This window comes from Oxyura jamaicensis, chromosome 5 (assembly GCF_011077185.1).
Source record: "Oxyura jamaicensis isolate SHBP4307 breed ruddy duck chromosome 5, BPBGC_Ojam_1.0, whole genome shotgun sequence".
Classification (NCBI taxonomy): Eukaryota; Metazoa; Chordata; class Aves; order Anseriformes; family Anatidae; genus Oxyura; species Oxyura jamaicensis.
Window position 1 is genome coordinate 12,106,091 of NC_048897.1, and position 102,136 is coordinate 12,208,226.

The window sequence follows — 102,136 nt, forward strand, 5'->3', positions numbered from 1 at the left end:
TTTTTTTTTTTTTTCTTCAGAGATCACAGGTGTTGATAATAATGTATTTTAGACTGAAACCTCATTGAAAGAATTACTTTATATATAGCAGCAAACATTTATTTATTATTTTGTAACATTCTCTTTCTTTTTCACATTTTTACTTTTGGAAAATCTTATATTTTGTTTATTGCAAAATAGAATTTTCATATTCATATGTAAGCCAAGGCTTACAGATTGTAGTCCAGCTGAAGTTCAAAATTTTTCCACACCTCCCATTTGGTACGCAATTCCATGGTATAATTGTGCTGTAGTAGTCCAGTGCCATCATGTGATATTTTGAGTCCCCTCTTTCTTCCCTTGAGAGTGAATACAGATATTCCTCCAAATGTTCTACATTGGTTAAAACTATTTTAACTTATATAATGTTAATCAGATCTTTCTAATTCAAAAGAAAGCATAATATTATATATTGTGAATCAGAAATGCAAAATTATAAAAAAACATGAAAGCTTTTAATGACAGCAGCAGCTTTTTTCTGTAAGTCTCTGTGAAATTTAGAGTTAATGTATCTAATGCCTTGACATTCAGGTGAATCACCCTATTAGAACATTGCATGAAATATGTTTGAGAATAAGGGGTAAGTATTGACAATGGGCATTTCCTATATCATTTCCTACTTTCCTATTTAACCCTGTAGGTTCAGGGCTCCAGCTGCTGTTTCAGTAACAAAAGGAGAGGAGAATGGCTATCTTGGATGTTTCCTCCAGGATAACTACAGACCAGATTATCTGCAGTGTTGTATTTAAACTAGAATCCTGAATTTAAAATGTCTCCTGTAATGTATAAAACAACTCAATTCACTGACTGCCACAGTTGCATTACTGGTAGCAGAAAATAGACACAATTTCTTAAGTGTCTTCTTGATAACCGTACATTTTATTGGCAGAGGTTTTACTTGAATTGTATTTAAAGTACTCATATTCAAAGTATTCTTGCAGAGACTGGAGCCTTAATACTGTAATTTTTATTTTATTTTTTTCAATAAATTAATTAATTAAATAAAAAATAGACATGAAAGAGTTGATCTTTTCCTTCTTTGGCCACAAAAACTTCCAGAGATATGAATTATATACTAGTCTCTTATCTACTTCTCTGAATGTTGTGTGACATCTCATGGGAATACAGATTATATATGATAATTGTTTCAGAGTAACTAGGTGTCATATATGTATGTGTAAAATTATATATACCTATATGTGTATGCATTGCCACTCTCTATATACATGCAGAAAAATTTCAGTTGGTATTTTTTCTTCTTCACTATGCAAATCTAAGAGGACAAAGATTCACAAACTAAAGAAAAAAACATATTTTTTTGAGATATTTTTAACCTCTGATTCTTCATAAAATTTCTTAAAATTAATGAAGTTGTCCTAGAATGTGCCAACATGGGCTAAGCACACTGTTACAGGACCTTGAATAAAAGCGGTCTTCAGGGAAATCACCTCATAAACAAAATTCAGTTATCACCAATGGCACAAGAAAAACTTGAAACTATTTTTTTTTCTCTGAGACATCTTTGACATAACTAAGCTTTTTATTTTTTATTTATGCATTGCAATGTTTTTCCTACATGTCTGTATATATTCATTATTTAAGCTCTACTATCCTCCTTCCTCTCTCATCACAACTGGCAGTGATGAGCACTTATGGCAAGAACAGAACACCAATGAAATTGTCCAAAGAGAGCTGGGGCAGACTCTGTGGTTCAGAAAAAAAAAAAAAAGGCAAAGTATAAAGCTTGGTTTGGAAGAGAAATGTGAATAGAATCAGGAAGAAAGGATTGAGAAAACAGATTTTAAGAGTCTCAGGATAGTGAAAGAGGACAAATCACGAGACAAGAGAAAGGGAAAAGAGAATGTAGAAGAAAAATGAAAGGCTTCTAGTACTCTATGAAACAGTTATGGTTATTAGGACAAAAGAATAGTGCAGAAATTCTCCAAGCCAATGCACTTGTACAAAGCATTCATCACACACATTCTCATGTAGAAATATAGTTGGTTATATTAACTGGTTATCTTAACTGTAGAGGCCTGATAACAACAAAACAAGCAAAAGAGGTGTGGGATTGCTAAAAGAGAGAATAAGCAGTAATGGAAATGAACTGTTAAACTAATTGATTACCAGTTTTCCCTAAGACTTGTGTGGGATATGATGCCACTTAACATTTTCATTAATAACTGACAGAAAAATAAGTTTGGTTTTAAAATTTGCCAGTGACACAAACTTAGAGTTATAATCAAAATATTACACAGAAAGACATCAAGATACTAAGAAGTGAAATTAAAGAAATGCAATGAAATGTGTATGAGAAATCATCTGGAAAAATTAGAGGAAGAAAAAAAAATGTTAGATTTAATTGATTCCTGTTCTTTGCCAAGAGATATTGAAGAAAGTAAATGCAATCTTTAACTTTTTAACTCCAGAATAACTAAGGTAATTCCAGGAAAGCCATGTAATTGTTGATACCATTGCACAAGAAAGTGGTAGGATTATTTTACTACTGTAGGTATTTCTGGTCATCCATAATCAGTGAAGATAAACTCATACTGAAACCAGAGAAAGTAAGAGTTATTAGGATGACAGCGGTGGGTGTTACAGAAACAGATTAATAGAGATTGCCATGGTTAATGTAGACAGGAAGTTTACATAGATGTCCCAGCCAATTCAGGACCATGTGAGAACATAAAGAATGCATAGCTGGTTTTAAAGGCTTGATAAATATACACAATGCTTGTCTGTGTAGTGGTGGCATGTTACAGAATCACACAGAATCACAGAATCACAGAATTTCTAGGTTGGAAGAGACCTCAAGATCATCAAGTCCAACCTCTGACCTAACACTAACAGTCCCCACTAAACCATATCCCTAAGCTCTACATCTAAACGTCTTTTAAAGACCTCCAGGGATGGGGACTCCACCACTTCCCTGGGCAGCCTGTTCCAATGTCTAACAACCCTTTCGGTAAAGAAGTTCTTCCTAACATCCAACCTAAAACTCCCCTGGCACAAATGTTGGACTCCGAAATCTCAAAGATCCTTTCCAGGAAATATATCAGTATCAGAATACAAACATTGGCACTAAAGGAGACAGTACCTACATAGGCCTGCAGGTTAACATCATCCATCTACTTGGACTTGTGCAAAGCATTTGACACTGTCCCCCATGACGTCCTTGCCTCTAAATTGGAGAGACATAGATTTGATGGATGGCCCACTCAGTAGATAAGGAATTGGCTGGATAGTCACACAAAGTGTTGCAGTCAACGGCTTGATGTCCAGGTGGAAACCAGTGATGAGTGGTACTCCTCAGGAGTCAGTACTGGGACTGGTGCTGTTTAACATCTTCATCATTGACATGGACAGTGGGATTAAGTGCACCCTCAGTAAGTTTGCCAGACACCAAGCTGTGTGGTGTGGTTGACATGCTAGATGGAAAGGATGCCATTCAATAGGACCTTGAGGGGCTTGTCAAACCATATCCTGGGATGCATCAAAAGAAGCGTGGCCAGCAAACTGAGGGAGATGTTTTTTCCCCTCTATACTACTCTCATAGGAGTATTCAGCTCTGAAGCCCCCAGCATAAGAAGGACATGGACCTGTTGGAGCAAGTCCAGAGGAGGGCTGGAGATCAGAGGGGCTGGAGCACCTCTCCTGTGAAGACAAGCTGAGGGAGTTGGGGTTGTTCAACCTGGAGAAGAGAAGGCTCTGGGGAGACCTTTCCAGTAGCTGGAAAGCTCCCAGACCTTTCCAGACCTTTCCAGTAGGCCTCCATTGGGGCCTACAAGAAAGCAGGAGAGGGATGCCTTTGTCAGGGCAAATAATGTAATATGTAATATTATGTAATATGTAACTCCTAGTAATATGACAAGGAATAATGGCTTTAAACTAAAAGAGGGTAGATTTGGATTATATATATAGAAGAAATTTTTTACTATGAGGTTGGTGAGGCACTGGAACAAGTTGCCCAGAGAAATTGTGGATGCCCCATGCCTGGACATGTTTAAGGCCAGATTAGATGGGGCTTTGAGCAACCTAGTCTGGTGGGAGGTATCCCTGCCCATGGCAGGGAGGTTGGAACTAAATGATCTTTGAGGTCTCTTCCATTCTACAATTTTCCCTTTTTGAGTTTATTAGCTTGTGTTTGTTATATGGATTTACACAACATGACTGAAACACTTTCAAAGATATGAAAAACCCTTTCTCTCATCTAAATCCTTTGCTTAGAGGAAACACTCTCTCAAATTGTGGTATTTGTTTCTAGTAAGACTTGTTCTAATCTCCATGGTTATGCCACTCCACCACCACCATTAGGGAATTATGGTAGAATAAGAGGAATTTCACTGTAAGAAATTAGGATTTCTAATCCTAAATTACTATTTGTATTTATATTCATTGAAATAAATATTTTAAAATAGTAGTGAAATAATATGAACAGAAAAAAAAATTGGATGCTGTAATTTATGACTTCATAGCTGACAGATTGGCTGACAAAGACTGGTGATGCTATAGATAATATATCTGATCCCATCTGTGGGGAGAAAAACACTTTGAATGGCAGCTTTGGAACCTCTCTGCTAGACAAAGGTAATGGCAGAATGTTAGAAACATTTGAAGGTAAAGTGGTGAGATAAGCAAGTAAAAGTCTTAAGTGAAGTTATTTTCCTCTTAGTGAGGAAACCAACAACTTTTTTTTTTTTTTTTTTTTTTTTCATACTGTAAAATCTGTCTATGAAAAAGAGATGTAAATTGAATTTAAAGAATTTTGAATGGGCTGTTTTGTTTTACAGTGATTCTCACCCAGTGGGTCAAAGTGAGACTAATACATTCACAAAATAAATCACAAACTCATAATTTTTTTTCACAAAAGCACTAAAATCTGTGATGAATTGCATGAATTTAAAGGTACTAATGGACAGTTATGAGTATAGGAGTTCTGAATTAAGTACCCTGGGTTTTCTTATGGATTCTCTTGTAGTAAGTTGCATTGATGACAGAGGACATCCCAGACCTCCTGGCATCACTGCTACAGAGGTAAAAAAATACACGAGTTTCTTAAACCTACAGCCAAGGTTGCTGGAATTTCTCTGCAGACACCCTGTGTGTGGTGTGCAAATATCCTAACATCCAATCTGTAAACAGTTGTTGAGGCAAGGCTTATGTTGTCCTCTGTATTCCTTTTTATAGCAACACAACACAAAACATCAGAGCTTGTTTGGAAGTGCTCAGACTTGTGATATGCAGAGCACATGCCTTTGCTTGTCAGCATCATTTTCCCAATACATAAAGCATGATTAAAATATTTATATGATGAGAATGATTGTAATGTGCAAAAACTTCCTAGCTTCCATTGTCCGTAGAGTTCATTATGATTTTTAAAAATTCAACAAGTATGAAAGGATATATTTTTCACATTTCTGTAAATAAATGCATCATGAATAGTGAAATTTCACAGCTTTGGAAATGTCATTATATTCTTCTAAATCAATTGCAGATTAGAATACTGATTTTCTATTGTTGTTGAAAGCAAGTAAATAAAACCTTCCTCATGAATACTTTGGCCAGTTCTACTGTTTTAGGAGCAGTGTTAGATGCTTGAAGCATATGTGTTATAAAATAGCATTGCTTCAACATTCAAGACTGCAATGATAACAATTAATACTTCCTACAAGTACATGATATTCACTGCAAGTACCAGCAACATTAGTTACATTGTTAAAGGTTCCTAATAAGAATGCTTCTGAGATAGACAAGATGCATGATTTTAGATTAGAATATATTATCATTTAAACCTGGATTTACTTGCCACCATTTTTTCCTGGCTTCTCCCTCAAATGGTGCTTTGCAGAGATTATTTTGGGACCCACAATGTTAACTATTCATTGGAATGTGCTGTACAAACTTAGAAACACGATGAATGTTATTTTAAGCCTAAGCATTTAAAACATATCTGTTCTGTGTTTAAATGTCAGAACAAAGCATATTACAGGAAAAACACCTACAAATGCAAAAATGTAATAAAGCCACAAAATATGGGTTAAAAATTTCCACATTTGATCTGGGTAGCAAATTATAGAGAGAGCAAAAACCCCCTACGCATAACTATAGCTGCCAATTCTGGATCTTCCAAAAAGCAAGGGCAGGATACCAAGTACATGATTCTGCCTTGTGCCAAGCAAGCATCTATGAAAATGTCACCTTTATGCAAGTGAAACACAAAACGAGTAGAATCTGCCCTTAAATGTGAGGGGGAAAATGTTCTGAAAATAAACAAAATGCTTTTTACTGCTAATTAAAACATGAATCAATAAATATTTTCAAAGTTAAATAATACTGTTCCTCTCAAGCTGAGCACCAATCTGCTGGGCTCCAGCCAGGAGAGAATCTTTTCTAGCATGGTTACAAACAACTGATGAGTGGGGTGGAAAACAGAAACATGAATACAACTTTCACAGTAATTCAAACAAAACTGCATGACTTTCAAGTATCAGTTAAAAGGTTCTTTACCCTTTCCACCTCTTTGTATAGTGGTCAGTACATTGCTGGGGAGATAATGACCTATAGCGAGCAATCAGATTACTGGAATTAAGATGTCAGTTTCAAAATAAACACCAGTTGGTTCAACAAAGCCTGCAGCTAGGATTATGTCAGGGCTGGGAAGACATTTAAAACTCAACTGAAGCAGAGTTACTGTTTCTGAACAGAATACATGCTATAGCATCCTACTTTACTGTAGATTTACCAAACTGCTGTTACAGATTACCTGAAGCTGACTGCTTAAACTAGTCTAGGTGGATGTTCAAGACACATTCTTTGTTTTGGATGCTGAATCTGATCAGATTTTCCTATCTTGTTCTCTTGGACTTGAAATCTTTGGTTTTCCCACAAACATTTATTTCACAAGTGGGACTGGTTAGAGAAGCTGATCCCCAATGACTATCATGTACGTCTTGTTGCTTTGTGTGTTAATTATTGGATAACATTCACAGCAGAGGTGTAGCAGGGGCAATAAAGGTCACTTGAATTGTTGAAAAGTGGTTACCAAGATTTCGGAATTGAACCCATGATTCTTACTGATTGCTCAGGAGGTAAACCACATCTTTTTTTTTTTTTTTTTTTTTTAAATTTACATAAGGATTTAGTTTAATCTGACAGTACTCAAAATTCTGTGAGAAGCATCCTCAGACAAATGCAAAACATGAGGTTTCTTTGTTTTCTCTCTTGCACTTATTCTGAGCATAATAAACGATTTAAAAACCTGCAGAAGTCCCCCCAATTCTCAGAAGAATGGAAAAGGTTGGGGAAAATGCCTGAATTGTGGGAATCTTAAGGATCACTGCATTTCCTAATAAAATCCATTTGGTTCTGTTTCTGTCTTACACCATTTTAAAAAAAAGGTCATGGTATGTTTTAAGCAGTGCTGTAACATTAAGAAGACAAAGATTAATTGAAAAAAAATGGTGAGGACCTTTTTCTAAGGTTCTCATTGACTGCAAATATGTCAGCTGTAAAACTGAAATGGTCTAGCATGTTCACAGAGATGCAATGATCCTAGAAAATACCAGCTGACAGAGATCTTATAGTTGAATATCTGAGTAAGCAGTTTTAAATTTAAATGTAGATTCTGTGATTTGCAGGTTCTACTTGTCAGGTCTAAAGTGTTAGGTTTTATATACATGTACACACTTGACCCCCTTGTGACTCTACACCGCAAAGGGTTATTGTATACCAGATATTCTGGAAAAAAAATGTTGCATTAGTTTTATGTCCATTGCACTATGCAACATCAAGTAGTGGACATGGAACACTAAATATCTATCCTAAATATCCAATAGACCAGCATGACTGTGTTATAGCTCTGTCTTCAGTCACTGCTGACAGTGTTTCAAGTATCTGGATTTCATAACAACACTGATGGATGTTTTAGGACTACCTACAGTACTTGAATTTTTAAAGTTATTTAATCAAAGTTAGCAAGGAAGCTATTTCTAAGTCTTATTGCCAGGCACAGGATGAAGTATTCAGTCCTTTTAAGAGATATTGGACAGATTTCTGCCAAGTACAGGAATGCTCTGATCACAGTCGGGGTCTGGCCAAGGATTTACCCAGCCCATGGCTACATCTGATCTCTGCTTTCATGAAGACCATCTATTCTGGACTCTTACACTGCATCACAGCCTTCTGCTCAGTCATTCTGTCTTGGCTGTCTCAGTTTTGCCTGCCTACTGCTCTGCTACTCCTTTGTGAATAATGTGGGAGTGTATATATATGTGTATATTATATATATATATTGAAGCACTTGGATGATGGGTTTTGCAGTATTTTGATGGTGAGTGCTGGAAAATACAGTGCAGTGTGGGGAGTCAGGTGGTGTAGGAATAGGAAGACCAATGAGTGGTAGCAGTAGTATTTCCAATTGTGGTGGGGTAATGGCACACTGCAGGCTGGGGGACCCTATGCTGGCTTTCAATTCTGGAGGTTGTGCAACCTCTGCTTTGATGTAGCTAACAGCACTGAATAGGTGACAGCCATACAAGAGCACGTATGTAAGGTATGATGGATGGGAGACTGTGGGTCCCACCAAAATATTTGAGTCCTAATCATTATTCCAGTCTACTGTTATCTGAACATGATTAAGGTATATTGACAACTAAATAGTTAGATCTATTAGTGAAATCAAAGATGATGCTTGCTTTCACACTGCAATTGTTTGCATTCCCTTTTGTGGTGAATCATGGCAAGATGCGAAGGGGGATGCATAAGCATAATATAAAGAATGGTAGAGGTAAGAGCAAATAACTTTGCTAAACCCTGCTTTAATGAAAACTTTGAAGAGCCACTGTTAGTGCTGCATGATAGTAGGGGTAGGCTGATAGAAGATAATTGTAGGAATATGGATATATTATTAGAAAGAGCACTACTCTGCTTCCAGCTGCATCATTTCAAACATACTTGATCGCACTTTCCTCTTACTGTCTTCTGTGTTTAAGCATAGGGCACAGGCATATAGATAAATAAGCCTACTGCTCACTCTACCTTTTTCCTTTCTGTTATGTACGCTACATGCATGCAAGAAAATGGACCAGAACACCACACTTTGCATCGCTTCCTATGTAATATGCAGGGGATATTTTACAATTCCCATATGACTGTTCATTATTTAGCATTAGTACTTCACCTTTTGGTGCTTTATTTTCATTTACACATTACTTCATTTCACCTTACTAAAACAGGTTCAGAGAATGAAGTGTGATCTGATGGATAAACTAAAAGCTGGAAATGGGAAGCCAGACTAATTTTTATGCTTTCTGGAATATTTATATGTATCTTTAAACAAGCAAAATCAGACAGTCCTAGCCTTACTCAAGGGAATGTTATGAACATAAGTAAAAAGATTTGAACACATTTACTCCAGTGTACTGGATCATATACACTCTCCATACAGAGACAGAGATACAGAATAACACCCTGGCAGTTATAAAGAGAATATAGATATGAAATCAAACTCTTGTAATGCCTAATCTAATACAAATTGAGCAATGTTAATTCAGACCCTTTACTCATATGTCATGGTACTGTTTCTTTACTGTTTCTTTTTTGTACAGTCTTTGCCTCTTTTAATGAATGATTAGTTATTCAATGTTTGACTAGTTATTCAATGTGTGATCTCTCTTTTTTTAGCGTTCACTGCAGTATTACAGATTTCTTCTTCACTATTTTGGTATGCTTACTAAAGCATCTGAAGGCTGTAAAGAGATATTGAATTTATCTTTGTGAAGGTCTTTGAAGATAGGTGGTGTTATCCTGCCTGTGGGTGAGAACCTGGGGAACAGAGAAATTATTAGTTTAACTCAAAAAGTTATGGCTACTCTGGAAGAAATAGAATAGGATCATCATAGGATTTACATTACATTACAGTGCATTACATTGCATTACAATGCATATATATAAAAGTATCAATTGTCATATTTTAGGAAATACAGCACCTTTAGTTGTTTTGATTCTTTAACTGAGATAAACAAAATCATGTTTACAACACTTTCCAAAAAAAAAAAAAAAAATTACTTCAGTTCTAGAATTAGACTTCTAGAACTATAGACTTTCTGGTATGAGAAGTCAGCTCACTAACTACTCTTTATGTGAACTAGGGTTCGACACATATGAACTAAATAATTACTTACCTCATTTTTAACTGCAGAAGAACCAGACTCACTGGACTACTGCTTTCAATACAATTTCTAGAGCCTAATGGTCAGACTGCTCTGCCTTGGTGTATTATTCCTGTCTTTCTCCTTGCTTCTTCCTAGTCCCCTGTAAATCCAACTTCTCCCTTCAGCCCCTTTGCATTTATCTAGTATCTTCATACTGACCCCTTTTCCCTCTGTAAATGTGCTGTTCAATTTTTTGCTACTTTCCTCTTCTTACCAGGCTTTCTTTCTGCACATTCTATTCAGGAATGCTGTAAGGTATCTTTCCTTATTGGAGATGGACTGTGCACAGACAAGACTTCTCACTGTATGTGAATTCAGATTTTTTTCAGTCTTAGAACTATGTTAATCTTAGGCAAATTGCAATGTGTATAGCAAATGCTAGTTACTTATTAATCTTGACAGATTGATGAGTTGCTCTGCACTATAGCATCTGAACAAATGAACTACAGTAATGTTTTTAACATGGACGGAACAGGATGGCTTTTGTGTTTGCTTTTCTCCCTTGTACTGATCTAGAAGCAACTTTTCTATTTTACACGAAATTTTTAAAGTATACACATGCATGTATGCAAACAAAAATATTTAAATAAAATTAGCTTGAAGTAAAACACTGGAATGTCACATTTCAGGTAGCCTTTTGGGTATAATCCAGGTAGGGTCATTAAATTTTGGCAAAGCTAGAAATTGATGAAAAAAATAGTTCTTATAATGAAAAGTGTTGAACAACCTTAGTTCTGGGAATACCACCTGAGAGAATGAAGCGTGTGATTTAAGTCAGTACATGGAATCACCCAGGAGTAAAATACTCAGGCAGTTTCCAGTCCTCTTTTATGCTTGGGTAAAGCTTCTCCTTGCAGCAAATGACACTGGACCTTCAGGTTAACAATTCCAATAGTATTATCAAGGCATGGCCTTGATAATATAACGTTTGAAACTTTACTCTGTTAAATTAAAAACTACGTTACCATCCTATCTATATCCTATTTTCCATGCTGGCATTTTCTATGGCAAGAATTTCTTTTCTTTTATAATTATAAACATATTTTAATTAACATTTCCTGCACATTAACTCTCTTTGCTATATATTCATAAAAATAATTTAACCATAGTTTTTGATCTTTTTTCTATTTCTGAAGTGATAATTACACATTTTATTTAAAATATTTTTCTGTCAAACCAAGCATATTCCTGACTATTGACTTGATAGACTTTTTTATTGTTATTAAGGCTTAAACATATCTCAGAAATGAAGAAATATTCAAGAAACTTGACTGATTCATTTGTTCACCAAGAAATGTCCATATTATACTCTTCTGAGAAAAAATAGCAGACTATTGGGCATCCAGAAATCATCTGCTTGAGAAAAAAAATAGTAAAATCATACTAAACAGAAAGTTTTCTTGATGGCTGTTCTTTCATTCAATGGCCATCTATAAAACTTTTCAAAGAAACCTACCCATTTGTTCTTAGTTTAAAACAACTTTTGAAATTAATCTCTTTACTTACCGTGATATCTTTTGACAATCTCCTAATCTCTTCAAACTGTTGGTTTAAAAGTGCACCATTAAATCAGCCTGTCATCAATTTTGTCTCTCACCACAATGATTCAAAGAATTGCATCGGCTAGATCATTTAAAGAAACCACAACTTTTTAAAAGAACATCTGCTGCTGTAATTTATAATGTATAATATAGTCTCACATCCAAATTTGACAGAGTTTGGTTGTGTCTTCCAATAATAAATTACGAGAGATTCTGTCCTGGGATGTTGCAAACAAAGCAGCAATAAATTAAGAGATATATAAACCAATCTAATAAGGATCTAATAATAATCACTCTTTACTTTGCATACTAAAAAATATGATGCCATGCAGAATCTTTTTTAAACCTCCTGTTTCAATGTTAAGTATGTACTGGTTTCTCAGGACATAATTTCCTGAGATTAGTGAATATGAATGAAAGTGTTAAGTGCTGACAATTTGAATTCTCACTTCCTTTAACACTCAAGTGCTAAATATTGCCCAAACTTTTGCTAAAATGTTAAGTATCTTTTTTTTTTTTTTTTTCACTAGTAAATTACCATTGATTTGAAGATCTGACAGCTACAGCCACAGTGTAGTAGGAAGAATAGTTAGTATATAGGAGAGGTAAATTCGAAATCATGATGAGAAAAAAAAAATAAAATCCCATTTTCATAAGGGAGGAAATTGCTCTACTTCTGAGAGAAAGCAAAAGACTAAATTAATATGGGATCACTCTGGTCAGTAGGATCAGAAGATCAGAAGTATAATGGGAAGTTACTTGTAGTCTGCATTGACAAAATGTATTGCATTTTCTTTTGGGTGGAGAGGGGAAGGGGGAAGCTGAGGGCATTTCCAGGGACAAATTCTCCCTTAAAATCTATCATCAAGTCAGTCACTTTTGTTACTAAAATTCATTGCATGGTTTCATGTATACATGTTTCATATACGTGTATTGTAATAAGAGGAAATTGGTGATAGGAAGCTTGTAGGAGATCTGCAGAGTTAGAGTGGATTAGATAAAGCCTCAAGTTGCATTTAGAAAACTGCTAATAGTACTATCTGGCAATGAAAACACAGTTTGCTATCATGCAATTGCACAAGAACTTGGGTACCTTTTTGCTAGCTTCCTGTGATCAGTCTGGCAGGAAAAGTCTCTTCTGATGCACATGAACAATAATGAGGAGGAGGAAAGGGGTTGGTGGAAAGCAGGTTCACATTTTTTAATGGAAAAGTTATCCACTCAGCAACAAAGGTGGTGAAGTTCCCAGTTTGAAAGTACTTTACAATCAGAGGCCTCATCAAGAGAGTCATTTTCAAAAAAGCACCACACTCCCTCATTGCAAATGAATAAAAAGCTGAGAAAACAAGCAGAGAATAAAGCTACTCTCAGTCTGGGGTTGGCTCCGTAGTGCGGCCTAAATCAATCCCCATCCTTTTTTATGCAGAGTGCACTTACATGCTGATGTGATGGCACAGTTTTTTACAAGAGGTCCCAGGTTTGGTAACTTAAATGTGGCTTATACAGTTCTTACAATGCTTTAAAGGAGAAAGCATGTTGTCTGTAATAAATACTACTGTATACTGTAATTATAAGAGCTTTCTTGCCACTAGAAATTGAGTATTACTTCTATTTTTATCTTGCATTGATTTTAAAGAAATTATAGAATCTCTGAATCATTACTCGTGATTATCTTTACAGCATAAAATAATGCAAAAGCAAAAGGTGTCTTATCAACATGACCTATGCAGCAGAGTGTATAATATTCATTTTCAGGAATTTCATACCCTTAGTACACACTGTCAATAATTCAGCATTATAATTACATTCACTACAAATTGAAAATATATTTGGTGTGAAACTAGAAAATGTTGGTTCCTTTCATTTGTCTCCTCTTCCCTGAGTCTTTAATGCCTTCCAACTTTTCACCAAAACACTTTTTAAATGACAGTTTAGAGTCTCTCATATTTAAATGTCTCCAAAATTATGCTTGAAGAAAGATACAAAATATTGCAAAGACTGTGACAAAATGGAAAAAGTGTCACCACAACTATATGAGTATATTTTAATTTGCATTTCTCTGTAACTTTTTTAAAAAGAAAGTTATCCTTTCAAAATACAAAGTATGATGCAAATGCCCTAGCTAAGAAGCAGGTAGTATGCTTGTACTACCCTGAATTATGAATTTGCACCTCTCGTTTCTTCATATAATGGTGTCTAATTGATATGAATACAAGAGTAAAAATAACTAATAGAGTTCTACTAGTTTGTATGTGAAATTGAATTCATCATATTGCATCAATATCCTGAAATTTTCCTTTTAAGCAGAATGTAGAAAATGGACTCAACAATTAAGAGATAGAAACACTAATAAAATAATGTAAAATATGCTAAAATATCCATCTTTTAAAATATCCATCTTTTTAAATGTGACAGTACAGTACCGTAACATGACACTCCTACACCCTGATCTTGGTGATGTATAAATCAGATGATGACAAACATCAACAGTGCTGCAGTTGTTGCTCATGATGCTCATAAATCTTAGTTTAGGAATGCAGACATTCAAGAACTGGCAGAGACTGTGCTCCCTTAGCTAGCAGAGATGAATATATCATGAAAAAGAACAAACTTTGTTTATCTGCTCATATACTTCTGTTACTGGAACTATATATAAGTATATTTTAAATAGTCTGTTTTCTCTGCTTTCTGTTTGGAACTTACAGAAGAATTATCCATACATACATCAGAAAACATCTTACTATCCCAAGAGTGAATGAGTGAATTCTAGTGTACCAGATTTGTGGCTACTAGCTACTAGATTGGGTACCAATATCATCACTGTATTCTTCATTATCACATCATCTAGGATAAACAAACAAACAAACAAAGTTCTTTCTCTACCTCAGTGAATCTAACTTTCTACTCTATTGAAACAGTACAATCCATCAAAGAATAAGGAACAGGCAGTGAAGCTCTATGCTTAAGTATCATAATCTGTCAGTTCTTGCTTCCCTAACATGGCCAGTTTTGTAGATCATGCTGCCTTTCTACACTAGTTGGATATCCATTTCCTAGACCTCATTTTCTTGAGTGGTTTAAGCTATCATGTGCCCAAATTACGTGGCAGCCATTTTTTCAAAATCCCCAAATTAATGAGCCCCCACTCAGACTTTTAAACAGATGACGGTTTCCACTAACCTATAAAAGATTTTTATCGCAGAAGAGACTCTTTCAATCGCACTAGTTAAAATCCAAATATCTCAACTGAGTCTAATTTAAAACAGTGTAAACATCAGAATCTGATTGTTTAAATAACTTTAAATCTTGTTGTACTACAGAATATTTATGGTGGTAAAACTAATGCCATATTTGTGCCAATAAATCAATATTTCATATATTAAAGTTTTTTTTTTTTGTTTTGTTTTGTTTTGTTTTCTCAAAATGATATTTCTGAAAAATTCCAGTCTATATTTGGAAACATGGAATAACTTGTTTTATATATATGCATATCTAATTGCATATATTATTGTGTATATACCCATACACACATCAATGTGTTGTAATACATACTTATATAATGCAATTTTAATTGATATAAAACAGAAAGCTCAGTCAAAACAATTTATTTCAAGTATTCTTATAGAAACTATTGCTGAAATCCCATAACATTTAAAATTTAATAAAACTTTTTTTTTTTTTTTTTTTTAAATAGCCCTATTAAAAAAAATAATTAAATATTTCTAATATAATAAATACTATCTTAGTTTCTGGCCTGAGTCATACTAGAGGATGTACAAATGAATTGGTGGCATGTGATTGGAATTTCACCTCTGATGACTAAACATCAGGTATGGGTTATTGATGGAGTAATATTTATGGATCAGTGACTCAATGCTATATTGAAATTCTTGGACAATCAATTTTGGTATAAAAGTTATGAGTTGAAATTTTCAAGATTAACATGACACTATTCCTTTACAAAAATAAGTAGTTTGTGTCCGTCTCTACAATATACTTATTTCCTAGTCAGTCCCTCATAAGATCTCCTTGTGATACACTTGTCAAGATTTTCTAAAGCCTTCAGCCTAAAAAGACTTCTCTTTAAAGCCTATAAAAGACTGAGACTGACAGCTCATAACTCTTATTCTTGACTGACTCTTAAATGAGTCCTTTCTGTATAGGCCATTGTCTCACAATATCTGTGAAGGCCAAAACGTTTCTCATGTATTATATTGTAATGGTTGGTATATTTACCTAGAAGCTAGAGAATACAAATTCCAAGCTCTCACAAACCTATGCTAAAACCTGCATCTGGTGACAAAGCAGTCTCACATGGGACAGGTTTTAGTGCCTACACTGAGCAGGAAAGGGTTCAGAAGGACAGTAAGCAGAAGGCAGAACTAACTCTCAACCCTGTGATGAATATTTTCTGCTCAGATTGTCTGAGTCTAATTTCAAAAGGTCTTAATTTTGAAAGGTGGAACATTTTCTCAGGCACAGGCACAGACATGATTCTTTTCTGCTGTTAAAGTTTGCACAAATGTTATCCTAGTATCCTACAAATAATATTTTTTTTTTTTTTTTGGGGGGGGGAGAGGGAGAACTGGTGAACATTACTTTGGGATAATCCCCAAATTTATTCTGTTAGCTAATAAAAGGAGTGTATCTGTATAAGCATGAAGTTGAACTTCACCACTGGGTGAAAAAGTAAAATGTTTTTTCCCTATTCATCAGTTTATATTAATTTCTATGAGTTTATATGAGTTCAAGCATGTTTTCAGGGGAAAGCATGTTTCTTTTAAATGTTAATATGAAATCTTAGATTCCTGTCTCCTATCCTCAAAGAACAGCTCTCTTTTAAGAGGGCCTTCATAAATGAGTGGGGCAACATTTACAGAGCACCATTTGTGCATTCAGCAACAGTCCTCACACTGTCTGTTAAATGGAATTGGCCTTCACTTCTGTTTCTGAATGTGATGAATGGCATCATTCAATAATATATGTTTGTCAAGTTGCAATCTTGTGCAGTGTTAAGCACAGTGTTAAGCAAGGTTCAGTCTGCGTATAAAATATATTCTCTAATTAAAAAAAAAAAAAAGTAAGACAGATAATGAGAAGAAAAACGTAGATGTAGCTATATGTGTTATCAGAATTACTAAGAGAACATTAATCATTGGTAGTTTTGTTTCACATTGGGTTTACTGTGCACAAACTGGTGAGAACTGTACCTTGGGATGCAAACTATTTAAAAATAGTCTTACTCTTACTCATACAAAATCCTTTATTACTTATGAAAATTGACATATTAATATCTGAGTAGAAAGGCAAATACTACGTATTTACGTAGGGTAAATAATAAAAACACATGACACGTGCACACAAATGCCTGGTTCAGGCTGAAGAACCCATTCTCTCAGCAATTTCAGAATGGCTGTGGGATTGTAATTCCTAAACTATATGATTTTTTTCGCCTGAAAACAAAAACAAAAACTGACAAGCCATGCACATTTCAGCAATTCCCTGATGAATCTAATTTCTTCAAAAATATTTAAATAAGATTGTGGTTTTCTGTAATGAGCAATGAGAATCCATCAATACTAATCATAACTGTTTAAGGCACATTCATAGTAAACCACAGGGGGAAAAAAAAGACAATTAATGGTGTATTGAATGGATCAAACTTTATTTGTGCTACATCTACTCTCTCAGGGGCATTTTCTATTAATGCTGCTTTCTGCAAGTGATAGAAGTTTTAACCTTGGTGTAGCAGATAAGCCATTGATCTGTCATCAGACTTTTTCCTACCTCCCACAGTATTGTGCTTCAAAAGTTTGTTTGGAAATGAAACCAAATTCTATGTTTCCTCTACAGATGGTTGACCTCTTTCAGTTAGTGGCTGCATTACTCATTTAAACAATTATACAGGTCAGAATGGTGTAATCTAAATTATTTAGTCTCTGGGTGTTTTTCAGACACCACTGACAGTCCGAGAGGATCCAGCTGCTGGTTGTACCTGGATTTGAACTCCGCAAGATAACAGAGCTTTCGTTAAGGGTTTCAGTAACGATATATTGCTTCATCTACAAAAATATATACAACACTACAAACTACTCCTAACAGACCATAAAGCTGGTAGATATCAAAACGTGCAAAAAGCAAGAAGATTTATTCCTAGGCAATATGTTCAAAATAGTTTTTACTTTATTTGAATAAAAATACCTGGATGCTCTTTCATCATGCAAATCTTAAAAATACCTTTTTTGTTTGTCCCCCACAGGGAGCAATTCAAGTCTACCAAACAGACTAGCAAAATATTATGATAACCTTTTCTATCCTAATTTGTACTGGAGGCTGTGTGTGTGCTAGGATCAACATTAATTACTGTATAACATTTCAGCTGTGTAGTTCATAGAAATGTCAGGGAGTTAGCTAAAGGGGATGTGGGGTCCCGATAGCAGCAGGGGGTAAGTGGCCTCAGCCATTGTGCAGCATGTGGATGATGGGAATTTGTAAAAATAGAATCCATAACGGAGGTGTTAAAGCTAACTAACCCCAATAAAAAGTTATGTTTCATCAGGAAAACCATCATATAGGTAAAGTGTTCACCAGTAATTACTTGCACTTTCTAATAAAATTTCAGTTAATAAAGTCTAGAATCCAAGAGTTAGCAAAACAGACTGCAATAATGATTCCACATAGTAAGGGATCTACTTTGTTGAAGTTAATATATCAGTTTGAATTAATGCATTTTAAATTCAGATTCCTTTTGCAGCTTGAATCCAAACTAATTACAGGTTTTAAATTGTCACTAGTAGGAGCTCAGCCAAGGCATATTTCCTCTCTTCTTTAGCTGCACCCTGAGAATTCATGAATCAATTTTTTTCTGGGTCATGACTTTGCCCCGCCAGGAGCAGAGAAAACCCTTCAGTGTGAAGAAAATTTAATGGCAGAGATCCCAGTACAGGCAGAATTTGCACGCAAATGGCTAGGAAGTAAATGGCAGGGGAACTTTCCAAAGCATGAGAAAGAAACCTTAAAATCATCTGTAGTAATCCAAACAGCAGTGATTTAAGCAAATAGTTTTAAGCACATCAGTATCCATGTCTGTTTTGGCAATCTGGGATTGTTGGATGATTTTGGAGGGCGGCTTTTGCAAGCCTTTTTTTTAAACAGTAGAGGTCACCTTAGTACAAGTATCTTCTAAAAAACAACCCACAATAAAAACAAAAACTCCTCTTCTACCCAGAAAAATTGCATACTGCAAAACTCCCCACAACTTGTTTCCAATGTTTTATTTCATTAAAAAAAATCAAAGTATATTGTTTGTTTAATTCCATTATATTTATCTATAGGGATTTTTGTCAAGAAAAGAGTACTTTTTTAAAGTACACTTACAGGTTTAATCATTGATCTTCACATACAATTCACTGAAATATCTGAAAATTGGTTTATGTTTTAAGCTTTACAATTATACACAGATTTGTCAGGTCTATTTTTTTTTTTTTTTTGTCTTTTGTATTTACCATGGGGAAAAAAATGTGACAAAGTAATTTGTTTCTTGGGAGGAGATTCTCAGACATAAATTGCACCTATCAAAATTCACTCATCTTCATTAAAAAAAAAAAAAAAGAAAAAGCATTCAGAAGCTTGACAAATCAACAAAAGATTTGGTAAATTAGCATAAAATATATCCAGCTTAATACAAATTAACAAAGCTTCTTCTACAGTATTTGTTTTCATGACATGGCTACCTTTTATCAGCATTGTACCTAACATCACCTTGGAAACTGCTTTGTGGAAAAGCTCCACCAGACACTCAGAATGAAAGTAGAAAATTATTTGATAAATACTTAGAAGATTCTATACACAGTGAAGGAATTTTTGTAATAATTTAAGACCCATCAGAAATAAACACTTTGCAAAACTATAGCTGTTTAAAGTGTTTGTACAGTTCAAAAGGAATCATGAAAAATGGCACACAATAGCTTGCCTCACATGCAAATATGTTCTTAAATATTAAAATAGTAATTTGCTTACACTACCAGTATTGCTGAATTCCGGCTTTAAATGGTGTGAAGTAACTGTTTTGGCAGTCTTTTCCTCCAGATGAGGTTATTTAAATCCCCATTAAAAATCTTAGTTAATATCTCAAAATGATTATCTTTATACATTATCACTTCAGAAATGAAATGCCTGGGACATTCTTAAATGCTATTTTACTTCTAAATCACTCTATTAGATTTCCTGCTTGAGTGATTTGTGAAGAAAACATTACATATATATTTTTTTCTGATTACCAAACCACATTAGACACAAAAGTTTACTTGAAACTAGTTTACAGTTTTAAAACAGGTCTAATAACAGGTGAATGCTGAAAAATATGCAAACAAAATGGTAGACATGAATGACTTCATTTAAGACATAATTGCTTCTCATCAACCCAAGAAATCATGCAGAAACAGTCCCTGTTTCAGCCAGCCAGGGAGAGACTGGAGAAATCACTCAGGCATAGAGTCTAAATGGAAGGTCCACTCCTGGGTCTCCGCCAGACAGCCGCTCCACACACAAGATCCAGGCTGGGGGACAATAGTCCTTAGAATCACAGTTCATCATAACAGATAATTATACAGCAAGTAAAACAATAAGGTATTTTGGCCTTTCAATATATAGACTAATTGTGGACTATGGAGTTCTGCCTGGGAGGCATAAAACACACCCCTCCATGAGTCATTTTATTGTGGTGAGGAGTGGCATGAATTTTGTGGAAAGGGATTTTAGGAACTGGTGAGTTCCATATGTTGTTTTTTGCTGTACGTCTCAGGCACAGAGCCAGAGTTTCCACGCACACAGCTAGAAGCTGTTTTAAAAAAATTATTTCTACTTGCCTGTTTAAATGTTTTAAGGAACAATTCTCTCTTTTCCCAGCAAAGTCAGTAACCACAATTATTTTCCTCTTTTAAACATAATAACATTTCAACTTGGGTAAGGTGGAAAGAACTATATCGGTCCTTTCAAAGAGAAAATACGTTAAGATTATATATTTTATATATGTTTTTCATATCAATGAATTCATAACACTGGGCTAAAATATTCCATGAAACTATTCTATGCCATTTGTTTTCTGGATTGTTTGTAGAGACAAAAAATCAAGGAAGCAAATACATATAATTCAAGACTGAACAGCTTTTGAATCATTTTAAACATGTCTTTCTGCTTTATGCTCAGCAAGTTCTTTTTCTTCTGCTTAAAAAGATGACAAGCAGGCAAACTCTTTTATAGCAAATACAAGTGTTAGTTCTTGGATGCCATGCAAAGAGTGCAAATGCATAAGAAGGCTGACCTCCTGCACTAGGAAACAAGTACTCTATCTCTGCAATTTGTGCAGCCCCACTGCCAGCCAATTAACTCGAAGTTGAGTTTTGACTCAAACTCATGACCCTTCAATCCCTACAGTCATGTGTTACATCTGGTATCATTGAATTAGTCCTTCCATTTTGGCTTTTTTTTTTTTTTTTTTTTTTTTTTTTTTTTAACCGTCCACTTTCTTTCTGCCAATTTTTTTTTTTTTCTAACTACTAATGATGATTCAAGAAGCTTTGTACACTATCTGCATATTTGTTTGTTTTTGAGTAGAGTTCCCTTGGAAAAAATCTGGCATACATTTTTCTTTTCTAAGAATACCATTCAATTCTGCATTTCATGATACCCTTTTTTCCTGTTCTGTACTATAATGGTGACCATTACATCATGTACCCTGAGGGCTGTGCTTAAAAAGAGAAAGGATGGTGAAATTAGCAAAAATAAAAGGAACTCCCTGACTTGAATTCACAAACTGTGCTTGTTTTTGTTAAACAGAACAAAATCTGCAGTGACGGTAGCAAGTTCAATAACGTGTAGTGCATACGTTTTCTCTCAGCTACAAAGCACCTTCCGTAAGAAATGCTTTTAAAATATTCAATGTAAACCGCCGAAGATACTCATATTAAGTAGTACTCCCCAAGCGTGTGAGTACATTTCTTGATTTAATTTTAGTACAATTGGAGTAAAATTAGTAAAATTTATTAACCAGAATTTGCTTTGATCACAATTATTTGTAAAATTCTGTTTCAAAAATTCTAATGAAATGAAAGGAGGCAGCTGGTTTAGTTCAGCTTTTTGGAACTCAGACCTGAAGAATTAGACAGAGTTGAAAATACACTATGTTAGACATTTGTATTCAGTACTGCTTTTCTAAGAATCCTATTTATGCTATCGAAGTACAGCGCATGGTAACTACTGTCGGTAAAGACAGACAATTCCAATGGTGAGCATGTACTCAGCCGTTAAGGGCTTAAAACATTCCTTTTTTTTTTTTTCTTTTTTTTTTTTCTCATCATGTCTACACTGGATTTTCTCACTCAGCTATTGTATACGTACTGCTTCATCCTTATGTCTGTATACCTCCATGTAAGTCTTCTGCTTGCCTTTTGAAACTAGTTGAATGTATTGTTCCTCATATATGAATGTGTGTGTGTGTGCATATCCAAAATCAGTTGAAAAAATAATATTCTGATGCCAACAGAAAAGTCTAGGTTGGCGTGGTAAAAGTAGTCATATTTGAATTGTATTTGTGAATTTATAAAATATTTTTGTGACTACTGTATGTAAGTACAATACTGTCATTTTATCATACATAATAAGTTTTTAACCATCAGTGAAAAATAAATGATATATTATTATTAAATGATGTGCTATTTAAATATAAAAGCAGTTGAGTGCCCTATCAGTTTCCTCTTAATATTTTGCTGGTATGAATGTTTTTCTGACTTCTAAATCACACATTTGCTAAAATGAGCTCTGCTAGATATCAGTTTGAACACAGGCACAATGTGTCTCAGTCAGATTCATAAAACAGATAGCTGAACTAGAGTTTGACTTTTGACATCAACAATCTGACTTCAATATTTCTCCACAAAAAGAGACTTCTGACTCTCATCACTGTTTCAGTGTGATGGATAGCTTTTCAGCTGCTGACAGCAGTGAATGTAATAAATGTAATCATCCACACTGGGGGCTGAATATTTCTATTTTTTAAGTTTTCCATCTTGTGCATTAGGAATGACAAAGTAACACCTGCAGTATTACAGTCACTCCTTTACTATGCAACTGAAATACAAAAATATTATTATAAGTTGTCTATGTATTAGTACTTCAGTGCTAAATAAGCTTTTAATTACCTACATTTACTTTTTTTCTCTAAGAAACACTTGCAGAAACAGAGCTTAATTTGAGCTCTGTTTGACTTCTCTGATCATCTGGGTTTTCATTGTCATTGCTTCATAATAATTTAATGTCATATATAATGACATAAAACCAGGGAAAACCAAAGAAGCTGCCAATCTGAAGTGATCTAAGTGTTCATGTAGGAACAAGTAGAAAAGCCTGATTTGTTTGTGCCAACAACATTCAGCATGGTCTGTAACTGGGCTAGTGTTCCCTCGCTATTTCATCTTCAAATAGCCTTTCAGCATACAGTGTAGCTGCTTAATCAGAGTGTTTTATCTACCACAATTAACAAAATGAGTGAATGTATATATTGGCAATACATTAAAAAGTATTAAAATGATGTTTACCATTTAGTTAGCTAAACATTTTACCATCCTGTTTTTTTTCACTCACTTCATGTTTGAGCAACTGTTATTATGTTTGCAGCTAAAAGTGTATAGCTGGACCACATGCCTAATTCAAAATTAGTTCTAAACTTTCATTAAATAGCTTTATAGAGAAATATATTTTGTTAATGAAAAACTTATTTGGAAGCATATATAGCTGCAGCTTGCATTTTCCCCAGTCTCTGAAAGAAGTGACTTATCTTACTCTACATCTAATTAAAAGTTTATGGAGATGCAATGGATTTTTGTGCAAATTAGAATTAATTAGAGTTATTAAGAAGCCATGAAAAGAAGGATTGGAGAAATAGTGAGAAATATTATTTAAACCCTAATGGAATTCAGTGAAACCCACAGGTCTATTACAGGCCCCTGATTTGCCAGGATCACTGCAGGGAATCTAACATTAATAAGCACACTGGTAATTAAATCATTTGTTACTTTGTCTGTAATGTTGTAATGTTTCACTGATACTCTGTCAGAGCTCTTTGTGCAGATCAGAGCTAATCAAAGGTAATCAATTTTCAGCATTTGAGAAATCTGTAAATGATTATACATTCATCAGATCATTTAGTGGAGTGCAAGGAAAGTGCAATGCAATTAATCTTCCTGCATGAGGAGGAATTACCACCACAGAATTCAACAGTTATAATTAATTTCATTGTCTTGCTGTGAATTTTGATTGCTTTTCTTTGGACTGTATAGTACAAATGATGATTCATTGCAAAGTATTTGCAAAGCAAACACACCAGTGTGCTATGCAAATTAAAGTAGCTGTATAACAGATAGGTTTCAAACTTCCTATTTACTCAGGGTTGTTGAGTACTAATTTGCCAAATAATTGCTTGTTAACTTTATACGCTCTTCCTCTGAATATTGAGATTGGTAACCAATATAAATAGAAAGCACATGCTGTTCTATATCTTGTGGTAAGTATTGAAAATACTAGTTAGCACTTAAATGTAACTAGAAAAAAAAAGGATTTTTCAACATATGTTTTTAAAAAACATTAATTCTACCTTCTTTAATATATTTTTTCAATGTGAACTGTACTAAAAGACAAAAAAAATAATTAAGTGGCTTTGACATAAACAGCTATATAAATTTAAACTGAGCAAGACATCCATTTACAATTCTTCATTTAATATTTATATTCCTTCATTCCTATTACAAAATATTATTTGTTTGTTTGTTTGTTTTTGTTTTTGTTTTTCAGGATATTAGCCAAGTTCTATTTCTATAGCAGGCACTATAGAAGCATTTAGAATTTCAAACTGTCAAAAACAAATGTTGTGCTCTGGTTCCCATACCAAACCAGAGCCTACTTGAAATGACTGGAGTGCTGAGCAGACACATATGCTGCTGTAGATTCAGTTACAGGACTGGAATCTAATTTAAGACTTTGGTATGAAACTAGATGCTACAATCAGTAAGCGTGATTTGCTCATTGTTAGTCAAATACTAAGAGAAATGTTCAGATTTGAGAAATGCCACAATGTCATTGTAAAAGTGCCAATTAATTTCAAAAGGCGTTGAACTGGGTCTTACAGAGGGGAATGTGGGAGTAAACATTTAGGTATAAGTGGTAAGAATGTGTAGTTGCAGGCTATGTATTTAATATGTCAATTGGTGATTAAGTAATTTCAATTTTATTTACAAAACTATAATAGATAACAAATATTGGGAACTATCAGTGGATGTCTAGTTAATCATTAGTTGTAGCATTACATGTTATACACTATTTGACTTAATTTACAATCAGTTTAAAAGTTTAATTAAAAAGGTAAAACACTATAATCTTATATTATTTTGTTCTGTACAAATGACATCTGCTAACAGTAATCATGTATATGATTATGTCCATATGTATATGTATGCATATGCAATTATGTATTATACATGTACATATATATTCTTAAAAAGCCATTTCTTTCACTTCTAAATGCAATTGTTATGACAGCATCACAAGTAATGCATGATGCATTAAAAAAAATAAAAATAAATAAAAAAAATTCAAAGACAGCATTAGGATGGAAGGGAACTTTCCCTTCAATATTAAATAATAAAACTCAAACATTGTACAGGTAATTAGTGTAACATACTACCAGAGGACATAAAGAGAGATGTTCAGATCTCAGAAGTACCAAAATGTGGAGCTGGAAATACTGATTTTGTAAGTGCTTCTGAGAGCTCTGGGAAAATCTTAGAATGTACACATAAGACATTTGAACTATTCTCCATTTCAGCCTACTTGGCCATAACCAAGTCCACAGGCTGAACCTGACTCAGTGTTTACAGTCTATAGCTGAAATTACAGATGTGAATCCAGATATGAAGTAAATACCATTTTCAGGATTTAGAGATGAAGATAAAAGGATTCTGACTACCTATAATTTGTTCTGCTAGTTCTCCACAGCTTGGAAAGGTTTTTGCAGATTGTATCTTTTCTTCTAACAATGAAGACTAAAACAAAGACAAATCTTAAAATCTAGACTACAAGAACTGCATACACCTGAGGAGTTCTGTTATTGTTTTAAGAAATGTTTATTTTTTATATGTAATCAATAGTTTCTCCATCTAAAACCCAGTGAAGTGCACAACTCAAAATAGCTGGAAAACGGTTCTTGATGGATATTGGGTTTATAGCAGATATATATTCTTTCAGTGAAAGCTCCCAAGACTGCAAAATTGTGCTGGAAACCTTAGAAAAGTAGTTCTTTTTGTAAAATGGGGTGCAGTTACAGTCTAAGCCATTTCTGGCTTTTGAACTGATTTGAACCATTCTCACAAGAGTTTTCAACATGAACTTGTTCATCACAGCTGCAGGACGAAACTACAGAAAATAAAATATTTATGTGTTTCCCAATTTTCATTTATATTTGAACAAGGGATAAAAGGATATAATAAAAGGCAAGTTTTTTCAACTTGTGTAGTCTGTTTACTCTTAGAATAACAAAATTCTCTGTATTTTACTAGGGTTGAAGCAAGAACAGCCTGCATAATACTATCCAATCCGGACCTGGAGCTCCACAGGCAGAAGTCAAAGAGTTGAAAGAATGAGAGGTGAAATGTGCAAAATGTAAAATGAAATATAGTGTCTCGCAAACCCAAACATACATATCCCTTAATGCAGCCACAGATGTTTTTACCCTCATCTTCTTATAAGGAAAGAAACTGCTTCTTCATTAACATCTTTCATTTTCTCTGACTATACAGAAGACTTCAAATAGTTAAGATCCACATACAGTGAAGAGGTTGAGAATGGTCAATTTAGTGTTGCACGAAGGACATTCCCAAAATGCACACTGACCTCTCACTGGCCCTATTCAGTTCACTTTTCTTTGTCATCATAAACTCTGTAACATCATAGAAACTTGCACTCATATCCTCATTCTATGCTTCAAGCAGTTCAGTTTGTCTGAATTGTGCTATGTTCACTTTTTGTGAGTAAAGTATCCCATATTTGAGTTCATTTTTTTATTATTTTGTTTTTTCTTTTACTTCTTTCAATGATCTTTTATTGTCTAGTCTAGATTTCTGCCAAGTTTGTGAACTGCACTTTTCAGAGTATTGCCCACAACACTGGGATCCTTTGTTGAAGCTGTAGAAATAAAATGAATAGTATAAAAGCTTGATGGCATCTGTGGATAGGAAACTCATTAAAAGCCTCAGCCTTCTGTTTTATTTCTAACCACATTGCCCTGTGGGATTTCAAGGTCTTGCAGGATGAAACCAGCAGGACTCATTACTTCTAAAACAATGTTTAGAGTTCTATTGGTGGTGGAATGCTTCTGCCAGTCAGGTAAAAAACCTAGGCCTTTATCCTTCCTGAGACAATACCGAGCAGCTCAGAAACTGCTTGGAAAAGTCATGCCTTTGAATGCAACTGCAGGTGTTGCTCCTCAAAGACTGTTGGTACCCTCCTATGCACCTTTCAAAGGAATAATAGCAAATTCACTTTGGGATTCAAATGAAGTCTAAGAAAAATTGAAATAATAGGAACACACTTTGGAGACTTCCTACATTTTTCCCACGAACCTATGGACCATGACTAATACCCTGAGGGCAAAAAAACATCCTTTTTCCCTCTTACACGGGCATAGAATTCACCGTGTCAGATAAATAAGCTTCATGACCTCACCTTGTTTAAGGCTACCATTCAATTACCAGCGAAGGCTAGTCACCACAGTGAGAAAAGAGTGTGGTACTCTGACTGCTCACATTAATTAGAAATAGTTCAAAATGTATATCATAAAAGAATGGTAGAAAGTACCATGAAATTTCTCCAGAATAAATAAATTCAAAACATTTAGTAATTTTTTTTCAATATTACTTTGAATAAACTCTTGGCTCACTTTTTCTTTGTGATTAGATACAATTATTAAAATATTCTTAAATATGTGATAGAAAAAGGTAATGATCTTCCAAGTGTAAAGTGAGTCATCCTCTTAAAATGGCATCATACCTCTGTCAAGTAGAATTCCGTTTACGGATTTTCTGAATAACTTATCCATGCTGTCTGAAAAATTCAACCATTTTGCAAAAATGTGTAAGGCAATAATATTAATTAATTAATTTTGTAGACCAACATATATACATGTTAATTAACAGTTATAAAACTTGTCTGTATATTGTATATTAAATAATACTATTTAAAAATCTAAGCTTGCAGTTATATAAAAATGCAGTTATATAAAAACAATGTGAACTATCTAAAATGTCAAGAATGCCACGTGCAAAACTTAGCTTATAGAGTTTCATGAACATGCAAACCTGAAAAAACATCCTTTAAAGCAAAAATCACTTCAACAACAAATTTTCTTTTTGGATTATTGGGGTACATAAAGACCATATAATTTTGCATAATTCATAAAACAGCAAGATGAGATGACACTCATAAGGGCAAAAGAGGACTGTGAAGCAGAATATACTTGCTCTTTTTTTTTTTTTTTTTTTTTTTTCCTTTGCCTATGGATTATACTCCTTTTAACAGTAACAGTAATAATTGTCAAACAGCTAGATTACCAAATTACAAACTGCAGAGATTTTTCTCTTTTTGAACAAGTTTGCCAGCAATAAGCTTATCACCACACCATTTACTGAGTAAGTTGTAGTATTTAGACATGTTAGATCTAAGGCATTAGAAAACATATACTTTTTTTTTTTCTTGTCAGCTTCCAAGATGATTATGCTTCAAAGCAGTGGTATAGCATTTTTCTTCCTGTTTTTCTTTTCTTTTTGTTTGTCAATGTCAACTCCAGGAATTCTCATATAATATCTCACTAGAGAAAATATTTTGAATTTCTAAGGCATTCTGTTCCTATAATAAACTTTAGCAAAAAAATCAGCCTGCAAACTGCAAGGTTGTTTCCTTACTACTTATAGTTTTATACTCTTAATACAAATGGATCTAATGCGGCACATAGTCTGTGAGGTTTATTTACTTAGAATATGAAGTTCTTTCTTTTACCTACATTTACATTAGAAATAGGAAACCATAGAATAATTTCTGGTGGTAAATGAGGGAACTGAACACAATTGGACAAAAACAAATGATGCTGTTCAAAAGAAGATACAGTTGGGAGCTTTGTCTAATTGTTTCTGCATTACTGCTCCCACAGGACCAGCTGAAGAGATTATCATCCCCAGCCAACCCCCAACTGTTTGTTGCCATCCTCTTGCCAGCGAACACTGCCTTGCCAGATCCACTGGTTAAATTGCTTGTGTGACCACTCCCTAATTTATTTCAAAGTGAGTTAGGTTAGCAAAGCAAGCAAGCAAAAAAGATCTATTATTTCAATGGTTTATGCTGGCTCATTTTAATTTTAATAGCCTAGAAAGTAATCTCAGCAGCAGCTCCAACAAGAGATGGATGGCAGCTACTGGATGGCAGCTACTGAAAGCAAATGAAGTTGGTAAACTTCAGCTAAGAGAGCTACAACTGAATGTGGAAGTATGTCCATACCATACAGATTCAAACCAGGGTCAAGCAAAATATTTGGGCACCTATATAACCTAAGGCACATGCATCATCCAGTTTAGTCAGTTTTAAATATGACTACTACTGAGTTACTAGTTAAGCCTACGCTTACATTATTGTGGAAAGCATAACTCAAAGGAAAAGGTTTATTTCAAATAATTATATTATTAAAATGAGGCATTTTGTCTGCATTCATAATCTGAGTTTGTCCTGCAATCAATGGAATAAGTACCTCCATGATGGTAATTACCACAGCTGTCTAAGGAGATATGAGACGCACTCTGGAGTTCATCATAGAGGAAGCCCATCAGTTAGCTTGGAATACAGGACCATCTTCTAGACTGCTAAAGTTAGGTGAATTTAATGCTATCCTGTCCTTAATTTGTAAATCACCAAGTGAGACTGGCAACCACAACAATGTTCATTCTGGAAAACTGTTCTCAGATTGGCTAATCATCATTACCAATCATTATGGCATTCCTTCCTATTTTGGAAAAAAAATATAAAATGTCGACTTTACATTTAGTAGTAGCAACCAGTAATTTTGTAAATATCCTTTATATAAGCATCAGTGCCATTACTTTTTTAACTTTCTTTAACTCTGTAGCATCCCTGGCTTCAAAATAAATATTCAGGTTGTAACAAACTTTTCTAGTAATATGCACAGTCATGCAAGACAGAAATTCCTTTGGATTAGCTGTATAAATATATGTAAATTGGCTATGTAGATCTCATTAGCAATGTTCAAATAAAATAGACTGTTAGAAGAAATATAGGAATGGAACAATATACCTAAAGTACAGTAAAATATGTTTTACAGATTGAGTTTGAAATACAGCCATGTTTATTTAAAGATGTGTTGCCTGCAAAGGTTCTGACTTTCTACAATTTCCAGTAGTCTTTTTTCAGTGTACAGAGCTTGAAAGGCTCTCAATCATTATAGAAATTCCTGTCAAAATTTTAAATCAACCTAAACATATATAGTATAATTCTCCAAAGTGCTTAAGTCACCTATCAGCTCAAATTCAAAAAGTTCAAGACCTGTTCTTCACCAGTTTGTTATTAAGTACTCAGGTGAAGAGTGAATTGTAAGCTTTTCAAAAATTAATGGGAAAATTTATAACATTTTACAACAGAACTAAGGTGACTTCATGAAATCACGAAGTAAATTGGCTATGTGCATTTGACTTTACATTTTCTAAATTGTCTCATGCATATTCTCCTGATAAGAGCTGCACAGAAATTGATAAATTTGCCAACAATTGTTGTTAGTCTGCAGTGGTAAGCATATATCATATACATATCCAGTGTCTGAGGCAGAATGGCATTTCATTGTTCATAAATATTACCAGATTTTAAAAATTGCAACTTGATTTGAGCTGAAATTCAACTAGTCAGTTAATAATAACAGGGAGAGGATGAGTGAGTACAAGAGTAATAGTAAAAAGCTGAAATGCTGTGAAGTCTAATTACCAAATGGTATACAATTTGTACTGTCAGGACAGTAAGATGGTCCTGAACTCTGTGAATTTGTTTTACACAAAAGTTGGAAACAGATGTGTATTCTAAAAAACAAAACAACATCAGCAAACATTGAGAATGTTGTGATTCTGATACTTACACACAATTTAGAAACATTTCTCCTTCTTGACAGGCTTAAGCATGGCTTCTCCATATTGCAGTTTGCTAAGAACAGTGGTTTTTTCTTCATTCGTCATAAATGATAGTTTTATTTTAACCAATGTATCAGATTAATGATACAACTATAAATGCTTTCCTGTGTTTAAGGAACCTGGAATATCTGTAAGGGCTATGTAGGGGAAAACCATTAGTGAGGAACACAGTTGTAATAAAAAATTACACAACCAACAGTGTATTTTAGAAAATGAAATATAAATGGAGTTCACTTACTGAAAATATACATCTCTGTGGTCCAGTCTTAATCTAAATGTATGCTAGTTCATGTTCCAGGCTGCAAGTTTTCTGTAGTCAGCTGCGGTGTGATAGGACTTGCTTTTACATAATCATTTCATCTTATCTGTAAGCATCCCTCACTTGGACAACTTGAGAGGTGTTAAGGGTGTGTGTAGATGAACGAGTTACCCTCTGAACTTATGTTTCTCATCCTCTTCAAGTACTGCCTTTAACACACTTATGCTGCATTGTACCACTCAGAAAGATACAAATATGGATAATTATTATGGAGTAGATGACATGAACAAGGTTTGTAACACCTTATCCCACTGATAAGGTGTTTTTTTATCTTTCAGTACCTAAGGTTTCCTACTATCTCCTTCTTAGACCATATTTCAGTTGCTATTACTCGGTTGCAGCTTTAAAATAAAATTTTGGTCTGCTAGTTGCAAAGTAAAATTGAAACTTCTTGTTTATAGTGAGGAGAACAACTCACTAAGGTGATCAATGGGACTTGTTTCTTAGTGTCTGCAATACACTCTTAGTCAACTAACAAATCCAATGTTATCTATACATACACACAGATAGAGTAAAATTTCTGAAATACTGATTCATTATTTTTCCTATACCATATTTTTCCTACACTACATTTTTTCCTACTTTCCTAATCTTCCCTTTTCTATTTTATCAGACATAGTATTTTATATATCCAACCTTCACGTCTACAACAGTGCAATTATAAACAAGTTGCCCTTGCACTGAGATGCCTCTACTCAAGTTAAATAACATTTCTGTTAGAGATTATGAAGACAAAAAAGAAAACACTTTCCAGAGTGTTAAATTACACTGCTTAAAAAATTGATACACACAATTAAACAATTCGGGTCATAACTGTTCATGACTACCTTGTTGATGATAAACTACCACACAGTAATTTATGGGAATATTTTCAATTTGCAATGAACTAGGAAAAAATGAAGAAGAAGAAAAAAAAAACTGTTATTTATATGTTAAGCTTCAGTATATGTGTCTCTCAACACCCTGAGGTGGCCAGATCAGTCTTTTGGCCCTACACTGGTTTCTTAGAAGGTGCTTTAACCATCCATGTCAACTCCATACTATTAATCGCTGCCTCAACTACTTTCTCCTGCTACTACTTTCTTTGAACTGGGGTCATACTTTTGCTGTTTTCTAGTGACAATGACTGGAGTGACTCAAGTTCTGTAGCGGAGGTTTTAACAACTATAACAACTCATGCTTGATACCCCACAGCTAATGCTGTGCATTGGTTTGAGAATTAGTTAGACTTCTAGACTTCTAGAACCAAAAAAGATTGGGGTTAAAATGATAAAAAGCCTTTCTTTTTCTTCAGGACTAAGAATATGCACTTTCATGGCAGAAGGAGTCACTATACTGTAGGAATAATTTTTATTTTTTGTTTACTCCAGAAGAAGGGGAAGGCATGCTCAGAGGGAAATAAAAGTAATAAAAATCAAATCTGTGCTAAATTAGCTTTTATTTTTAGTAGCAACTATATATATGACCAGTGATTTTTGCATTTTAGAATGTCCTGGAAATGACGTATGGGTCTTTCTCAGTCTTTTTTTTAACAAAACAAAACAAAACAAAAAAAAAAGAAGCAGAACTGAACTTTGAGTGTTTCTTCTTCATCACATTATTCATCACTAAAGTTTCTGACCTGTTTTGTTATTGTTGTTTAGTACTAGCATCAGTCCTAAACCATAATATAGGTGTATACATCTGTTGTTTACTCTGAGATGACTAACTACTATATAAAAATATTCATATTAAAAATAAATGTTAACATACTAATGTAATAATGATTTTAAAAGCCCTGTGCCTTTGAAATATATTGATATAGTTAAATAAGAAAAGAGATCGCAGTTCCACATCCTACCACTGACACACACAGATATAAACAAAACTAAGTTGGAGAACAGACCTGCATAACATACGGCTCAGGGACTTCATGCAGCCCGCAAAGCAGTTTCTCTAGCATGCCAGCTATTTAGCAGCAATGTGTACTGTTATAAAAAGCAGGGTGTGCATCCTGGCTGGGCTTTTAACCAACCTCTCAGCTGAAAGCAGCTGATGAAATGTGTATCTCCTGGCCAGACATATGGGTTGGTGGGAGGACATTATTTATAGTAAGAAGGAGAAGGCAAGAGAAACTGGACAGTGATGGCAAGGAGGTGAACTCAGTGGTAGCAAGGAGGGTCATCTCTGTAGCACAGAAGATCTGACATTGATATAATAGATTCTAATGGCTCACATATTTATAGGGAATATACACCTTCAAGAAATTCATTACAATTGTTCTTGCTTTCATAACACAACATCTGGATCCAGTCTAGGAAACTCTTATGGTGAGTAAAAGCTTCTGTCTACATGCTACAATTTTAGACCAATAATTTATGGCATACATTGTGTTATGTGCCTAAGTTTAATGTAAGGTTCAGGGCACATAAAATCCCTTACACTCAAAATTTGCTAATGTTTTTTCTTATCAGCTTTGGCTCAATTATTAAATATTACATTTTACTGAATTTCAATGTTATTGAAATGTTATTTTATTGAAATTCAATGTTATAGTTGTGATACTTTACAAAAATTTAAAACACTCACAAATTATGGTAGTACTTAAAAAGCAGATGAACTGTAAATGTAAATACGCTTTTCACAAACATGGCTATCTCAGAGTAATAAGAGAGAAGATTATCATCTCAAAGACAATTACTTTGACATAACAGATTACTGCTACCAAAAGGAAAAAGTGGTATTTTCCTTTCCTCTCATACTTCCCTCCTTCTTTGCCACTTTTAGTGGTGCTGATCAGTTAAGCATCATGTCCCACAGGAACTGAGGCCAGGAATATGAACACAGTTCTGTAGGTGGCTCCTTGGGAGTGCTCCTGAAAGTGTTCTCTGATGGTAGTTTCAGACAACAGCTTTCTCACAGGGAAGTTTCTCTCTTCATGGCCCAGAATGTTACATTTTCAGGAAGAACATAAAATCAGCTTGATAAGGGAAAGAGAAAAATGAGTGTGACAGAGAGATGCATGTCACGTATCCCTAGTGTAAGATGAGGAATGCTTTTTTTTTTCCTTCCATCACTTCATCCCTGGCTTCTATAAACATTTGCAGCCACATTGTCTGTTTTGGATGTCATAAATAAGTGCTTGTAAGCACTTGACCATAACAAGCTAATTGTGATCTGAGGTGTTCTGCAGAAATGATCACATCAAATACTTAAACTGGGAAACTGCAGCACATTAACTTCTCAGCTGTCCCCCATTTCAACTGCATAGGCCAGGTGAAGTGCTGGCCCAATTAAGGCCAAGAAGGGCAGAATTTCCATGAATAAACAACTGAGAGCCCTGGTCTGCAGGAAGATGTTGGGAAGCGTGCTAAGCCATGAATGTCATGAGAAACACATCACAGTAGGAAGGTACAGTGTGTTTATGTTTAAAAAGGAAGCTGCAACCAGTTATTTTATTTATATATTTATTTATTTTAGAAACAATTCAAGAGACTTACTATAAAAAGGGAACTATTTTGCCACCACAGAATGGCAGAAAAATCATAAAAATCCAAATAAGATGCTTCCTACCTTCAGCATTGAAACAAAGAGCCTATGCTGAATTTTGTGTTTCTCTGCCTAGATGACTTTACAGGTATTTTTCCTGCTTTCTTTCTGGTATTTAGTTACTCCCTTAATAGTACTTTACTAACTCACCATCATCTTGACTGATAATCAAAGTACTTGATTAATACAAAGAATTTTTAAATCCTCTTTTTCTCTTATTTTATATGACAAGCTCACTTTGAAGCTTTTTTCATAAAGTATTACACAAGGACAAAAATATCCTAATTTTGTACACATGCAAATATCCTAAAAGTTTCCTGTAAAATATATAGCACTAATTTTCTACTTGCATTTTAAATTGTTTTAAAACTTCTCTATGGTTGTTTTGTATTATTTTGTACAATTTTCTATTAGTCTAATACTGTTCTCTCATTTGAACTAAGACAAGTAGATACTTTCAGATCTTAGACCAATGAAAATAACTTCACTAATATCAGCTGAATGTTTTTTACATGCAAAATTTTTGCTCATATATAAAAAAATATAGTAAAAATATATATATATCTGATTCAGTAGACAGGCCTATAATGTTCAAATGTGCATAAGAGATGTTTGTCTTTTTACCTTATTTGCATTTCCCTCATAAATATGCCTAGAAAATATTACTGATTTACATTCAGCTTGTTACTTATGTATAAAGGGTGCAGCCTCCAAAAAGGACATGTTTTCTCCAGTATAACAGTATATATTTGTTTATTTCTGCACAGTGTTTGTGCCACTGCAGTTAAAATTCACAACCCACATTTTCAGGATATACCACTCAGTTTGGAGTTATGATGATGATTTTCATATCCATATTTTTTTCCCTTCAAGCAAGATGTAAAATGTTCCAGCAAAAGCATGAAAAAGCTATTTTAAGATCTTCGAGGAAAAATTAATATGTTGCGATGATGATATTTCATCTTAATCTGGCATCGCCCAGGCTTGTCTCTTTCAAGAAAGGGAGGACATCTGGGAATGAGTGAAAGCCACAATAAAATAAGATCTTTTTACTGAAATTGAAATATGATGGCATAGTTGTTTCTTGACAGTTATATATTCAATGAGTAGGAATAAGTGTTATGAAAAAGGTGCGTGATTTATTGTTATATGCAATTACATGAGTTGCACAATATTGATTTTTTATGGAGAACTGAACTGATATTTTAGAAATAAAATTATGAAATAGAACCTAGCTATATTTATGGATATTCATAAGTACAAAAAATATGCCTTCAAAGAGATGAAGAGAATTGCAGGATTTCCACTGTCTTTGGTCTGCTTCTGTTTCTTATATCTAATGACTGAATTAAGTAGAGGGGAGAAGGGATATTAGTATGATATTTGAGTTTCAAATTCTCTGTCAGCCAATGTAGGATATGAGTTGGATCTCATTTCCCCTATTACATTTGTATAATGTAATTAGTATGAACCTATCTATCTACATACATATACATATAAAAGACTTGTGAAATACATTTAGGATTCTTGACACTAACATTCAGAAATACCAAATTCAAACTGAAAAGGAGCAAGAAAAGGCTAGTAAAATGAGTAGACGATGAGTGAGCCTGTCTTGCCCAAAGACTGAAGAAAGACCTTGCTGTTTTGTCTATTCTAACAGGCTGAAAATTAGAGGGAGTCTAATTGCTGTCAATAAATTCTTCAGCCAGGTTTCAGGAGAAAGAATGAACTGCTTAAGCCACGTTATCAAAAAGCAAGCAGACATAAACCAGCCATGAGTTAGTTCAGGCTAGAAATGAAAATAAGATTTCTAACTCTTATTGAATTGAGGTGCTGGACATCCCAGATGTTATGAATGAATAAATCAAAAATTAGGAATTCGTAGTTTAGAATAACATCTCTACTTTTTCCAATGTGAATTTCATGCATTAGTCTTTTCTATGATGATCAGAGAAATTGTTTCAAGAGCTGTATTATTTAACATTGCTCTCAACCCCATATCCAGAACAATGGATGTCAATTTTAAACAGCCCTATGAAGATTTTACAGATCATTGTCTTTCATTATTCCAAATTTTTTAAAATTCTCTCCTACATCTTCCAAAATCAGGTTCCTTTATTTCCTAAAATGCCAACTGCTAGAATATAACATTTTTTGGCAATCATACAGATAAGATCAGTTGTGTGCACAAAATATTAACTAATAGAATTAGCATCAGATGAAATATTCTGCTACTTAATATTGGAAAAGTAACACCCCAATAAATAAACACAACTTAGTTACATTTTAAGCTGCATTTCCTTGAATCTGATATCAGTTGTATCTGCCTGTTGTCTAAGAATGTTATTGGAAAAGCATATGCTATTTTTTTTTTTTTCCTTGGGTCCTTTCATTGAAAAAGTTGCATATTCCTCAGTAAACAATTTTGTAGGATTCTAAGTCATACTTCTGTGCTGTGAAATGGAAAGTGATGGAAAGGAGGGAAGCCTCAGCTTGAGTGACACTGTCTAGAGGCAGTGTCAAGAAAGAGATCAGTGTGAAGAATTGGTGTTGGGAGTGTGCTGTCATGGCCGTTGTCTTGAGTGGCTATGACTCATTGTCTTGAGTGGCAGAGAAGAAAGGAGAACCATCAGAGTAATAGAGGTGTCGTGCAGGTCATGGAATCTGTGGGTGTGAAACTGTGCCAAATACAGTTTCTCAGTGTGGATTTTGGAATGCTTTAAAAGTTATCTGGTCTTGACTTGCCTGTCTCATTGACTGCTGGTCCTTGACTGACACAGGTAAATGAAACCACGCAGATGTTAACAGGCCTAGCTTCTTGTTAACCTATGATTGCCCTGTTTTACTGAATCTCTAAGAATGTTTGTACCATCCCTACCCCGTTTAGATCTGTACTAGTTTTAAAAGCAAACAATACAAGATTCATCATTGCTATACAAAATTGTTGCATTCCACATTTAAAAGAAAATGCATGCCTTTAATATTAATATCTTGATAACATCTCCAGTACAGTTATACTAATACTCAAGCTACATCCATGGCATTTGCATAATTATCTTTACCTCTCATCCATAAATGTGTACTATACCACTAGAACTATTTAAGCAACTTCTCTCCTCATAACAAACATCAAGCAGAAGTCAAGGATGAAGATGATCATTGGAGCATAATGCTTCCTCAACCCAGTCAGACATCTTATTTAGAAGAGAAAATACATTTTCACCCTAGAAAAGCTCTAAAAAGAAAAATCACAAGATTTCTGAAACAGAACAAAACACAAAATGTTTGTCTCTGAACAGGAAACAGAAAAAATAAATTATTTTGTTTTGAAATTATTTCATTTGTTGTAACTATTTGTTTAAATTGCTTTTTGTATTAGTTTAATTCTACAATTAACGGACTGTATTATGGAAGATATTTTATGTTACTGTCTTTCTTGATTGGGTAAGTGCCTCAAAAGCTTTTAGTTCCCTCTGGGAAGCTCTGATACATTGTGGATATATGCTCATATACAGGACTCTGGCTATACCTCAGGAGAGAGAATTGCCATGTTATATGGAAAAAAAATCTATTATTATTGGAGTAAATTCAAATGGAATAATTTTGATTATATCAGATGGGATATGTATAAATGGGAATGTATAAATAGTCCATTCAATAGAAAATATCAAAGTGAAACCTGCAGAAAACAGTGATATTCTAGCTTTTTATTCTGATAACAAATTCATTACATTTCCCATAGTACAGGAATTCAATAACATGTTCTACAAACCACACATCTGTGAATGCAGGATTTGGGGCATATATTTCTGGAGTGTTTATGCAGACTTTTTATAGCTATTCCTGGGCAGGCCTCTTCATATTTTGACATTTTCTCACAGATTCCTTGCAGAATTTTAATAATTCCTCACTCTCTGTGCTAGTGCATTATTATGCTCAGATATATGCAATACTCCAACCTAGCTCTACTTTTCCTCTGTATGTTCTACCCACAGATCTACCCACCTCAGTACCCTACCGAATTACAAATTCTCCCAACTCCTTGATAAGTGTCCCCAAAAGTGTTATAACCAGCAGATATTTAAACAGCAGCATCAGCTTCATGTTAGGAATTAAACACACAAGATTCTTACCAGTTTCCTATGGGACACTAGTGAGTGATAGATCTCAGTATTGGGAAGATTTTTTTTTAATAATCTACGTTGCTTGTTGTTATATTTGATAGCTGTAAATTAAATACCCCTTTGGACTTCCGTGTTTGTACCTTTTCCTCTTCAGTGTTTCTGTTCCTCAATAACTATAAACAGTCAGTAATTCTTTGTGTTTTTTTTCTAGTTCAAATAGTGAATTCTTTCTTGCCAAAAAGGCAATCAATGCTATGGAAGGTGGTGAAAAATGAAAAAGATGGTTGTTCCCTACTGAAAAAGACAACCTACTTTAAATTGTGAGGAAAACATAATTATAGATAATTATCATAGATTACATTTTCTACATAAATGCACTAATTAAATCACCTACTAGATGATTGTTTTTTATAGATTTTTGCTGTCTATTTGGCATTGCATGTTATAAATCAAATACACAATAAATGAAAAATGACAGCATCTATCAAAATTATCCTCAGAAACATTTAATTCTTGATATACATAATAAGAATATTCCCAAAGTATTGAGAGAGAAGAGTACTAGTCTTTATCCATCTCCAGTCAACTGTGAAGCCAACTCAATAAACACAGAAGTTTTAGTTCCCAATACATTCTATTACTTCTACCAAAACCATGTAGCCAACAGAAAGCAGTTCATACAGTTCCCATGTCAGACTAGGTCAGCTCATAATCATTGTACAAATCATGTATGAAAGGGAGAAAATAGAGAAGAAAACAATAGTTTTTGCCTCTTATATATGGGATCACTATTATTTATTTAAATGATGTAGGAGTAATAACCAAAAACAATGTTACAAGTATACTATATACCAGACTAAATTAGCAAAATTACAGAGAAAGCAGTGTTGTATCTTTTACAGACTTTCATGATGTGTGCCCGAGAATGGCCAAAAGCTCATTATCTGATAAAGTTCCCTCTCAATTTTTACTAAATCCACAGGCATGTAATGTCTAAACTATTCCTAAATATCGGGGGTTTTTGAGATAAACATTCTCTTTAGATACCAGCATCCCTTCACAGGTACACATTCAGTTCTCTCTTTTGATTTGCTTAGTGAACAGCCTGGTGCCTTAAAACAAGGATGCATACTTTTGTAGGCATCTTGGGAAAGAAAAATAATTCTATTCATCTAGCAACACTTTCTTTTTAAAACAACATTTAGAACAACAGCAACAAAAAACAACAGCCTTTTCTTCCCATCCTACATGACCCTCCAAAACTTCCCTAATATTCTACCTTCTTTTGATTGAGTCTGAAAATCAGTGTCACCCTTATATTTTGTACCTTAAGTTCCTTTTTTAATGTACTGATTAATCTCTTTCAGACTTCAGTTTGTTTTTGGATTAAATCCCTAATTTCTCACATCAGAAAGTAACAGTAATGATTTCTCCTATCTGGCTAATGACAATTTAGCACTGTCACCATGTTAGATATTGTATCCTTGTTGTCCTGTTTCTGCCAAAAAATTTATCATAATAAATGCAATAGAATAAGGGGCTTCTTTTCATGTTGGCGTACCTAACAGCTGTTTATTTTGATCATGGAAATGATTCTTCAAAGCCTCCAACTTTTTCTCAAACAGCAATCTGGTTTTAATTAAAATGTTTGCAGAGAAATCTGCTATAATAATAACTGAGAGTCCTACTATCTCCTACATTTTTAATTTTTCAGTCATGACATTCACTCTGGTTCTTAGGTCTGGATCCTGAGGTGCTTTGGAGGTAGTGTAGCTTAGTGAAACTGGGAACAGGTACATATATCACCTGAAGACAGAAACTGAGAGGATTTGTAGTCACTTTTCTAATATGTTGGATCTGGTATTTCTCTTCAGAAATTGTTGCTTGTCAGCATAGTACTGAGTCCCAGAATTTGCATCCAGACACCAGTCTGTATTGTGGTATAAATTCTAGCACTCAAAAATGATATTCAACAAGTTACGCATACCTGCTGGGTAACAACATACGATAAGCACTGGTTCAGCTTGTACTGGCAACACTTCTCATTTGTCCTAACACCTCCAATTTAGCTCGATTAGACTGTGGCATCTACATGTTCTTCCCTACTGAGCACTGGATAAAAAGGAGCAGTGGCCTCCACTCGGCAGTGCCTTGGACATAAGTCTGGGTCTGGCATCAAGGCCACACAGGGTCCTTTGGCACTTTGGCACCTTATTTTCACCAGAATTGATGAGGCAAAAGAAACACAATGAAGCTGCACAGCCTACACTACTGACAGGGAAGCCAAAAAAAAAAAAAAAAAAAAAAAAAGAAGAGCCTTACAGGAAACAGTGATTTTCCTAATTGTGGATAAATGCTGGTAGACACTGTGGCACTGTGGTAAGCAGTTCTTAATGTCCACCACTCCATAACTCCTGTCAGCCCTAATAACATCTAAGGCATTTCTGCCTTCAGAGCATTTTAAACTCAGTATTGTTCCCCTCACCTTGCATTTTATCTCAACATTCCTGTTTCATCCCCAGCCACAAGTCAGTTTAAGCTTTATTTTACAGAAAGCTATGACTACTTCAGTGTCAACCCAGTCCTGGAATACCACTATTCAACATCGTCACAATTTGTTTCACCAGATTCCTTCCATAAGGACTATGTGGGGGAAAAAATCTCTCGCTAGCAGGCATAATTAATTTTGTGTTTGTTTTTAAAAGAATCAGCTAATTAGTGGTGTGACATAGTTCATTTGTGACTTTAAAAATATTTATGATCCTTTATGATTTGATTCTATGCTTTGGAGGAAAATAACTTTACTGTGTTCAAAGTGTAGAACGTTGCCAATTTTTTTAAAAATAAAAAGATTTGGACTACTGGACTAAATCTGCCCTAGTAGCTGGCAGTCCATTATCCTGATCATTCCATTGCATGGTAACATATTTACCAGAGAACATATTTATCCTAGCTTTTTCTAGATACACTTGGTAAGTCTATCTGAAAAGCATTATAATGGCCTCTGTCTTTTGGGAATTCTCTACCTCCTTGAACCACTGCAGCAGTACATGGAGCAGAAACCAAATTTTGCCTTTGAAAAATCAAACTCTTTAGATACATTAGTGAAGATGCAGGTGTTTAATGAATTATTTCTAATATTAAGTAACGGTTATCACCAAAATAATCAGCCCATGTCTCCTATACACAAAAATAACAGCAATATATATATATATATATATATAAATATAGACAGCCTCCAACAGTTTCCCTCTACAGCCACATTAAATGTACTTAATCCAAAGTGGAAGGCAACATTAAACAACTTTTATTTATATCCCCATGATGCTGCTCTACTTCAATGGGATGAATACCACCTTCAAAGAAAATCTAAAAACAAAACAAAACCTAAAAAAATCCCACCCTACTGTCATTATAATACCTGCAGAGTGATACCACTAACAGACCTGGCTGTTTGTTTCTAAGGAAGAACAGCTGTGCAACAGACTGTCTGAACAGTCCCTATTACAGAATGCAACATGGATCACTGACACAAAGGAAGCACTACACCAGCTGGCTTTCTGTCTTAGAGCATTTCTATTCCTAGATGATTTACCTGTTCTCAGTCCTGTCACCTTAGCACTTCTACTAGCCAATTAAAAAAAATGATGTTGCTGGATTCTCTCTGCTGTAAATTAGATATGTTATTTTTCAGATCAAACTAGCTACATTTTTTTTTTTAAACTTTGCAATACATGACTTATTTTTAAACTTATACAAGCTGCTTGATTATTTATTTGTGGAATATTTTGTTCTCTTGTAGAGTTTAGATCAGAAAAAATCTTTTCTAATGTATTCATATGCAGTGATCTACATTTCCTAATCATAATCATGTCAGCAAAAGTGGAGCTGCTCTTAGGATAACATTTTAGTCTAGAAAATGATTTCCCTTTAAAATGGATTCAATGGACATGATGATATAAAAAGAAGATGCAAAATTACACACAACAGTTTGCATAATCAAAACAGATATGTTTTGTATTCAGGCAAGATTTCTTTTTGCTACATTAAATGGAAGAAAATAGACCTTTTGGATTTCTGCAAGTGTGCTATAGATGTAAATGCAGTAGCTGTGGAATTCCAGTAGGATTGTGAAGAGGATGTACAGAACATAAAAAAAAAAAAAAAAAAAAAAAAAAAAAAAAAAGATTTAGTCAAGATAAAAAGGAACAACATCAAAGGATAAATGGATTTTATTTTGTTTGTTTGTTTCTTTGTTTTTCTCTTTTAAAGAAAAGCCCCAACAATAGTCCATTTATTTCAAATTGGAACTACACTTCATTTTCTACTTTATAACTAAAAGTAAATTTATGAAAGCTTGAAATATAGAGGTGTATCCTCTTGGTGAAAAATTTACTGGTCCTCTTTTCACTAAATGTGAGTTCAAATGAGATGTAATGAATTCAGAGCTTTATTCAGTAAATAATACCCGAGGTGTATGCATACCTAAATTCAGAACAAAACTTGCACATGTTTTGGAATAATTTCTGAAGTGCTCTGCAGGTGTCTCCTAGAAACACCGTTGCTCAGGAGAAGACAGACTTCAAATTAGCATTCCTCTTCCCTAATGAACAATAAACTTGATTCAACATATCAAAATAACATATTACAAATGGCTACAGAAAGTACTGTTTGTTTTCAAGAATGATGTGAGGATAACATTGTGACAATCACGTGAAGGTTACTAAATAAAAAACAAACACCTTAACGTTTAATGCTGTGAATGAATCAGTGTTAAAGCTGGCCATATTTTATTTTTATTTATTTTTTTTTCTGTCCCATGAAACTTTAGAATTTTTTATTATTTTTCTTGTTCTGCTTTAGGAACAAATCGTGAACTCTGCAAGGGGACTATGAAGAACAAGAAGGAATATCTAGTAGGCATTAAAAACAGTAAGTAACAAAGGAGTAAGAGATGGCATGGAGAGGAGAAAATGGACTATAAAATTTTACAGCCAAACTTTGATCATGTTTCTCTAGACTCCCAAGAAGCAGAAGTTCCTGACTACTGCACACATTTTTCTATATTCTCTTCAGTTTTACAACCAAAAAAAACCAACCAACCAAAAACAAAAACAAACAAACAAACAAAAAAAACACACATTTTCTTTGGATGAAGATGACACCAGCTTTTGCTCTACAGCAAAAATAACTGGGACAACAGAAGAGATTTTGACTTAATAGGAACTTTTCCTGTTAAGTGACATTTTTGTATAGGTGGAAATTATTTCTGCCAGTGCAATCGCAAGTCAATTTTCAAGCATTGATTTAATAATGAGAAGTAGCACACTGTCTAGAAGTAAATGTTTAATATATATCTATCATCTGTACACAAATGCCTTCACTCATCAGTCATAGGAAGAATCATCATTAGAAGATATCACAAAGGCTCAAAGAAAGGCTGTATTAGCACAGCCTCCTTACTAGGGCATGAAAACAGCTGTCCCCTTGATCCTGTTGCTCAGACCCAAGAGGGATCAAATATTTTAAATGCACACAGGTTTGATATATGAAGCCATCAACTAAAACTAATTTACTTGTTATTCACTAATCTCTAGAAGATATAACCTTTTGATATAACCTTTTTTTTTTTTTTTTTTTTTTAATTTTGCTTCCAAATATCAGTGATTATAAATTTATCCAAGGTATTTGCAGTTATTACTGACTGCTTCATAGTGTTTACTGCCTTTTTCATAGTGCCTTTGTGAGAAAAAAAGAAAAAAAAAAAGAAAAAAAAAAACATTTGTCCATACAAATGAAGAGCTGGTAGATTTTAAAATGAATGACATATTTTTAAATATTTAGATGTTTGAAATCTGCTGAGTTCAAGGAGTTGAAACTGATCTTTTGAGAGTATGTGTCAGGTATGATGGCCAAAATTCATTTCACCTAACCTTAAATGTTTCATCAGTTTGCGAGCTTTCCCACTGCAGAAATGCAGGGCTGCAGATCTCTACAGAATAGTCCATTCTTTCCTCATACCTTTCCTCATACATGATCTAAGCCAGATGAATAAGTTATTCTTTGGAGGAGTTTTATTCTACACTCATAACAGAAAAAGCTGAAATAACTACCAGAAAACTACACATTGAATACAGTCAAAGGCAAGTGAAATGAATCCTCCTTGATGGATACCAGTGAAGTTTTATGCCACTTTAATGTCCACTCCAAACTAATAGGAGGGATCTTCAGCCACTGTAATGTGCTTCTACTCTACCTAAGTTCAAGAATCACACTGATATTGAGCCACAGAGATGGGAGATACTTCTTTTTCCATAAATCAAAAAAGGAATTGTCATAGCAAGCCTCAAAAGGTATAAGGTTTATGGTTGTCTAGGTCTTCCCATGTGATTCCTGAAACCCGTGTGTCTGGTCGCCTTGAGACCTGAAGCTCCTAAAGTCATGCTGCCCAAACTGTGTTGGAGTAGTCTACATTTCTCCCATTTCTTAGTCATGAATATTTCAAGTAATCAGAACTCCTTAATTCTCATGTAATTTTAAAATCCTTTCCATCAACATTTTTACCCTTGAACAAACATTAGCAGACATATATAAAAGGAGCATGTTTAGTTTCAGTCCTGCTGGGTGTTTGCAAAATTAAAAAGATATCATTACAATAGGTAATGACTGTTGCAATTGCTTTTGTAGTCTCATCAAAGGCTTTTATTGGGAAAAACATGTCTTATAGTTACATTGATAGACCTTGCCTCTAGCACATGACCATGACAAGACAGGAAAGTCACATGTAAATGCAAACTTGCTGTGAATAAACAGAAGACTTCAGTTTCCAGGCCACACATTGTCCTGACAGGCTGTTACCTTTGACATTACATTAATGCTAAGAAAACTTGAAAAAGTAAAAAACCTAATGCTATTGGCAGCCACTTTTACTCCTTACTGAAGGGCTGTGTAGAGTCATAAAATGGAAGGGGTTTCCTTCTAACAAACAAGCAAACAAAACAACTACAAAAGAATCTATATTTCATTACATTTGCACACTGTGGTATGACTGCTTGGTTGTGGCAGAGGTAATAAGAAGATAGCTTGCAGCTGATAGCATATCCTATTTCCATCTAATTTGATGGTTTTCTGCTGGGCTGATGGGAACCTGTAATCACAAAACATTGAAGATTCTACTATTTCAAAGCCTGGGTGCAATTTCTAGAATTTTCTGAATATTTAGCTTTACTTCTTGGTAATCCAATCTCTTGCCATTTTTTAATGAAAATAATCATTAAAGTGTACACTAATACTTTCTGTCTTGCTTAATATCCACTCTCTCCAACCAAACATGGGAGAATAAATATTTTTATGCCAGATATAATTATCATATTTTATTCTTGTTATTAGCACCTCATGGCCCTAGACAATGGGCTATTAATAAATAAAAAAGACAGTCTCTGCCTTAAAATACTTTCAAATTTGTGCTAGAGGTAGGAAATCCAAGAAATTGGAGCCAACTGTTGTACAAAGACAGAATTATCATAGAACCCTTCTGTGAATAATTTATGTATTGAAACTTTTCTTCATTTATTTCAACCTATTTTTAATACAGAACCCAAGACTACTGTAAATCCACAGTAGCCACAGTTTTAAAATCCCATGTGTTGAACTGCCAATTACTTGGAAGTGCAGTGCACCCAAAGTTTCTGATGGCTGAATGTAGCCAGATATTCTCCACTTAGTTACACAAATACAATAGATACCAGCAAACCCTAATGGCTGCCTATATAGCTGTTGTCAGATGACAGTGAGGTGGTAACAACAAAGCCAAATCAATACGATTTTGATTATTCCTTCTATGCCAATTAAAATATGGTCTTGAAACATACTGCATAAATATTTCTAGATTTTATTTTTTTTTTTTTCTTCTGGCCCTGAGAACAGGCAGGAAACTTTTCCATCAAGCCTTAGGAATTATTTGGTCTAAACATAGTCTCAAAATGCCTTTCTTACTTTAAAACACCACAGATGAAGTTATCGTCATGACATCACAGTCAGTAAGAACTAGCATAGATTTTCTTTTTGGTTATGCTTTTACATATATAAATATACACATAGACAGAATATATATATTTATATAAGATATTGGGCTACAGCAGCCAACAACAAACATGTCCAGAAAGTTAAGACAGTTTGAATGAAATCATGCAAACTTTCCTTTCAAAAACTTGTCACACATTTGAAATAGTCTACCTCTATCTGAGCCTTTTCTTAAAGTTAGATCAATTAAAAAGTTATGTACAAAATACAGAGAATATCTATGAAAATTTATAAATGGTAATTTTGAAATTACAAATCTGTGCTACTGGATTTTTTTTTTCTTTGCTATTAATTAAGGTGTTCCGAATATTTTGTTCTACCTAAATTCTTACATCTTAAACCAGGTGATTTCACAATAGCAGCCTCCACAGGATGCTTAAATAACTGGTAGAAAATATCATTATATTTTTGCATATTTTTTTAAAAAAATCTTCATTTAATTCTGCCTTTCTTTATAATATATAATGTAACAGCAGAGAGATTACCTATGGATTGTCTTTCAATTTTTCTATGAATAACTTCTGAAATTTAGTTTTCGTCTATCTTTCTCCAGCAGTTTACTCAAATGAACAAGAAAGTTTCTGTATATCAAAGCTGGGAGAATGCATTGTTTCTTGATCACCATGAACTGAATACTTTCCTTTAACAGGAATTATTTTCCCACATAAATTTTGGAAATGTTGTATTGTTCTTCATGTGAATATACAAAACTTGGGAACTAAAAAAATGCAGATTGGTACTAATTGTTGGCCTTCCTTCTTGCTATTTGAAAGTTAAAACATACTTGAACTCAAGTTAAATTACAGGTAGTCAAAACCAACAAAAACAAAGTCATTCATATGTTGGCCTCTTTAATATACACTTTATTACAGCCTCAACAGAGGAAACTGAAATTATATTTGCCTGATTGGATTTGCTCAGCACAGCTCTAGTTTAACAGTTTCTCTGTAAAGTTTACTCATTTCCAAAAGAGCTACAGGAAGGTACATTAATGGTTGGTTTTTTACTTAAGTACTAAAGAGAAATAGAATGACGGGATATAAAAGTGGCATTTGAGACATCAAATACTGAGATTTTGTTGAAATGTATTGTTATCCAAAGTTAGAAAGAACCTGTATCTTAATTTGCAATTATGTAGTGCATAGAACATTTAAGACGTAGCAGGCTGAGTACCAAAATTGTAAAATGATTCCCTGTAAACAGAACACAGTGTTGATAGGAACAGCTCATATTATTCCCTTATTCCCCTGAATATCCCCTATTCATAGTTTCCTTATGCAAAATTAGATTTATTTCTTGTGATATGTTCTAGTGAATATATCAAATAACAAAGTATGACATAATACATTTCCTGTGTAGTTTTTCCTGTGGCTTTGAATATGGAAACTGTGGCTTACAATTATTTTTAAAAGTGCTACTACAACATTGCAAAATGCAGTTTCATGCTCAAAATTGTACCTAAAAGTCCTTCATTTTTCAACCATTAATCCTATGTTGGCATGTCAAATACTGGAGACAGTTTATATCATTACTATCTGGCTAACTCAAGCCAAATATTTATGAGTACACACCGTGTTCTGAAATAAGAAGATGATTGGAATTTAGTGAATTAGCCTCAAGACACAGTTCAGCCACAGTTAGCTACTGAGTCCTTACTGGCTTGAGTGGGAGCCAAGCGAGACACAACACATTTTTGGCTTGAAGATGACTTGTACCTTGAAAGGTGAAAAAATAGCATAGGAATATTCTTTCTGCCAGCAAAAATGCATGTAGATATATAATTTGACAACTATTATTTATCTTGAAATTTTTATGCAGTTATACCTATACTGAAGAAATTGGAACTGTTTCTCTATTCCCATGTTATGTATATGACCCAGCAAAGTCTGGCTATCATGTCGTAACAAGATATTGAAATGAACTACAGCCCTCTGCACCCAACTTTGCACAACTTCTCTCTTGCATTAAAAAAATATAATAATAATTTTAAAAAAAATTGTAACCTTATTCTGGGACTTGGAACTCTAGAATTTCTGAGTGATCCTGTGCTGACCACTACTGGAGCTATGGAAACGCTGACCTACCTTCCCTGGACATAATGGTGCTAACTAATGGTGCACAACTGTGCTATTCTTCACCTCATAAACAAATGTCTGGAGAAATTAGCTGGAATAGAGTATAGTAAATCTTACAGAAAAAGAGAAGAGCTTGAGTAACTGAAGAGAATCTCTGAAACAAAAAGCACACAAAGAGCTTGGACTACAGGAAATCCATACTGGTAAAAGTAGAAGAGTGCAATAACTCCTGTGTGTTACAAGGAACCCAAACCACAGCAATTAAATATCTGACATTAATAATATATAGACAAACCTGCAAAGTTGATAGGAAGAATAGTATGGTCTAGGGCACGGACTCTTGGAATGGATTTAAGGATACTACAGTAGTTTTATATATATATATATTTATTTTTTTTTTCTAATGACGTTCCACTGTATTCCCCCCTACACACACACACACACACACTCTCCCCCTTTCAGTGTCTCAGTTTCCGTATTTGTAACATAGGAATAAGGGCCCTAGCCTTCTTTCAAGCACTCCTAATAAAACACACTGAAAGCCAGATGCTCTTAATGTTATTGTTGCTGTATTGAGGTAAATTCTGCTCTAGAGTGTGTGAGAGCATCTCATATATAACCTTTATTATCAGCAAAATCATAGCAGTGCAGGTCCTGGAGAGTTTCTTAACAATAAATGCAAATGAGTCAAGCTTGATTTTTAAAATGGGGCATTTTGGCAAAAGTGAAAGGAGAAAGTACAGTTCATTTATGTGACTGGATCTATGTAATAGCTTGCCAATAACATTCTCTCCAGCCACGTATAGTCTTGTCACTATCCCTACACTGGCTTGCATGCTTGTCTAACCACTTGGTGAGGCAATTAAATTTGCTAACCCAGCAGAAAACTAATCTGGGGTGGGAAGGCAGGGGGAGGAAATAAGGGGAACAGGACCATCCTTTTCAGCAGTAACAAGCTGTTAGATTGGCTCAACTGCATCCACACCATGATTTTTATGCTTGGCAAAGTATTTAGATTCTTGTTCATCAAAGCAATTAAAAATATGCCTAAACTGAAACACATGAGCAATACCACCCATATTCAGTAGACCTTTTACCTTTACACCTAGGCCTGTATTTACCTTCCCATTTATATAAGTGTTTTGGTGACTGGAATGTCATTGTTCACATGATTGAAATTAAGCACGTCTTTAAGATCAGTGTTGAATTAGAAATAGCAGGGTTTGGAACTTCATTCTGTGGTGCTATATTGTGGAGTTTCTCAAAGTCTTTGCTCATTTGTAGTCAATTCAACTGTATGCTAGCTTCTAATTCCTCAAAAGTCCATTGTAAAAACTCACCCTTGTCATTCATAACTATAGTATGATATTTTCATGGTGTACAAGATGTACAAATCCCTTTCTACTGGTATGCGTTTGGCAGTTTAACATGAAAACTTATTTTGATATCCATGTAGTTAGAGGAGCTTTATTCTCTTTTTACATGTTAAAAAGCCATAACAATGAAAATTAAATGAACATAAAACTTTGCAGAGAAATCACTCAATTTTGTAAGTGAAACAGCTTTTAGCATAAAAAGCCTGGATCTTCAAAATGATTGAGTAAGATTTTCCCTGTTTATTTTGCAGATGGGTTTTCAGAGGTAGAAAAATGTAATTATAGAAAAAGCAGTAAAATGTGAGATGGCTGAGGCATAAAGTGCAGCACTTAGAATAAGACAATTGCCTAAATTCCCTGATTGACAGATGGATGTCACATTAGATGAAAATGATAACAGATTTAGTGGACTGAAGAATAACTTCCTCTTGACAGTGCCCTGACCCTTAACCTACAACCTGACTCCTGTTAGCTTCACTAACACAGGGTAATTGTCACAGGTGCAGGATAAAAGAAACCCCTACAGCAGCTACCAGTGGTCAGAGGCTTATTTCTTTTGATGACCAGAAATGCACTGTTGAGATATAGTCAAGAAGTCCTGACCTCTGTTGACCTTTCAGGGCATTAAAATTTACCCCTGGGAAAAGGAAACTATATAAAAGGAAAATACTCTGTTCTGACTAATGCAGAGCAATATTTTAACTGTGTAATAATTAAGTTGACAAACAAAACAGAGTGATGGTAAAGTAATTTATTTTCATCAACACAAAAGCGTGTTTCTCACACAATTGTAACACGGTTTCAATAAAGACCAGTACTGTACACTCAACAGAGTTCATGGGATTTATAATTATGAGTAAATTCTTTACCATGTCATTCTCTGGATATGTGTACTATTCCAAAATGATTCTGTTGTATTTATATGCTAATAGAATCCTTTCAATAGAAGCCAGCTCTTTGAGTTGTATTTAAATTTTAGGAAGGTAGATGATTGTAACAGTATTTATAAATGACGTGGTGACAACTGTGAGATTTCACAAAAGTTTATACCTCCTTCTGTTAGAAAATAGAGTACATTTTATTCTTTTTTTCTTCAGCAACATGAATGGGAATTCAGAAAACACAGAGCAGCACAATGAACTATGCAAATATATTTTATAATAGAAGAAAGAATATTATAGAAGAAAACAAAATGACTGTGTCTCCCACTAGAGTGAAGTCAATCCAGTAACTTGCCCATGTTGTTTTCTTTATGCATGGAAGAATAAATATGGGGAGGGGGGAGCTACAGGAATGGCTGCACATCTCATTAAAGTGAAGTCAATGCAGTAAGGAAAACTGCCTCTGTTTTCAAAATGTTTAATCTTAACAAATGAAACAAAACAAAACAAAATAACAACAAAAAAAATCAACTTCTTAAACACCTGACAACAACTTGGTGTATTCAATTATTGTATTCACTGGTGCTTAATACCAGGATCATCCAAATATTTATTCACTAAATATGAAGGAACAAAAACAATCTTCCAAATACAATAGACTTACTGGGATTGAGTTTCTGTTCAGAATAGCAGAGTTCTAAAAGACCACTACGCAAAGGCATAAATTACTCTAAAATTCGTTGAAGGTTCTTATTAAGGTCATAGGTCTTGCCCTGTGGTTATTATTCATCCAGAAAATGCTCTGATAAGTAATATGACACTAAATTAGTATACACAAGCCTTAGGATAATTGCCTAAAGAAAACAAAAATATTAAGTTACCCCTAAAGGAGTTCTATATAGGTAGACAACTTCAGTTTATTGTGAAAGGTGTAGTAGAATCCATCTGTTTTTCCCTGGACACACGTTATTAAATGATAAAAAAATAAGGACTATTCTGATGTAACTTATAATCATAAACACTTGCAATAATAATGCCTTCCTTCAGACTACCATCTTTTCAAATGTGATGAGATCATCAGGTAACAGTGTAAGATACGAAGGCTTAGCACACTGTGTTGTTAGCACATTAAAAAAAGAAATTGCTGGGATAATTAACAACTACCTATTTGTCTGTAGGCTGCATTCATTATGCCTGTACAAATTGGAGGTCTCCAAAATCTGTGCAGTAAAATTTACTCTTTGTTCAGGAAGTTCCCCTTGGATTTGGGTAAAATTCTGGTTTGCTGTGTCTATTGTAATTGTGACAGGCAGTTGACATGTCTCATAGTCTAAATGTAGTGGCAAGCAGGGGGTGGTACAATGATGAAAAAAACTGCCATTCATTCTTGTGCAAAGGAAAGGTGTTTCTTAGCATATTCCAACCTATGTTCAGTCTAGAGTTGGGTCTCTGAGGTTGAAGGTCAAATCTGTGAGGTCAAAGCTATTTCTTGTCAATCTTCGTTCACTAATGACACATGAATTGGAAATTAGAACAAAGTAAGTAAAACGAATAGCCAGAAGGTGAGTGTCTGTTTTATTACTCAGAAGAGCTGGGAAATCTGGCCAATTGTTGCCCTATGTGGCTTGAATGACAGTTGTTAAGTTGAAAAAGGGACAGTGTGATGGGAATGCCACTTTAAATCTCAATTACCTCCTCCACTCCAATCAGCTTGGTAGAGCTTTAATGAAGTGCAATTCTCTGTCCTTTTCCTCATACTTCTATCTCCAGAATAAGCCTCACATTCAAGTTTGACAGCAGTACAATCAGTTTTCCATTCATCACTGGCCCTGTTTTAACCCTGCTGAAAAAGGGCCTAATGTACGTGGCAGTGATGGCAATTAGGCGGAAAAGTAATATTAGAAACAGACAAAAGCCTGAGTCTTTTAGCATTACAGGTGTTTTTTTTTTTTTTTTATAGCCCTTTCTAGACATAAAGGAATAGGCAGTGTTGTTAAGTTCCCTTCTTCAGTCTTCTCTTAAACTGAAAGTCCAACGATTTCAAGATTCAATTAATTAGAGACATGGAGAGCCAGAGAACAAGGTAAAAGCTACGTTCCTTCTAACTGAAGACACACTTGGTAATTGGCCTCTTATTAAAATGGATATCTTCTGGGTGTATGTTTAATAAGGTTGATAAAAGTCGTCATTTCCTCATTAGGACGTTGTATGAATATACTGAGTTCTCGTGTTTACAAAAGGAGGGAACAAATAGGAAAATAGAACTCCCTTATAACTAGGAATGTAAAATATTAAAACTTCCAAGGCTGGGACTGAAACTCTAAGGTAGGAAGAAAGGAAATTATTGTGCGTGTATCTATACATACACAAACATAAGAAAAGCAAAGAGAAAGGAGTTTACTGGGTGCTTCACTTTCTCATTTCAAACGAACAGGCAAAATACAGAACGACTTTGAGCACCACGACAGGGACTACCACTGGCTTGTTAACATGACTTTCTGCGTGGAGGAACAAAATAGAGGAAGCAGTTTATGAGACTTGTCTTTTAATAGGTAGCTTACAGCTAACATTTCTCTGCTTAATCTTTTTCTGCTTATGTCACATGAGAATTGCGTGCATACTGTTGTATACAGTCTGAAACACGCATACTCCGGATTAGAGTTACTAAGTTTTTTTTTTTCCCTTCTCATTTTTCCCCCCTTTTGGGGGAAGTGTTCTTTGGGTCATACGTTTCCCTAACAGTTCTTTTTATGCCAATTTTTAAAAATGTCAGCAAAGGTTGAGGTGAGTTTTTTGTTTTGTTTTGTTTGATAGATTCCACAGGAACATGTGGCACTACTGCAAGGAGCTTGTTTAAGAGAATGAGCTTTCGAAGTTAAGGAAAAAAAAAAAAAAAAAAAAAAAAAAAAAAAAAAAAAGGCAGCAATTAGGCGGCTCTTGCCGCTCATTGGGGATGTGACACAAGTGGGTGATAGTGGCTTTCACCTCTCGCACTCCCTTCTCTCCTGCCTGATTCCTAGAACAATCCCTGTCAGAAACACTCTTTGAAAAAGGCTGCATTAGACAATGGCTCTTCACCCTTATTTTACGCTTTAAGTAGTGGAGCAGAATGCTGTAAGGGGCTGAAAACAAGGCGTAATCTGAGAAAGACGCGCAGGCATTGTTATAACTGTGAAAACCAGAAGAACCCCTTTCAGAGCCATGACTGAAAGTGCTATGAAGACCTTTAGTCCTTTGCACTCTCCCAATCACCAATTAGACAAACATTAACATCAATTAAGCTGTTATACGGCACAGGTTCCATATAATTACCTTAATGGGTTGACGCTTTCTTTAGCAGCAATTTCTTAAACAAACTTCATCTTTTGTGCAACAGGCTAAGAAAATTTTCAGCAGGGAGCATTTCCTTTTGTCAAGTTTTCTAAAGAGACAGCTGAATTGTTCTATTTAACAACAAACACCTTCACTAAGGACCCTCGTCTTGTCCCCGTTCCCACCACATTTGACTACTAGGCTCAAAGCTTATTAACCATCAGAGACAAAAAAACTGACTAGCCAGGGGAGCACAGACACATGCAGGGAGGGCAGTACACAAAGAGCCTGTGAGCCTGGCACTGGTTTGCAAGCAGACCCTAGGAGAAAGCACCAATTGAATTAGTTGCCTATTTAGTATCCAAAGAACCAGATCTGTCCTTACCAAAGCACAAAGAAAATGAAATAGAAAAACAGGATCTTGCTCATAAAACAAGACAAATCTGTCTAATTTATTTTGTACCAGTAAGTGCTAATTAAATGCAAGCTACTCAGATTCTTCCTGTTCCTGCATCACCTAATTCTCTTAGAATCATGACAATGCTAGTCTGATTTTTCCCCCTGTTTAACAAACATTCATTTGAAATGTACTCAAATACAGCTATAAAATGCAACCCTTATCACTTCTATTTTTATTTTATATTATATCCTTGTCTTTTTATTTTGCTGTGAAAATACTTGGGGAGGGTGAATTTTGGGGGGGAGGGGAGGGAGAAGGGAGGGGGAGTGTTGAGAAGACTTGGCAGAAACAAGTCCTTTAACTATCCCTCTTCTTGATGAAGAAGAAATGACTTGAGGTACCTACCGTGACCTATAATAGCTTTGTTAGAGCCAATGTACATAATCAAATTTTATTGCAACTGATTGAGAGTCAAATAAACTGTCTGTTTGAATAAAATTAAAAATAAAATGTACAAAGAGAAACCCTGCTACAGAAACAGAAGGTGTTGACGTGAGTGCTTATGTTTGTTTGTTTGTTTGTTTGTTTTTTGTTATTATATATTTTTTTTTTCTGCTCATTCTACTTACGAGTCTGGTCATAATGATGTGATAGCCAGTAGCCAATTCATTTTAGATATTTAAGGTCAGGGTCTGGGTGTTATGTACAAGTGCTTGGTCCATTTAATCTCAATCTAGTGAACACCAAACACCACATTGGGTCAAAGGCTCAAGGCCACAAAATTAAAAGGCAACTATGAGTTTACATGTACTCTTTAACCTCAGACATGAACCAGCAATGGTCAAAGACACAAAGGAATGGTCATTTTTAAATAATGAAATATATACATTGAAACACAGTGATGCAATTAAAGTTGTGCTTGATCTGTTGGGGATAGTATATTAACGAATATATAGGACAAGCCCCAGAGGTACTTTTCTCTACATAAATTACACTAGGTGCATAATGTTCACAAAAGCATACCTTTTGGGGGTAGCTTTTATTGTTTCTTCAGAAAATTGGCAAAGAAATAAACAGGTATGTATGCACAGACATGGACTGCTGCCATGATGAAATGGCACTATGATCAAAATTCTCACATACATTTCCGCTATTATTCCACTGAAATTCTGAACTAGTAATCTGAAACTCATAAGACTTAGAGCTTATGTCTTCAGTAACAGGACTATCTAAACATGAGGCACAATTACTGTTATATCTCTATTTTTAATCTTTTGCTTTAAGGTAAAACTTCTTAATGGTGTTTCCTATGCTTTGCTAAGTAATTAATCTCTTTCTCTTATGTTGGGGGTCACACTGATTTAATAAAGAAAAATGTGTCTTGTAGTCCTTCAAGATGTACTCATGAGTATTTGTGAACTTTAGTGCCTATTTGTGGTATATAGCTTTACTTTCTGTCATATTACATATGACAATCCTTCACTGGTAATTAAGTAAACAACCGAATTCTCCCATCCCTTCCTGGTAGAAACTGTAGAACAGGGGGTAATGAAAGGAAATTCTTTGTTATTTCTGCGTTACCTAGCCCTTTATTAATAAACAGAAGAAATGTGTGAGCAGGCAAAGGATGGGAATAATAAATTGTTTACCTTCCCTTAATTTTTATTTCTGTGGTTGGAGAAAGACCTGGAAGCTGATCTCTTCCATAAGCCACTAAACTTTTATTTCTTTTGAGGGACCTTTGATTCTGCAGCAGCAGGTTTGATGCCCCAGTCTCTCACCATGTTATGATGTTAGAATTGCATCTCTGCGTTCACTGCAGGTCTGAGCAAGATATGGGTTTTATTTGGGAATAGCACAGTATTTAGTCTGAATGAGTCTCAACTCAAACAGCTGAGTAAGGAGTTTAGTTAAGGATCTCCTTGGGTCGAAATGGAAAGCGGGAAGGAATGGCAATGGATTCTTAAGGGATGATTCAGAGCAGCAATCTAAATTCTCTATCCTGAAACACCATCCGAAGGAGTCTGTCACTCTAGTAAACGCATCCTATTGGCAAAATAACCACATTGGGAACCTGATAAGTAGTCTGTTAACATCATGGACCTGGATAATGTGAATGCCTTGCTCCCTCCACTGCCTGGATGATGACAAGAGGTCTTGCATCCACACAGATGTCAGTGGCCAGAACTATAAAGACATAAATTTACATAGCTTCAACTCTTTTTTTAATCCTGTATGAAGAAGGTGCTGCAGTTAACATTGCACAATGAAATGAAAGGCTCAGAACTGATTTGTGCTTGTGTGGACTTATGGTGTTTGCTATGTCGGAATCACCAACACCCCAACTTCTTACATATCTTCTAATGAAATTATGTTCTTTCTATTTTATTGTGACTATTTCTCTCTCCCATGTCCTAAACAAGTCTCATGAACACAGGAAATACACCCTATAAGCAAAATAAAACAGAATTTCTGCTATCTAAGAAACCAGTTATTTCCAGTGTCCCTAATAAGAAATACAGGAAATTTATCTCAGAAAATTGAATACTGTATAACCATGATTGTTTTACTTCTTATTTACCAGAGCACTATTCTTATCCTTTTATGTCCTAAACAAGGACAGAAAACTAAGTAGAGCTTGTGACTACTTTTAGAATCATAATTCTAGCTGATTGCAATATGTTAGGTAGGATAATTAAACAGAAAAAAAGAAGCTTAGTAGTGTATAAGGGATTTTATTATTATTATTATTATTTTTTTTTTTTCCAGTGAACATGGGAGATGTAATGGGTAACATGAATATAACTAACAGGAATGTTGACAGCTCATTCAGAGAGGAAACAACTAAATCAAATATCTAACAGGATAACATTTATGCATTACACAGACTTGAAGAAAAGACTATGCTTACCTTCCAAATGGAAATCCAAACCCCTTTATCACATACACTAGTCTGGGTAAGACTGGGTATTTCAAGAAAGTCCTATTCTCGTCTTTTTTTGTTTGTTTGTTTGTTTGTTTTCCCAAATATGAATGTGTAGGTAGATTGTGGGAACAGGGAACAATAACCTAGCTTTCAGTTCAATTCCTGAGACTGCAATATCTTCCAAACTGAGTACTGAAGAGAAAACTAGCAATATATATAATAAAGCCACTCCCCAACACACACCCCAATCATCAAATTTGGTTTTTCAAGAGCCATATATTTTCTTGCAAATTTATATAAATGCTGAAAAAAAAAAAACATTTCAGGTATGATTTAATCAATACTTAAAATGAATAATTTTGTATGTTATGGTATAACTTTTTATTATATGAATTCCTACATGTTACTATACAACTTGCATTCACTGCATCTGTTAATTTCACCTTCATACAAAATATTGGCTATATAAGATTTTCATGACAATAAAAGTTGTTTCACAATGGAAATTATAAACAGAGATAGATTGTGTCTGCTAAAGCAAGAATCTAAGTAGCAAAAATGCAGAGCAGGATGTGACAATTTTCTTCTAATACCACAGTTAAAGTTCTTGTTGTTCCCTACCATAATTTTGATCATAGTATGTATCAGTACACAAATTTGAAATCAGGCATGATTAATCTTACACATATATAAATATATTGACTGAAGGTGTTTGTAAAGTGTAGCACCTGCAGATCACTTAGATATTCCTCACCCTGTGATATTTCTGCCATGTACAAGAGGGGTAGCAACAGCTAGAAATACTACAGTAAACTTTAGACATTGAGTTTATTTCTATATTGTGGATGATTCTCTCACTTAAATGTACAGTTTCAGCTTTGTATCAAGAGAAATAGGTACCTTACCTACTGCACAGTTATGAATTTGGGCTGTTATGATAAGTAATATTTTAGACACCATTAAAATGATTCTTTAATTTTTACTGCAAATTTAAGTGAAGCTTAAAAGGCAAAACCAATGTAATTTTCTTTGCATCCGCATTTTTTTCTGCATGTATTCTCTTAGCAATATGCCAGCTGACACTGATAGCATTTCCAAGAATGCCCAACAATTTACAAGCATTGATCCTACCAGGGAATCACAAGTAGGTTCTGTTGACTCTGGGGATCAAGTGGCTTCTTTTCACAGCTGATTATGAAAGAGTGTCCTAGGATGAAAAGATTTAAGTATCAATACACATTTTAGAAGAAGTAGTCAAGCTACACGTACTACATATCTAAACCAAATTTCTTAGAAATTTATTAAGTATTTATTAAATTATCTCCCACTTCCCAACTACAATAGAGTCATGCCTCAAATAAAGGCTGGTAGAGTCTGAGGTCTCCGGAGGTCCCTTCCATCCTCATCCACAATGTGACTGTAAATCAAAAGGTACCTAAAGGAAGAAAAACTGCCTTTAATGTTTCAAAAGCTCTTAAGAGCTTTGGGATGAGAGTTTTTATAATGTTACCTAGTTCAGGATTTTTTTTTCCTACATTGCTATATAAGCAAAAAAAAACAACAATAAAATTTACTCTATTACAATTACCCAACAAGAGTCTCTTAATATTAGGATCTGAAATATTACAGAGATAATTATTTCAGCTATGAACATATAATAATGAACGTTAAAATAACAGAGACATCTAAAGACATCATTAGCCCATACTGAAATCAAATAGTCTCTTTTGAGCCTGTGCCAGACTTCCATGCTTTTCTTTTTGAGTTCAATTACCATTTGATAATAAGACTGCTTTTGAAGGTTTCTTGATAATTCCAAAACTTTTGGGAGACATATGCATGGATAAAAAACTTACAGTTTCCAAATATTAGTATACATTATTCATTGATTTCTGTTTGAGAACTCTAGCTGTCAATGAACAAATAAGCAGGTAAGGAGGAAAAACAGAAGTTGAACACATTTGTTCAGAACTGTGAATGTGCATATATATGCTTAAAAGACAAGTAATTGTAAAAGATTTCACCGAAGATATTAGAAATATATACACCAAGCATGGTGGAATACTAGTAAAAAAAAAAAAGATAATCTCATTGAATATTTAATACTGAACAAGTTTTCCCCTGTACATGCATCTCCTCTTACCTTGGCATGATTTTTTAACTACTTACACTCAAATTTTATGAAACAATGAATGCATATCTGGATGTTACCTGTTAGAAAACTATCTCTAGCAGGGACTGGATATAAATGTTTAATATACATTTATATATGTATATAAATGTTTAAAATAGGTGTTCAGAGTCAAAATCCCTATTATGCACTTTCATTTTTTGTCTCTTTTCAGGCTATAACATAACCTGTACATAGCATGTACTGTGCTATATCCTAGAGTGAAGAAGTATAGTGGCACCTTCCTTGGCCAGTACAGTGGTGTCCTAATAACTTTTGGGGGCAGCTGTCTCCAAACAGGAAAATAAAAAACAGTAACTGGATTTTCATATTTCCTTAATTTTTACTTAGCATTTTGAATCTGAATCTTCTCTCCAACTCTTTTGGAAGAGTTCATATAACTGTTGTATAACTGTTTGAATAAACATCAGGTCTTACAGCATGGTAACCTGTTTCTGATGCTGAAATGAGAATACCTTGTAGCACAGTAAAAATACAGACTTGTTGAAATTTGAAAATGAAAGGATTCTTCTTGGTCTCCCATTATCAAATATTTTGTGAATTATATTCTCCATCAGCTCTTTGTCCAGTAAAATTTTACATTGCTCTGAGGTGGACTTTTAAACTTTTCTGTTGGAAACTTCATTAAATCTGATTGTAAAAACAAAAAACCTAATCTGCTTCTAACATCAAATATATTTTAAAGCTTTGGAGTATCCCTGTCTGTGTCTACTCTGGCTTTTTGGTTTTGACGTTTTAGAACAGGGCTTGCCTATCAGGTTAATTACCACTGAGGTCTTTGTTTGGTCACTTGTGGAGCAAATAGTATAAATAACAAAACATTTAACACCAATAAAACACTATAAATATTTTATTGCATGATGATTTGACAAGGCACTTAGAAAATCTACATAAAATCTGTGAGGAAAAAAATTACTTTACAATATCATCTTCACGTAGACTTGTTTTCCCCAAAACAACTAAAATAATTCAGCATGGTATGAGTTGCAAAAACAAACACATCAAAGCCCTCAAAAGGATCCACATGGATAGGTCATTAGGACTGTATGGCTTCATATAGTTTGTTAATTCTCAGAGGTTAGTTTATATCTTGATACTTTAATAAACAGTTTCAGCTTTGGTGAAAGCTGGAAAGCTTAATCTGTTAAGAGCCATTCAGAAGCAAAACAAACAAACAAAGCTTTAACCACTTCAGTGACAACAGCACAGAACAAACAAGCAGTCTCCTTAGAAAACCCCAGCAATTTTAGGATCAATAGCCTCACTCTGTGCTTCTGAGTGATGAAAGCTAGAAAATCTCTGCTGTCGGCTCTTTACAAAAATGTTTCTGGCAAAGATATAGTTGCAAATTTGATGAGTTTAGTTTAGTAATACCCATGTAGTCTAGAAGGCTGACTTAAGTACTATCACCGGTCACAATGAAAACAAACCAACTCAAACATCACTTTTAGCTGAAATTTCCTCTCTGTACCCTTAATTTACAATGTTAAAATACCTTTCAACATCTCTTCCAAGTTCCTATGCTTAGAGTTTTGTGATTATTTTCCTAATTAACAGCAGTAGAATTTTTTTCCATATAGGGAATTAAGAAAAAAAAAAAAAAGAAGGAAAAAAAAAAAGAAACTTTTGTGAATGTAAGACCAGTACAGTGACTTAACCCACTAAAGAATGTAAGATTGTTTCAAAGTCCATTTAACTCAATCTGCCAATATGGAAAATCAAATCAGCAAATACATTTATATACACAGAAAGAAGAAAAATAAACATTTTTCCTTTATAAGATTAAAAGCCTGCTAAGCCCTTTTAAAACACTGCCATTGTATATGGACTTTCATGAAAATAGCCTTTACTTCCTTTTACTTTGTCTAGACTTACATAATTCAGCAGAGCTTTTTTATAGTAGACCTGTTATGATTCCAAATAATTTTAAATTATTCTTGCATTTTTATACTAATATTTATGCTTTTGTTTCTTGTTTTTAAATACAATAACTCCTATATATATTTGTGTTGTTGTTGTTGTTGTTGTTTATTTAAATTTCACATTTACTCTTAATTATCAACTCAGAAGTAAAATAGGAGGAGTATTTATTTTTTTTAGCCAGCAGTGTTAGTTCATTTTTATTTTACCCATGAATTATCTAGAAGCTTTAAATTATATACTTTCTTAGGTAGTCAAAAGTATTTTAAAAATTCAATCAATAACATGGAAAGCTATCAGAAACAGAAGCAGTAAAACAGAACTTGTCCTTCAAGTAAAACAGATTCTTGTTTACACACTACACAGTCTACCCAATTTTTTCACTGGAAAGGCACAAAGTCAGAATAACATTGAAAATATGTGGCTTTACACAGGGACACTGTGTTGTTTGGTCCTGATTCATTAAGATGCTTGATGCGTAAGTGAGTTGTCAAACGATATGTGGGTGGCTGTAATGGCAGCATGTAGGTTTGTATGGAAAACAAGTATGGCACTGTGAAGATTTTTTCTCTCTTTCATCATATAGGTACTCACATGTAACACTTGTGAGGGGTCTGCTAAAAACCTTGCTGTCAAACCAACCAATTCATCAGAAACATGCAAGTTTAAAACAAAGTTCTCCAAAGGCGGAAAAAAAAAAATCAAACCACCTAGACTTTCTGTAGCCTAACCAAGTGACAGACACATAGACAACTTCACTGCTGCCAGAACAACACTCTGCACAGCCCACCAGCAAGCTATTTGTCACTGCTACAAGAATATCCTCCGCAATTTGGCATCAGGGTCCCTTGGTAGCCAACTGTGCTTGCATAGGGCTGGAAGTGCTATCCAATAATGGGGAGGAAAATGATATGAGTATCTCATTATTATTACAAAATGTGTTATTGTATGAAAAACATATCTTTGTGGCCACAAACATGAAAAAATTATAGGAAAATAGCAATTCACAGAATACCAGAAAATTGTATTCTATATGAGTTTCTGGAAAGGCTGTGTTTAACTCCATTTCCTTTTCCCCCTCCCCAGTCCTCTCATCCATCAAAAACGTGACTGACTATTCCATACATCTGGTATAATATGGAAGGCTTTTCATGATACTTCATAGAAATAAGAGGTTAAAATAATCTCTGGCATAATGCCATTATGCATTATCCCAGAGATGAACGTAGCTGAGTAATTTTGCAGGCCTAATGTTTAATTTTTAAACTTTCATGTAAGATGTTGGAAAACACATTTGACTTTTAACAGATCTTCAGACCATACTAGATTTGGTGTGAAACACAAAGTCACACATTGCTATTCATGTCACAAAGGTCAGGCCTTTTCATTGTGCTTAGTGTTGTGAAGTACAATTCACTACCAGCCCGGAGCACCATAGCCTTCGATAAAATCTTGTACTATGAAGAAAGAATTCCTTTATGTTGGCCTTAGGTCCCACATATTCTGTTGGATCCTACAGGTATATAAATTTATTAATGTTGGCTGCACTACTGCAATTGTTTAATTATCATCCTCAGCCAATTGATTTTATGGAGAAGATGCAGAAATAAAGGAAAGCCATCCGTTCCCAATGATACTAGGAAAGTGAGATAGCACAATGAAAAGTAATAGTTATGAGGAACAGCAGAAATATTTTGCTAAAAGAAACAGAGGAGAAATACAGGAACAGATGAGTGTAGATAAATAAATAAATAAATAAATGAACAAATAAGAAACAAAGATCAAAAAAGGAGAGGAAAGAATTCCATTACAGGAAAGAGCCTGTTGGGTTTATTGCAGCGGACAGAATTTAATTAATAAACCAGTTTTTCTGTATTTTTCAAAACTTCTCTTAACCTGGAGGTTCCTTTTAACAGACCAAATGTCTTATCACTAGAGTATGACATAACTTAAAAGGTATTTGTAGATGCTCAGGAAAAATGGACATTCCTTTATTTTATGATTTCTATTAATTTCAATTATATGATAGGAAAATGATCTTGGCAACTAGGATAATCTTGCCCCTGAAAGCATATCTAGCCCTTTATTATATATTAGTAAATTACAAATAAAGTACATAAGGTGCGCAATGATACCATAGGATCTACAATGAGCCAGCTTGGATCTAGAAGCTGAAAGTTTCATTGGATGCTGTACTAGGTATACTTAACAGATAAGTTCAGTTCAGAGATCTCTGTGTTCCAGAATTACAATTACTAATTGTGTGACAACTAACATGGTCTCCGTACATGCATTTTTTTTGTCTTTCCTCTTCTTTTATGTATAGTTCTTCCTTGTGCAGCATAACTAGAGCTTCTGATTGGCATCCTTTTTAGGTGAAGGAGATAAAATCAAATGATCAAATAGCATAGAATAATATTTCATAGGAGGTAGTAGAGATTTAGACTGTAAACTCATCATCAAAGACAATTAGACCTGGGAGAGGGGAAAAAGACAGTGAGAATAAGAAATGTAAATTTGAGCACAACAAAAACCACAATTATCCTTAATCTGCAAACTGTCCATTTAGACCAGACAATGTATGCTTAAGATAGACATTGCAAGATTATGTACACAAAATAAATTTATATTGAATTGGGTGCACAACTGGTTTGGTTCTTTTTTTTTTTTTTTGGCTTTACAATTTTAGTTTTGTTCATCATATATGTCGTTAATAATGCTTTATATTTTTAAGCATGCTAGTAAGCTGTTATGTTTTTCCACAGGTATTTCAAATAACCGATTCTGTACACCTGTATTTTCTTTTTACAAAAAATGTTCTGAGTACTATAACTAATGTCATTATTTAAGGTGCATGAATGAATTATGAGAACTATTTGATACTTTCCATCAATTTGGTTATAGAAATTAGTTTTTTCTTTTCTCTCTCTGATCATTTCATTTTTAAAGGTGGTGACTATTTGGAGCTATTTTTGTAATTTAGGTAACATATACTGAAATTTATAATATTTAATTACTTTTCCTTAGCACCCCAAATAAAGGCAGAAGAATATTAATGAATGTGAAAAAGAGAAGTATTTCTCTTTGTCTCCTTGACTGCTAAGACCTCTGTTTTATGAATGATGTGCTCTGAAATAAGTGGGCATGCCTTATTAACTTTAACAGCACTTAAGCACCCCAAATCTCTTCCTACTAAGTTTCTTTGAGGAGTTAAATTCATTTTTTAAAAAGGTGCATGCTTTACATATTGGCACGAGGATGACATGGGTCTTATCATGGTCCTATTAAAGGTGGACCAATTGAGTTATTGATATTTTACTGATTTTATTCAATGTGAGGAGAATCAGGTGTAATAGAAAGACACATCTATACTTGGAAATTCATTCCTTAGCCCTTTTCTGGAACAGAACTTTTTAAACATTTAGAATTTTTCAATGTACTTGAAATTACACTAAAAAAAAAAATAGATTGGTAGCAAATTTTGCTACTAATATTGTTGCTCTAGCAGCTTTTATGTTTGGAGCTTCACATATACTTCAAAGACCTCATGATCAGACTGCGAGTTGCTGCTTGCCAAGAAAAGGAAGTCTTACTTTAGACCACAATGGACTGATTGGTCTGGAGCAAAAGGTCACCAAACACTACACATGCCTGGCTGGGACTAAAGCTTAAAGGGGAAATCTTGCCAAGCAGGATTAAGGTGTCTATTCTTTCTTCAGTATGAGTGCATAATTCCCTCAGTGTCAAGGGGAGTAGCACATGCATAGTCAAAGACAAAAAAAAAAAAAAAAAAAAAAAAAAAAAGTGTAATGGGATAAAAGAACCTTGAAAGTCAGGTATCTTGGAAGAGAGATGAAAACACTCAAATATAGATGAGAAAGATGAAAATTTTAAAAAGCACATTGAAGAAAAGTTACAATTTGAAGTCAACTGAATCAAGAAAATGATCATAAATCCATAGTAGCATAAAAATTCCAGCAAAGTTTATTTATGTCTTTCCTGTAGGTTACACATTTACATTACACTACATTACACTGTAGGGTACACATTTTTACTGTGAGAGGGAGCATGGGTGATATATTCATACATTCAAAAATGAGACTGACAAATATATGGCTTGGGACAATAGAAAATATGGTAAATTTTACTCAGAAACAGAAGCATATTTATTCACCAGGCCACACTTAGGGGGATGATGTACTTCAGTTCTGCCTGTTACAGAGAGGCTGAAGTGTTACATACCTGATTCTGTTTTATCTAGACCTTCTTTCCTTTGGTGCACATTATTTACTTAACATATATAAGGATAAGAATTAGACTACCTGCTTATTGCAACATTGTGGGTGATTCCATGACTAAAATGTAAACCTGCCTTTGGTGCTTCCCACAGATCATGTAGCTGCCTGGAGATAGACAATAAGGGATATTACGCAGAATAAGAAATGAGAGACAAAGCAAGCCAAGCCCCTCCGGTATGCTGGCACCTTGCTGCAAATGGTCTGCTTCCATTTATTTTGGGTTCTGACTTCAGAGGTCTCTCCTGAGGCAGGGTTACTGAGGGGACTCAGTCGTTTTAAAGTGTCTATGGAAAGGACGGAAACATCACATTTTTACGATGACATTAGAATATTTTCTTAGGAAATGGATTCTCAGCTATAGCTCCACCACCTTAGGAGAAGACCATAGCACTGTAGATATCTAGAATCATAGAATCATCTAGGTTGGAAAAGACCTCCAATATCATCAGGTCCAACCACCTACCTACCAATATAAGTCCACTTCTAAACCATGTCCCTAAGCACCATGTCCACACATCTCTTAAATAACTCCAGGCATAGCGACTCTACGACTTGCCTGGGTAGCCTGTTCCAATGCCTAACCACCCTTTCCATGAATAAATTCTTCCTGATATCTAATCTAAACCTCCCTGGTGGAACTCTTGAGGCCACTGCCTTGCATCCCATCCTTTGTCTCCTGAGACAAGAAATGCATCTAGACCCAGAATCTTAGCTCTGTTTCCTAATATCACACACACCTCCCCCATTCCCACCACCACCACCACACATTTTGTAATTGTCCCCTGAACTTGAATTTCAGGGCATATTTTCAAGTAGTTCTAGATCATGTCTCTGCCATAAAGAATAGGTATACTGTAGGTATAAAGGCAACTTTTGCTTAGTTCTTGCAACTTCCAGCTAATTTATGACAGATGGGGAGGCTCAGCAGGAGAATCATAAGCATTACAGATGCAACTGATATTTGAAACTTAAATCAGCAACAAGTTGGTATTTGTGAATAAGAAAATGAGTTGATGCCCTCATCTCTTGCTTTTGCGTTTTTGCATTAGCTCTACCATAACTATTTTAAACTTGACTACTTTTAAACAGAAGATAATAGCAAGAAGAACAATATATATCTTGACTATTATGAAAGTAATCTATACACATGCATACCAGAGACTGTTTTTTGTCTGTTTTGTTTGTTTGTTCGTTGGATAAATACAATTGCATATACTCAGAACAGAAAAGGTCTCCCTTTGTGAAAAGATTGCACAAATCTGAAATACAAAAGGATTTGGACAAAGTTTAAAAGTTTGGAGTAATAAATCTCAAACTATTTTAATCAATAAAGTATTGTGCACAGTTTCCTCAATAATGCATATAAACACTTTTTGTTGGCCAGAAAAATAAGAATCAGGATGCTAAACACTATCTAGTAGTAGTGTTTGAGAAGAACTGGAAAAATCAGCAGATTTAATGGGATTAATATCCCACTACTAGTGGCCTTTCAAGAAGGCAGAGGCAGGGTAACAGAGGAAGGTGATTTCCTGGAACTGTGCCAAATAACAAGCTGTTTAATTAATATTCAATCCATCATCCAAAAACTTTACTGGTTTATAGCTAAGATTGCTTAAATGCAAAACCTAGTGCACCTACTCAGAGCAACACAAGGAAATCTCCAATAAAGATGATGCTTTATTCTGTATATTCTTGGATCCGACAGTTGCTCTCACAAATTCTGCAACTCCACAAGACATTCTTGTCAATGCCAATATTCTATGAAAAAAAAAATTAAACTTTTGTTAGAATAATAAATAGACTCATATTTATCAGTCTAAAATATTACCAGAGAAAGGGTGGAGGAAGTGCACAAATATTTTCAAAACCAAATGAGAGAGTGAAATAATTTATGAGAAAGAAAAAATGAAATTTAAGTCATTCTGAAATGACCTTGACTTACAGTTATTGTTTCTTTAGTAGTGAGAACATGGAAGGATTTCTGTGTATGTGTTTTGGTTTGTGTCAAGGAGGCAAGAGTTAACTGCTGAAGTGAAGGAATGTGTGAAGTGTGCATAGTGCTGAAAGGCTGAAGTTTGGTTTCAAGCTTATCTGAAGAGTGAGGAGCAATTGAAGAGAGAATGTGCCAAGATCTAAACAGATAGGGAAAATGGAGCCTCCCTCTTAAATTTCTTCCTTGCTTAGTGATTGTTGAATGTGAACACTACTTACAGATTTTTGACAGGGGAAATATTAAAGAAAACTACATTTAATGTTGTAGTATTAAATGTATTAATGCCATGGTATTAATACTGTATTAAATTAAATATTTTCTATACATAGAGATTATATCCTAATTTGTATGTTTTTATATCATGACTTTCAATCATGTTCAGATATTCTTATCTGAGAATATTCCAAAAGAAACAGCATATTTTGTCAATTTACATTGGGTTTTTAGTTTTTGTTTCAAATTCAACAAATCATTTCACATGTTTATAATCAACCCTATTCTAGAAAACATTTATACATACATATAAATATACTACTCATGCTGTGGAAACAATGCTAAGTATAATCTCAGTGTTTTGATGAATCCAGGCCTAAGAACAAAAATGACTGTAAACATTCTGAAAACATCTTAAGAGAAAATGCTGTAGTGTTTGAAATGTAAAAACAGCTAACATTATATTCTCAGAATGGATTTTTTTGAGATAGCATTAATGATCTACTTATTAAATTCCAGAATGAAGACCAAGATAATTAAATTGCAATCCCTGCTCTGCTTTCTCACTGGTTACTTGAAATTAGGCAATAATTTTATTCAACAACTCTTGAATATTATCAACCTTATTGATATTTTCACTTAAAGTGCACTATTATATTTTATATTTACTCATGTGTTTCTCTACCATATTTTTCTCTTACTATATACTGACCTACCAATATTTTCTCAACAACCAGATTATTACAAACACTGGCAAAGGATAGCAGGTGAATATATGTTGTAATCTTATAGTTCCTTGCCCATTGTTTTCATTTGTTTAAGTTGCATTATAAACTGGGCTTTCCTTCTAAATGTGATATTGAATATGTTTTTAAACATATTTTTAAAAACTGTCACCAGAATGAAAAATTAATAAATGTAAACTAATTTTCCGTTAATTCCAATAAACAGCTGCCCAATATTACTATTATCAGGTCCAATAAGCAACTGGCCAATATTGGTATTACCAGAAAAACTGGTAAAGGACACATCCTTGAACTGTGAGGACATAGGCTATGAACTGCTAACAGTATATATTACTGATTTGTTAAGCATTAGCTATCTGTACAGTTACATCTGTAAAAGTCATTGTCTTGTCTATGTGATAAGGGATATTCTTTTCCCTTTGTTGCAAAAAAGAAAATCAATATGAAAGGTCAGCTGAGAACAACGCATAGCAAGGGGCTTTCTATCTTAGTTCAAAGTTCACATTTGATTTTCACAAAGCTTAGTGTATACGTAGTATGGTTCAAGATAGAAATTGGAGACATACCTCAGTATTTAACTACAAAATACGTGTTCTTTACTGTCATTAGATATAGTCTAATAAAAATGTACCATATATTCAGTATACTTCGTGGTACTAAATACTTTCTTTAATATGGATATATTGAAACAATGTCCTGTATCAAAAGAAGTTTCATTTCCTAAAATCCCTCTATAATCATTAGATTTCGAATAACACCCAAATATGTACTATTATCATGGTAAAGGTATTCAATTTATTAAAAACTGGATTTACAATGGCATTGACCACCTGCATTTCTTGGTAAAGGCAGAGAGCCTCAGATATTCAACACCTCGATAGCATATTGTCATTTAGATAGATACAAAATGCAACACATTCCAGTAAACACAAGGCTGATTTAATTTTGTCTCTGTTCACTTTATTGATTTAGTTGGAATACTGCTGAGTTTACAGTGCTGCATACTAATTCCTGCCAGATTCTGCCTTCACTGTTCACACTGAGCATTATTTTACTCTCAGGGTAGTCCCATGGAGCTCAATGGGACATCATCATGTGAGGTAGAACAGCAGAATTTGGTTCTGGTAGAAGACAGTTGTATATTGTTTTTTATACTAAACTTACTTTATTCTTTAAAAAAAAAGAGGTGGGGGGGGGGGGAGGGGAAGAGGAGGCCTATGTAAATCTTTTATTTGCATTTCTACTCACTAAAGAAAATTTCACACATTCCAATTTTGATTTTTCGGTGATGACTGCTACCTGTTGTAACTGCTAAGAATCTTTCAATGTTTCCAAGAATTATGACAGTTTTAAAGGGAATATTCCCCTTAAAGTGTAAAAAAGTAAAGTACAAAGGAGGGTGTCTTCCAAGTAACCCCCTTTTCCTTGGTGCTTTGAGTTTAAGTGAGGGTTTTTTTCTAACAATGCTACAAAATTTCAAATTTTTTAAAAATAATTGAACTTCATGCAGTTCTTCTCTGAGAACAGACTGTTAGTCTACCTTATTTCCTATGGAGTGACTTTGGAGTGATATAGCCCAAACTGAACCACTATTCTTGTATCTTTTTTTTTTAATATTGTACCAGATAGTAGCATGAGAGCATCAAAATAAATCTTATTAATTTTACTTTCCTTGTTCTTCTGGGACTTTCTTTTTTTCCTTTTTCTTTTTTCTTTTTTTTTTTTAATATAACTACCCTTGCACTTATGTCATAAAAATTCTGCCTTTTTCTCTTTTTTTAATATTTGTATTCAAGACAAACAACAGGAGGTTGAAATCAGGCCATTTAAAAGAAACATCTGCTGACATTTATTCATATGCTACATGTTCCACTTTCATCATTGAATGTAATGATAAACACACATTCCAGTCAATAATGGCAATTCCCAGCCAAGCTTTACAAATGGTCTCTTTAACACCTAAATTGACAGCTCGGGAGAATTTGAGATAGAAGCTAAATATGGTACATTTGGACACTATTTCCCTAAGCCTAGAATGACTGGAAGACTTTAACAAGCAAATACACTGTGGGTGTGTGGGTATAGTCTTGACTAATACAGGTAAATATCTCATTAGACTTTTGTGTTTTATTAAGAACTACTGGTAAAAGATAAAATTTTTGAGGCATGACATTTCCTCCTTGAAAAAGATATCTAATTATTTTTCCTTCATACAGGAGAACTAACATTAATGGAAGCTGAAATTTGAAATAACTTTGCTTTTTAAAACAGAAATGTTTTGTCTGCTTTGGCTTATTGTTTCACATTTCAAGCTTGTTAATTGCTATGCCTTTAAAATCATTTCTATAAATTTGCTTTTAAAGCAATATTGTCAAGAGCTAGGTTGATTCCTTATTCAATTCATGTGTTTTTGTGTAAGAATGTCTTATGAGCTACCATATTGCAAAACAGAGTCTCATTTGAAAGCAATTTTTCTCAGTTGTGTGTGACCAAAGATGGTATATATAAAACTATTAGAGGTTTCATGACAGGAATAAACTGAAAATGTCTCATCACTTTGTATGCATATAAATATATTTTTCTGAAACAATAACGATCTCTTTTTATATTTCTCTGTATATTCTTTTTCATTTTAGTTCAGATTGATTAACCTTCTTATAACTGAATCATAAACTGATTTTAAGTCAAGCAGAAAATCACAGCTTTTCCAAACTCCTTCATGTGTGAATAGTTTCTCCTTTCAAAACTCTTGTATAGTTCAAAACAGGTCATTCATTATTTAGCAAGATGGGGAAATTCTACACATTCTAAAATAATGAATGTAAAAATAATTATAGGATCACAAAGTTATCTTGTATAGCACAATGAAAAGTGTTAGACAAGAAGATAATGCTTTATCTGTTGGTTGAAAGAAATTACTTTTCTGCAATCCATTCAGTTTAGTTTATCATATTAGAATTGGTCACATTTATCTTAAAGGAGGCTGTAGTGAGGAGGGGGTTGGTTTATTCTCCCACATGCCTGGTGACAGGATGAGGGGGAATGGGCTAAAGTTGCACCAGGGGAGGTTTAGGTTGGATATTAAGAAGAACTTCTTTACCGAAAGGCTTGTTAGTCATTGGAATAGGCTGCCCAGGGAAGTGGTTCAGGCACTATCCCTGGAGGTCTTTAAAAGACATTTAGATTTAGAGCTTAGCAATATGGTTTAGTGGAGGACTTGTTACTGTTAGGTCAGAGGTTGGAATCGGTGATTTTGGAGGTCTCTTCCAACCTAGATGATTCTGTAATTCTGTGATTCTGTGAACTGCAAACATTGAGATTTATTTGGTAGTCTTTTAATCTGTAGACAATCCGCTTGGGTTACAGTAGCAAGAGTCACTGGCCAAAAAACATACACTTTGTGTCTGTCTATTGGCCCATGTCTGCAAATCCGTGCTATTGGATGTGGAGCCAGCTGATCTACCATTGCCCTAAATGTATGTTAAAAGCTGCCCTTATTTGTGTTTATATTTCCTTTACTTTTCACTGACACAAACTGACTACTTGACGACAACATTGAATGGTTCTATACCACCTTTTAGCATGGAAGTCTACTTAGTATCTGATAAGCACTAGGAGATATATCCCACGAAATGAATGGACCTGTTCAATACAAAAGGTAATATAATATATCCTGGGATGACTTTTCTATACAGCCCAGTGTAGAAAAACTATTACAAATAAAGTAATTCAATCCCAATTATAATATTTATGTTCTTATTTAAGAGTCTTTAAACAATGTTAGGGGAGTGGAGGTTTGTGGATATTTTTTCCTTTTTGTTGAGATTAATTGCTGTGTCTAATGAACGTCATAAACAAAATAAGCTTGTTACTTTTATTAATAGAAAAAAATAATAGCTTCTCATCTGTAAGAGACCTACAAAGAACATTTAGTCCACTCTGAAAGAATCTTTATCTTGAAGTAAAATAAAATTACAACAGGATTTTTGATTTCTAAATTAATGGAACAGACAAATTTAGTAAAAGCCATAGTTCAGTACAATTTACATGTTCAGGAGTGCATGTTGTCTTGAAACACAAATCTGTATATCAATGCAAGACAAACCCTAATCTTGCACCAGTGATCATAGTACAAACAACGTGCTATTATTATGCAAAAGTTAAATGATCTGCAAGTAGACCATTAGGCAATCAGTGCATAAATCTATTTAAAGTTGGACTCTGAGCAAGCTTAGGAGTGAATACCAGCTATGAAACACAAAACTGTGGATTTGCTAAGTACTGCCTACCCAACTGCACGTGGTGCAAAAGTCAGCTGAAGCCACAGCTTTTGCAATGATGTAATTGTAGTCAGAAAAAAAATTACAACATGGCCTATAAGAAGATTCTCATAGATTAAGAAATTCTCTACAATAGTATCCAAGTCATCTGGAGTTTGTATTATGAGGTGTTATTCCCAGATACATCAGAACACGTTCCATATCACAGGGTTCTCTATTAGAAAATTACTGTTCATATTGTTTTCTATATTAACAATAATTTCTCTTCATGAAATTTACTATTACTATATATACCCAATTATCATGAATATTTAATCAGTTATGTAATGATTGCTACAATAAAGCAGGCAGTTCCACAATCAGGATTTCACATCATCATTCTAAAAAGAAATATATATATATATATACTAACAGTATCTATACATGGAGAAAAACAGTTTGCCAAAAGGAATTAAGATTGAAATCTAGTAACCCTGAAAACCATAAATATTAGAAATCTATTTTACTGTAAATGCTGTTTTGGTTGCTCAGAGGTGATGCAAACCACATATGCAGAGACAGAACTTATTTGTGTTTTAAGATTTCTAAATCAAATTTAGACTTACAAATATTATAAGTCACTTCTTTGTCTAAAGCTCATTTTTACCAGTCCATTTTAAAATAGATTCAAAAAAAAAAAAATCACACAAGATTTCTGGAAATGTGAAAAACATTACCTATTAGGACATCTTGGTTCTCATACCATCCAAATGAGAAACTTTAAGCCCAAGTGACTGTTTTAATGATTTAATGAAATCTAGAAGCTTTGCTAGAAGCTTCTGACATCATCTGGCTTGTCATTGAGAATCCAAGCAAAAGGATGTGATAGTCTTGTAACTTAGAAAATGTCTGCTCTTTATATCATGTATCTTCCTCCAAAACATGCGTGTGAAAGTCACACAAATTGATGTTGATCAAATTGTGTGTTCCAGACTAGAACTGCTTAACTGCCTTCAGCTGAAAGACATTCTGGATTATATCCAAGGACCATCTTGAAGTTCACTGGTGTCCAGAACTGGTAAGCAAACATTTATATATAGAAACAGTGCAATCATTTTGCAAAATTATAATTTTACACTTATATTTAAAAATATTATTGTTAGGGTCTGAAAACAATTAACTGGCTCCTACTTTGCCTGAGTATAGCCACTGATACACCTAAAAACTGCACAGGGCTAGGTATATTTGCATTTTGCTTGTTTCTTTGCAGTCATTTCAAGAACTTTCAAAGACTTTCAGAAGTCCTAAGGACTATTAATGCCCAGTTGGCCAAGATTGCTCTAATCTCAATAAAACATTGAACATTAACAAACTGTCAACAGAGCTCACTGTGTTATCTCTACATGACACAGAACACTGTGCCTGCGTGAGGCTGAGTGGGGGACAGAAACCTGCACAACAGCCACTCTGTATATATATGAGAGACTCTTCTCTACATTCAGTTTTTAATTTTTCACCCATTCAAATGGTAGATGACGTAAACCTGCAGGTTAGCCAAAGCTGTAGTTATTTATGGGTGATTTTACCATCTTCTGGCTCTTTTTTTCTTTTTCTAACATAGAAGAGAAACATATGGACCCAAGTTTTTAAATGCTATTATTAGGCCTATATATAAGCATGGTTGTATTTATGTTTGATTTTTTTTTTTAATTATTATTATTATTATTTTGTTTTGTTTTGTTTTTCCTTTTTTTTCTTCCTGAAAGAAAGCACAGATAAATGATAAAATTCAAATTCAGGTAAATTAACTTCCACTGCTATGCTAAATGTTTATATTAAACACATAAAGATTTCTCTGTCTTAATAATCAAAAAAAAAAAAAAAAGGAAGAAAGTCAAAAGAACACATTCTGCCAATGAATGTTTCATGACTTCTAAATGGATACATTTTTCAGTGTGCAGTAGAAAGTTAATATGTTCTCAGAAGATTTCTTTAATTTAGTTGTTGCTAATTTATTCACACTAATACAGGAAAAAAATACTGCAAAATTTTTCATAACAAAAAACTGTGCATATCTCTGTGTTTTAGCTGGCATGTGGTTCTACACAGATGGTTTGGGGCTTTCTTTGCTGCAAAACAGATGGGCCTCCACTGTCCCTTACCAATCAAAAGAGAACTTGAAAATATAGGAATATCTTTACTTCCATTGTGTCCTGTAATTCAAGAAATTAAATGCCTAAATATATAAATATGACTTCCTGTGTAAAATGATGGAATATCATATGTTTAATTTAAACTATTTGTCTATATTTAATGTGAAAACTGTTGGGTGGTAGTGGTTTTCTTCCAAACAATAACTAAATATTACAAAAAGTATTGACTAGAATGAGAGCTATTGCTGTTAATCTTAGCTGTGTGATAGTGTTGTATTTGTACTTTGCTGATACTGTTTAAATTTATTTTAGATGTGATACGATGTCATTCAAAATAATTACCAACTTAAGAGAGCAGCTTGTTGACAGATCATCTTTTATTATTTTGTTCACATACTGCACTGTATGACAGTAGTACAGACATTTATAGCGTGAATATCAACTTTTTTTGTTCTGTAAGCATTTTCAATGGGGAGAAGAGTGTATTGGGGGCATTTTTTTCCTAGAAACACACCATTTCCTGCCTCATTTTGGACAACTTAGATTAGAGATCAAAAAATACTCCCATGGCTATAACTAAAAGTCCCCGAGGACAAAGAGGGAATTAGTCAGACTGAGGGACTGTTTCACCTTGCAATCCAAACCCTGCCAATGCTGAAGAAATATATTTGCTGATCACCATATTACAAGTGGTGCAGACTAACTGAGTTTGGGCCTGAGTGTTCAATAGGGTTGCCACTTAACCCACAGTTTCTGTCACCATTGCAATTTTTTTTTTCTGAGAAAATGCACTCTCTGAAAAACACACTCATAATATGTTTTACTCCATAGCTGAAAAGTGTACAAACCCTCTACAAAACTAGATTCAGAAATATGCTGACTTGGATCTATGTGCAGTGGGCAGCCACAATTCACAGAGACTGTAATCCTAAAATACATTATCATTTTCCTTTTTTCCTTTACACTTTAGCATGTGATCATGCAATGCTTTTGAATACATTGGATATTTCCTATTAATGATGTTATGTCATCTTAGTGATATGTAGTGAAAAGTTCCTGAGTTATATCCTTGGAAACATTCTTAGGTGACTTTCTTTATTTTATTTTTATTTTTTATTTTTAAAGAGCTTTCTTCCAGCTTTAAAAAAAGAAGGTAGTCATTTCTGAGCATTACATTAAGTAATATATCTATTTTAATGGTCCCTGAATTATAACAGCATACTATTTCTATCCATGCCTTGAAAATTACAAACCAAGTACCACTTAACTTCGTAAATGATGTACATTTTTATGATCCAGTAACCCTGTGTGGGAAGGAATCACATTTTGCTGTGTCTAACTTAAATGAAAAAGGGGCAAGTCATCCATCCAGTTTTAAAGTATGCTGATTTTGCTGAATGCATGGAACACTGAGCAACAGAATATCTTTTCCCTTCCCTGGCTCGGCTCTGTCCAGAGGCGGGTCCCTTTTGGAGCTGGCTGGAGCTGGCTCTGATCTGACATGAGGCAGCTTCTGGACTCCTCTCACAGAGGCCACCCCTGCAGCTCCCCCACTACCAAAACCTTGCCAAGAAAACCCAATACAAAGAGATACTTTGACACAGAGGAAGCAAGAATTGCTATATATAGTCAATATCTGTATCTTCAAAAGAACTCTATGATGACACGGTGAACAATCTTGAGACTCTTGGCATAGCCTTTCTGAATGAAAACTGAGTTGGTCATTGTATTCAGGATGTACATACTAGACTGCATGAGCAGAAAAGAACTATACAGCAAGAGAAGCAGGAAGGATGAGGATTACAAATTGGTTAGATGTCTACATTCACAAGCCAGCAAGGTGAATCCCTACAGCGCAGTGTACTTTTGAATGGGACTCTGCTATAGCACTCTTCAGTGGCTTTTGTTGCACTAGAGGAAGACCAGTGAGGGATACCAGAGGGAGCTTGTCCAGTCTTCGCAGCAAAGGAAATCAAGTGCTGGGATTTGAGGAAGGATGCAGTCGAAGTCCATGATGCTTGTGAAAATGTGAGGGATAAAGAAAAGGAACTGCATTTTCTTGTCAACTCATTAAGTAAAAGCAATATGTAGTTCATTTAATCTGTCCTATTTTTTTTATATGCAAATGCTAATAATTCTCTTGCTACTAATTAGGAATGGTTTCATTCCTTACAAAGAGATTGTTTTAAAGAAGTAAAAATGTTTTGTGTTCACTGAATGTGTAGTAATCAAATTAATCTAAGTCTTCATGCAGTACACAACAGTATAAATTATATTAAAATAAGTGGAGCACAGCTACTGACTCTTTGTTAGGACTCTCCTTGGCAGTTGGGTTTGATGTTTTTTAGACTAAAATTTTTTGGCTCAGTTCATAAGTTATCAAGGTAAAATAATTTTTTTCTCTAAATCACAGCAAGAAATGCTGGAATGTACTGAATATTTTGTAAGATAAGGAGAATTACTATATTTTTCATATCAACATTTTGGAATATATTTCAAATTATAAATGGCAGGCAAATACCATGAAAACAAAAACAAAACAAACAAAAAACCACAATACAATTAAAGCAACTGTCTTTTCCCCCTATTTGTACTTTATTTGTCTTTCATAAAGCCTTGTAAAGAAACATTTTGTGAACTAATAATTTAATAAATTTGATTTGTGATTCAAAGTATTAAAACAAAGTATGTTTTTTCAGCACTTGCAACCCTAGACGTTCTTGCAGCACAGTTTCAGAACTCTTTCTTGGTAAGAAACCTTATCTAATCCAGTTTCATCCTTTAAAACTGCCTACATGCTAATCTCAAGGGACAAATTTAATACTTTGCAACAAAGGGAATATAGCCCTTTCAGCTTGAATAGAGGAATTGTTAGGACACCACGTGAGGTAGGAATAACATTATAATGCTGCCATTTAATTGGCAAAGGAAAAAAAGTCTACTCTTGCAACCAGAAGATTAGAGCTTCTTCCTTGGGTTAAATTTTTTGACCCGTGCTATATCCCAAGACACCTATTTTACTGTTGTATTTGGGTCTTCTACCTCTTCTGAAGTGAGCACTGAACGAATGTAAGTAAACAATTTGTTCTAGCTGAAGATAGAAAGGCACTATTTAATTGAGTTTTGATGATAGATGTTCTGCAAATGGTGCAAAGATCTTTGACATGGTAAAATAATTTTGTCCTATGGCATATATAGCATTACATAAAGAATATTAGTTTAGCACTGCCCGAGTCTTCAGCGTGTAAGTAAGAAATTACTTAATAATAATAAAATTATTATTAATTATTATTATTAAATTCTAAAGTAAGGATAAGCATTACTTTTCCTTATCACTTTTTTAAGATTGGCATTTGAACTTGTACTCAAATAACATTTTTAAAATCTTGTTTTCATATTCTATACTTTTGTACAGTTATTTCTTCTCATAATCTTGTCCAGTAGGTTCTTTCTACAGTTTAGATTGCTTCATCTTTTCCAAAAAATACTTATTTGTGAGCTTATAAGATATATATTACATATATTTACTAAAGATTAGGCTTTCTGATAATGTATGCATAATTTAACATGCTGTCTAACCTAATGTACCTTTTCAGACATTATATGTAAGTTGTACCTAATATGATGCATTAATTATAAATATTATTGCAGTTATTCTTGGCTACAGTAAAATGTAGAATAATATAGCAAATAGATCTGGCAACTATTTTTTCCCCTTCACATAAAGCAACATCCTAACAATGGGCATTTCAGCAAATAGCAATGGGGTTACCACTAGATTATACTGAATTTGTCTCTTTGCTGTACTAAAGAAAGAATTGCACCTCTCCTCATTTCCTGTTGTCCAAAAAGAATTCTATGAATCAATATGAGGCCTATTGCAAAGCTACTTGTGCCTGGTAAGGATACCGAATTTTAACCTCTGATATCACGTTACTGGACTTAAAAATGAAACTAATACTCTCTTCTGATTTGCTATAACATTAGATTTTCTCCCTCTGATAACTGAACTCATGAAACAACTTCCTTCAAAGTAATTTGAAATCAAATACCAAATCTTAAACTTGTCAGTAAGGATATCCAGTTCCTCTGGGTTTCACCTGTTTGGAGTGCCTTTCAACCATGTTGTCAAAACAAGTTGCATTTTTCCAGTTCTGCTCATTCAGCTTGCAAAAGCTGAAAAAATCTGAATATTGTGAAATGCAGAAGAAAATCTCCAAGTATTAATTTCTTTACATTGTCTTTCAGTATTTCAAAATATGTGGACGTATATGAAATTTTTTCTGATTGGCTGATTTTAAACAAACCATTTTCATAAGAAAATATATCATGATCATAAACAATTACTGTCTTCAACCGTTCATGTGGACATGAGATGCAAACTTGCTGTGATGTTTAACAGGGAACAAGACGTTTAAACACCACGTAGCCTAATGTTTTCCATTGAAGATGCTCAAACACGGTCAAAAGATGCACTTTTTTCTTCAAAACAGAACATGAACTATGGTGGTACTGGCTGCTTTATTTGCTTATGTATCTTAAGCACTACCTTCTCTACAAAGATTCATCAGTTTTCTGTTTTAGTCAACTTACTCTTGACTGTGCCAAGAACTGTGATCGGTTGGGAAGCCAGCCCGGCTTCAATTCTTTTAGATATAAAAGGTCTAGTAAAAATGAACGGGTCTGATTGTTTCCTGCTTTGCTGCTTGTGGATCTATTATATCTGTATTAAATGTTTACTAAATGCTGCCATTCTGATTTGTTGCATTTTGTACACACTTTATCCTCATCCAGTGGATTATTTAAAATGTAAGTAAATAAAAATCAGATCCTCAGTTGTTACAGGTAGAGAAATATGGTCTACTTTATTTCAAAGCAATTATGTGCAGCTTAATTAACCAAAACAACAACAAAAAAAGGAAACACTAGTACTAACCACAGTCTTTTGTAACAGCAAGTGAAAAATACCCTACCATATCTGATTCAAATTCTAGAAGTCACAATCTAAAGCTGGTGAGTTATATCTTACTACAGCAATCTTCTGCCTATAGTGACAGGAGAAAATAACCAAGCTTAAACACATTAAATTATCTCTATTTTCAGTGTAAATCAGCTACATACCCGCACTTCCTATATAAAAGGGTAATGGTTAAGACTTTTCACGATTAATTGAGGAGCTCCTTGCTACTTAATAAATGAAAGAGTTGAAAATGTAAAGTGGTAGTCTCCTTTATTTTGCTGATTTCTGTCAGTAACATTGAGTGATCCAAATTTTTTCTTGTTGAAGAGCAGTGCAAAGCATACCAAGATTATAATAAATACAGGTAGTTAAAATAACAAGGAGTCAGGCTTGGAACAGTTTGTCTCAGTAAAATTGTAATGTTTAATACATCTTCATCTGGTTTACCTTTCAGTTGTCTTTGACTTGTTACATCTATGACAACAGACACACTAAAGCAAACAAATAAAAAAAACCACGATCATCATACTTTTCTTTACACTTACACAGCTGCATGGACACCAGTTACAATATTTCTATAATAGTTTAAAAAGATAGGCTGCAGTTTGAACGTTTGCTTAGGATTTACCTCTTTTCTAGAAGTTTGTGTACTATCTCACACCAAATTATACATGAAAGGACCTAGAACTATAACTTCGTTCAGGTATATGATGATATTAGGCACCACATATGGACGACAGTCACAACTAATAACATAGATAAGTATTCAGGCTTATTCTAAAAAGCTGAGAAAAGTTATGAAAGAGGCTGACTTGAAGAAAAAGGTAAGATAGAAATGTACTGATGTAAATTGTTAAATACTAAGAAGCAGTTCCTGATGGCAAAAAAAAAAAAAAAAAAAAAAAAAAAAAAACCTGTGGCTCCATAATGAAGAATGAAGCTAATATTTATGTGTGCTAACACTTGGATAATACATGTGCTGAAAAATCTATGTTGACTTAAGATTTCTCAATAAAAAAGCAAGTGGAAAAATGAAGAAATAAATGCAATTAATGTAAATTAGAAGTGAGACAATAGAAATAATACTTAAGAAACTAAAGACATCATGGAAGATTCTATGTCCAGCATGGCTTCATACAATATGAGAATTAAAAGAATATTAGTAACAAGACAAATTATAGTAATGCTACATACATACTAATAGATATTTCTGATTAAAATAGTAAGACCACAAAATATATTTATATTAATATTTCTAATGTTTTGTAAAGAAGCTGGTTGACTTTTTTTTTTTTTTTTTTTTCATAAAGCAGTAATGGAGTATTTCTAGTCTGCTCTGCTAGAAATTCATACAAGGAAAAGACTTCAAGCGATAATATTTGTTTATCAGCATATAAAAATGATTTCCATCGTCTGAGGAAGTATCATCTTCCCAAAGCTTACTTTTCATTGGACAGAACTTCTGGAAGTGTAGGAATATTATAACAGTGTGACAAGAAGAAGTGAAGCAACCCAGACTACAATAGACTGCTAACATTTTAATACATAGAAAGCTTGTGAAAAAGCTGATAGGAAATTCATTTGTCAAAGAATTAAGACATAATAATTCAAGTCAGCATGAGTCTACAGAAAATGTCTTTTCCGATAAAAGTAATTTCATTTTTTGATGAGATTTCAAGTTTCCTTGTTAGCAGTAATTGTATAAACGTAAGAGACTTCAGACTTGGTTAGATATTAATGAACTGGCCAACTGACAGATTCCAAAAATAGATGCCAATGGAAAATGATTGTCAAATGGAGCATTTCTAGTGTGGTTCCATGGGGACTGGAATAAGTCCAATGGCTTTTCATCATAAATATTTAAGTAAAAATATATCACACTAGTAAAATATCCAGGTGACACAAAACTTGGTAGAGTGATAAATAAAGTCAGAATAATTTGATTCTTTTAGAGGGAATTATAGGGCAGAAAGGGACCACTGTGATCCTGAACTTCAATATACATACTAGCTAAGGACTTCTCTGAATCAATGTATTGGAACTAAAAACGTGTCTCAGAAAAATACCCATGCATGTTTACAAAAATGCTCCAAACAGTCCACTGTACTGCAAAAAAGACTGCCACACTATTTAAGTTGTTCCAGTATTTACTTATTCTAATTCTTTAAGATGTGTGCTTCATCTTGAGTCAGAATTAGTCTGGCTTCAGGTTGCAACTATGGTCTTGCTGCTATAGCAATGAAGTTTTCATGCTGAACCAGAGTTGGTGGTACTTCCCTCTCCCTTTAGTATGTAGATAGTTAGAGTGATTACTTTCCTATATCACATTACCTCATGCTAGGTACTGTAATATTTAGAGACATGGTAGCTGAGTCACAGGGATGGGAAAAGACCTGGCTTTTAGTATGATAAACACAGCAGAACATATCTGAGTATATATCACTGAACTAGGACCATCTACTTTGTAAAATGACAGTATGCTTCTTGTATTTAATTAGAATTACTTCTGTTTGTGTGCAAATTTCAGATTCCAGAAATGAGAACACACATAAATATACTTCTGTAAATAACAATAGAAATCAGAAGGGGATATGGATAACTATGATCAAACAAACAAACAAAAAACAATGAAAAATAGACAGAACTCCTAAGGTTCTGCTTCATGGGAAGCAGATTTCATTCTATGAAATATTCAGAGAGATGTTGTTAGGTTAACTAGAGGCATTTTTTGGTAATTAAGTTTCTAAGCACGAGGTAGTCTTGTTTGAGAATGACATTTTTTCACATTAAAAACTGGGTTAGAGAGATGATTGAGGATATTCAACAGTTATTAATTTTTGAATGATAGTGAGAGTAGTTAGATGTCTTCCAAATGGATCAACATAAAGTCAACTGAAATCAAATATTGAAGAGTATTCACCAGCCACATGCACTGCAAAGTAGCTTTTCACAAATTGCACTTAAATTTATGACTGTTAATATTTTTCATTTGTTTCTCTCCTCAGCCCCCATTTTTGGAGAACCACTGGAGTCTATCAGAATTGCAATGGATATGAATTTCGTAAGTGGCTGAACTCTAAATGCACATGCTGTCACAAACAGGCAAAAAGAGCTAAGAATAAAAGAGGTGACATTCCATTCTGGCACTTACTGTCTACAGTTAAATTCTTCATCAAAACAAAAGATTTATTTTAATCCTTTTGAGAGTTGAAGTATCTCAACTTTCCTAAATATCATCATGGTTTAAAACACATCAAGGCAAAATTCAGCATATTAGAGAAAGATGCAGCTCAGCACATGGCTAAGAGCTTTAACAAATATAAAAACAATTGATAATCTGACTTTGTAAGCATGTGGACCATCTTTGTAGAACCAGACCTGGCACAAACAACTCTCATATTAATGTTCTTTTCTTCATTATTTGCATAGTCACAAAATCTACTCCCAAGATCCACTCTTCTCATATGGAAATCATTTTTAAAAGAATGTTATTCAATATTATATTGAATATAGATAGTATATATTATCTTCCAACTGTTTAAAAAACAAAACAAAACAAAACACTCCTGAGTTGGAAGGGACCCACAAGGATAATCAAGTCCATCTCATGGGTCCGTACTGGACCACTCAAAAATCAGATAATATATCTGAGAGCATTGTCCAAACACTTGAACTCTGGAATCTGAATCTATATTTTATTGAATCTATATTTTATTGAATCTATATTTTATCGAATCTATATTTTATTGGAGTAACAAGCCATCTTCTTTTATGGCTATGAATGAGTGATTCAGTTTAGTTTCTTCAATCTCTAATTCACTCAGGATGAGAAACTGAGAAGTAAAGAGATTACTTACAAAGACCAGGATCTATTTATTCTAAAATCTTTTTTTTTTAAAAAAAAAAAAATCTATTCATTTCACTAACTGTGATAATTTTTATATTGTTTAATGATCTAGTTCAGAAACGTCTCAGAGAAGAATTAAACAACTGTCTGAGATAGCAGACTGCCAGGGCAATGCAATTGTGGCTGTATTGCTAACTTTGATTTTACTAGGAGGCTGTTCATTTGCATACAAATTATGCTTTCCTAAATAGTTTTCTTACTTATCCAACAAAGCCAATAGTTTCATGAATCAATAAATGTTAACTTCCTAATTTTTGCACTTAACTATTTTCAGCTTCGCTCATATCCAGGACAAAAGAAAATGATTAAGCTCATCACTTTTCTAAGAGAAATAATGTAAAAATTAAGAACTTGAATAATGTTAGTTATTAGTAAATAACTAATAGTAAATAGTAAATAGATAATAGTAAATTATCTTATAATTTACAAAATTATATTATATATCTTCTTGTCCAGCAATATGAAATGACATACCTGGTTACAATATCACATTCTGGCTACATGTTACTAGTTACAAGGAATCTATAAAGGTTATCAACCAATAAATGCAAGCCATTTTTTCCCTTGGAATAAACACTACAGGAACAACAAAAAAAGATTACAAGTTATTTCAAATGACTATTTCAAAACTATTTGTATTCCCTCCAATGTTCAGGAACATCTTTATTAAAAAAGTGAGAGTTTTTACAATGCCTTGTATGAGATTTTAAAGTCACCAATTATTTCCTGAATGAAAATAGCATTTGGCTGATTATCAGATACACTGGTTAAACCAGTAACTGGTAGACTAGTTAAACTAAAACAGTAGCAAAAGAGTGAATGAAAGGAAAATGAAACCTTGCTTTTTAGTCAGCTCTACTTAATTTATAAAAAATGTTTCTATTTGTTGTCAGCACTGAAGATATCATCTAGCACAGTCCAGCTTGCACATCATCAGCAAAATTGTTTACTGAGGTCCTATTTCTGAAAGAAGACTTGCATCTTCATAGAGGTCCATAAGGAAGATGCCCCTGCACACTCTAAATATGTACCATATCTTTATTATCTATTGGTATGCACACCGCTACCAGACTTTGATAACAAACATAGAATTTACAATTTTGGCTTTTCAAGTGGGAGAGAAAAATGTACAGATTTGACCTTGAAAGCATGAAGAAATAAAATGAAACTTTCCAATGGTAGTTACAGGCAGCTCTTCTCCAGGGTAGAACTAAATCATAGTATTTTAAAATTGAAGATGTTTACATAGCAGCTGTAATATATCTGCCTCTTCAAGCACCTCATGTACAGCAGCAAACCATTCTTCTGTTTTTTCCACCTCTACTCTAGCTGCATGAACCTTCATCCTTTTCATCAACAAACTTTTATCTTTGCAAACAACTTGAATGGTCTTGTGGCAAAATGGAGCCTTGGGAAGCTTGTAAATGAAAAAGAAAATCCTGTTGGGTTATAAGGTTGGTTATTCCCTGTCAAGCCTGAGTGAATTCCATGGAGAATGAAAATCAAACTTGCAAGTAAAAGTGATGGACTGAATGATTTGGGGGCCCCCTGCAACCTGCATTGCTTACAAACATTATTATGCATATTTGAACTTTACAGTTGTTGTCTAGTTGAAATATGTATTAGCTATTTTGTGTACAGCTAATGTCAGAAGAATTGTCAAGCCTATAATGAAAAAATATGAGTAATTCCTTGAAATAGAATCAACTTCTACATAGAACACATCTCAGAATAGAGCCCTAACATTTTTCCTATGAAAATTCACTGCTAGCGTGTTAGCTTTCTACAGTTAAGTTCCAAAGTTGAATATGAGGAAATATGTTTAGCTTTTTAAATCTTCTGATTTCTGTAAATTATTAGTCCATAGAATTACTTTTGTTTTGTGTACCCATTTCAAGGAAAATTAAATTGCTAGTTCAATACTTGAAATCTAACAATATCTGGAAAAAATATTTTTGTAGTCTACTCTCAGAATGCATGGAACAGCATATCTGCAACAATTTTTAAGATAGCAGAAATGGAAGTTTCCAAATAAGAAGGTTATTTTATAGTTATGAATGCAAAAATACATACATCGTATTAATTGCTTAGTCCTTTGCTTTGATACAAATTACTTGAAAATTGTGGTTTAGAACATTTTTTAGCAATTTTTAAACAAACGAGGTGGGAAATTGTCCCCCTGAGGCTTCATTAAGGCTTTTAAAATGCTTACAACAGTAAGTCTAGATGAAATCAATATATTTATATTACTTCACTCAATGGTTTATTGTTCTCTATCATTTAAACAATGAAATACAGTTAATAAATTGTTAGATCATTTATATATTATTTTTTTTAAATTGAAAATATTTCGGCATATTTTAACATGCCATTTTTTGAAGTAACTAAACTCTAACGTATAACATTAATAAACGGTGATAGACTTTACTATAAATATTGCCTCTGTTGCCAAGTAGAGTTACATACAAAGCAGAACATTACAAACATCAGTTCACTCATTCTATTGATAATGAAAACATGGGCCTTTTGTATTACTTTTTGTGTATGTTTCAAACCCAATGTTCTATTGTAATAGATACAAAGCAACGTTAAAATAGTAATGCCTTTGTTTTGAGTGTGTTTTTTAATACCAACAGATTGTTGGTGGTAGGGTTTTCCACTGTTTTAGATTTGCTGACGTAAATCTTGCAATCTTCAGTACAGTATTATTTTATAGGTAGAAATTCTTAGTAAATAAAAACAAACACCTTGTTAACAGGTTGAAATGGCATTTAAAATGTCTCTAGTGCCTCACTCAAAAACTTTTGGTACAAATGGAAATTCTCTCACTGATGTCTGCTTTCATTCAATTACACTTACTAAAAAAGCCATTTCTCAGAGGGATTGATTCAAAAAGGTGGTGAAAGTATAACCTCAGATGCCCCATTTCTGTAGCAAGGCCTAGAAACATTTGGTGAAATCACAGCACCAGTGAGATTTGTATGAACCTGAGTCCAGTATATGTACATCAGACAAGTTCCACTGGATTAAAACTCTCAGAACAGATGAATAAGAAATGACAACTTTGCTGGTCTTGTTAAGCATGGTGTAGGTTCCAGTTTATGAAACAGAGATGCAGGTAGAAAGGAAATGTATGGTCAGAACTGAAGCACCTCTGAAATCCAAATTCCTTTACTACATGGCATTTCAACAGGAATTAAATATTCAAATTCTCCTAATGTGTGTCACTAAAGGGAATTCATCATGAAAGGAAAAGTATACATCTGTGAATTTAAAATAAATGGGTGTAACAAAATGGTAACCATAAGACAGCAACCAGGCTTTCTTCACTTGTTCTCACTGCATTTCATTCATAGTGACTGTTGGCAGCACTCAGTGTGTGGGGTTTATATATGTATTTATAGATATGTACATATTGCTTATATAGGAACCATAGACACTTGAAAATAATTTTTTTCTCAAATCATTCTACAAAGGCCAACTTGTCCCCTTTAAAGCTGCAGCTCATAAACTAGAGACATCAGAACTGGATATGTCTCCAGATTTGTCTAAAAGTGCTTTATAATAGAGAGAATCTTGTCTTCTAAGGGACTTAATTACCCCCCTTCCCCCCCCGAAAAAAATATCCTTCTGCTCTAGCATTACCCAGACAATGCTGCAAAGCCTATAGTCGGTCAAAGTTGAAGCTCTAAGTCTAAAACAACTCATTCTTTTAGAAGTAAAGCTCTTTGGCTCACACTAGTTTTGCAACTTGTGTTATCATAATAGTATAAGAAATTGTAATAATATAAGAAAAAGAAGAATTGTTTTGAGCAATTTAAGCCTTCTTAAGAACTGGATTATGAATGATTAAAATCGGAAGATTAAATTGAACCTCTACATTTCTCACACCGTATCATTTTAGATACTTCTGTGTCTGTTGAACTAGACTGACAACAAAATGACACAAAAATCCGATTTAAGTGTCAGTCAATGAAATGCAATTAATTTGGTGTTAAGATGGAACATTAGTACATTTTGTAGAAGAGGTTAGAACATTTTCTCTAGCATTGTGACACTTACTACGTCTATCTCAGTAACTACCACAGGCTTTCTAAAGAAACATTTACATTTTAAAACAAAAAATCCACTGAAAATCCACACAAATTGAAAAATGAATAGGTCTTTTTATACTAAACTGTCACCAGCCATTTGGATACTGATTAAAAAAAAAAAGAAGAAGAAAAAAAACAACAACAACAACAAAAAAACACCCTTACTGCAGCTTCTGTGAACTAGGAGGTTCTATAAATGTTGTGTTTGATTCTGGACACAGAAACTGGAGATAATCAAGAATAAATAATATTTGACATAGAACCTGTGAAAATAAAATCAGAACTAAGCCACGGGGATTTCAAGATGACTGAGCATGACTTTTCATTAACAGTGTCATAACTGCATTTTAACAGAAGAAAATAATAAGTTAAATATAACTATATAACTATAGTAAGCATTTAGAGGAATACATTTAGAGGAATAACCAAGGTGGTAAGGTGGCAGTGGGTGACAAAAAAGCTGTTTTTTTATTCCTTTTCTGTCACAGACTTCAACTACAAATTCTAGCCCATGATATGTTAGATATTGCATAAGAAAAATGTTGGGCAGATGAACTGACTGGTACCTACCAGCATACAGAAAATTCTAACTAGAATACAGGTGTTTGTGCTTAAACTTGCCAGTTAGCCAGGCAACTTGTTGTTGTTGTTTGTTTTTGGAGGAGGGGTGGTGGTACGATAGTGAAGAAGATAATCATGTTGAACAGAGGGGAAGGAGAGAGGAAGAATGATCCTCTTCAGTGCTTCTTCCTTAGACTTCAGCCTCTGTAAATTAGCCTGACAGATGTATGATCTGGGAATTTTTCCAGATTAATTTTTAAGAAATTAAAGCATTCAGCACTGGTTATACTAGGAATGTTTTGATTTTAGTGTGTTTTTTTGTTTGTTTGTTTGTTTGTTTGTTTTTTTGGGGGGGAGGTAGAGGGATAGGGGGTTAGATCTCTCTTAATGCCATGAATACTTTCAGACCTACTCGTCAGACCCTTATAATTACATGAGAACTTGGACAATTAAACCTGGTTGCCCAGACTGAAAGAGCAAAACATGATTCTCTCATTTCTATTTCACAAAGACCAAAATGCACAATAAGGCATTTTGATTGATAGGTATAAGTTAACAGGTCTTACACTGAAATTTGGTGAAAGCAGAAAAGACTAATGAAAGTAGTGGAGTGGAAATCAAGGCCAGAACATAACTTATTTATTTAGCTGTTTTGTTAATGTACTCTAAGAACCTGATATTCATGAACCAGAGCAACTGTAATTATGGAAAGAAGCATGCCCGCATACTTCTATGTAGAGAATAACTAAAATTTTGGTTGAGCAGGTCACATGCCAGCACTGTTGATGCAGGTACTCGAACCTCCTCCTTCATGCTATCCTTATTTGTGTTACAGCAAATCTGAAAGTAGCAGAGGAGATTAAAGTTCTCTTGCACTGGGTATTGTAAAAAACAGATGTCAAAGTCTAAATAGTCAAATAATATAAACAGTAATTATTTGTGTTGTAATGTTGTCTACAGACTGCAACCTTCAGGTGCTATTTTTGTTCAGAAACAGAACAGAGAGGTGGCCCTTGTTCAAAAAAGATTATAAACTACGTGAGAGAACTCAGTCAGCAAACAAAATAAAAAATAAACTATCTCTATTTTTCTGATTAAAAACTGAACTATCAAATAAATTAACAGCTAAATCTATATTATGAAGGCTTTAAATGATTATTTTCCGTAGCCACTTGAAGAGGCAGGCTCACAACGCTGTTTACCTGCACATGTGTTTTCTCAAGTAATGTGCCCCAGCTTCCTAAATACAAATTGGTAGGAGTATGCACAACTGTCTAAGTTCTGAAGCTGTAAAGCAGTTAGAGGCAAAGTCTCAAAAAGATTTTCAAAGCAGGCTTTTCCCATCTGTTTTGCCTAGAGGATTTAATTAATTTAATCAAATTAGGTCTCATGTGAAGGAATGGAAACAGCTCACCATATATTTGGGAGTCTTTTCAACTATTGTAGCTGCCTGAAAGGTAGTCTAATGTCATCAGCAGTCTGAGCTCCTGGCATAGTTCAGAGGGAGATACAAATATTCCAGATGGTGAGTCATCTTTCTTAAAACAGGATGATTGACATTGCAGAACTACTTCTCCTTCTCATTTTATTACAAAGGGAACCCTGACCAGCTTAGAATAGATATCTAACCTTACACATAATGTTGGGTGATAAAAATAGGAAGACAATTTTGTTACATGGCAGTAATTCAGGCATAAGTGGACTGCTTCTTACTTTTTTATTATTATGATTATTTTATTTATTGAGGGAAAGAATTCACATAGCAGAACAGGTTGAGATAGAGAAGCATACTCCATCAGGATGCAAACTGCAAAATCTGACTTATATAAAAGTAGATTTAAAAGGTATTTTTGAGTATAGGAATATGTAATTTTTTTTATTTTTTTTTTAAAAAGTGATTTCTTACTCTAACAAAACAAAATCCTACATGATTTAGTGAATGAAAAATGAAGAACTAGAAATACTCAGGCAAGACATGAATTTCACAGTGAAAATGATAACACAACTCGAACAAAGAACTTCTTTATAACTTCAAATTGTCAAAGAAAGATGAGATACCTTTTTGAAGGTATGCTATAATCTGAAGAATAGGTTAATTCAGATGAAATGATTGTAAGGATCTTTAAAATTTCTTCCATCTCAGAGGCCTCCCTGATTGTAATAACTTGAATGACTTAGACATCTTCAGATGACTCAAGATATAACATGATTAAGAGGGAATGTCCTTTGTTACAGAGGAGGCTTAATGTACAGTAAAGTTATCTGAACTATTGAAGTACACTAATTCTGCCAGTAGTTACTTCTCTCTTGTCCTTGTTGCTCCTGGAAAAAACAAACAGTTACTCTTTTTTTTCTAAGTTGTTTTCTGCAGTATAACCTTTGTGACAGAATTTTAATATTGAGAGCAAGCCTGTGGGCTCATTCCCTAGTCAAATCCATCTACGCTGAAAACATGCCAGTTTGAAAGGAAATGTCAAGGTCTTCTCACAGTGCTACAGGGACTCCTCATAGAAAAAGGTGATTTAAACATGAATTTCAGTTTTAAATGATTGTTTAAGAAATAATAGACTAATTTTATCTGTTCTCTGTTTTGAGTATTTCCTTCTAAATTTGTTGGTGGTTTTCAACAGAATTAGATTTTCTCTCTTTTATTTTAGATGATTTTCAGAAAAATTATTTCCCTTTGAATTTGTTTGTTCTGCATGCAGTTTTCAATACTTAAGAAGTTTCCATTAAACATTTGGGTTTTATGTACAATGATGTGTTTTTAATTCCTGTATAGAAACTAGGATCTAGTGATATTTCACACTGGACACCATACTGTTAGAAGTTAGCTATATTCCCTAATCAATACAATAAAAAGTAGAATAATTATCTTCTTCTTGCTTCCTGTTCTTCAAATATTTATTACATACATAGTTTTTAGAATACAGATACATTTGAATGAGCCTGTGAAAAATGCTTGAGACAGCTCAGTTTCAAACTGTGTTCTGATTATTGCTTTGTAAATTAAAGCATAAATTTGAATGTGTTGTTTATTTTATTTATTTATTTTTTGTTTCTTTTTTTTAACACAGCTATTGCTGTAATGACACTCGGAAAATATGTCTGTTTATTGTAGACTAAATACTTTTCTTAAAACATTCTAAACACATGCAAAAGTTCATGATGCATAATGAATCGAGTATTTCTTTTAGGTAGGTGTTCTGTATTTCAGAAGATCCATATGTGCCACAAACAGTGAACAATCAGGAACACTCACTGATTATGATATGATTTTTTTTTGGCAGCCTCTTTCTGTTGCTCTGACAGAATTGTAGTGATGCATTAGTCATTTGCATAGAAAAGATCTTGGTCCATGACAGTCATTTATTGGAGGTGCCATCTGCACTTTTTGTGAGTAGATTTTAAGATAAAAAAGTATATTTGTTTCACTGGTACTTTAAAAATTTGGATGCAGTCCTAATCCTTTTCAGCAAACACTAAAAATAAATAAATAAATAAAACGTGTACCTTGCTTTCTTATTACTAACTAAAGCTCAAGAATTAATTAGGACTGAAATACAAATTCAGTTGAACTATAAAACGAATCACAAAGACTCCTGAGGTTTTCACTTTATCTCAAGGCAGTCAGATTGCCGCAGTATATATTTCCACATTTATTTTCAAAATGCCCGTCACTCTTCATGGAGCTATTTACATAAATTGTCTTGTGCTAAACCCCAGTCATGACAGCAGCATAACTACAGTTCCTCCTCCTTGAGGCCTTCTTATTTGAATGATCACTTTGTACACATTTCAGGACAAATATAATGCTCGATAAGAAAATATTCTTCTTCTGACTGCAGGTGTCTGCAAATGGAAAGAATCGTACTCGATTCGATTACTGGTGGAAACAAATTCCATAACTGAATATTCTTCTCTGTGACTGTTCAGATCCTATTAAGTGCACTCTAGAGGATATAAATTTAAGAAGCATCATCTGTTGCTGTTGCCATGATAAGACTCATGGAGTTTGCAGATCATTGAATTAATTAGACTCAGGCTCATGCAGGGCTTTTTAGATTAGTGAGCATGAACTGAATCCAGAACAAGAGAAAAAAACTATCTTTACACTTTCAGGGTGATTTACAGAAATTCTTACAATCTTCTGTAGTTTATGAAAAATAGATCCATGAAGATCCAGTCTTAACAGAACATCTTGCCTCAGAAGAAACTACATAGTGCTTATTGCCAAATGCAAACTTAAGGAGTCCCTGATGCTCAGATATTTACATGAAGTGAAAGTGAAATTTTAGCTGCAGTGAAAAACAACAGAAACCTCCTTGACCTAACTGGGCTGGGATTTCTAGCATAGATTTTAAGGAAAAACAAAGCAACTTTAATGTTCTGAAAATGTTTTGTAAAAAATTGAGTAGCATTCTCAATATCACTAATTGCTAGGTAGTATCAAGTCACCTTGGAATTCATTCTCCACAGAATGAATAAATTATAGAATTTATGCTACAGTCATAGTATGAAACAATAACTCTTGAAAGTTAGTAAGCAAAGATGAAAAAGCATTGTTTCCACTCAGATTAATCCAGAAAGTTGTACTTCTTCCTTTTTTATTTCTTTTCAGTACAAGCAGAGATAAAATAATTTCTCAGCAAAGTTAAAGCATTCATGAATGAGACTCATACCAAAACTCCAACAGATTCCACAGTCTCCTCTATCCTTCCCATGTGACAAAGGAGCTTGATCTACACTTATAGCAAATCTGTCCTCAGTTTTAGTGATGATATAGAGAATTTCCTGAAAGCAAAGATTTCTTGCACTGAAAATTGGGAAAAATTTTCCTGAGGTATGATAGACAAATGACATTACTTCTATGAATTTTATTATTATTTCAAAACATTTCTGACATGTACTTAGGAGTTTATTGCATAATTCCTTGTCATTTTATTAGAAGAAACATTTTCAAGATACATGTTTTTGTTTCAAAGTTACAGGGTATAAATCTTGACAAATATTTAATCAAAAATTTTAAGTTGTAAAAATTTCAAAATGCAATTCATTTCCTAAAAAATTAACAGCGTATTTTCTACTCCAGTTTAGTGCTGACTTATTTTTTTTAATCACTCCATTAACATAGGGTGGGAAAAGTAAATGAGATAGATGGCTACATCTAGTTAATATTCACTAAGGAAAACAGTGATTTAATTCTGATTTTTCTTGAATTTTGGGTAGAAGTTTTAAAAGGATACACTGAACAGGAATATATTTTTGTAACAGCTATTCCCTCAACAGTTAACTATTAAGGCAAAATATGATTCTTTCTTCCACATGCCTATGTGGAAATATAAAGAACCATGACAGCTTCACTCCATCTTTGCCACTTAGTTGGTTTTACAAAAAGTAAATAATAACATAAAAAGTAATTTTCATTTTTCCTTTGCAGGACTCTGTTTAATCATCCGCACCATAACTATAATATGCATGTGTAAAGTACATACTTCAGCTAGTGCTGTAAATTTAATGACTACTTCTAAAGCATTCTGCGACTCTCTAAAGGAGGGCCTAATGTAAGTACTAGTAGATGTCTTGCTTTCTTCTGCAGACAACAATGCTTAATTGCTCTTCCAAATATGGCTCTCCAAGGGAATGTAAGACATGTTTGAGGAACACAAGGGGGACCTTCTATTATGGAATACTCTAACAGGGTCGAAGCTAAGGGGTTATAATGGCTAAATTCACTTAAGAGAGGAGGGCAGAGTAATATGGAAAAAAAATGACAGAATACCATTCCATCACATCCTTCCCTTTTGTCTGAGACAGAACTACAGGAACTAACAGCAACAAGGGGTCTTAGATAGTGACAAACCAGTATCAGAATGTTCCAATTTATTAGATTACATATTACCCATTAGGATATCTTTAACCTGCACAAATTTTGCAGCTGCTTTGAAAATGAATCAAACTTTAAATGAAAACTATATCATGATTTTGAAATATATCTATAATTTTATTTAATTTGGGGGGAAAGGGAAGATTATAGAATAAATTATAACGTTATAAATTTCAACTTACTTATACAACAAGTTTTTCCAGTGGATATTGTAACACTAATATTACAGCACAGAGACATTATCAATGCATACAAACATGAGTCAAAATAGAACCATATTGGGCAGTATAAAGCTTTGGAACATTCAACTAATGATAATGAAAACTAGCTTATAAAAATTCAAACAGCATTTTGTGAAACTATTATAAAGCTAGAAGCTTGGGAATTAGACAGAGTACCCACACAGCAGGAGAGTACAAATGAACACCTACGCAGATGGCTGCTATAAGAACTGAACAACCACCATTCTATATAATAGAAAGAAGCAAAATGAAGTGCCGATTGTAAGTGGTGCTTAACTTTATTAAGCTAAGAGAACACTATTACTGAAAGTCTGTATCTGACAAAGGGAAATTACTTTGTTGTAATCATGTTCATGAGCTGTCTTGTGCAGTCAAAGGCCTGCCATTCATTTAAATTAAACTGTAGCCTTTAAAATGTTAATTAGATGTTACAGCCAGATGCAATATTGAAGAACCTTTAATTTATAAGTTTCAACCATTTTCTTGAAACATTCTCACATGTTTGTAACAGAACAACAGGCATGGATTTGTGACAATATCAAAAGACTAACTTACCATATATATTCCTTTTGTTGTCTTTGATAGCTCTTCTATATACATTAATGAGTACATACAATAAATACCTCTTTGAAAGGTATATTTCTGAAGTTAAATTAGAAGACAGGTCTTGACTATATAATAATTTAAAAAATGATTTTTAAGACATTACTTTTCCTAAGCTTAGAAAAGACCTAATTAAGAACATCCATTTTTACATCTTTACTTCACTGTTCAAAATGCTTGAGGTATTCTTAATTCACATGGACAAAATAATTCAGTAGGACCAATTGTAGTATTATGACACCAACTGTTTATGAAAACAAAACTGTTAAGCTGACAAAAGCATAATCAAACAGCAGTATTGATACCAGTACAAGGTGCAAATTGAGCTCTTCCACTCACCCAGCAACATTAATCAGAATGAAATTTGTGATACAGAATGGTAAAGTTTAGGGGATGATGGAGTCAGTAAATGAGGAATAAGCCCTTATTCCTCATTATATATATAAAAAATATATATGTGGAACAAGTATCTCCATTTGCTAAACTCAAAATTACATCATCAGAAACATTGACTACAATATCTGTTGTCACCAAACTTTATTTTCAAGGGTGCTCTTCCTGCTGCTCTTCCCACCGATTTAAACTTAAGTATGGCTGCTTAGCACTCTAAAATTTAAAACTACCCAGTGCCATGACAACAGTAATTAAAAAAATAATATATGCTCCAAAGTAACAAGTGACTGGGTTTTTACAAGACTGAATTAAGAAAGATAGATTGTAAACTTCAAACTGTGATGTGTTTTGAATTCTCACTTTTCATGTCTGGTCTTTATTCTTAAAATTTCATTGCAGTATAACTTGGAACAAAGAAATTTCTCTTGCATTTTTGTGTAATCTTGGTTACAATTTAGAGAGATTTTTTGCCTTTCAGTTCCTGTCCTCCTTGTTGCTTGAAATGTTTTTTATTTCTCCTGCAGTTGCTTGAAACTATTATCTTACTATGTAGTTACTTTGAACAACGCCACAGCTTTGGAAACTGATTTTCACATCATATTTAGGTATAAGAAGGGAAAAATTATCATAGAAAATTCATAGGATTATAACATGGTTTTGGTTGGAAGGTTCTCCTAAAGATCCAACATCCCTGCCATGGACAGGGACATCTTGCATTAGATTCAGTTGCTCAAAGCCCCAACCAACCTGGCTTTAAAACACTTCCAGAGAGGGGGCATCCTCAACTTCCCTGGGCAACTTGCTCCGGTATCTTACCACTTGCACTGTAATTTTTTCTTACTTTTATAGAGTCTAAGACTACTATATTTCAGTTTAAAATCATTGCCCCTTGTCCTGTCACTACAGACTCTGGTAAGTCTTCATCATTCTTATAGGCTTCCTTTACATACTAAGAGACAACAATAAGGTCTCAACGGAGACATCTCTTCTCCAGGCTAAACATCCCCAGCTCTCTCTTCCTTTCTTCATAGGAGAGGTGCTCCAGCCTTTTGATCATCCTCATGGCCCTCCTCTGGCCCACTCTCACAGGTCCACATCCTTCTTGCGATGGTGATCCCAGAGCTGGATACTCCAGCTGTACTCCAGCTGAGGTCTAATGAGAGCAAAGCAGAGAGGGGGAATCACCTCCCTTCTATAACCAACTTTTCCTGTTGGATATAGTATCAGCCTTTTTTTTTCCTTTGTATTATTAGCTTATTCATGTTTGGAGGCACAGTGTTATTATTTGGATATTTTGGCATAGCAATGCCAGAAAATATATAAGAGGACAGATATATTACTGTGATGTAGTTCTGCAGTTCTGTTAGGAGGTCTTGCAAACCATACAAACAGAGAATGGAAACAACAACAACAACAAACAGGAAAAAAAAAAAAAAAAAGCAACAAAAATTGAAGAGAACACTTGTTTCTTTGATTGTTTTTCAGCAGTAAGTTACACATCCCAACCACTCTTCCTCTCACCCGATGTTCATTATTCTCTTTGAGGCAGCTAGTTCAAAGCAGAACTATAGGTTACGGTAGTCCTGGACTGAATCACACTTCTGTCCGGTCCCCATAGCCTTTCTGTGAACCATCTTAGTATACTACATTATGAAATAAATCATTTCATGTGTGTCAGGCATTTGCAGTGTTCCATGTCCATGACAGCTGCATTACTGTAGACCTTTTGCCTTGTATGATCAGATTCATGTGATATGGTATACTGTTACTCAGTAGAATTGGACTAATGAGCTAACTTTAGTTCATGCATTTTAAGTATATGTAATTATAGCACAACACTAGTTTACTGTCACTCCCTTTCTACACCTCTTGCTGACGTTTCCATAAAAGCAGTACAGAATTATTATTCAGGTGGTTAGGTTGATCTTGAATCCATGTTGCTGTTAGTGTTTTTAATAATTATCATGAAAATGAAGACACTGTGAATACATCAATATTTGTCAGATAAAAATAAAGTAAAATAAAATACGCCATTCAGAAATGAATTTTCACTTCCCTTTTTAGTTCCTTATTTTTAAAGGTGATAAAATATTATGTCAGCTTAAAGAAAGCTAATCACTTGGGTTAACTGAAAATTCTCCTCTTATAAAATTGCTGCAGATATTTTTTGTAGATAATGTTTTACTTCTTTTTATCTGAATGATCCTTATTCTTTCTTCCCTCTCCCAGAAAATTATCGTCAAAAAAGTAGTTAGAGAAACATTCGGCAATATTTCCGTTACATGTTAGTGCTTGAATATTGTCACTTCTATATAAAGCAAATATTAGCCTTTTAAAGGAGTCATATTTCAAGGATCAGGTGGGAAGCACAGAAGTGTTGGATGCACCTCACTGCACTGCTGTTCATCCTCAACACTTTGCACAATGTGAGAATGTTTAATAATTCCAACCCAGCCTACAGATAAGAATCTCTGGTGTCACATCACAACCAACAGTACTGGTGTGAGATTTGTAGTAAAACAATATTCCAGCTGTAGCTTTCATTTACAGAAATAAAACATCAGAATAGAAAGGAGGTGTGGTGGGTAGAAGATAAACATTTTAGTCTTTTAGCACCATTTATACAAATTACAGTGAAGCTACTAAGAAGTGAATATTGAAAGGCAAGGAAAAATTGAGCAATTAGACTGTAGAGCTTGCTTTTTATTTTGTTCGCTCTTTTAAAAAAATCATCCAGTTAACATTTAACTTCTAAAGATGTCCAGTACAGGCAGATCACCAAATATAAATAACTTCTTTCCTAAATAAAGCGTATGGCAACTGTGGGACAGGCAGTCCTATTTTTCTCCCATTAATCATTACAAACTTCACTTGCAGGAGAACTCTCAGGGGATATTTCTGGCTGGGAAAAAGATCCTCCCTCTCAGTTCTAATCAGTCCAGTCCATCTGTAATGGTTTTAGAAATTGTTAATGACGTAAAGTGACAGTCAAAGGGCTGTTTGGTCTGTCAGTATAGAGTTTCTGTGAGCTCTCTAACAAACTACTACATACAGTTCTCAAAGCTTCTGGAAAATGATCTGGATTACAAGGGAATAAATTTGGTATGCTAGCAATCACAATCAGGAACTGAAAAGAAAAGCTTCCTTAATGCTGTTCTTTCAACTATAATGGTATAAGACAAATCTGGCTGTGAGACAAACCTTGTAAGAGGGTTACTAATGCTTAGAATATAGGTCTATATTATAGAATATATAAAATATAGAGACATCTCAATAACAAGTAAAGAACATGAACTTAAACAAGAGTTTGTTTATTCTGTTAAGATTATGAATGCAGCTGTAATTCTAAAACCTAGCAGTTATGCAAAAAGACAAAGTATAATAGTTTTATATTAAATGTTTACAACATGCATTGGAAGGCTGAGTATGTGCATATATATTTATATACCTATTTAGGAAGCATTTACAAACTTTAAAGATAAATGTGGACCCAGACTCTGAAGATTTTTGTTAATCAGAACTAGTGGTTTTCTGGATAACAGGCATAATTCAACCCCATTGACCTATAGTAACATTTTTATACCATTTCATACTAAAACCGGAAAATTAAGCTTCCTGAATATTACAATGTTGTGTTGAATTCAATTATTTCATATGTCAGACCAAGCATAATGTCTAGCAAAAGTTTAAACAATTTAAATTTGAACTATAATTCAAAGCTCCACTAGAAGGTCAAATTCTTAATATTACTTCAAGTACTATATAAACCAAGTAGATCAGATTCTGATCTCTCACAGGCAAAAAGTCCTTCTTTATTATCTGATTATAAGGAAATTTTTGCATGAAAGAACACAGGATCTGGCCAGCTGTGCAATGTCTTAATAATGTATGCATATCTGTTATTCTGAATCACATTGAAGTAGGTTAATATAGAAATGGAAATTTGCTATTTTTTTTAAGACTAATTTTATTCTTCTACAGCTAAACTCTCCTCCCTCTTTTTTACAGTTTTTAGAAAATTCATTACATCATTGTGTCAGAGAAATCAATATTATAAAAGGTGACTTACATTCAAAGTCGCACTAGAATGTGGGGAAATGCCCCATCCTCCCCATTTGTTAAGATCCAAATTATTTTGAAAACTACCCGCAAGGGATCTATAAAATCTATACTCTCCCCTATTTACTTACCAGTATTGTCCTCACTGACGTATTTTATGATATTGTAATGTAAATTAGGAAATATTAAAATACCTATTCACGAGAAATCACATGCAGCATGAGTTTGCCCCTGGATCAACCGACAAACTGTAATGTTACGGCATGGCCCCTTGAAATATAACAACATAATACTGACAGATGAAATTCAAACAGAGAGGTTATTTTGTCCAAGGTATACGCCTCACCTCTTAGTTAAACAACACCATATTCAGACATATTCATACCACAATTTTAATTTTATCATTCAGATGATGTTTTCAGTAGAATCAGTATTTTCAATAATGCAATAGAGGCCAAACATCATAATTAATATCTTGGAAGATACATTGCTTTTAAACTGCATATCCAGTCACAAAAGATAAACCTAATCTAGAGTGTTGCCATAGTCACCAGGAACTATAGGGTTATCACTGTACCTCTCAGTCTGTTTACTTCACAAGCTATTGCAACTTAGATGTCCAGCCTCAAGATATGGTAAATGTTTTTCAGTTACTCCTCAATACGTGGGGTTTGCATAGATTCTTCTATAAATCAATAGCTAGGAAAGATCAGCGTTTTCTCAGCTGAAGTCACAAATCACATCTCATTTATGCTAAAGGAGAATATCCATTAGGATTTTTTGTTGTTGTTGTTAGTATTATAAGCAGTTTAAGTAATCAATTCCATTCTTGGGTCAACTTAATTTTATAAAGATCAGTTTCTCTCTGTTCTCACTTCTCTTCATTGGCTTCGTCTTATTGTTCTTCAGCATAACTATGATTTCCATCAAGTTCTTGAGACTCAAACCTTGGCTTCCACCCACATGATCTTTCAAGATTTCAACTTTCTTACCGTGTACATAACCCTCAGCAAGTATCTGAAACTTCCAATACATTATGCATACCTGAATAAATCATACTGCTCTTCTCGATGAAATCTTTTATCTTTTATTCATCCTCTCATATTAGGCATAATATATGCATAATATGTCTGTTTCTACTAAGTAAACTTATGTTGGAAGGTCAACACTGTTTACTAAATTTTCTTGCCACTGAATTTTCTTAGTCAGGTGACCTTCCTGACCAAACCCTTGAACTTTTACTTCAACTTGTAATTTTCTGATATACTGGCAGCTGGGGGATGGGGGTGGGGTTAAGGAAGGGGAAGTGGGCATTTTGGAATTTTTGCTCTACCACTGATTGGTTTTCGTCTTCCTAAATATTTTTCTGCCTCTGTTGCAGAGGGACTTAAATAAACACCGAGACTTTTCTACATCCATTTGTTGCATTTGGTCAGGAATGTGTGCATCTTATTAATTTGGATGCCCCAGTTTCAGCGATTTCATTCCATAAACAAACATAGCTATCCTTTAAAAGGGGGGGTAGGGGGGGGGAGGAGAAAAAAAAAAAAATAA

The 102,136-nt window shown here is 34.0% G+C and overlaps 1 long non-coding RNA gene across 2 annotated transcripts; it reads left to right on the forward strand.

The window, feature by feature from the left end:
• The first annotated feature begins 22,038 nt into the window (after positions 1-22,038).
• On the forward strand, positions 22,039-89,462 carry LOC118167728. Of its 2 annotated transcripts, XR_004751243.1 has the most exons (4): positions 22,039-22,222; positions 74,716-74,801; positions 83,842-83,963; positions 86,073-89,462. It is a non-coding gene; the product is annotated as an uncharacterized LOC118167728 (long non-coding RNA). The 2 variants fall into 2 exon arrangements; XR_004751242.1 differs by lacking the exon at positions 86,073-89,462 and having other exon boundaries at positions 83,842-84,549.
• The last annotated feature ends 12,674 nt before the right edge of the window (positions 89,463-102,136 follow it).